General features: G+C 38.3%; 1 protein-coding gene across 3 annotated transcripts; it reads right to left on the bottom strand.

The window, feature by feature from the left end:
* Window positions 1-25177: 25177 nt before the first annotated feature.
* Window positions 25178-108962, bottom strand: ZFR (zinc finger RNA binding protein). 3 transcript variants are annotated; one of them, XM_070774791.1, is made up of 21 exons: window positions 108811-108962; window positions 108418-108517; window positions 85514-85537; window positions 83770-84052; window positions 82006-82150; window positions 78779-78997; window positions 69988-70235; window positions 66355-66546; window positions 65549-65840; window positions 61683-61876; window positions 59889-60008; window positions 58658-58803; window positions 54871-55033; window positions 53589-53794; window positions 52743-52893; window positions 50019-50160; window positions 45335-45432; window positions 44372-44467; window positions 32158-32269; window positions 31946-32043; window positions 25178-26712 (listed from the first exon to the last, which is right to left on the bottom strand). In XM_070774791.1, exons 1-21 carry the CDS (start codon window positions 108845-108847, stop codon window positions 26533-26535), a joined length of 3246 nt encoding a protein of 1081 aa, XP_070630892.1. In that variant the 5' UTR covers window positions 108848-108962; the 3' UTR covers window positions 25178-26532. The 3 variants fall into 3 exon arrangements, with proteins under 3 accessions (XP_070630892.1, XP_070630893.1, XP_070630894.1); XM_070774792.1 differs by lacking the exon at window positions 85514-85537; XM_070774793.1 differs by lacking the exons at window positions 25178-26712; window positions 31946-32043; window positions 32158-32269; window positions 45335-45432.
* Window positions 108963-111920: the final 2958 nt, after the last annotated feature.

Raw genomic sequence — 111920 nt, 5'->3', positions numbered from 1 at the left:
CTGCCGTTCTCTGATTGGCCAAAATGCTCTGCCGGCCGCGCCCACGCCAAGCCCCTCCTTGAATGAACCTGGAGGGATGTTTTCTCTGACCAATCCAGAGCGTTCTCTCCAGATTCCCCGGCGATTGGATAGCAAGAATGTCGCCGTCGCCCAGTGATCCAGCAGTCACTAAGTTGTGAGCGTTGGTTCACTGCAGTTCTCTTTCCTCGCCCTTTTGGAACAAAACTTCCGAAAGAGTAGTGTATGGAACCTCACCGAATGAGTGATGTTCAGGCTTACTATTTTGAAAAGTGAAAGTAGCTCAGTTGTGACCGATTCTTTGCGACCCCATGGACTATACAGTCCATGGAATTCTCCAGGCCAGAAGACTGGAGTGGGTAGCCTTTTTGCCTTCTCCAGGGGATCTTCCCAACACAGGGATTGAACCCAGGTCTCCCGCATTGCAGGCGGATTCTTCATCAGCTGAGCCACAAGGGGAAGCCTTACTATTTTAAGTGCAGACAAAAATGAAACAAATCAAGTGCTAGGCACTTAGGAATAGGTTTGGATGTTTGATCATGAAAGGCCTTGTAGACCTCTTTTTTCCTAGCTTTTTTTTTTTTTTAATCTGTAGTTCTAACAATATAAAAGCCCTTAAGAGATTTCTTTTATTCACCCTCCCGAGTTACCAGTGTGTTAGTCACTTAGTCGTGTCTGACTCTTTGTGACGCGACTGTCACAATGAGGAGTCTGCCAGGCTCCTCTGTCCATGGGCTTCTCCAGGCAAGAATACTGGATTGGATTGCCATTTTCTTCTCCAGGGGATCTTCCTAACCCAGGGATTGAACCTGGATCTCCTGCACTAAAGGCGGATTCTTTACCATCTGAGCTATAGGGAAGTCCTAAGTTAGCAATAAACCCCTCACTGTTAGTGTAGATTGCAAAGAAAATTCATTTAAATTAGACATTTGGCTCCAAGCATTGTATTAGACACAGGTGAATAAAACAGGACCCAACTCTCAAAAAATTCAGTCTACTGAAAAAAACTAATACTAAATATTTGCAGTTACCTTTGTTGGTGTCAGACACTGGTAAGCAGTAATCTCATCAATAGTTAATGCTGTTTACCCTCTTTATATCCATGACTGCCCCACCACCAGCATCAAAGCCACTCCAAGTAAACATAAAATCTAAGCGAAAACAAATGTACTTACTTTTGTAATCATAGTGTTGTAGCCACGCGTTCTGGGACACAAACTCACTCAGAAGGACAATGCAGATAGATAGTGGAGTGCAGTTTATTACACCAGCAGGCCCAAAGCAGAGTCTTCTCTTAGCCAAGGACCCCGACCAGTTTTTGTGAAAACCTTATATTCCCTCAGTGTACCTGCTCAAACCCACCTCCCCAAATTCCTTGAAACTAGTCTGGACAAGGTAAAAGAGATACGATCAAAGTTAACCCATGATTCTTCTGTCATAAGCCTAGATAAACAGTGGACATTTATCAATAGGCCTGTGGTCATATCCCGATAAACATAATGGAATTTATGTGTTCTGTTACAGAGATAATTAGCATATTCTTTTAGGCCACAGAGAGTCCAAGTACAAGTCCTGAGGCTCTTTTATCCTGGGGGTCTGGTTTTCCATTGGTATTCAGAGTCCACTGGGAGGGTGACCCTGCGTGTAGCCTAATGTTGGCAGCCTGGCCTAGGATGGAGTCCAGCTCTGTTTCCTCCTTCACTAGGTTAGGACAAGTCCTGTGGCCTCATTTCCACCAGACTGCCATCCTTCAGTCTATCCAGTACAGCAGTGCTGGAGCCACCAGCATTGCATTGTCCCAGTTCTCAAGCGGAAGAGCAGATGCAAGGAATTAGCCCCAGTCTCACAAAAAGTTATTGACAGAGCTGGGATTCCAACTCAGGTGTGTCTGATTTCAAAGCCCAAGTTCTAAACATTATAATTACACAAATTAGGAAGGAGCACCATAAAGTGAAAATGTTAGTCGCTCAGTCGTGTCCCACTGTTTTCGACCCCCGTGGACTGTAGCCTGCCAGGCTCCTCAGTCCACAGGGATTCTCCGGGCACGAATACAGAGTGGGTTGCCATTTCCTTCTCCAAGGGATCTTCCCGACCGAGGGATTGAACCCAGGTCTCCTGCACTGCAGGCAAATTCCTTTCTGTCTGAGCCATCAGGGAAGCCCTGGCACAATAAAAGAGTGGTCAGTTCTATTTGAGAAGGTCAAGTCAGGCTTCATAAAGCAAGACACTCCTTAGGGAGGTGTTGGGAATGAAGTTATCTGTGGGGACTAACAGCATCACTTTATACTTCACAACAGTTTTTACTTTTCAAGGTGAACCAAAAGGGTAGATTTTTAGTAGTCTGAACAAATTTTTAATTTCTGACTTTTTCAAAGGACTTTGAATTTTCCAGGGCTTTCCCAGTGGCTCAGATGGTAAAGAATCTGCCTGCAATATGGGAGACCTGGGTTTGATCCCTGGGTTGGGAAGATCCCCTGGAGAAGGAAATGGCAACCCATTCCAGTATTCTTGCTGGAGAATTCCATGGACAGAGGAGCCTGGCAAGCTATAGTCTATGGGGTCGCAAAGATTTTTACAGTCTGAACAAATTTTTACTTTCTGACTTTATCAAAGGACTTAGAATTTTCCTTGATCTTCTACCATAGTCAGGATATTAGCATGGGTGCCCGTGGCCAGGGCTTGCTTCTTGCAACTAGCACAGTCACCCAGGGTAGGCACTTAGAAGGTCTTGGGACTTAATGCTCTGTGATTGTGGCCTTCAAATTCTGAATCATTTTATCTTTAAATTTGTGTCTGCTGGGACAATGGAGCAAGCCCAGGGGTCTTAGAACCTCAGCTCCTGCACAGTCCTCTCTGGTGTCCACTGCTAAGCTGCTGCTAAGTCGCTTCAGTCATGTCCGACTCTGTGCGACCCCATAGACGGCAGCCCACCAGGCCCCGCTGTCCCTGGGATTCTCCAGGCAAGAACACCTGAGTGGGTTGCCATTTCCTCCTCCAATGCATGAAAGTGAAAAGTGAAAGTGAAGTCGCTCAGTCGTGTCTGACTCTTAGTGACCCCGTGGACTGCAGCCTACCAGGCTCCTCCGTCCATGGGATTTTCCAGGCAAGAGTACTGGAGTGGGGTGCCATTGCCTTCTCCTGGTGTCCACTATGCCCTGGCATCCTGCCCTCCTCCGCACCCTAAGACCTGCTGGGGACCTCTGTCAGGGCAACAACCGGACCTCATTAGAGGGGGCCTGGTGAGCAGGAAGTCTTGTGTTCAGCCGTGGCCATCCACCCCTCTCCCCATGGGTGCCTGAACATTGACAAGGAGATGATCAGGGTCAGGTACAGTTCCCCCAACACCTTCCTGTGTCTCTGGGGGGTGGGTGGTAAGTTGCCACCCCTGCCCTAGGCTGGCAGTTCCATGGCAACTGGCTGGCAGCTACTGCACATGGCCAGGCACAGAGGCTCCAGTCCCATGGAAGGCAGTCCCATGTGGGAAAGGAAATTGACTTCCCTGTCTTAGGCCAGGACCCCACATCTTCATTTTGCACTGGCCCTGACTATGCCCTTTATTATCTGTGTCCTCGGGCAAGTTACTTCATCTCTCTGGGCCTCTGTTTCTACCCAGGATAAGAGTAATAACAATAATTATGTCAAAGTGGTTGAGGACTGTTATGAAGATTAAAAGAGGTAATCCAGGTGATCCCTGATAGGCAGCTAGAATTGCACAGGTGCTGGCTGACCTTGGTACAATTTTACCAAGCAGGACATAATTGACATCTTTTCCAGGACTGTAGACAGAGAAGCAAAGTGACTTCTCCCAGTGCTGAGCTGTGGCACCCTTGTTAAACAAAGATTTTTGTTTGTTTGTTTCCTTATTTTTGTTTTTAACTTCTGGCCCAATCCTTGAACTAAAAATAATGGCCTTTATTTGTAGTCCACCATATCAAATTTTCCTTCCTTCAAACCATCCTGTTTTATGATAATTATTTTATCCTGTTCTTCAGAATCCATTTGTGATCAAATGGGTTTGCAATGTGGTGATGCTGGAAACTTGATATAATCACTGCATCCATATATTCTCAGAAATGTATAGCCAGCAGGTGAGGGATGTTTTTAAAGACTGAAGATGGCTGCTGCTTCCAGGGGCAGTTTCCACTCAGTGAAGAAAACCTACATGGTCTTTAACGAGCAGTAAGGGGATGAAGGGGGCTTCCCAGGTGGCTAGTGGGTAAAGAATCTGCCTGCAATGCAGAAGATGTGGGTTCAATCCCTGCGTTGGGAAGATCCCCTAGAGGAGGGCATGGCAACCCACTCCAGTATTATTGTCTGAAGAATTCCATGGACAGAGGGGCCTGGTGAACTACAGTTCATAGGGTCACAAAGAGTTGGACACAATTGAAGGGACTGAGCACGAAAGGGGGTGAGGACAGAAAATAAGCCAACATCTGTTTCCATCTTCCTCTTAAGGTTCTCCAGCTATCAGCATATTTTCACTTGATCTTTAGGGTGTGGAGCAAATCTCCTTGGGAGAGGCCCTCCCAAATGACTGAAAAATTCCTGTCATGCTGAGGTCAGATAATTCTCTGTCTATTAATAAACACAGATGGTGGCCTCTAGACTTTGAAATATTTTAATTTTCACACAATAGTTTAAGGTCACTCTTTTCTCCTAATGCTGCCCTAAGCTTTCTTGGAGAAGTATAAATAGGAACAAATCTTAGCTCACATAGAAATGAGTGCCAGACCAAAGACAGTGCCGTTTCTTCCCACAGATGACGGAAGCCAAAAGTCTACTCCCACAGGGTTGGGGGTGGGGGGATATTTTTCCTCTGGCAGATAGTTAAGTCTGGATATTTGCATTTCCTCCTCCTTGGAGTCACTTGAAGAAGCCTACATGCGCATGTTACTCATCTTTATCTGCTAGGTACCAGGCTTATAGTTCAGTTCAGTTCAGTTGCTCATAGTAGAAATTCAATAAGTATTTGTGCCTGAATAAAAGTGTATTCAATGAAAAGCAGCCTGGGTAACAGTTGATTAGATAGCAGGGGAAGCAAGAATTCAAACTGCAGCATGCAGGTTAGATTCTGCACTTTTAAGTTGCTTGGAAACAAAGAAAGACCTACTTTTTAAATGAATAAAATAAAACAAATACATAAAACTCAAGGACTAAAATGCACATATTATTTAATGGCCACTTGCCAAATTCCAATTTTAGCAAATGGTCCAGGTCTGAAGGCTTGCCCTCTTCTTTCACTGAAAATAGAAAATTCCTTAAGCTCTTGGTGCAACTATGGGTCTTCCAACCCTTCCCTGAAGATGGTGAGGAACAGACCTGGGTGAAGAAGTATTTGAATCGTCCTCCACCTTGTGGGGCAATACAGTGTGAGCCTGCCGGGGAGACTCAGTGATGGTGAACAAGGACCTCCTGGGGATTTTTTTTTTTTTTTTTTCCTTTTTCACAACACACAACCTAAACTGGTCACATGGTAAGGGGCCTGATGAGCCCACTCTATGATTTGTATTCTGTCCTTTTCAAAACGAGACAGGCTGGGACCTGGGACCCTTTACTTGCTTTCACCTAGACAAGGGTCTCCTCCAGGATCTGAATACAAAGAAACTTGAAAGGAGTAAAAACAACTACATGCATGGATATAGGGGCAAATTATGAACAGGATACAAAAAGGCCAAAACCCAACTGCCACTCCTGAGGGGTCAGGAAAGAAAGCAGGGTGCCACACATACACCCTGCACACATCCCCTCCCCTCATTTCAGGGGCCAGCTCACCACCCACTCAGGGAGTAAGCAAGGGAACCTGTTCCTTGTTCTTGCTTTCTCGTCTGGCCTCTTAATTTCTGTTGATTAAAGAGGCCAAGAACCCAGGTTAGTAACAAAAATGCAAGTTAATGGACTGACACTTTCCTGAATAAAGGTTTCCTGATGGGCCTCTGTGATTTGTCTCCCAGCCTCTCCCAATAAGACTGGAAGTTTGGGGGGCTTCCCTGGTGGCTCGGTGGCAAAGCATCCACCTGCCAGTGCTGGAGACACGGGTTCAATCCCTGGTCTGAGAAGATCCCATATGCTTCGGGACAACCGAGCCCGAGGTCTAGAGCCCGGGAGCCACAACTACTGAGCCTCCGTGCTACAGCTACTGAAGCTGAAGCACCTCGAACCTGTGCTCCACAATAAGAGACGTCACTGCAAGGGGAAGCCTGTGTCCACAACTACAGAGTAGCCCCTGCTGGCCGCAACTGGAGGAAAGCCCTCAGAGCAACCAAGACCTAGCACAGTCAAATAATAAAATTAAATGATAATAATAATAAAAGACTGGAAGTTTTTGAAAGCAGGGATGGTCTCCTCTATAGGAGGAGACCTACAGAGGTCTAGCACCTAACTAGCACCTAACCACTCACTGGATGCTAAAATATTAAGTGAGCCTCGGTGAGGACTGGAGAAACAGGGATTTGCATCCAATACTTCGGGAAGGATGAAAATCAATAGGGCAAAAAAAAAAAAAAAAGAAAAGAAAATCAATAGGGCAAGACGAAGGGCAATTTTGCGATAGCCATCAAAAACTATGTCAGGAATTTCACTTTGAAAAATATATCCTGACAAGACACATACATGTGACATGCCATCTATCCAAGCGAACTCTCTGCAGCAATTCTTTTTTTTGGTAACAGCAGAAGGTTGGAAAAAACCTAAATGTTCATCAGTAGACAGGGGTTGAATAAATTATGGTACCGCCATACAGTACAGAATGGGATACTATGCATCTATAGGAAAGAATAAGGAAGTTCCTTAGGTAGAAGCTATAAAGCTGAGTGGTTAAAAGCAAATATTCTTGTGTCAGACTGGGTTTATGTCCCACCTCCACCAGTTCCTAGATGTGTGACCTTTAGGTATTGATCTTCTTGGACCTCAATTTTCTTGCCTATAAAAAAAAATGAAAGTGATGAAGATTATAATGGCATCTGTAGATAATGTATCACAGGAATGTTAATAAACAAATTATTTAGAGAGTTGGTATATAAGGTATGAGAGCCAAGACGCATTCAGTGATCAAAGCAAGGTGCCCAAACATATGCAGAGTAGGCTACCATTTGTGTAAAGGAAGAATGGAAATAAAGACTACATATACCCGGTTCCCTGTGTTTGCACAGAGTATCTTTGGATAAATACAAAGAGAACTATGGCATTAGCTGCTTTTCCAATGGAAAACTGGGCATTTGGAGGAAAGACTGGAAAAGTGTTTACTGTATATCTTTTTTGGTTTGTTTTTTTCCAAACTTTAAACTTTTTGTGCTGGAATATACTCAATTAACAATGTTGTGATAATTTCAGGTGAATGGCAAATGGACTCAACCATACATACACATGTATCCATTTTCCTCTAAAATCCACTCCTATCCAGGCTGGCCGGAGAAGGCAATGGCACCCCTCTCCAGTACTCTTGCCTGGAAAATCCCATGGACAGAGGAGCCTGGTAGGCTGCAGTCCATGGGGTCGCTAAGAGTTGGACACGACTGAGCGACTTCACGTTCACTTTTCACTTTCATGCATTGGAGAAGGAAATGGCAACCCACTCCAGTGTTCTTGCCTGGAGAATCCCAGGGACGGGGGAGCCTGGTGGGCTGCCGTCTATGGGGTCACATAGAGTGGGACATGACTGAAGCGACTTAGCAGCAGCAGAAGTGACTTAGCAGCATCCAGACTGGCACATAACAATGTTGGAGCAGAGTTCCATTGTACACTTTAAAAAAATATATTTATTTGTTCATTTATTTGGCTATGCCAGGTCTTTGTTGCTCTGTATGGGATCTTTTTAGTTGCTGCATGCCTGCACTGGGAGCCTGTAGTCTTAACCACTGGGCCACCAGGGAAGTCCCTATATGTTCTTTTTTATCTTTGGATTTTGAACTATTATCTAGTGCAACAATAAATAAATTATGTATACACACACACACACATATACATATATACGAACACACATACACACATAGAACCATCTCATGTAGTTTTTTTAAATTTTAAGTGAAAGTCACATAACATAAAATGAGCCATTTTAAAGCGAACAATTTAAGCACACTGAATTTTGATTTTAAAGCAAGAGCTTTTAACAAGACCTTGCCATTTTCTGTCTCTGTTGCCTTGGCATTGGTCCCCAAATCCATCAAGGTCTACTCCCAATGCTACCACTTCTTTGACATCTTCCCTGGCGACTCTTGGCACCCGTCTAGACATCTTCCGGATTTCTAAGCGCGGGGAACCTGTATGCTGCCTTGACCCAGGAACTTGGCTATGTCAGAATCAGTGCAATTGTCTCCTTCCCTAGAGTTGAGCCAGGAGTTTCTCTCGTCCAGAGGCAGCCCCATGCTTCTCCATTTCCCCAGGAGCACTATCCTTGGGGCTTTGAGGAGGTTATCCGGTGGACGGAACAGTATTCAGAACCTGACTCAACCTCCGCAGCCTCTGGGACGAGGAAACTGCGCCCTCTACAGGACTATTTTAAAATCGCTGATGAGGAAGGTGTTCTCAGCGCAGGCCGCGGAGTTCCCTCTGCTGGGGAGCTGGGGCACCTGATGAAGGGAAATGACAGAGAAGGCGGCAGAGCCTTGACCTCCCTGTCCTTCTCCACCCGCCTCCTCTGGGCTCACCAGCTCCAGGACAACATAAAACATGCAGTAGAAACCAGGCTGGAGTCAGCTGCTGTCCCACCCCTAGAGGCTGTAGAACAACTATCAGAGCTGGAAAAAAAAAAAAAGAAAGAAAGAAAATCATTTTCAACAGCCAGGGGTTGTGGGCGGGTGAGGTGGACGGTTATCACAAAACCCGGAGAAGCAAAACAGTTTGCCCAAGATCCCACTGCTGGTCATGCCGCCCTGGGACTTACACAATCTGATTTCTGAACATGAGTGTTAAGCCACAGCCATCTGACACAGGCAACTTGGTCTGGTTATTTCTGAGCTTTATCTTTGTCACCTCAAGTCTTCTAAGCCACTCACAGTCCACCTCCGAGCTCCTTTCCATGTTTCTCCCCTGCTCTCTGTCCTGAGTTGAAGCTCCGGTGCACAAAGCCCCAGCCAGCCCTGCGCTGGGGTGGACAGGCTGCCCATCTCCCGAGCTGGTTCCATTGCTCAGCCTGTTTGTCCCTGGACACGGAAGGTGCCTGGTTCAGAGGATGCCAGCCTCACCTTGCCCCTGAGCAGATGGCTGGCATGGCGATTCCTCAGAGATTCAGCCAAGTCCTCATCCCTGGGATGCTTTGTGCCCTATCCCTGAATGAGGGGCTTGAAACTGTTGGTCGTTCAGTCATGACCGACTCTTTGGGACCCCATGGACTGTAGGTCGCCAAGCTCCTCTGTCCATGGGATTCTCCAGGCAAGAATACAGGAGTGGGTTGCCCTTCCTTTCCTTCTCCAGGGGATCTTCCTGACCCAGAGATCGAACCTGGGTCTCCTCACTACAGACAGATTCTTTGCCATCTGAGCCACCATGCAGGGATGTGGCCATTTTCTCTGCCGGGCAGCCTCCCAGGAGCACCCTGACTCTCTCTCTCCTAATGACTTTCTAGGTCTCATTTAGGGGCCGTTGAAAACTGTGGGTCATTTCCAAACCCCTTGGGAGATAAGAAGAGTCAAGGGGCTTTTGCAAGCTCTCCAACACCTGGAAAGGCTGTGCTACCATTTCAACTACTGTCTGCCCGGGCCCAGGAGAAGGGAGAGCATCAACAAGGCATCACATACTGGAAGTCCCATACAGGGGGGCCAGACTCAGGCCCACTCTTCTCTTAGGTCCCCTGAGCCATAGGGTCACAGGGTGGGGAGGGGGTGAAGGTGGGGGGTAAGTGCAGGGACACTTCCTGCTGCTCACTCTGCTCTTTCTCTCTAAGGCTGGTCTCTCCCCAGCTCAGAACTCTGGAGAGAGAGAGACAGAGAGACAGTGTGTGTGTGTGTGTGTGTGTGTGTGTGTGTGTGTGTGTGTGTGTTTGTGTGTGTCTGGAGTGGGAGGGAGGAAGCAGCAAGCAGAAAAACCTGTTATTTTGCTTGGCTTTTCATTTCACATTTCTCTTGACTCTTTGACTCCTGGGATAATAGAAGTCAAGATCTGGCCTCTGATTCAGGGATGATCTCCAGGAGACAGCAATGAGAAAAGCTTGTTGGTGTCTCACATCGTGATGATTGATAACTTAACACTTCACATGTCATCCAAGCATATGAAGGCTGTGTCTCACAAACTCAAAAGGGTGTGTTGTTCCTTCTTGAATTGTAACTGAGGTCAAAGCGTTGAGTTTAGATCTTAAAATTTCTGATACTCCGGAGCTGGCTGGAGAAAAGTGAGGGACCTGGCCTCCAGGCTGTTTCTCCCAAAGATGGCACTGAGAGAATCTTCTTTTCCTTCCAAGTTTTGCTCGGGGCTGAATCTGGTTTGAAAGTCTGGTAGAACAGTGGGAAGAACTTCTGTGCCACAGAGGAGGAACACTCGCATTTGGAGCCTACTGATCTCAGAGGGAAAAAGGAAGCTGTTGTCATAAAGGCCAAGAGAAGCCTCTCTAATAAAAGCAGGCAAGCATGCCTCCCCAGTGGGTTATTTGAGCTCAAAGTGCAGCCAGGTCTGTTTTGAGCTTGGCTTAACCCATCCCCACTCACCGAAAACATGAAAGGCTTATTGTTCAGGTGTTGCTATAAAAGGACACAGAAGGTGTGAAAGACCCACTGTTTTCTGTTGGAAATAGTCATCTGCCCCAAGATATAAACGTAATCAAAATTGTTTTTTAAAAAATCTTTTTAGTCTATAGGCAAAAAAAAAAAAAAGAATGTAAAGAATGAAAATGGCTGAGCTGCAAAGAAATATCGCACTGTTTTTGAGAGTAAATTTTTCTGCTTGAGCACTGTTAATGACGGGCCATTCCCCCATCTCCCCATTTCCCTCCAGAACACTGGAGTCTATTCACCATTCATTCACCTGGTCTCTGGAACAGAACCTGAGGGCAGCCAAGTAAAGCACCAAGCCAGGCAATCTCAGACTTTGCAAATATCTGATGCAGGTCTAAGAAGCCTGAAAAAAAGTGTTATGGCTCAGCTGAATTGGGGACCCAGAAAGAGAGGGGAAAAAATGCAATCCATTCTCTCATCTCACATGAGACAACACAGACTAAAGAGAAAATACAAAGAGAAGGTTAATTTGGAACCATGTATGTGGTCAGAAAAATAATCAATTCATTTTAATTTTTTTTAATGAGATTTTTTGGTCACACTGGGTCTTAGCTGTGGCCCATGGGATCTAGTTCCCCGACCAGGGATTAAACTCGGGCCCCCTGCATTAGGAGCATGGATTTTTAGCCACTGGATCATCAGAGAGGTCCCTCAATCTGTTTTTAGAAAGAAGTCTCTCTGCTCTGCTTTTTTCTTGTCTCCTCATATTGCCAGGGTGCCACTTTCCTCAACCTAAAAGAGACTCTGCCCCTCGGGGTCATAGAAGGAGCCCCTCATAGACCGGTGGTGAGGCTGACCTCAGAGGCAGCGGAACACACACCGCATGCAGAGCTGGGAGCAAGCACTGCGCTGTGCAGGGGACAGGCAGGTAGGTCCTGGTACAGGGAGTGGTGGGAGAGGAGGCTTGAAGATCAGCCTGGGAGTACAGTTCAGAGGGCCCTGAATGGCATGCTAAGGATTTTGGAATTTATCCTTAGGCGTGTGGAGCTTCAGTGGGGTTTTTACACCATAGTAATTATTTAAGTATTATTAGGTAATCATTTCCTATTGCATAGTAAAAGTTATTAAAGAAACACAGAGATTAGCAAATCTCCTAATCAGAAACAAAATCATAACCTGCCGCATAGGGGTCCCCACCGGGAACATTAAGGGAAGAATGGACTATATATACATCCTTCTCTAGTAAAACAAAAAGGAAGCATTCTTCACACATGGCTTTATAATCTGATTTTTTTCATTCAACATTGGAAAGTAACTTTCTTTATGTGTTAGGGCTCCTACATAGTTATTTTCAGTTTTTTTCCTGACCTAATATTCTTGAGGAAGCTAACGTCATCTCAGGGGTTGAATGAGTGGGTTTTTTTGTTGATTTGGGGGGGAGGTTGTATTTTTGGCCATACTGTGAGGCCTGTGGGATCCTAGTTCCCAGATGAGGGATCGAACCTGGTCCCTCGGCAGTGAGAGTGTGGAGTCCTAACCACTGGACCACCAGGGAATTCCAAAAGTGATTTTTAAGGAGGGGGGCACTCCCTTTTAGAAGCACTGGTCTATAATAACACTTAGGTGATAGAACTGTATTTCATTAAAGTTCTTATTGGATATATTAATTGATTCTAATCTTACTCACTTGCCAATAATTCCTCTGTAGATATATTTGAATTTATAGTTTGCTATACTTATCTGGTTAGATTAAATTCTTTTTTTTTTTTAATGAAAGAAGTGGAAAATCTTATTTGAGCCAAATTTGAGGATTATAACAAGGGAACAGCATCTCAGAAAGCTCCAAGAAATGTTCACTAGATTTAATTCTTTAAGATAACTTCTTTGAAGTTCAATTTCTGGCTCAAAATCTCTATCTGTATATTTGCATTAAAGAAAAAAAAGATAATTCAGATGTCATCAGAGCTGGTAACCTTGCTTTTGCTTTTGAGATCTTAATATTACTTAATATTTTCAATCTTTATAGTCTTTGTCAATCTGGTTGACAAAATGTTTATTTTTAAAAATTTGTTTTTCCAGTAGTCATGTATGGATGTGAGGATTGGACCGTACATAAAGAAGGCTGAATGCCAAAGAATTAATTCTTTTGAACTGTAGTGTTGGAGAAGACTCTTAAGATTCCCTTGGACTTCAAAGAGATCAAACCAGTCAATCCTAAAGGAAATTAGTCCTGAATATTCATTGGAAGGACTGATGCTGAAGCTGAAGCTCCAATACTTTGGCCACCTGATACGTAGAACTGATTCATTAGAAAAGACTGTGATGCTGGAAAAGATTGAAGGCAGGAGGAGAAGGGGACGACAGAGGATGAGATGGTTGGATGGCATCAGCGACCAATGGACATGAGTTTGAGCAAGCTCCAGGAGTTGGTGATGGACAGGGAAGCCTGGCGTGCTGCAGTCTGTGGGGTCGCAAAGAGTCGGACAGGACTGAGCGACTGAACTGAACTACACAAATGTTTCATTTTTCTAATTCTTGACCATTCAGGTGGTAAATCTTTATGCTGTGTCTAATTCTTTCCTTAGTAGAATCAGATTCAAATGATTTGAACATATTTATTAACTCTTTGATATATTATAATGGTTTCTCTAGTTAGTTGTCTTTAAATTTTATAGTTTTATATTTTTAGTGCTAAAATTCACGTATTGATTTTCATACTGAGCCAGCCTTGCATTCCCAAGAGAAACTGCACTTGGTTGTGGTGATTAATCTTTCTGTATATTACTGGATTTGATTTGATAAATCTGTTAAGGAGTCTTCAATCTAATTTTTTTTTTAATTTTATTTATTTATTTGGCTGCTCTGGGTCTTAGTTGTAGCATGTGGGATCTAGCTCCCTGACCAGGGATCGAACCTGGGCCCCCTGCACTGGGAGCTCAGAGTCTTAGCCACTGGACCACCAGGGAAGTCCCTCTTCAGTCTAATTTCATCAGGCATATTGGTCTGGAGTTTCCTTTGAACTGTTTCTACCTAGTTTCGGGATCAGGATAATGTTGGTTTCATGAAGTAAGTCGAGGTTGAGCCTCAGAATAAGAAATTACTATAATTATTATAGTATTACTTATAAATAGCTATATGGGGTCACTTGCTCTCTCTCCTTCCCTTCCCCAGTCTGCATAGTGTGTTCCAGTTCCCCCAGATGCCCCTTTTCAGCCCTCTGGCCCAGAAATCTGGAGTTTTAGTTATTGCATTCTGCCACACACTTTTATGGCTGCACTCAAGTCTAAGGCTAAGCAGTGAGTTTACCGCTGGAGGGGGATATATGGCAAAACTGTTGGTTTGATGATACTTCTGGTCTTTTCCAATCTGCATGCTACTATCTGTGGTTCAGGGGGGACTTCCCTGGTGGTCCAGTGGCCAAGACTGCATGCACCACCTGGGTTTGATCCCTGGTTAGGGAATGAGTTCACACGAGGCAACTAAAGATCCTGCATGCCACAGCTAAGACCCGGTGCAGCCAAATAAATACATAAAATGTTAAAAAGAAAAAAGGCTATGGTTCAGGATCCTCACATTGTGGTTCTATGTATTTTATCCAGATTTTATAGTTGAATTCTGAGGGAAATATGGGAAGGAGGGTACTTACCTCGTCTTACCAGGACCTGGAGCTCATAAATTTGGTTTTGATTAATATGGCTGAGTTTCTTCACTGTTCACCTGAAACTGTCACGACATTGTTAATTGGGTGTATCACACTACAAATGAAAAAGTTCAAAAGCAAAAAAAAAAATGTGTTGTAGCTGCCCTTCCACTTCACCATAGTAAGCCCTTTCCTGTTTTAAACCTCTTCTGATATGCACTGCTTCTATAAAAAGAAAAAAAAAGAACTCATGTAATTAAGATCTTGCCATCTAGAACATCTAGAAGCATTTTCCTTTTAGCCCATTTTCCCCTCCTCTTAGTCCAATCAAACAGCAGACAGGAAGACAGGCAAGCTGCTCTACTGTTACTGTGAGATTTTTAAAAGAGAGGTTTTGTTCTCTGTTCTGAAATAAAGAATTCCCTTGAGGCTATGGCTTGCTTAAATTTCAAGCCTCCTTCCTGATATTTCTTTTGAAACAACCAATGAAGGAAACGTGTCAAGTGTTTCTTTACAGCTGTCTTTTACATTAGGTGAGGGAGACATCAAAAACCCTAGCTTTCGAAACATGTGATTATAGAATTGAAGAATTTTGGAACTGACAGTAATTTTACAGATTGTCTGGTCCCCAGTTTAACATATGTGGTTGCACATGAAGATTGGAAGGGTCCATAGGTAAAATGTCAGGGATCTGAAATATAATAAAACCAGATGCCCACAGGGTCGAACTGGTAGACAAAAGTAGAGAACAGTAGAGGCTTTGGTAAGCTGACCAGAACAGGCTTTGTCTTAAATTTTTCCTCTACAGGGAGTAAGTAGCCATTACTCTCATCATAGGAACTTTGCCTTATGTCATCATATCTTCCAGTTTGATAGAAGTCAGATTGGGATTTTCTAGTGAAATCTTTGTTTAATATTGCCTCAAAGTTTCTAATAGTATTTGGGCCAAATGAGACACAGTTACATCCTGGGTATAGTACTTTAGGTATCATTTTTGACTTATGGCTTAAGTAAAGGTTAAAATGCAGAGCAAAGGAGATGGAATTTCCTTTTTCCTATCCTTGCTTAAACATTGACCTTTGAAAGAGATACAGCTTTATAGGTTCTTTAGAATGAAGTGGGGGAAAAACAGCTGATGGGTAGGTCTTTGAAGTAGACCAAAATTGGGATACTTAAAATCTATTTGCATATGTCTTTTTAATTGGAGGATAATTGCTTTACAATGTTATGTTGGTTTCTGCCATACATCAACATGAATCAGCCATAGGCATACATATGTCCCCTTCCTCTTGAACCTTCCTCCCACCTCCCACCCCATTCCACCCCTCTAGGTTATCACGAGCACCAGGTTTGAGCTCCCTGCATCATACAGCAAATTCTTACTGGCTATCTAGTCTGCATATGGTAATGCATATGTTTTAATGCTATTCTTTCAGTTCGTCCCGTTGTGTCCTGTACATCACGTCTTAAGCATTAAAATTCTGCAGAAAGAGGTTTGACTAAAGCAAAAACTAATACAATGTTGTAAATCAACTATATTTCAATAAAAATATTTTTAAAAGGACAAATCTATAGGAGGTACCTAGCATAAAGGTTTAAAGTTCAGGCTTTGAGGCCAACAGGACTTTTCAGGAAGGTAGATTTCTGATGCTCTGACACATTCAAGAAGTGATATTCAAATGATCGTTATAGCAACAGCATGTTAGTCACCTCAATCCCTGGTTGATTCATGTGTGATGAGTATCTACCACCTAGTGATGTCCTGAAGATGAAACCACATATACCATATTAGCACAGTGATGTGGAGTTGCTTGAAGGTGTTTTGAGTAGCAGCGATCAAATGGATGCTTTAGGAGGAATATACTGGGGGTTGTAGGTTGAACAGTGTAAAAATTGGAGACAGGAAATAAAAAAGCAAGACTGGAGACTGGATAGAAAGAAAGGATTTGGAAATAAATTTAACAAAAGGAGTATCTGAAACTTGGAAGATGGATGAGATCAATATCATGTATACATAAGAAGATGCTGATGATAGAACCATGGAAAGTACTACACTGACCCTTGAACAATGTAAGGGTGGGGGCCCAGTTAGAGGAGTCAATCCTCTGCAGTGGAAAATTTGCATAACTTATAGAAGGTCTTCCATATCCCTGGTTTCTCTGTATCTGCAGATTGTGCAGTGCTGCTGTATTTACCATTGAAAAAAATCCGCATGTAAGTGCACTGCTGCTGCTGCTAAGTCGCTTCGTCGTGTCCGACTCTGTGCAACCCCATACACGGCAGCCCACCAGGCTCCCCCATCCCTGGGATTCTCCAGGCAAGAACACTGGAGTGGGTTGCCATTTCCTTCTCCAATGCATGAAAGTGAAAAGTGAAAGTGAAGTCGCTCAGCCATGTCCGACTCTAGTGACCCCATGGACTGCAGCCTACCAGGCTCCTCCATCCATGGGATTTTCCAGGCAAGAGTACTGGAGTGGGGTGCCATTGCCTTCTCCATGTAAGTGCACTAGTGCAGTTCAAACCCGTGCCGTCAAGGGTTGATTGTACTCAGAAGTCGCAGAAGCAGAGAAGGAATGTTCAAAGGTAGAAGGAAAAGATCCAGAAAAAAAGGGAAAAGTTGAGGTGTAGAAAAACCAGCAGCCACTTTTTTCTAAAATATTATTCATATTTGTATTTTCACTGCCATGAAATAGTTGTTATCACCTTTAAGAACATTGATCATTTTGAGTTCTATTCAAATGATCTTTACTAGATCTTTACTCTAGTACTCTTGCCTTGAAAATCCCATGGATGGAGGACCCTGATGGGGTGCAGTCCATGGGGTCTCGAAGAGTCGGACACGACTGGGCGACTGACTTCACTTTCACTCTTGACTTTCACGCACTGGAGAAGGAAATGGCAACCCACTCCAGTGTTCTTGCCTGGAGAATCCCAGGGATGGGGGAGCCTGGTGGGCTGCCGTCTATGGGGTCGCACGGAGTCGGACACGACTGAAGTGACTTAGCAGCAGCAGCAGCAGGGCTTCTCTAATAGCTCAGTTGGTAAAGAATCCGCCCGCAACACAGGAGACCCCCAGTACATGGACCAATAGTATAATACCATTTTAAACTCAAAAAAGATGTTTTTATACCTAATGCCAAGAATTTTTTTCAACTTTTTATATTGGAGTATAGCCTATTAACCTTGTGATAGTTTCGGGTGGACAGCAAAGGGACTCAGCCATACATGTATGTATCCGTTCTCCTCTAAGCCCCCCTCTACTCCAGGCTGCTGTGCTACACAGTAGGTCTTTCTTGGTTATCCATTTAAAATATAGCAGTGTGTACACGTTGATCCCAAGCTCCCTAATTATCCCTTCTCCCCATTATTCCTCTGCTAGCAACCGTAAGTTTGTTCTCTGAGTCTGTTGTAGATAAATTCATTTGTATCATTTCTTTTTAGATTCCACATATAAGGGATGTCTTATGTCTCAACTTTCTTCATTCAACATGGCAATCTCTAGGTCCATCCATGTTGCTGTAAGTAGCATTATTTTATTCTTTTAATGGCCGAGTAATATTGCATTGTATATATGAACATCTTTATTCATTCCTCTGTCAATGGATTTTTAGGGTGCTCCCATGTCTTGGCTACTGTAAACAGTGCTTCAGTGAACATTGAAATGTATGTTTATGTTTGAACTATGGTTTTCTCTGGGTATATGCTCTGGAGTGGGATTACTGGGTCATATGATAGTTCTATTTTAAGAATCCTCCATAGTGGCTCTATCAATTTACATTTGCATCAACAGTGTAGGAGGGTTCCCTTTCCTCCATACTCTTTCCAGCACTTATTGTGAGTGGATTTTTTGATGATGGTCATTTGGACTGGTGTTAGGTGATACCTCATGGTAGTTCTGATTTCCATTTCTCTAGTGACACTGGGCATCTTTTCAAGCGCTTTTTGGCCATCTCTGTGTCTTTTTTGGAGACGTGTCTACTTAGATCTTCCACTCGTTTTTTTGAATGGATTGTTTGATACTGAGAAAGGCGGTTAATTTTTAACATGGTCAACAACTTCTTTGCAAGTGATCCTATCCATTTTATTGTTGCGCTTGTTTTTAAAAAGCCATTTCAACTTTTTCCCCCGTAGGTATTCATATCAGATGGTACTTAGAATCCATTCTCTCCCCCATATCATCTTTTTCCCCTCTTCTGTGGTTCCAAATACATGCCATAATTTTGAACAAATTCACTATCTTGGTCACTCTGAGTACCACATTAAAATTAATGCCCAGAGCACATTATGCAATTACATATATATATCCCGTATCTATTTAATAATATCCAAAAAGTTACCATCAAGCAATTAATGTGTTGTGTCCCCTGAGGCTTCATCTTATATTTAGTCTGCCACCTCCCACCCCAAGTGTGGGCCTCTATCTGGGCAGCCTTAGCATCTCTAGGAAATAGTCCTACTGCAGACTCCTCCCAGCCAAGAGAATCAGAATGTGAATTTTAACCAGATTCTGGAGTGACTTATTCACACATCAAAATTTGAGGAAAGCTGGCCTGCCTCGAGATCCAAGGAGTGTGGGCACCCTAGTTAGTTGGACTGCACAGGGTTTTCTGGAAGCTATGTTTGTGATTCTCTGTCCTACAACTCTCTAAATTGCAGTTTAATTTTCTCCAGAGTAGTCGTGTGTTTAGAATGTAAGCTTCATGAAGCAGGCTATGGCAGACCCATGAACAGAGAATCTTGTCTATAAAGGCTTGCAGAACTATCTCAATAAAATTAGCTGTGGTTGGTAATGCAATTTTTAAAAAAAATTATATTTATTGGTTGTGTGAGATCTTAGTTGTGGCATGCAAACTCTTACTTGCAGCATGTGGGATCTAGTTCCCTGACCAGGACTCGAAGCCATGGCCCCCTGCATTTGGAGCATGGAGCTTTAGCCACTAGACCACCAGGGAAGTCCCAGTAATGTAGGTGTTAACTTCCCTCCAGCCCTCCACATTGTGCATTAGTAAAAAGCAAGCCTTCTGTTTCTGGGTACATTATAGTACACTGAGATATAACTTCCCTTTAAATAGCTTATGGCAAAGCTCAAGGTAAATCACAACACCCTGGATTTTTTCTCATTCAAGAACCTGTCATACTGCACTATCCTGTATTTATTTAATATAGGGTCCATACTGATCCAAGCCCTAGGTATGTCCTCTGTTTCTCTACTTCTGAGCTAATATTTGTGTATTTTAAGAATGATTAATTACTTGGGATCAGACTTAACTGCCTTTTCATACTTTCATTCAACAGATCACTTGATTTTTAAGAATATTTCACATGAGGTCACTAACTGATCAGTCCTTTCTAAACTGAAGACCCTTTGTCTCTAGTACCATGTATTTACTTGGGACTGTTAGGAAAGAGTGAATACAGTAGCTTTATATTTACCATGGAACCAGCTTAAGTATTGTTCAGAAAAACTACTCAAGCTTTTAAGTTAGTTGTTTCCTATTTTCCATTTTTACATCTAATATTATTACACTAAGCAAGATAAAGAACTAAAATCACCTAGATGATGACTAATCAATAAAATTGTTTATGGAAGCGGGATATTATGATTTGCTGAATATTAGTTAACTTATTGCTGTATCATAAAACATCTTTGATATTAAATTTAAATAATTTAAACTGTAAAGCATGCTTATTAAAGCATGATCCATGTATAACTTGCATCACAATCACCTGTAACTGAAGAAAAACATTATTTGGAGATGGTCCTATCAGATCAGATCAGATCAGTCGCTCAGTCGTGTCCGACTCTTTGTGATCCCATGAATCACGGCACGCCAGGCCTCCCTGTCCCTCACCAACTCCTGGAGTTCACTCAGACTCACGTCCATCGAGTCAGTGATGCCATCCAGCCATCTCATCCTCTGTCGTCCCCTTCTCCTCCTGTCCCCAATCCCTCCCAGCATCAGAGTCTTTTCCAATGAGTCAACCCTTTGCATGAGGTGGCCAAAGTACTGGAGTTTCAGCTTTAGCATCATTCCTTCCAAAGAAATCCCAGGGCTCATCTCCTTCAGAATGGACTGGTTGGATCTCCTTGCAGTCCAAGGGACTCTCAAGACTCTTCTCCAACATCACAGTTCAAAAGCATCAATTCTTTGGCGCTCAGCCTTCTTCACAGTCCAACTCTAACATCCATACATGACCACTGGAAAAACCATAGCCTTGACTAGACGAATCTTTGTTGGCAAAGTAATGTCTCTGCTTTTGAATATGCTATCTAGGTTGGTCATAACTTTCCTTCCAAGGAGTAAGCGTCTTTTAATTTCATGGCTGCAGTCACCATCTGTAGTGATTTTGGAGCCCAGAAGAATAAACTCTGACACTGTTTCCACTGTTTCCTCATCTATTTCCCATGAAGTGGTGGGACAAGATGCCATGATCTTCATTTTCTGAATGTTGAGCTTTAAGCCAACTTTTTCACTTTCACTTTCATCAAGAGGCTTTTTAGTTCCTCTTCACTCTCTGCCATAAGGGTGGTGTCATCTGCATATCTAAGGTTATTGATATTTCTCCCGGCAATCTTGATTCCAGTTTGTGTTTCTTCCAGTCCAGCGTTTCTCATGATGTACTCTGCATGTAAGTTAAATAAACAGGGTGACAACATACAGCCTTGATGAACTCCTTTTCCTATTTGGAACCAGTCTGTTGTTCCATGTCCAGTTCTAACTGTTGCTTCCTGACCTGCATACAAATTTCTCAAGAGGAAGGTCAGGTTGTCTGGTTTTCCCATCTCTTTCAAAATTTTCCACAGTTTATTGTGATCCACACAGTCAAAGGCTTTGGCATAGTCAATAAAGCAGAAATACATGTTTTTCTGGAACTCTCTTGCTTTTTCCATGATCCAGCGGATGTTGGCAATTTGATCTCTGGTTCCTCTGCCTTTTCTAAAACCAGCTTGAACATCAGGAAGTTCACGGTTCACATATTGCTGAAGCCTGGCTTGGAGAATTTTGAGCATTACTTTACTAGCGTGTGAGATGAGTGCAATTGTGCGGTACTTTGAGCATTCTTTGGCATTGCCTTTCTTTGGGATTGGAATGAAAACTGACCTTTTCCAGTCCTGTGGCCACTGCTGAGTTTTCCAAATTTGCTGGCATATTGGGTGCAGCACTTTCACAGCATCATCTTTCAGGATTTGGAATAGCTCAACTGGAATTCCATCACCTCCACTAGCTTTGTTCGTAGTGATGCTTTCTAAGGCCCACTTGACTTCACATTCCAGGATGTCTGGCTCTAGGTCAGTGATCACACCATCGTGATTATCTGGGTCATGAAGATCTTTTTTGTACAGTTCTTCTGTGTATTCTTGCCATCTCTTCTTAATATCTTCTGCTTCTGTTAGGTCCATACCATTTCTGTCCTTTAGCGAGCTCATCTTTGCATGAAAGTGTTCCTTTGGTATCTCTGATTTTCTTGAAGAGATCCCTAGTCTTTCCCATTCTGTTATTTTCCTCTATTTCTTTGCATTGATTGCTGAAGAAGGCTTTATCTCTTCTTCCTATTCTTTGGAACTCTGCATTCAGATGTTTATATCTTTCCTTTTCTCCTTTGCTTTTTGCTTTTCTTCTTTTCACAGCTATTTGTAAGGCCTCCCCAGACAGCCAGTTTGCTTTTTTGCATTTCTTTTCCATGGGGATGGTCTTGATCCCTGTTTCCTGTACAATGTCACGAACCTCATTCCATAGTGCATCAGGCACTCTATCTATCAGATCTAGGCCCTAAAATCTATTGCTCACTTCCACTGTATAATCATAAGGGATTTGATTGAGGTCATACCTGAATGGTCTAGTGGTTTTCCCTACTTTCTTCAATTTAAGTCTGAATTTGGCAATAAGGAGTTCATGATCTGAGCCACAGTCAGCTCCTGGTCTTGTTTTTGCTGACTGTATAGAGCTTCTCCATCTTTGGCTGCAAAGAATAGAATCAGATTTCGGTGTTGACCATCTGGTGATGTCCATGTGTAGAGTCTTCTCTTGTGTTGTTGGAAGAGGGTGTTTGTTACGACCAGTGCATTTTCTTGGCAAAACTCTATTAGTCTTTGCCCTGCTTCATTCCATATTCCAAGGCCAAATTTGCCTGTTACTCCAGGTGTTCCTTGACTTCCTACTTTTGCATTCTAGTCCCCTATAATGAAAAGGACATCTTTTTTGGGTGTTAGTTCTAAAAGGTCTTGTAGGTCTTCATAGAACCGTTCAACTTCAGCTTCTTCAGCGTTACTGGTTGGGGCATAGACTTAGATTACCGTGATATTGAATGGTTTGCCTTGGAAACGAACAGAGATCATTCTGTCGTTTTTGAGATTGCATCCAAGTACTGCATTTCAGACTCTCTTGTTGACCGTGATGGCCACTCCATTTCTTGAGGGATTCCTGCCTGCAGTAGGAGATATAATGGTCATCTGAGTTAAATTCACCCATTCCAGTCCATTTCAGTTCGCTAATTCCTAGAATGTTGATATTCACTCTTGCCATCTCTTGTTTGACCACTTCCAATTTGCCTTGATTCATGGACCTGACATTCCAGGTTCCTATGCAATATTGCTCTTTACAGCATCGGACCTTGCTTCTATCACCAGTCACATCCACAGCTGGGTATTCTTTTTGCTTTGGCTCCATCCCTTCATACTTTCTGGAATTATTTCTTCACTGATCTCCAGTAGCATATTGGGCACCTATTGACCTGGGGAGTTCCTCTTTCAGTATCCTATCATTTTGCCTTTTCATTCTGTTCATGAGGTTCTCAAGGCAAGAATACTGAAGTGGTTTGCCATTCCCTTCTCCAGTGGACCACGTTCTGTCAAATCTCTCCACCATGACCTGCCCGTCTTGGGTTGCCCTACGGGCATGGCTTAGTTTCATTGAGTTAGACAAGGCTGTGGTCCTAGTGTGATTAGACTGACTAGTATGGTTTCAGTGTGTTTGCCCTCTGATGCCCTCTTGCAACACCTACCATCTTACTTGGGTTTCTCTTACCTTGGGCGTGGTCCTATAGTACTTGTTAAAGATGCAGTTTCCCTATGTGGACTTACACAGGACAATCTCCAAGACTTCAAGACATACTAGATGAGAAAAAGTAAAGTGCAGAAAAACGTACACAATATGCAACCATCTGTACAGACACAAGTGGGGCACACACATAAGTGCACAGACCATGTGTGAATATACAAATGGATTAACACTGCCTCTAGAAAGGGGAGCCACGTAATTGGAAAACAATGGGAGGCAGAAGATATTTTGTTTTATGCTGTATACTCCTTTATACTTTTTGACCTTTACAGCATGTTATGAACAATCTGTTCAAACAAATAACTAAGAGAAAGTCATCTTAAAATGCACATTCTCAGGCTTATTCTGGCCCTCCTCAGTCAGAATCTTTGGAACTAGGACCTACAAATGTTAATGTTTAGAATGGTCCCCAGATGACTCTCATGAACAAATTTGAGATCACTGCTTTATTATCTACACTATAAAACTTGCCCTTTATTGGGAAAAATTTAAGTTAGCTCTGCCAAATTCAGTTAAAAAAAATGGTGAATGCATTAAGGTAACTGTTTATAACTTAAATTCACAACTGATACTGACAACGTAACAGCATGACCAAACAAAAGGCTCATTATGCTCTTTTGTCAATAAGCAGGAAAAAAATGACTTAAAATACCATTAACAAAAAAATCAGAGATCCTTTCTTATAGCAAGTTTGCATTTTTGATACTAGCTTATTCAAAGACATCAAAGAAACAATAGTGGTGAAGACATAAATCTAATTTGGAATGTATATCATGTAACTAGGGAGTGGGTGACAGAAATCAGTTTATCTGGGTTATCATTACTGGAACATAAGCATGCACTGTAATAACAGGGAGAGCTAGTCTGAGATGCAGAGAATAAATCAGCTGCCAAAACAATTGGCTCAAGGACACATTAGCATGGTGAGAACCAATGCTTGACTAGAGTGTTTACAGTTTTAAAAATTGTCAAAGCAGAAGAAAAGATACTAACAGATACTGAAGTCAGCCTTATTTCATATAAGATAGTTAATGCAGATTTAGCCAGAGCTACAAAAACAATTAAGCCATGCAAAAAATAAATAATACTGAAAAAAATTTAAGTGGTATCACTTGTGTATCTGGATGAAGACACCCAAACTAAATGCAAAATTTGGGAATTTGGGTTGAAAAGATTTTTAGAAGATAATTAATTGCAAGATGAAAGGAACAGCCTCAACTTTCCTGAGCATAAACTTTTGATATCTATCAATTTCAACTCTGTTACTAAATTAATGTAGTAGCTTTGGTTTGTCACTCTGGGCTTCAGTTTCCTCATCTGGAAAATAAGTAATACAGTACCTTCACTTATTGTTATGATAGTTTTAAACAGGAAAACATATGAAAGATCTAGCACAATAATTATCTTTAGTGCATGATAAATATCAGTTTTTTCCTTCTAAGTAAGAGAACTGTGAGAAACATAATTCCAAAATTTTCACTGGGTGACTAAGTATTCAAGAGTAAAATGAGACCTGGAAAGATTAAAAAAAAAAAGACACTTGCCCAAGATCAAAGATAGTGTATCACAAATTTGGAAGAAAAGCCCAAGTCTCTTGTTCCTCTAAGAGTCTGGGGGAAGATTGTGCCCAAGAAAGAAACTGAACCAATATGGTACTGAATTATACACTTTTCTGGAAATTATGTGCCCAGGAAGTATCATTTGTCAGGAATAACAAGATTTAAGTACCCAATAAATTTGAATACGGTTTTATGGAAACATTAAGTCATTTCAAAGCAGAAGTACTTATGTCAATTCTAACATATAATACATTTAAGCCATTATATGAATTTAAGTTTTTATTTGTATATTTCACTGTAGTGCTGTGACAACAAAATGACATCTGTATACCAGAGCATACATATATTAACAGTAAGATGTAACTTTTCATTACACCACTGCTAGAATATTTAGCTTTTTGTAGGACACATAAGCATGTAAGATGGCCACACCAAATAATTTTCTGGTTTTTTTCTTAGATAATCTTAAGTTTTTTTTTTCCAGTAATACTTTATCAACCTCACTGTTAATAGAACTGTAAATTATCTGGGTGATGGGATGTAGGGGCAGGGGGAGGGATCATTCAACTGTTATACTGTAATAGTTGCTAGAGTAATCTCACACACACACCAATAAGGAACTGTCTTCATAATTAAGGGCTAGTTATTGTTGTTAGTTGCACAATGATAAAGTTCTTTGAAAATATTGGTTAGCCCACTTATATATGAAAAATGCCCTTTCCACTTATGCAGAAGAAAAAAATATTCAGAAAGTTATTTTTGGCCTTGCTATGTCAAAAAGTCAACTGTACAAAGATCTACGTGTCAAACCTAAAATTAAAATTTTAAAAGTCTATTAAAAACAAAAATGTCATGCATTTTTATTATCAATTATGCAGAGGCTTTAAAACTGTTGCAAGACCATATATTATATATTAGCTTTTATACTGCTAATGCACAACTAACAGCAAACTTGATTAGATTAACAGAAATCTGTCTTAATTACACCTTTATATATCACACTAGAGAGACAAATGCCACAAGATCTGCAGAAACATTTAGTTCTGAGCACTTAAATGGCAGGATAACTTTTTGTGTTGTAATCCATCACATAAAGAATAACAAAAGGAAAAAATTCTGCAGTCTCACGTTACAAAAAAACGTACTGCTGTAAAATATTAAGAAGGCGTAAAGGTTATCTGTAACACAAAGTAACAACTAGTATCAAACAGCAAACAAAACTCTAAATAAAAATATCAAAATACACATAGTAACTGAAGCACAAATACTGCATTAAATACAGTAAAGATTTAATAGGACTAGGTAATAAAAGACACAAATATAGGGGGAGCTAGGGCAACCAGTAAATAAAAACCAAAATAACGGGGAAAAAATCAGAACCATTGTAATTCCCCAAGCTGGAGCACAATTTTGCAGGGTGGGGGTGGGGGTGTCTTTCCATTCATATAATACCTAACACTGTACATTAAGATTTTAGTATCATAGAAAAACTTGGTTCTTCCATGAAATTCTTTAAATTCTCGATAATTTTTTCGAAGTAGACATCATTATGAATGAAAAACAGCCAACGAATGGGCACCTGTTGTTTTTTAACACTGCAGATTTACAGAAACTTTTTAAAAGTTATCATAATCTTTTTTGTCTTTTTTCCCCTCAGCCTCAAATCCATCAACTCCATCACTATCCCTTCTTCGTTTTCTGTTGTTGTGGATGTTAAAACGCTGGTTCATCTGTGGTAGTGGATCCATGCCTAGAACTTTGTGTATCTGGCGGAATGCAAGGAGTCGCAATGCAAACTGCAACAAAAAGAGTATTCAGTCAAATTAAAGAACCAATATTAATTCTTACTAGGTTTATAGACCAACATAACAATATAAAAAAGCATGTTTAATGAAAGAAACACCTTAAACAATATTAAGGTTCATAAATGAAAGACTCTGTATGTTCTGAAGTTTTTATTTTCAGGCTTTTCTGTGTGCATGCTATTTTTTTTTTTTAATGTAAGTTAAAAAAAATATTCAACAAAATTATTATGCTCATTAAAAAAATCCTAAGACAGTATACAGCAAAGAAAAAAAGCATCTCACTCATCAAATGAACCTCTCTTTGGTTCATATTCACATATCTTGCAACTTTTTCTATGGATGCCCATGTGCTCATCCTCAGGCACATGTGCCTCCCAACACACACCTCCCCAGGTTTACAAAATGAGGATTATACTTCTTCAACTTGTTAGTGAACTAAAAAAAGATTTTTCACTACTGTGGCTATGTATATATATAGGAATACATTAGGCATCAATGTCACAAGACCTCATATGTCATAAGATATTTTGAGACATAGTTTCCCAATATTCTGAGGGATATTTAAGGAGATTCTACAGTCATTTGATTAAAAGGCAACTTTCACTATGTGGTTAAATCTTCAATAGAATTGTTTAGACTACTTCTTGAGATATAATTCCATATAAGATCTGTTTTTGTAAAGTGTACAATTCAGTTGTTGCTTTTTTTTTAGTATACTTACAATTTTTCAACATTAACTACTCTCTAATCCCAGAACATTTTCATCACCTTCCCAATGTTCCAACCTCCCCTCACCCCCCAAAACCCCAAGGCCCAATAGCAGTCATTCCTCAATCCCTTTACCCTGAGGCCCTTGCAACTATTAATCTACTTTTGTAACTAGATAGATTTGCCTACTATGGACATTTCATATAAACAAAATCACACAATATGACTTTTTGTGTCTGGCTTCTTCCACTTAGCATAAGGTTTTCAAGATTCATCTACCTTGTACATATCAGCACTTCATTCCTTTTAATGGCGAGTAATTTTCCACTGTATGAATATATCACATGTGTTTACCTACCCATCCATCAAGTGATAGACACTTGGGATGTTTCCACTTTCTGGCAATTATGCATAATGTTACTATTTATGAGGTGAAACTAGGGATTATTTATCATAATAGGACAGTATTTATTTAGAGTTACTTAAAAAAAGGTATTTCCCAAAGATAAAACAGAATAAGGTTTTCTTCTCCATTTAAAGAAAATATCCAAAGTTATCTGCTGCATAATAATGAATAGTAACACACTTTTACTACAGAAATATTGCTACTGATCATCAGCCTATTCTCATACTAGGGGTTTCAAAATAGAAGAGTAGTTAGTTCAGTAAAGAAAACCACAGTAGCATCTGAGGCTGGAGTGAGCACTCTGTAAGCTCTTCCTCTGCATGTGATTTGCATGTACCTCTAAATTCTAACAAGAGACATTTCTAATGTATAATTGGAAATGATTTAAAAGCAAATGAAATTTGATGATACTAAAATTATTCCCATACAAATTCATCTTGAAATTTTTAAAAACAACATCAAAGAAGATGTAAAGTTTACTTAATCCTTTTTTGAGAGGGAAGATAACCTTAAAATGTGCCCTTTCAAAGATATGCTGCTCTATTGGACACTTACAGGAAGGCATCAGAATAAATGACAAAAGCTACATCTTGCAGAAGCAACTCGAAAAAGATCACTAGAGAATACAGATACAAAAACAAAGGTAAATATTATGGAAGGAAAAGAAGAAAAGTCCCAGACAAGGGAAAAAAGTGAATTATTAATATGGGCACTATGGCCCATCAACAAAGAAACTGAAATTGACCTAGGTCCAATCCATAGAGCTTATTCAGATTTCACCAGTTATATACACACTTGGTTTATGTGTGATGTATACAGATCTATGTAACTTTACCAAATGTGCAGGTTTGCATTAACCACCATCACAAGGCACTATACTATCACCACAAGACTCTCACTAGCCACATATATCCTCGCCCCTATCCCTAACTCCGGGAATCACTCATCTGTTCTGTTAGTTCATTAATGTTATATAGATGGAATGATGCAGTATACGTAACTTCCTCACTTTTATTTATCGAAGTATAGTTGATGTACAATTATTAAATAATTAACAGGTGTCCAATACAGTGACTCATAATTTTTAAAGGTTATACACATTTAGTTATTATTAATATACTATTCCCCTATGCTGTAAATATATTCTTCAGTTCAGTTGCTCAGTCGTGTCCAACTCTTTGCGACCCCATGAATTGCAGCATGCCAGGCCTCCCTGTCCATCACCAACTCCCAGAGTTCATCCAGACTCATGTCCATTGAGTCCGTGATGCCATCCAGCCATCTCATCCTCTGTCGTCCCCTTCTCCTCCTGCCCCCAGTCCCTCCCAGCATCAGAGTCTTTTCCAGTGAGTCAACTCTTCGCATCAGGTGGCCAAAGTACTGGAGTTTCAGCGTTAGCATCATTCCTTCCAAAGAAATTCCAGGGCTCATCTCCTTCAGAATGGACTGGTTGGATCTCCTTGCAGTCCAAGGGCCTCTCAAGACTCTTCTCCAACACCACAGTTCAAAAGCATCAATTCTTCGGCGCTCAGCCTTCTTCACAGTCCAACTCTCACATCCATACATGACCACAGGAAAAACCATAGCCTTGACTAGACAAACCTTTGTTGGCAAAGTAATGTCTCTGCGTTTGAACATGCTATCTAGGTTGGTCATAACTTTCCTTCCAAGGAGTAAGCGTCTTTTAATTTCATGGCTGCAGTCACCATCTGTAGTGATTTTGGAGCCCCCCCAAAATAAAGTCTGACACTGTTTCCACTGTTTCCCCATCTATTTCCCATGAAGTGGTGGGACCAGATGCCATGATCTTCGTTTTCTGAATGTTGAACTTTAAGCCAACTTTTTCACTCTCCACTTTCACTTTCATCAAGAGGCTTTTGAGTTCCTCTTCACTTTCTGCCATAAGGGTGGTGTCATCTGCGTATCTGAGGTTATTGATATTTCTCCCAGCGATCTTGATTCCAGCTTGTGTTTCTTCCAGTCCAGTGTTTCTCATAGCTTATTTTATATGCAATGGTTTGTACCTTTTAATTCCCTACCCCAATACTGCTCCTTCCCACTCCCCTCTCCCCAATGGTAACCACTAGTTTGTTCTGTGAGTCTGCTTCATTTTTGTTATATTCACTAGTTTGCTGTATTTTCTACATTTCAAATAAATGTGATGGGCTTTCTAGGTGGTACTAGTGGTAAAGAACCTGCCTGCCAGAGCAGGAAACATAAAGAGATGTGAGTTTGATCCCTGGGTTGGGAAGATACCCTGGAGGAGGGTGTGGCAACCTATTACAGTATTCTTCTCTGGAGAATCCCATGGACAGAGGAGCCTGGTGGGCTACGGTCCATGGGGTTGCAAAGAGTCAGACACAATTTAAGTGACTTAGCATAAGTGATACACAGTATCTGTCTTTCTCTGACTTAACTTCACTTAGCACAATGCCCTCCAAGTCTATCCATAGTATTGGAAATAGCAAAAATTCTATTCTTTTTTATGGCTGAGTAGTATTCCATTGTATATATACACCACATCTTCTTTATCCATTTATCTGCTGATGGACACTAAGGTTGCTTCCTTATCTTGGCATTGTAAATAACACTGCTATGAATACTGGGGTATGTATATCTTTTCAAATTAAAGTTTTTTGTTTTGTTTTCTGGCCATACACCTAGGAGAAATTTTTGGGTCATGTAGCTCTAGTTTTCGGAGAAGGCAATGGCACCCCACTCTAGTACTCTTGCCTGGAAAATCCCATGGATGGAGGAACCTGGTGGGCTTCAGTCCATGGGGTCGCTAAGAGTCGGACATGACTTAGCGACTTCACTTTCACTTCTCACTTTCACGCACTGGAGAAGGAAATGGCAACCCACTCCAGTGTTCTTGCCTGGAGAATCCCAGGGACGGGGGAGCCTGGTGGGCTGCCGTCTATGGGGTCGCACAGAGTCGGACACGACTGAAGCGACTTAGCAGCAGCAGCAGCAGCTCTAGTTTTTCTGAAAAACCTCCATACTATTCTCCACAGTGGCTGCACTAACTTATATTCCTACCAACAGTGTATGAGGTTCCCTTTTTTCCCACTGACTTTTAACACTTTTCACTTCTTCACTTTTAACAAGGACACTTCTAACTACCTCCTAAAATCAGACCACTTTCTTCAAAGTCACATTAAAGCTTTCCTTCCTTCCAACTAAGAATTCTCTTATTAGTTTTCAAATGCCCTACTTCTTACCCAAAAAATAATTTCTTAAGTACCAACGAAGAAAAAAAAGCCACTTATGGTAAACTGTCATCTTCCCTAGAAAATTAAACCCAAAGAAATTAAAACAAAACTTGTTTAATACAAATTGGAAATCTTGTGTGTCTGTAAGATATTCATAATGTTCTATTATTACTGACTCTTCCTCAAATTACTTTTAATCTAACAATTTATTTTAATCCTGACCTCTCAAATTATCCTTGCCAGAAGAGACAACAGAACAAAATCTTAAGTCCAACCAGTGTAACTGCCTTAGACTAGATTGTTATTGTTTATAGTTGGTAGACATTTCTCCTCTTAGTACACTTCTGGAGTCAAAAAAGGAAAGTTGTATAAGTTTTAGACTGAATGAAAGATTAATTTATTTAATCTTCCCAACAATCTTCTTTGAGACAGATACTGCTCTTATCCCTTATAGATGAAATGCAGAGCTGGTATTTAAACTCAGGAGTCTAGACTTCAGAGCCCACACTTTTAATTACTATATTAGCTGGCCTTTTCAGTGGCAGGAAAGGCTAAATCATTACAAAAATTTCCATAAACCAAACAGCACATCACTTCTGTATACCCAGAGGACATGAATAGTTGCTCTACTGATCCTGACATATAATATAACAACTAGATTTAATGATACTGAAAATACTGTAGTATTTTTATATTTATACAGGACACACACAGAGTTAATATAATAAAATTGAAGATTAATGAAATCTAGTTTAAATTATATCCTAAGGGCTTACTTACTAAAGAAGCAGGAATAATGAATACTACATGGTAATTTCTTCTAGAGGACAACTATAAAAAACTAAAACTGTAAGGGAAGTGATAAAACAAAGCCCTGGGATTAGGAACACAATGGTACCTGTGCACTGGATGTGATGTCTTCACGCTGCTGGTCAGTCATTGTTGCCAAGGTATCGAAGGGATCCTTCTCACAAGGATCCAGAAGTCCAGGACTACCTACAGCAATCACCATAGGCAGAATGAAGCATTATCATCATCCATTTGTAGAAGAATGAATAATTCTCATTCAACTATCAAACACACAAACATTAAAAATGAAGTAAAACTTACCTTTAAGAATAATCCCTGAAGAAATGCACTCAAAAACTCTTCTCAGAGCATCTCCAGGGCTTTGAGGACTAGAAGCACTACTGATTGCTTTCTCTACTAGTAACTCCATTGCCTAAAAACAAAAACATAAAAATGTGTTTGACAGCTTACAGCCCAAAGGAATTATTCATTTTCAGAATGACAAAATAATTATGAAACTGTCATTAAAACTTTTAGAGGTTGGGGCTTCCCTGATTGCTTGGTGGTGAAGAATCCACCTGCCAATGTAGGGAACATGGGTTGATCCCTGGTCCAGGAGGATCCCTCATGCTGCAGAGCAACTAAGCCTATGTGCCACACTATTGAGACTGTGCTCTAGAGTCTGGGAGCTTCAACTACTGAGCCCAAGTGCCACAACTGCTCAAGCCTGAGTGCCCTGGAGCCTGTGCTCTGCAACAGGAGAAGCCATCACAATGAGAAGAAGCCTGTGCATCACAACTGAAGAGAAGCCCCCGCTCGCCTAAACTAGAGCAAAGTCCGCACAGCAATGAAGATCCAGTAGAGCAAAAAATAAGTAAAATTATTAACAAAAAACATTTTAAAGATTGAAAAAAATCACACTGAACAAGTCACAAAATCAGAAAATAAAAATTACATGTAATATAAAATTAAAAATAACGAAAACAAAATAAGGCAATATATAATTTATATCTTAAAAATTATTTTGTAATGTGTGCTTAATGAAGAAAAATAGATTAATGGGTTGTTTTGGATTTTCAGTTACTGCTATCCTTTTCTATTAAAATATGACAGTCCTTAAAATTCTTTAGATATGTAGGGCTCACATATACTTGTTCTTTAATGCCTACATACCGATAATACTGAAGAGTTATAGCAAGACCATATTCTACCAAGATGACTTTTATTTTTCCTTTAAGAACAATTATCTAAATTTTCATTTAACATACAACTGTACTTCTATTATCCTTAAAGAAAATATAAATTATACTTTCACGGTAAATTACATTTGAGACTCAAAATCAGTTAAAACCAATGAAGAAAAAAAAGAAGTATGGATTTAGATCCAGAAAGCATTTTGAAGAGTTTATTAGAAAGATCTGCTTCCATTTAGATTCTAAAAATTAAGATATAATGTACAATTCAGTGGGTTTTAGTACATTTACAAAGTTGTTCAACCATAACCATTCTCTAATTCCAGAACATTTTATCACCTCCAAAGAAACTCCACACCTACTAGTAGCCATTCTCCATTCTCTTTCCTCAGCCCCTGGCAACCAATAAACCACTTTCTATTTCTATAGATTTGCATTTTCTAAACATTTCATATAAATGGAGCCATATAATAAGTCACTTTATGTGTCTGGTTTCTTTTACTTAGCATTATGTTTAAGGTTTATCCACATTGCAGCTTTTACTCAAATTTTAAATAAAATCACCAGTAACAATTCAAAGAAACGAAACAGATTGAAACTAGAATGAAACCCTTAAAATGATAATGAAGTTTAAAACACTGAGGATCCATTTTTAGTTGTGTACTTAAAAAACTCATAGATTTAATTAGAGGTAAAAACCACATCCACTTACTCACCCCAAGGCCATTACTCGCATCTTTTAAGTAAGAATAATTCTTAAAAGATTGGACATGTGGAGGTTTTAGTTCCAAACAAATTAGGAATAAGTTGTAAGAGAGATACGAATCTGAAGAGCGAGTACACATAAAAAGCAAAAAAAAAAAAAAAAAAAAAGATGACAGCTAGGAGGAGCATGAAGTTTAAAAAAATCTGAGAAAAACAGGTGTCAATAATGATAAATGTAAATTGCAACAAAAAAAAATTAAGATGGTTCAGTCTAATTAAGCTGAAGAACGTAGGAAGTTGTTCAAGACATTTAAAACTGTTCAAGACACAAGACCCTTAAAGGGTCTTCATTTAAAAATTTTAGTATTTTAAGGCATCAGCTTCAGTTATCTAGGCAACTCTATGAATGCATATTAAACACTTTTCCTGTCCAGACAAGAATTATTTCAAGATGTCCAAAAGACTGGAATCTTTGAAAATAAGGATTGTCAATTGTCATTTATGGAATCCCTTTGCCTAGCATAAATGGCTGGCATATAGAAAATACTTAGTAAGTACCTATGATCAGAATACTTTTGGAAAGAAATGTGAAAATAATCCTGTTAATTAAAGAAATCAAGGGTTGTAATTAACAAGTTACTAAAATACAAAATTGATGTCTTAAAATATGTTCCTTTCCAAAAATACCTCAAATTTATATAAGTACTTTTAGAGAATGTTAAGGGAAAAACAAATATTCACTAATCAGCTATAATACAGGTGCATGCATACTAAGTGCTCAGTCATGTTCAACTCTGCAACCCTAAAGGACTGTAGCCTGCCAGGCTCCTCTGTCCATGGGATTCTCCAGTCAAGATTACTGGAGTGGGTTGTCATGCCCTCCTCCAGGGGATCTTTCTGACCCAGGGACTGAACCTGAGTCTCTTAAGTCTCCTGCATTGGCAGGTGGGCTTTTTAAACTACTAGCACCACCTGGGAAGCCCCAGAATATAGCTATGTCAAGATACAAAAATATTAAAGGTAATTCAATGCTTTTTAAAAACCTGCTTATTGACTGACCTCTAGTGGGAATATATAATTTATACTTATGTATTAAAGTAGAAACTAAATAAGAACCAAGAAAGAAATGAGTATTTATGGAACACAAAGTCCATATATTGAATCACAGTAAAACTAAGTCAACTGTCTGCCTTCTGAGATCATTTGCTGTGAAGCAAGCAATTTAAAAATGTTAATTTTCTATGGAACATGGCTGGTCTCCAAGCAGATGTCCATGGTTAGGCAAGCAACAAAAGTAGAACATAGGAGGTTTATATACTCTTAAATGCATGCATTCAAAAGTAAAAGGACAAAAAAAAGTAAAAGGACAACATCAAAGACAAACAGAATCAAACAAGGGAAATGATTACTTAGGCAATAATATAAAGGATTCTGATGGCAAAAGTTACTTAAAAAAGAAACGCTCTCTTAAATATTATATATTAAATGACATGAAATCCAGGATTGCAATATTTGCTTTAGGGAAACATTCATGTGGTATTATATTCTTCCTTCCCATCTTTAACAGTAGTAACTTACTCCTGCAAGCGAAAAGAAAGTTATTTGCCCTGTGATGTCAGTGTTCTACCATTTATCATTCAGAATCTCCTCACTGGTTCTAAAACTGACAGGAGCTCTCTCACTACAAGTCATCATCACTAAAATCTAATACACTCTTCCAAAAAAAAAAAAAATATATATATATATAGGGTTTTCCAGGTGGTTCAGATGGTGAAGAATCTGGCTGCAATACAGGAGAGTGGGTTTGATCTCTGGATCAGGAAGATCACTTGGCAAAGGGAATGGCCACCCACTCCAGTATTCCTGCCTAGAGAATTCCACGAACAGAGGCCTGGGAGTTACAGTCCATGGGGTTGCAAAGACTTGGACACAACAAAGCGACTAACACATGAAAAAAAAATACGTGAAAAGGTATGTGGAGCACATATTCTAACTGCTGTATGAACAAAAAGAACAATTATGGCCTCTCAGCCTCTTCTTTGGGGACTATCTCATTTCACAGATAATTCTTTTTTTTTTTTTAAATAAAGAAAGATAAAATTCATATAATATAAAGTTAACTATTTTAACGTGAACACTTCAGTGGCATTTAGTACACTTACTAATATGCTGAATAACAGCCACCTCTATCTAGTTCAAAACATTTCTACTACTCCAAAGTAAAACCCCCGGCCCATCATGCAGTTTCTCCTCGTTCTCTCATTCTCTAAGCCTCAGGCAACCGCCAACCTGCATTCTATCTATCTGGATCTGCTATTCTGGATATTTTATACAAATGCCATCATATAATGTATAATTTTTTGTGTCTGGCTTCCTTCACTCAGCATGTTTCGGAGGTTCATCCATGACAGATGATTCTCTTTCATAAAATATTCCTTAGCTTAATATAGATTTAAAAAATAAAATATACAATAAACATTAAAACACTTTTTACCAAAAAATGCCTTTCTGCAATTTACAGCAGGTATACCATTCTAAAGGTATACTAATCTAAAGGAGGTTTCTATTCTACACAGCAATTCTTAAGTCAGATCAACCTTACAAGAGAATTTTACCTATACTTTCTTTACTTATCACTACAGATTTAGGACAAAAGAAGAACTAATTTGAAGGCAGTATATTATTTGCTGTACTCACTGTAGTGGTAAACACTAAAGGCAGGTGGTAGGACTTAGATTTATTCAATAAGTAATCTGAAGGCTAAACAAAATTGAAGATCAAGTTCACAAGAACTTCAAATTTCTTTCATGCAAACCAAGAAGAAAAGTTACTCTCTGCTTAAGGTGACAGTGCAAAGCCAAATCTCAAGATCTCTTGCCCCCCAAACCTGGCTATGATTAAAGAAATATGTATGAAGCACACTACCACCACCCAAATAAATATAAAATGGCTTCAATTAAATGGAGGAACAGGCCAGTGAAAGAGTATTTCTAAGAAAGTGAGTGGCCTTGGGCAACTCTCCATTTATACTTCCCTAACTGGCTCTTTAGAAGACAATGGGGAAGGGGTTGGCAGTTGAGTGGGGGAAAAAAAAAAATCCAAAAATTTCACCAGAACTCTCTCAACTCAGAAAGTAAGAACAAGTCATGTTGCGGGCAGCCTGAGGCAAAGAAATTTTTCTAAAAATAATCACCTTTCATCTAAAAAGAGAAAGGAAAAGCAACAGAATTCATCAGTTTTGAAGGCTCTTTGCCGAAGACAGGTAGGGAAGAGTAGAATTCCAATTATCCACATCTAATTATCTCTAATAATAAATACAGACTTGACTAACATGCAGATAAAACAAACAACAAAAAAAATAAGCTCTTTCGAAGGAGTAAGAAACAGGGAAAATTAATATCAAAGACTGCTGTGAACTCTCAATGAAGTTTCCCAAAGTGGCTTCACACACCCCAAACCTTCTTCTGATTCAGGTAAACAGAAAGGTGTTTTTGAAAGGAGATGGTGAAGAGTTTCAGGAAAAAAACAGCAAATTCTGCACAGGCAAAGGCTCTAGGAGGCCACTGTGGGTTTGAAATCTGAAGCCTAAAGGTGTGCCAAGGGAATCTACCTCAAAGACTACCACAGCACATTGAATTAGGGAACAGAAGAGAGAAAGCCCATGTCTAGAAACTCCCTGGCAGTCCTGTAGTTAGGACTCAGTGCTTTCATTGCTGGGGCCTGGGTTCAAATACCTGGCCGAGGAACTAAGTTCTTTACATGGGGCATCCAAAAAAAAAAAAGAATACATGCCAAGAGAGAAAGCCAAACACTACTCCTTTCCATAAGCAATCCTCAAAGCAGAGCTCATGCGGGAAGAAATAGAAGTATTTTAAAAGGTGTGAATAAACTAAGACAGTTCTTGTTTGCACGTTTTAGTATCAAAGGATGACTTGGAAATGGAACTGACAATGCTAAGCCCTAAAGAAATGAAAAAAACTAAAACAAACCAGGCGTGATATCTTTGCATTTGGGTGGAACACAGAGTGAAATCTACTTCCTATGGACTTTGAGAGTCCCTTGGACTGCAAGGAGATCCAACTAGTCCATCCTAAAGGAAATCAGTCCTGATTATTCATTGGAAGGACTGATGTTGTAGCTGAACCTCCAATACTTTGGCCACCTGATGCAAAGAGCTGACTCACTGGAAAAGACACTGATGCTGGGAAAGACTGAAGGCAGGAGGAGAAGGGGATGACAGAGGAGATGGCTGGATGGCATCACTGACTCAATGGACATGAGTTTGAGTAAACTCTGGGAGTTGGTGATGGACAGGGAGGCCTGGCGTGCTGCAGTCCATGGGGCTGCAAAGAGTTGGACACAATTGAACGACTAAACTGAACTGATGGACTTTGAATGATACTGTTAAGTCATTGCTTGTAATAAATGTATCAATCTGGTGCATATATTGAGAGGGAGATTTTGTATGTGTAAGGACAGACAGTATGTGAGAACTCTGTACTTTCTGCTCAGTTTTGCTGTGAATCAAATTTTTATTATTTAAAAAATAATATTTACTTAGAAAATAATTTATTCTGGAAGAATCTTAATTTAAGGGAATAAAGATACAACTGTCAACATTTTGAGTTATAGATAACTTGATAAATAAAAAAACCAATAAAATTAAAACCTCAAGGTTGAGACGAAAAGGAAGACTGCAGAGCTAATTAAGCAAACTGAACATTATTATAAAACTAATAAATGAATTATAAATAGTAAATATTGGGACATGGGTGAAAACTAAATTATCACCAAAAAAACAGTAACAGGGGACAAAAGAGGAAAGAGAACAAAGATTAAAACAATCACAAAGATAATAAATATATGGGACAAAGGGAATCCAATATAAGGGTAAGTGGTGCTAGATAGCATATTCAAAAGCAGAGACATTACTTTGCCAACGAAAGTCTGTCTAGTCAAGGCTATGGTTTTTCCAGTGGTCATGTATGGATGTGAAAGTTGGACTGTGAAGAAAGCTGAGTGCTGAAGAACTGATGCTTTTGAACTGTGGAGTTGGAGAAGACTCTTGAGAGTCCCTTGGACTGCAAGGAGATCCAACCAGTCCATCCTAAAGGAAATCAGTCCTGGGTATTCATTGGAAGGACTGATGCTGAAGCTGAAACTCCAATACTTTGGCTACCTCATGCCGAAGAGTTGACTCATTGGAAAAGACTCTGATGCTGGGAGGGATTGGGGGCAGGAGGAGAAGGGGACAACAGAGGATGAGATGGTTGGATGGCATCACCAACTCTATGGACATGAGTTAGAGTAAGCTCCAGGAGTTGGTGATGGACAGGGAGGCCTGGCGTGCTGCAATTCATGGGGTCGCAAAGAGTCATACACGACTGAGCAACTGAAGTGAACTGAAAATAGAGGATCATATTAATCATTTGTCAAATGTGCAGACAAAGATTTCAATGAAATGATGACACTAACAACAGATTCCAGGACATAATTTGGTTAAGTTACTAAAATTCAAGGATAAAGACAGAATTTTTTAGCAACCTGCAGAAAAGGTAAAGGCAAGAAAAATAGGCTGGACTTATGGTGGCTCAGATGGTGAAGAATCTGCACAAAATGCAGGAGACCTAGGTTCAACCCCTGGATCAGGAAGATCCCCTGGAGAAGAGAATGGTTAACCACTTGAGGATTCTTGACTAGGGAATTCCATGGGCAGAGGAGCTAGGAGGGCTACAGTCCATGGGGTCACAGAGTTGGTGACCCCATGACTAAGTGATTAACATAAACTAGATTTAGCAATACTCAATGCTGAAAGATAATGGAGCAATACCAATAAAGGGAGGAGAAAAAATTGCGACCTAACAATACATTTTTCAATAAAGTAATGGTAATTGGCAAAGATTCTCAAACATGAAAGAAATTTTAAAAACTTCAAACACTTTTTGATAAAAACTACATGATGATAAAATTCAGTCAACCAAGAAATAAAAAGAGGAAACCCCAGTAAAGCCCTAGTGGCTGGCACCAAAGCATTTAAATAGAGACCATTAAATAATCAAAGGGAATATACTGACACATAAGGTAAATGTAGTAATTTTTAAACCTTTAAGATTTAAAAAAGCATTAAGTGTAAACTTTCCTGTTTTCTAAGTGGAATCAGCATTCACTGAGTAAAACAGATAAATCAAGAAACAGGTTTTGACACATTAAAATAAATGAATGAATGAAACAAATGAAAAAAAAAAAAAGAAAATACTAACAAAAACCCAAGAGGATAGGAGGAGGAGGAGGAAGTGATCATTTTCTCAGCTTTTATAGATGAGAGGTTAACAGACATTATCTAAAATTGTTAAACAGATGCAATGAAAATACCATATAAAACTATAAGGTCAACAACTAATTGTCTAAATAATCAGAAAAGAAACATATTCACACATAAAAAAGAACAAGAAAAGGATAAGAATTATGGCAAAGGATAGAAAAATACCAGAAACATACCAGATAAATGCTAATAAAAATGAGTTTAGGAGGGTGCAGTATAGCTGAAATATATTAAGGGGATTTAGACATTAAGCTTCCAGCTTTTAGATAAGAAAGTCACAGGTATATAAGCGCACATAGGGAATATCGTCAACAATATTGTAGTAATTGGTTTTACTGCAATAATCATTTCATAATGTATTAAAATATGGAATTACTATGTTGTACACATGTATGGATGTGAGAGTTGGACTGTGAAGAAGGCTGAGTGCTGAAGAATTGATGCTTTTGAACTGTGGTGTTGGAGAAGACTCTTGAGAGTCCCTTGGACTGCAAGGAGATCCAACCAGTCCATTCTGAAGGAGATCAGCCCTGGGATTTCTTTGGAAGGAATGATGCTGAAGCTGAAACTCCAGTACTTTGGCCACCTCATGTGAAGAGTTGACTCACTGGAAAAGACTCTGATGCTGGGAGGGATTGGGGGCAGGAGGAGAAGGGGACGACAGAGGATGAGATGGCTGGATGGCATCACTGACTTGATGGACGTGAGTCTGAGTGAACTCCGGGAGTTGGTGATGGACAGGGAGGCCTGGTGTGCTGCGATTCATGAGCTTGCAAAGAGTCGGACACGACTGAGCGACTGAACTGAACTGAAAGGATATAATGTTGAGAGCTATTTAAATGTCAAAGTACTGACATTTTGGTGTGCTTTAAACTACCAAAATACTGGTATTTTATGTTATATGTACATGATTTCAAAGACTGGCCAGCAGCTTTCTTTGCCCTCCCTGATTCGTCCATCATCACTCTGCCATGGCCCATGTTCCCCTAGTTCCTTTGACCTGTGCATCCTCTCTTTCCACTCAGTTCTTAAAGCTCTGCACCCTCAAAGCAGAGAGGGTCCCTTGAAGTTTATGGCTCTCTCTGATGAAGAGAAAAAGCAAGGTGTAGGGTAAAGGGCCATCTGCAGTGAGACTTTCAGACTTCAAGAATAGCTGAGAAGTGGCCTGAGAGTCCAGTCTCAAAAGTACTGAAGCTTAGACATAATATAACAGAAAGAGTCTCAAGGACACCTGGGTTGCATGGACTGAAGCTGAAAGAAGGAGGAAGTAAAATGATAATATAGAATGCTTGTATTTTTATATATTAAAAAAAGTTTAAGTTATATAATGTACATACATTTGTATATTAAAAATCTATCAATAATTCATTGAATTTTCATCACAAGTAAATACTGAAACACCCATTGGTTATTTTGCTCCAATACTGCACCTGCTATTACTGACTAATCAATCAGAGAATTAAAACAATAAAGATGCTATAATAGGCATTTTTAAAACTTTAAGGGCACAGAACTCTATTACATAAAAGTTTTGAGTATCTGGTTGAATGGGTCAATTTTTCTAGGAAAAGTTGCCAAAATTAACTCCAGGAGAAGGAAAAATTAAACAAAACAGTTACTCACAATAAAAGAAATCAAGAAAGCGCTACCCTCTTTATAAGGGACTGGGAACTGATAATGTCAAATGAATTTTACAAATGTTCAAAAAACAGTATTTTTGATGATCCTAAAAACTGTTTCAGAGTTTAAAGAACAAAAGTTCTAAATTAATTTTTATAGAGTTAGTGCAAATCTAATAAAAGGACAAAAATAAAACACAAAACTTTCTTTATTGTCACTGCAAAAGTGATGATATTCTATCAATTATCTATTAATTCAATACAGTACTACTTAAAAATAATTAAAAGAACCCTGGAGTTCATTAAACTGAACAAAATGGCAGTCAAGTTCTTTTGGAAAAAGAACATGAGAAAACCAAAACAAAACAAAACACACTTAAAACAAAACAAAACAAAACCCAAAACAAAACCCCCAAACAGTGCAAGATGGTCTTTATAATGAGCAGCAGAGAACAGAGAGGGGGAAACTCTGATGAAAAGGACATCAGAATTTTAAAACACACTATGAAGTTTTAAAAATTAAAAGAGATTAAGGACTTCTTTGGTGGTCTAGAGGTTAAGAATCCACTTTGCAATGCAGGGGACATTGGTCCAATCTCTGGTTAGGGAACTAAGATGCCACATGCTGCGGGAGAACTAAGCCCACGAACTGCAACTATCGAAGCTCAAGCACTCTGGAGCCTGTGCATCACCACTAGAGTCCATGTACCGCAAGGAAAGATCCCACAGGACACAAGGCAGATTCCGTGTGCCATGACTAGACTCGATGCAACCAGTTAAAGAAATATGTAAAAAATAAATAGAAAAAAGAGTTTAATAGAGAAGATTGAGGAATGAAAGACTACTGTAGAAACAGGCCTGCAACAAAGGAACTTTGGTTTAACAAAGGGTTTCTCTTCCTCAGTGTTATCGATAACTAGTATCGACATCCAAAAATATCTCCAAACATTACCAAATGTCCCCTGGGGGCAAAACTGAAATGTGGTTGAGAACCACTGGTTTATGATAATGGTGATATTTCAAAATGGAGGTTGGGAGAATGAACATCACTACTAAATAAAATGCTAAATGGTATTGGAATAATTGATAATTGGTCTGGAAAGACATATTGCTGGATCTACCTCTAGTCCATTTATGATTTTCAAATTAATTTATAATTATACAAGTAATGTATGTATATTTTATCCTAGTAAAATCCAAACATTACAGATCTCTAACCTAAGCCCACTTCTCACTACTGAGAGACAACTCCTGTTGTAATACAGAATATATCCTTCCAGGAATAAGTAAGCAAACATCTGTAATAAACATAACTTGATTGGGGGAAAAAAGCTCTAGAAGAAAGCATGTGTGAATAATCTATAATCTAAAACATGAGAGAGTATTTTGTAGACAGAATACAAAGTTGTTAAGTCATAAAACACTAATGGATTAGAATTTGTAAAAATTTTAAACCTTTTATAAAACAGCAAAAATTATTAAGTTGAAAAGCAAATGAAAACTGGAAAAAATATTTTAATATAGGTAAGTGCTAATTTCTTATAGAAAGTAATTATAAATTATGCGAAATATGAATAACAGGAACTACCAGTTAAGAGGAAAATAATTATAAATGCCAATAATCACTTAAAATTTAAATAAAAAATAAGACTCCATTTTTTACCTAACATGTGTTAAGAAGTGTGATCTTACCCAAAGTTAGTGAGGATGTGAAGAAAATGCTAAGTTCAACAATTTTTGGTAATTTTAAATGATCCACCTTTCCTGGTTACAATCAAAACATGTTCTTTGACCTTGGAATTCTATAGCAATTGACCCTAGCCATCACATGTATATAATACTCATAAAAGCGTGACTACCATACAATGAAAATTTAATAGCAGAAGACTGCAAACAATGCAACTGTCCATCAGACGGATACCAGTTAAATAAAATATGGCATGTCCATAAAAGGAAACACCGAGTAGTCAATACCATTCTCAAAGAGCTCCCAGAATTAAGATAACCCTGGCTAGTCAATTCTCCCTAACCCAACTCTAGAATCTGTAGGTTCAGTTATACTTTTGAATGAATCCTTCTGTATCTGAATTTTTGCTATTTAGGAACTCAAATATTTCAACATCAAAGAGATATTTGTACATAAATAAAACAATAGGAATATACACGACGTGCATATATGCATTTCTCCTCCCTGGAAAAAAATCACAAAAAATTGTGCCATGATAACTGGCCTTTAAATGATGAGAAGGCTTTCACTTCTTATTTTGTGCCTTTCTGCATTCTTTGAATTTCCTAATTTTATGCATTTTTTTGGATAATACATATTTTTAAATGTTAAAAATTACTTATACATTGTTAAAATATCAACAAAATCCTGCATAGGGAGATTAATAGCTCATTTAAAATTTTCTTTGTATCTTTATGTATGTACAACTAATAATTGCACCTATAAAAATAATAAACACTGTGTGAAGAGTAAAAAAAAAAAAGAAGGAAAATTCAAAAAGAAAATCAAGTATAATTCTCAGCAAGTTAAACAGTCTGATAAGACCCTAGAACTTCTCATGAGAAAAAGAAAAAAACTCCATTTAGGAAATGGAAATAAAGTTGATAATTAGATGTAAGATGAGGCTATAAAAAACTGCAGAAGTATTTCTGAGACGTTTATTTTTCACATACAGTTACATATTACTTACCCAGCTTGGAAAATCAGACCAAGTTGGAACTCGTTGACAGAGGTCCCGGAGAATACGTATGATAATCACACAGGACTGTAGACCATTAGCTCTAGCCTTGAGAGCAACACAAAAATCAACTGAATTAATCTTAGAAATATTAAAAATATCCCTTGATGAAAAAAAAGTTAAAATACCACTGTTCAATGGAAGCTCAGATAAAAATAAAACAAAAATAACCACACTTAAAATTGGATTCAATGAGCTGCCATTTACAGCAATATTTTATGCCAGGATTAGTATTTAAAAGCTGATATTTTAGGTCAAAGTAAACAGATTATACAAGAATAATTGTTCTTGATCCCCTGTGAACCTTGACCTGTGTTCATTTAAATCAGTAAACTTAAAAAAAAAAGTCTGCCTACATTAGAAATTAAAGAAAAAGTAAAGAGCTAAAAAGTTTGTCTAGGGACTGAAAGATTAAGGAAATCTGTTTGGTTTCCTTTCTGTGCCTTTGCATAACTGCAAAGTCACTAAACCAAACAGCTGCTTCCTCACCTTTCATTCCCTACACTTATTAACTTAAGAGAAAGAGGGGAAAAAATCTTACAACTATACACAAAGCTTTAAACACATATTCCATTATTTAAAGCAAAGTTAATCTGCAGCCTTATGGAATATAATATATATACACAAACATGTGATGTTCCTGAACAAGTCAGCTTCAAATATGGCCACTGAAAATAAAAATAAAAAAACCCAAACTACAAAACACCCCCCAAATCCTAGTTTATTGTCAAATTAATAGTAACTGCAATATGCAGATCTTCATACCCAGCTTTCTATGTTAACATATTTTCTGATATTTAATTTAAAATAGTATTGCTTGGGCAATCTTTTGAAATGTTTAAACACAGTTAAACATGTTGTACTGAACTACTCTCTCATAAGGCTACAAGAAAAAAGTAAAATGATGTTCCGAACCTGGAACCACTTAGCGTGGCGTAGAGCAGCCAGAGCGTCAAGGCATTTTTGCCTGTCCAAGACGTCCGGTGGGTCTTTCACCATACCCGAGGTTACATCTAAAATGGATTGAATTGGCAAAATGCAGTGAGGAATGGGTGTTTGACCAGGTGAGCAAGACACTTCCTTAAAGTAGCATCAGTGTCACACGAGCCATTTGAGGGTTTTGTCAGCTCTTTAATGTAACCCAGGAAGTTATTTAACAAATTTACATAAATCTAATATGAAGATCAAGAATTCTTTAATTTAGAAATATAATAAGTAATTTCTACAAATATAAACCCTACCCCACCAAAAGAAAATCAAAAGGAAGGATTACTGGATACAGCGCACCAGCACAAAGACAACAAGAGGGAACACAAAAATCCACCTTAATAAATGAGAATGTACAGTAAACTATCCTTTTGTTCAGTATTTTAAATGGTCACAGGTTATTTTGGGACTAAAATGTCAAAGAACTAATGATAAATATGGGATGATCAATGCAGTAATAATCACAGAAAAAATAAGGAGTCAAAAACAGGCATTTCTAGGAGTTCAATGATTTCTCTTCCACAAGAGAACTTTAGTTGTAAAGGAATACGAAATGCCCTTTAAAATTCAGTTCCCATAAAGTATTCCAAAGAAAGAATAATTGGAGAGAAACAATGAGTGAAGTAGAGAAGGGCAACAGGAACTAGCATGGTTAAACAGAGTAAGTATAGAAATAGAACAGATACAGTAAGCAGAATGGTTTGATGATAAATATGCAGAATCTTTTAAGTTATAGAGTTTATAATAACTGATTTTAATCAATTATTATATTAAAATATAAATGAGTTATATAAAACTTGAGAAGAAAATCTGAACCTAAATCAGGGCAAAAAGTTAACTTTATATTAATAAAACTAGTTGGAGGGCCAGCTTACATTCATCTAAACATATAGGTAAAATGTATATAAAAGTTGCTAATCAAACTATTCATAACTAAACCAATCTAATTCACAATTCTTGGTGATATTTAAAAATTTTCTAAATATAGGAAAATAACATGCTAGGCAAGTAATTTATTGAATTTAGCAGCCTTCTAGATAGAAAGCACCCAAATTAAAGCACATTTAGTATAAGATTTAATAAATCATTGAGGGTACCAAATGAATATGAGACAAACAATGAAATATATGATAAAAGAACACATGAAGGATAGTTTTAAGAGTACCACTGCAACTCTGGGCAAGTTATTTAATGGTATATTTTTATATGAACATTAAGAAATCTTAAGAGATACTTGTCCTTATTTTGAGTAGATGATATATTAAAAAGCATATTTTTAAAGTGATAAAAAAATTATATCCCTTGTCTGGGCTTTTCTTTGCTTAGTTCTTACTCCTTAAATAATCAGATGGCATGGATTTTCAGAGAACATATTAGAAGGGAGATTTACAGATACTCAAAAAACACTGTGTGGCATTCTGAAAATGCCACTGAAAGAGGAACTTGGGCACTAAAAAGAGAGTAGCAAGTCAGAAATACTAGTAATTTTTTAAAAACCAATAAATAACCTCAAAATCTGCAAGATCAACTACTGAATCCAAAAATATAGTGAACATAGTTAAGAAATGGGCTATTCTGAAAGAAGGAAAAAGGACACCGGGAAGCAGAGCTAATTGAAGAACTAAAAAAAGAAACAACAACAAAAAACCACTCCCCAAAGCAAGGTTATAGAACAGGCTGAAGAACCCTTTCCATGTCCCTTATTTATTTATGTTATTTGCTAAAGCTAAAATGCAAATAGGTGATAATGTGCAATCTCTAAAGAAGTTTCTGAATTTTAATGTTAATTCATGTTTTAATTTCTTCCAATATAAGAAAAGTTTTCTTTTTGCACACAAACATTTATAACTTTGGAAATTTAAATTAATGATACAATTTCAAAGATGCCAAGACACCTATTGCAATTTAAAAACAAATTAAGAGCTATAAGTAGGAAATGTCTGTCAAATTTAGAGTGTGGATTTTTGCACCCATTCTATATTTCAAGTGGATTAACCCCTTAGATATATTGTACTAAAATCATACTTGCTTCCTAATACCCAGTTAACAAAACAAAAATTAATAAAAAAAAAAAAAAAGCAAATTCTTACCCTACGAGAGGTATTTTATGAATTTTAAGGGGTTAATCACCAGTTAGAAGACACGCTGTGTCCACACTATTTTATGATTAAAAGTTAATGGGAATATATTAATTTAAATTAAACACGGTTATGTAAAATATATAATCCACCCAACAATTTAAAAACTAGTGTGAACACTGCTCAATTTTAGAAGAGACAAAGACAAACAGAACAGCCACACAAAGGACAATAAATGCCAGACTCTGCATCCAATATCCCTCTTTAAATCAAATGGCAGGTGTGACACTGAGCTTTTGAAAACCTTGGTCAAAAATCCTTCCGATGTCTTGGCAGCAACCCCTGACAGGAATCAATTCCCTCTGCTAGAAGGCTTTGGACCGGGCCTGATAAGCTAAAGGTGGAAAAAAACACACACAATACTTGACTTGCTACAGAAGAGACGCTGTAGCAAGGGTTAGAACATTTGAACATTTTAAGCTTCACGTCAATTAAAGGTTTACTTAATATTTAACTGTCAAACACAATACTGTAAAATAGATCTGTCATGTGTTTAACAGTTATTTGGGAAATGTAATCATATCCTTTAAATAATTTTTGGTATTAAACAGGACCATTACGCATTTAACAGCCTACCACAACTATGTGCAAGTCACCAGTCTCACGGTTTACAAGTACTCTTCCGGCAAAGCCTTCCTTACCCTTGGACAAACTCCCCAAAGCAAGCTAGAGGCTTTAAATGATTTTAAGACACAGAGCATTCAGAGCTGCAGTGAGGGAGAATACATACCGTTTTTCTGCAGCAATCTTCATAATGAGGCTAAAGACATGGTTTACTGCAGTTATCTGCAGCAAGGAACACTATCAATGTTTCTACACTTTTTGCACATCCAACTTTTCAGCTCAGTGTCTTGAAGAAAATCTTTCAATTTTGGACTGATCATTTCTTTCACCGTAATACTTATGAAATTCAGAACAATAATTCTATTTCAAGTCTGGGTCAGACAAAAGTATAATTTTGTTTCCTTTAGAAGGGATAGGTTATTAAAGACGACTACAAATATGATAATTATTATTTTCAGACTTCTGCAACAAAATGACTTGATACTGCACAAATTTAAATAAACCTAAATATAACTGGACAAAATGTGCTCTGAAATAAAGGTAAGTGGTTATATGAGTATAATTTCATACTAAATACAGTAACTTTTATCTATAACATAATCAAAGATTTCCTTTTCAAATCCTAAGAGTCATATGCTGCATCCGAATTGACCAGATTGACTCAGGAACTGTTTTTCCAGCAATATCCACAGCCAGACCTTGAGTGGAAATTCATGCTAATATAAAAGAACCTTCACACAAAACCAACTTATTTTTAAGATAAAAGCTTATACAACATACAAGTCCTGATATGTGGTATATCTGTATTATGTATGCAAAGTTAAACAAGTCTCTTAATAATAGCATTTTTAGTAAAAATGTTCTTTTCCTGGGTTGTGTAAAGCCCAGTGCCTTTAAAAAAAAAGAAAAACTGGTTTGCTGTAAGAAAACAAATTTAAAGGAATAGTAATTGAGAGTCTACTCATGCTATTTTAGACAAATTAATTTTAAGTATTCTTTTCTCCTCTGTATCACAAAGAAATATTAGTGTAGACTATATAACTCCATATTCAACCAATTAAGATGTACAAAAACAACATGAAAGGAAACAAAGTAAATTTTATCTGACCCATAAAACAACAGAACCAACATACCGCAGACACTGACCATGCTTTTTGGCTTAAAAGCTTTTGAAGCTTTGAAAATGTTATAGGACAGTCCCTAAAGCAACATTGCTGGCACCAGCAGGATTTCATAGTCTACAATTGTAAAGTAAGTTAAAAACCTCTAATTGTGCTGTAACTCATTAACTACGCCTACCATCATTTATTTTTCAAATCTCTGGTAGAAAAGCGGGGGTCAGATGCCCAAATCTAAGTGCATTAGGATGCTCTGCATTTATGAAAGCGCTCCAAACCAAAGAGCAACCTCAGAGAACCAGAAATATTTACCTCAGGACAAGCCAAATCCATGATTACATATATAACAATGTCTCTTAAACTGTTATGAGTATTCAACCAATTTTACTTATGAAGCTCCCTTGTCTTTTTTAAAGACAAGAACAAGGACTTAAGAGAAGTTAAATTTGTGGCCCTTTACTAGCAAGATTTAATTTTTCATAAGTCAACTATGCTTATGACTAAGAATAATTTAAACTTTTTCCAGAAATCTGAGGTTAGCAAGAAAAGAAAAAAAAATCAAGAAAATGAATAATACCATGGTGTTTTATATAAAAGTGCATTACTAAAAAGACACTAATAAAAGATCTGGGAAATAATCTTAAGCAAAACTAGTTGCTATGTAAGTCAAATCTATCAGATTCATATGTAATGCCAGCATGTTGCCTTCTAGGGCTTAATGCCATCTTAAAGAGTAGGTAAATGGAAAAAAAAGAAGTTAATAAAAAGTAGAATGTTTAATGGCTTTCCAACCTCCTTCCCTCATGTTCTCTTCTCGAATAATTGGAGATGTCAGGGTGATAGTGACTTGCATTTTGGGTTCCACACATGAGTTCAAAATTATTGCCGCTTCAGAAACAGCACATTTTATGTCATACTTCTCAGGACTTATAACCTATATAATGAAGAGTACAAGAAATTAGCTGGCCCTCTTACATTATCAAAGCAGTTTCATTATGGCTCTTTCACTTTCTCACACTACTTTAACCATTTTGTAAGGACTAGATCATATACTATTTCCCTCCAAGCCTTGCAAAACATGCAAATTATAGTCTCTCGCTCCTTCTTCCTTTTAGAATTCTTTGTTGAACTAATATTTACCATTATTTGTATTATATGAGTTATCTGTATGTGTGTATGCACCTTTTAGATGATGAATTTTTGGATGAAAGAAACAGTGCTATAGTTATTACCATACCTTCCTAAAATAGCATCCGGGTAGCTAGTATTGCAATATTTGCAGAATATGAATGAAACTAAAAAAGATACCTGAAACTAACAGGAGCCGTAATTCAACCATACCCAGTGCACCTTGTCTGTGAAATCAACAGATCTACATTTTAAATCAGGGAGCAGAAAGTCTGGCTCAACAGAAAAAAAACAACAACAGGATTCACTGCAATTTAGTATACATGTAATAAGCTTCAGTATGCATGAACAAAGGAAGACTCTAGAAATTACATGGAGTGTTTCCAGTATAGAATCTAAATTCACTGAAGGACTGATGCTGAAGCTCCAATAGTTCGGCCACTTGATGTGACGATCCAACTCATTGGAAAAGACCTTGATGCTGGGGAAGACTGAGGGGAGGAGAAGGGGCGACAGAGGATGAGATGGTTGGAAGGCATCATATTCAACGGATATGAGTTGGAGCAAACTTCAGGAGATATTGACAGGGAAGCGTGGTGTGCTGTAGTCCATGGGGTCGCAGAGTCGGACGTGACTTAGTGACTGAACAGCAACAACAATCTAGGTTCAAATCCCAGCTCTGCTACTTTACTAATGATGTGAAGCTGGGCAAATATTTAAGTCCCCTATACCTGTTTTTATAAAATGGTAACAGTAAAATTTATCTAACCTGTAAGACTGTAGGAAGAATGAATGAATGAACTACACAAAAAATTGAAAACAGTGCCTGGCACACAGTATCATATAGACGTTAACTATGATAGTGATGATAATTCTCTCTCTCCTGCTTATCCACTGTACAAGTACAGATTGATCTGGAAACTGTATTTTGTTTTTGAGCTTCCCTGATGGCTCAGATGGTAAAGAATGTGCTGTAAAGCATTAGCTTAACTACTGATGGTTCAGTTAGAATATAACATTTTCTCCTTTGTAGTTTTACAAAACACAACAATTTAAGATTTTTTTTTGCAAATTACATACTTTTTTCAAAGTCCTCAAGCTTCTTTTCCTCCCTTTCACTGCCCTAGCAGCCTCAAGGAAAGGTAACAAGTAGACACATAATGACAATTCTCCTGGCTCCTATGCTTAAAAAGACTCATCCACAATTTTAAAAAATCTCACATCTGGAACAATGGTAATATAAAGCAAACAACAATAAGTGCCAGAGTCATCAGAGCTCAAGTTTAATAGCATGCTTCACTATCCATTTTGGTATCAGCTGGTCTGCTGTGGTCAGGTACTATTTATTCTGACATTACCGTAGAACACATGCTGCTACTGCTGTTAAGTTGCTTCAGTCGTGTCTGACTCTGTACGACCCCATAGACGGCAGCCCACCAGGCTCCCCCATCCCTGGGATTTTCCAAGCAAGAACACTGGAGTGGGTTGCCATTTCCTTCTCCAATGCATGAAAGTGAAAAGTGAAAGTGAAGTTGCTCAGGCATGTCTGACTCTTCGAGACCCCATGGACTGCAGCCTACCAGGCTCCTCCGTCCATGGGATTTTCCAGGCAAGAGTACTGGAGTGGGGTGCCATTGCCTTCTCCACTACCAATGAAATGCCAATTCTTGAATTTCAAATACCTAAATAAGTTTTATACATCAAATTATTCAAGGAACCTTTGTTTTAAATTCCAGTCTGTGATTCTAACAAGATACTGTAATAAAAATTTTTTTAATTCAAACTTAAAAACAAGTTTTGTTTTTGTAGGACCAAAAAGGGATATTCTATTAATTGAATTTGCCACAACTTCCTGTATAAAGACAGCAACAAGTCATTGTTACCATTATAACATGTACAAAATGGAAAGTAATCATAATAAAGCTGGGAAAATTCAAATCAGAAAGTCTCTATTTTAGTTACTATATTTTATTAAAAACATGTATTCAACTAAATAGGCAAGAAGTTCATGAATTCTAAAACTTTAAGCTTACTATACATACATGGGTTTTGTTTAAAAAAAAAAAAAAAAATCAAAAAATGAAAATTTTCCCCAAACTGTCTTTTCTCTTATGATTCAAATCTTGAAAAAAGAATAGGAAGAGGACATGTGCTGCAGTTTTACATTTTAAAATAAATTAGCAAGATGGCTTCATGTTGAAGAGAAGCACTATAAAACCTAAAAAAACAAAGTAGAAAACTGTGCTACCAATTTGTACAATCAAGCAATTTGGAAAGTCAAGCCAAAACTTTAAAGGCTGGCTTAGGTTTAAGCTGAAGCACAGTTAGTCCTGCCAAAAACTTCTGAACTAGACAAGGGGTAAAAATGAACATTTCCATAATACTTACAGCAAGCTGCTTGGGTAGGTTTTCTGCAATACGGCTTAATAATGTCTTTGAAGGTTTCTCTGAGCACAGCAAAACAAGGTTGACATTTCTATCTCCTCGGAGAAGTAATCCTTTCGCCAATACTCCCACTCGCAAAACTCCTTTTAAAGCTCTGTGGTAAAATCAAGTTATATTATGACATTTCCCTTCTTAACCACAACCATGATAATCTCTCAACACACAGTAGTAAATGAAATAATTTTTACATCATTAAAATTTGCATCAATTACAGTATAAGAACATTTAATATTTTTAGAAATACCCTTTATTTAGATAAGAAATATGAAAAAATTAATAAATCAAGAGATAAGTTCTCAGGAACAACTGAAAAGCAAAGGTCATTAATGCTTTTCTGTCTCATAAATTAGAATAACAAAAGTCATGTTTAATATACACAGATATAAATATGTTGCTAAAGTTTGAGCTTATTCATGCTTATGGGTCAATGTGTTAAAGATAAAATAAGCTGTTAAAAGAAAGAATGAACATGCAACAGATGCAACAAATGAATAAACACTGAATAGCTGAAAGCAATTGAAAAACTACAATGGCTGCTTTGAAAACAGACTTGAAATAGTTTTATATAAGTTTAAATACAATGAATAAATTACAAGGTTAGAGATTGTATGAAATTATTTTTCATTTCAGCAGAAAGCAGCTGAATACATTTAAAATCTAATATAAGCATAACACATGTAGACTAACACAAGAGAATTTTTAGTCCTTGTAACTTTTATTTCAAGTATAAGTTAAGTCTACATAAGGAAAACAAAACTATACAAAAGTAAAAAAACTCTGTAAACACACCTGTCTTTACCTCCCTCTTTCTTATCATCTCCCTCTTTGCTCTTGCTCTTCTCGTGTTCAGACAAGCTGTCTGAAACAAGTTTTAAAGCACGTTCAGTGATTGAAACAATTTTCTGAACCGCCTGTAATTCCTCTTCAGTTGGATAAATGGTAGCATGCTTTGTCATTACATAACGGTCATCAGATGAGTCAGGACGACGTAAGGGCTGGAGATGGGGGGAAAAAAGATAACTCCATTAAAAAAATGTTTTCCAAGCAAAAGTGATTATTTTTCAACTACACATACGCTTGTTGCATTTTTCAATAAGAAAGCCAGTTACACTGAATGTCCATTTAAAGCTATCTTCCCTTTTTTTTCCCCATTTTGGTAAAAACAAAAATGTCAACTGTAGAAAGGTACAGTATCGAAAGCGAGTATGTAAGTATGTATGTTATGCACTCAAAACAAGTTATAATACGTACCATTTAAAATTATGAAAATATATTTTATACAACTTTAAAACCAGTTCTCAAATGTTTTGCTTTTAACAAAACAGATTTTACAAACGCTTATTCTATGGAAAGACAAATGAGAAAGAATAGGTTAAAGAGCAGGAATTTAGACTGTTTCCTTCTAAGTGTTCTCTGGAAAACCAGAACAAAGAAAAAAAATAATCTTATCTTCTATAGTCTGAACTTATATGAAATGCTCCTCATAAGCCAGGTCTCTTTTATCTAGCTTCTACAGAACGTAGACTCTCAAGATGCACCTCTTTTCTACAGTTCTCCTAATACATCCACTGTGTATTATCTCCAACCATTTACCTACCCCTTATGTGTTAGTTGCTCAGTTGTGTCCAACTCTGTGACCCCATGGATTCTACCTACCCCTTATCGCGCACTTAAATTTAGAAGTAGTGGTAGGTTTTGAAGGCTAAAGATTTGAAAAAAGGACTCTAAACCATACATAATGGGAAGACAGAAATAATTCTGAAGCCAAAGCAACAGCCTTCAAAATTAGTTGTTCTTGATAATCTAAAGAACAAAGTTAAAAAAACTCTTAAGATCTGCTTCCTTAGTTTATACTGAAAATAAGAAAGATTCATGGAAATTCTACAATGTCCTTATACATAAGGACACGAGTTGAGAAAGTATAATAAAAGGAGAGAAAATTCTAAATCAGATGAAAAACATTGAGATTTGGATATTATTAAGTCTAAAAATTAGCTCTTCAAACTGTTATTTTCTAATGCTAAACCAGTCTTACACTTTCACTGTCTATGTAAACAAAGTGGACACTCACTGCAGGCCCCTGTGGCTGAGGAGGCATGCCTGGTCGGACTCCCAGAAGGCCTAGTGGGCCCGGGGGACCATGAGGATAGCCTCCATCAGGCATTCGGCGGCGATCATCCCAATGATGCTGTTCTTCCTCCATTCTTCTCCAGTACATGTCCTCTTCGTAACGTCTGAAACATAAAGAATGATACTGTAAGCCACTTCGAAAAATATACCCCCAGAATTTACATCAATAATTACATAGAAAGCAATAAAAAATCCCAATCAGTCTAGTTAACACCTTTCTTTCCCCCTCTGTATCGGATTACATTTGCTTTCATCAATTAGTGAATGAAAGTGAATCCCAGTGAACAGATGAGAAAACAAAGATAAAAGCAAAACAAAATTTCACAGTCTGAAGACAGAGTTGAAAAAACAAGCACGAGAAACCTCACAGTTCATTCCAACTTCTCCCTCTTTACAGTAGAGATTGTAAACTTAAACGCCTACCTCATGTGGCCCGACTAATAGTGTGTGTGTGAAAGACCCAAAGGATACATTCAGTAATTTTCCTCATGTCTTCAAAGAAATGTGCTATTTTTTTTGTAAGAGAGAACTTCTTAAGACAACCTTTAATCTCCTCATCTGATACAGAGAGAGACAAAGACATTTTTCTACAATAAGGAAAAATAACAGGGATAAATGGCAAGTCACATCCCATCTCACTTTTGGGGACATGCTAAGGATGATGGGAAGTATGGTAAAGAAGGAAAGCACATGCTCTGGCTAGACAAGAGGGCCACACAGCTATTAATTACTGTCACAAGGGAATACCAGATGGTTATCCTAAGGTCAATCAGGACTTTTGTGAAATCTCATGGTCTTTAAATACTGATTCATGTTGGTGTCCAAAAAATACTATGGGCACCAAAGAAAACACCCACGGGCTGAACTTGGTGGGCAGTTAGCATGTAGCCTCTGTTTTAATGGTCAATATTTTTGGAATCTAATTTTTCACCACATGACTCTCCCCCTCAGTTCTATCTTTGCCTTCAGCTTCAAACTAGGATACTAATAATTCCCCAGGCAGTCGTGTCTTTATAGCAAATTTTTGTTAACAATAAATTTTTACTAGACAAATTCATTTAATACAAAATGTAAGAAAGAAGTATGCTTCTCAAGTAGTACTGTAGAAACCATCAATTTCTTCAGGTCAGGAATAAGCAGTGCTTTCTGGGTCATCCAATTTAGGACAGATAGAATCATACTTCTAATTTTATTCAGGTCATGAGAGAAAATGAATAACAACAGCTTGAAGGCTCTGGAAAACCATGTTCATTCTAGTTTTGAATATTCTATTATTACTAATGATGTTTAGCTTACATAAGAGCATATTTAAATACTGATTCTTTACCAATTCATACTGGGTAAACATAGTATACTATAGTGCCTAACACACTATATGCTACTTCCTGGCATACAGTAAGTCCTTAATAAATATTTGATATAGCAGTAAGAGAGAAAATAACTGCATAATCTAAGTATTGAGAAAAACTGCCAGTGCATTACAAAGGCAGAAATTTCATAAGAAGAAAGTTAAATTTAAATACATAAAAAATAAAAATTGATACATAAACAACAGTAAAGATTAAAGACAACATGTTAATGGGTTAATAGCTATAAGAAGTGTCTGTACAAATCTGTTAACAGGTAAGTTAACAAATGAATAGGCAATTCACCACAAAAGAAATTTAAGTGATTAAGCATGAAATAAAAATTTAATTTGCCAGCAATACAAACTTGAAATAAAACTGGCTTTCATGTTTCTATTTTTCACAGGCAGATATTTTAATAAATTATAGGAGCATCCCTCAAAGTGTGGCCTGGGTAGTCTAGGTAGTCCTTGAGACACCTTGAGGGGGATTCATAATATCAACTGCTACTGCTGCTAAGTCGCTTCAGTTGTGCCTGACTCTGTGCGACCCCATAGACGGCAGCCCACCAGGCTCCACTGTCCCTGGGATTCTCCAGGCAAGAACATTGGAGTGGGTTGCCATTTCTTTCTCCATCATAATATCAAAGTTACTCTCAAAATAATATTTGCCTTCTCTATTCTCTTTCTCCTATGAGTCTACAGTGGAGTTATCCAGAGGCAAAATGTGTTATCACAACCTGTTGAGTACAGAAACAGAAAGAGAATCAGGCTGCCTTAAGCTAGACATTAAAGAGATCTGCAAAAATGTAAAACAATGTCATTTTTTATGGAGGAAAAACAATTATTTATAGTTAGCATATTATATTTACCATTATTATATTAATAAATACACCTGATTTAATATAAGTATTAATATTTAACTACATTTAAACAAATACTAAGTTATATAAAAATAAGTTCATAAATACTAAAACTTCTCAGTTTTCATTTCTAATACAATGTTGACAGCCTATAACCTACATACACAAGAACTCTTCAGAATCTTCAATAATTATTGAGTTATTACAATATTGTAAAATAATTAGCCTCCAATTAAAATACATAAATTTATATTAAAAAATAATTATTGAGTTATAAAAGATCCTGAGACCAAAAGGTTTGAGGATCACTAAGTTAAACTATCTAGCACAGGCAAAAGTACAGGTATCTGTCAAACATTTTTGCTTCTGGGATTTGATTAGTGTCAACTGATAGTGATTTATGCAATAATATTGCCTCAAGGTTGGTCAATGTAATAATAACAATAGGGAAATACTATTAAAAAAAACTCTAAATACCTAAAAATATATGCAACAGGTTATAAAGAAAATATTACATCTTCACAAAAAAGTATTACATACCCATGGAAAATAATTTTAGCTTTTTAAACAAATTGGTATGTAAAGGAAAAAAAGTGTGTTACAAAAACTTGTACACAAACACTTATGGCAGCAGTATTCATAACCCAAAAGTGGAAATAACACAAATGTCCATCAATTGATAAACAAATAAAATGTGACACATTTATGTAATGAAATATTATGCATGCATAAAAAATAAAGTACTGATAAATGCAATAACATGCATGAACCTTGAAAACATCATGCTAAGTGAAAAGTAGCCAGACACAAAAGTCAATATGTTTTATGATTCCATTTATATGAAATCTCCAGTACAGGCAATCTAATAAGATGTTTATTAGTGGTTGCCCAGGAGTAGAGGGAGGAGCTGGTGGGGAAATAGATATTGATTGCTAAATGGGTTTGTGGGTTTTTTTGTGGGTCATAAAAATGTTATAAAATTGACTGTGCTGGTAACTGCACAACTCTGTGAATAAAACCAATGAATTGTGCCACTTAAAGTTATGTCAGTTTTATATCAATAAAACTAAACATTTCTGTATCTATTGAACATATTTTCTCATTTATCCTTTCCTGTAGCCTCTAAAGTTTTTAAAACAAGCTCCACACATTATTAATGTCTAGAATCTACTCAATCTTATATTTAGGATATTTTTTATCATGTAACCAAATGCTCTATTTTGCTTATTTTAAATTGAGGCATTTATTTATGATATTAAACTATTTATGTATTTAAATATATAAAAGATATTATTTCCAAAATAAGTCCTAATACCAAGGACATGGTCAAATATCAGAATAGCCAGTAACTTAACTTTAATGCATTTCTTTCCTAGACCTAGTTGTCTCCCTCACAAGTGAAAACTAAAAATATTTCAAATAAATTGGATTGCTCTGAATGGGACTCACATACTCAGAACAGCTAAGTTTCTTAGAAAGTCTAAACCACCTATGATGGTACTAAAAGTTAAAAATACTACCTCATTTCCATTCTCCAGCGTTCTTCCTCTTCTCTTCTTCGCCAGTACTCCTCTTTCTGCATTTGCTTTCTCATTTTCTCTTCTTGAATCTTTCTTGCTCTAATACTGGGCTTTACTTCTACTTGCAAATCTGGATTTACTTTTTTCTGTTAACATAGATAAGATGTCTGAAAAACCAGCAATCCTTCCAACAATCTACACATATCTTAAATCATACAATCCCATATATTCTTTCATCAGAGGCTTTTATTTGCAAATTATAAGAGTAAATGTAGTAAAATAAGTTGAATCAGAGAAAAACTCAAAATACATTCATAAACATTCTTTCTTCCTTCCCATCCCCAAAATTCTTCGTTCTTCTAGTATGCAAAAAGTACTTAATTTAGTGTTAACCAATAAAAGAAATCCTTAGGAGACTGATGGGTATTTAGTATTCCTTTGTTTGTTTGTAAATAAATGTTTCTAGATATCTGAGTGTGGGGTTAAAAACTTTTTTTCATATAGAAGTATTACTGCCCCTTAACAAATTATTTTTAATCTCCACCACTTCTGTGTTTAGAAAACATGAATCTAGTGCATAAGTCCAATCTAATTAAAAACTTTAAATACAGTATTTAGATTTAACTTATTACTTGGAAGTGTTTTCAATGAAGAATTCCTCATCTCAAAATTCACTTTAATGCAAATTCTGCCAAGATAAAGGAAATTGGAGACCTGACATTTCTTTCAAACACTTCCTTTGAAGCAACTATTTTTACATGATTACTTGATCCAAGTAATGTCAGTTTTATTTTGCCACTAGAAATAATGAAAAACGACTACACTGCTTCTTCTTAAGTATAACAAAAGTGATAGGTACTCAGTTGTGTCCAATTCTGTGACTCCAAGGACTGTAGCCCATAAGGCTCCTCTGCCCATGGAATTCTTTGGCAAGAACAATGGAGTAGGCTGCCATGCCCTTCTCCAGGAAATCTTTCAGACCCAGGGATCGGACTTGGGTCTCCTGCATTGTAGGCAGATTCTTTACCATCTGAGGCACCAGGGAAAGCCGTAAGTATAACTAATCAATAAAAACTAAACATCTGACTCTCTAAGTGAGACATGACATGCCAATCTTAAGAGTGGGAGTTCATGGACTTAAGGAGTTATATTTAGATGCTTTATTTTTGCATCTAGAATGTTCCAAGCTATATAAAAAGAGAAAGAGAAAAATAGCTGAAATTTTCCTCACTTTATATTGAAGTCTGTGTCTTCGTCCTTTTAAATGCATCTCCTTAGCATTGGGATCATTAAAGCTGCACTCGCATAATTTGCAATGGAATCTAATCACTTTTCCTTCATCATTTCGTACCTTGATGTCAGGGGAAAAAAAAAAGTCAAGAAATCACAACAGGAATGTCACAGGTGAAGATTTCAATTATAAACCCATCTCATGAGTTGTAAATAACTTTCAGAATTTGAAGTTAGAAAAGGGGGAAGGAGCACTGTCTATACTTTTTAAAGAGGATAATCTACAGAAATGAACAGGGTTAGAATTTTTAACTGTACAATGCAAGATGTGTTACTATGTATTTGGCTCTTATAGTTAAACTTCCTCTATATGTAAACATTTAGATTTTAATGCAATAGACACCTTCAATTATTGAAAAAATATTTATTGAATACCTGCTCCTGCCAGGTACTGTTCTTGGAAATGGAGCTAAAGATGATTAAAGGCATTATTCTCATTTATTTCTACAAAGCCCAAGACTTTATACATGTACAACTTTATTGAAAACCAATGTCGATTTTTTTCTAACTGCACAACCAGTTAGGAAGACAAGTAGACTAGAATGCTATTAAAAGCTATTAAAACTTCAGCAAGTTTTAAAGATTGGTTCTAAACACAATCCTCTGAAGTTAAGATTACCTAACCAGTATTACTGGTGATTAAGTATTCTGGCCAGATGTTCTGGCTGTACTTTTTTTTGAGACAACCAAGTCTTAATAACAGCTAAAGGTTTATTATTTATTTAGAAGTTTATTAACCTTTAAATGTCTTTTTTTTTTTGCCTGGCAAAAAAAATCCTGGCATTGTGGAATCTTAGTTCCCTGACCAGGGATGAAACCCAAGCCCAATGAAGTGGAAGCAAGGAGCCCTAACCACTGGACTGCCAGGAAATTCCCAAGACCTGTAACTTTAAATTAAAACTGCATGCGAATGACTTATAAACTACACAGCCCAGTTTTCCATCTTGTAAACAAAGAATTCAATAAGTAATTTTTCTTGATGGAAAAGGATGAAGGAACAAATAAATATTTGCCAAAAATCCACAATATGCTAGGCACTGTGCTTAGGTACTTTATTTGATCTAAGCTTCACATCTTCACTGGGAGATACCCAAATTTTACAGATGTAGACACGGAAATTTAGAGAACTTGTTCTGTTCAACTGTTCTATAATACAGCAAAAGCAGAATAGGGCTACACCACTGTATGTTCGTCTTTCCATTAACAGCAAATATCTATCAAGTTCCTTCTGATACTTCCTTATCCTCCATTTACTAAGTTATTTTGTAAAACAGGAATAGTTTTCTAATCAGCTTGAGAAATCAAATAAATAGTCATCTGTTAAATCAGCAATCTAAATTTTACACACAAAACTGTTCAGAAAGAAGTATTTGCTTTCTTTGTCATTTCTGCTGTTCACATTTTTTTTTTTACTTTTTATGTTCAGCACAGTAGAAGGGTTATGTTAAAAGAAGGCCTGCCAAATGAACAGAAAGTTACTTTACATACTACAGTGATGGTGTCAGCAGGGAAAGAGAAAAGTTAACAAAAAAATTGTGATGTCACTTAGGCAAGCTCAAAGGGTAGGCTTAAAAAAAAACAACACAAAACCTTCAACAAAGATCCCTTCAATATCCCTTTATAAGTAATCTAAACCTAAAATATAATTAAATTTTACATGTAAAGCACACTTGTGACAAAGTGACACACGTCTTTCCTATCTAATCTCACAACAGGAGTATTCTTAAATCAATACCTCCTCCACATAATCATGGCCCACTGGCTGCACGTCGCTCTGCAAAGCAGCAAGAGACGCAGGTGTGACTGGTTCTGACACTGTGTCTGGCTTTACTTCTGGAATTGGTACAGAAGTGACAGGGGTGTTTTTAACACATTCAGTTCCTTTTAAGTCTTCTGTTTTATTTCCTGTTGACTGCAGCTTATTACCACCTAGAACATAAAAGAATTACAGTAATTTTAATATTCTTCTTGTATAATGTATGAACTGATACTAGATCTCTAGATCAAGTTCTGATCTTTCCTACCAACAAACTCCTGCTTGACATACAATAGATGAGAATTTTGAAGAACCATAGAAACCATTTGGTTTTTTTATGCTATTAATGAAATACATGTCTCAATCTCCCCATTCTTTCTCTCATAATATTCAGTGGTCCTCTCTGTCCTCACCATGGCTCTTATAACATCAAGTACCTAAAAAGTAAAGAGCAAGTACCTGAAATAGTAGTGTCTAAGCCTAAATCACTGCAGATGGTGATTGCAGCCATGAAATTAAAAGACGCTTACTCCTTGAAAGGAAAAGTTATGACCAACCTAGACAGCATATTAAAAAGCAGAGATGTTACTTTGCCAACAAAGGTCTATCTAGTCAAGGCTATGGTTTTTCCAGTGGTCACGTATGGATGTAAGAGTTGGACTGTGAAGAAAGCTGAGTGTCAAAGAATTGATGCTTTTGAACTGTTGTGCTGGAGAAGACTCTTCAGAGTCCCTTGGACTGCAAAGAGGTCCAACCCGTCCATCCTAAAGGAGATCAGTCCTGGGTGATGCTGAAGCTGAAACGCCAATATTTTGGCCACCTCATGTGAAGAATTGACTCATTGGAAAAGACCCTGATGCTGGGAAGGATTGGGGGCAAGAGGAGAAGGGGACGACAGAGGATGAGATGGCTAGATGGCATCACTGACTCAATGGACATGAGTTTGAGTGAACTCCAGGAGTTGGTGATGGACAGGGAGGCCTGGCGTGCTGTGATTCATGGGGCTGCAGAGTCAGACACGACTGAGCGACTGAACTGAAGCCTAAATCATGCTTAAATATCCCTTTGCCATGGAACTGGGCACCATCTTAAGTTCTAGTAACATAATAATACAGTGTGGTTGTCTTTGAGGTGTCAATAATTTAAGGTCAGGTATGGATGTGAGAGTTGGACTATAAAGAAAGCTGAGCACCAAAGAATTGATGCTTTTGAACTGTGGTGTTGGAGAAGACTCTTGAGACTCCCTTGGACTGCAAGGAGATCCAACCAGTCCATTCTAAAGGAGTTCAGTCCTGGGTGTTCATGGAAGGACTGATGTTGAAGCTGAAACTCCAATACTTTGGCCACCTGATGAGAAGAGCTGACTCATTTGAAAAGACCCTGATGTTGGGAAAGATTGAGGGCAGGAGGAAAAGGGGACAACGGAGGATAAGATGGTTGGAGGGCATCACTGACTCAATGGACATGGGTTTGGGTGGACTCTGGGAGTTGGTGATGGACAGGGAGGCCTGGCGTGCTGCAGTTCATGGAGTTGCAGAGTCGGACATCACTGAGCGACTGAACTGACTGACATGTTATTATAGTACAATGTGTTAACAGAGTATTTTGGAAATGTAAATGAAAGGAGCCACTACCCTTTAACCTGATCCAGTAAGGAATAGCTTCAGCAAGTATGACACCAGGGCTGGGCTTAAGAGTGCTAAGTATGAACTGGTCAGGCAGAAAAAAAGAGAACCATATCTAAACAGAAAGAACAGTATGCACACGTAAAATACAAAAACAAGGAGTTAAAAAGATTATGGTAACAGAACTGAAAGAGACAATGTGTACCTCAATGTTCGTTGCAGCACTGTTTACAATAGCTAGGACATGGAAGCAACCTAGATGTCCACTGGCAGACGAATGGATAAGAAAGCTGTAGTATATATACACAATGGAGTATTACTCAGCTATTAAAAAGAAAACATTTGAATCAGTTCTAATGACATGGATGAAATTGGAGCCTATTATGCAGAGTGAAGTACGTCAGAAAGAAAAACACCAATACAGCATATTAACGCATATATATGGAATTTAGAAAGATGGTAACGATGCCCCTATATGCGAGACAGCAAAAGAGACACAGATATAAAGATCAGACTTTTGGACTCTGTGGGAGAAAGTGAGGGTGGGACGATTTGCGAGAACAGCATTGAAACAAGTATATTACCATATGTGAAACAGATCACCAGTCCAAGTTTGATGCATGAAACAGGGCACTCAAAGCTGGTACACTGGGACAACCCTGAGGGAAGGAATGGGATGGGGAGGAAGGTGGGAGGGGGAATTCAGGATGGGGGACACATGTACACCCATGGTTGATTCATGTCAATGTATGGCAAAAATCACCACAATATTGTAAAGTAATTAGCCTCCAATTAAAATAAACAAATAAAAATAATAAAAAAGACCGTGGTAAATTAGAAAAAGACTTGGTAATTCAATAGGACTTATCACCAAGGTACAGGGCTTCCCTGGTGGCTCAGATGGTGAAGAATCTGCCTGCAATGAGGAGGCCTGGGTTCAATCCCTGGGTTGGGAAGATCCACTGGAGGAGGGAATGGCAACCCTCTCCAGTATTCTTGCCTGAAGAATCCCACGGACAGAGGAGCCTGGCAGGCTACAGTCCATGAGGTCACAAAGAGTCTGACACAACTAAGTGACTTAAGCACAGTACTGAGGTAGAGGTAATGATAACTGAGGTAGAGGTTAATTTGTGAAAGGACTTGGATGACATCATTAAGGAATACAGACATTTTTCTTATGTGCAAGGGGAAGGCCACAGAAATTTTTTAAACGGGAAAGTAAGACAATTTGATAAATATTTTTTTATAAAATGAAAGTGTTGCAGAAACTGGATGCAGTAAGAGACAAAGCACTGAAGAAGCTTTGAAGGCCTAAAAACAAAGCAGAGGCTATGAAGAGAAAAAGACACTTTTTGGAGAATATTGTGACAGAACCAAACGATTAGAAACAACTGGAAGAGGCAACAAGTAAGAAAAAATGTCAGTGGACTTTTTCATGTGAAAAAGCAGCAGTTTTATGAGATTATTCACAGTACTCTTGTGATGAGATAAAATGTTAGAAATAGACATGAACAGGCATCAACAGAACCATACAGATAATGACCAGGAAATACCTAAAATATGGTTCTAGAACTCAGGTGGGCGTTCTGAATTTGCCCAAACGATTTTAAAGTTACTGCATACACAGTGGAACAGATAAGACCACTCATGAATACTAAGTGAGTGAGATGAGAGTCAGAATCAGAATCTTAGCACTACTACCAGCTAATGAACATGAGAGCCAGAGAACCAATAAAGAGATCTGAGGAAGGAGTCAGTGGACCCAAAATAGAGAGATAGAGACATAACTAAAGCTTTAAGGTATAGCAGTCAACTGTTTCAAGTGTTAGAGAGGTCAACAGGATGAAACATAAAACTGGCCATTCAATGTGGCAGGTAGGTTTTTGGTGATTTCAGAAAAGGGTAGAGTTGAAATACTATAAGAGATTGAGGACTGGATAGGAAGTAGAGAAAGTAAGAATTAGGTTAACAGCCTGAGGAATAGTAAAATAACTACACATATATATATATATATATTTTTTTTTTTTTTACATATTTATTTTTAAGTCTATGGCTGAAGAAAACGGAACTAAAAAAATTTCAAGAAAAAAAATACAGATATGTAATTAAATAAGGTCCCAGAAAAGAAGACAACTGTGTAAGTAGAATAGCTAGTCCTGGAGTGGAGGAAAAATACCACCTGAACAGAGTTAGAAGGAACATAAAATCTTCAGTACTTGCCAACAAAGTTTATTTTGGGTGTAGATGTTTTCTTGGCAGCCATATTTGCAGGCACTGCTGATACTTTAGTGTTGGCTGTGCTATTAAGAGACGAGTTTCCTGTAGTTGTAAGACCTTTCACTGAAGAAGTTGCAATTGATGAAGTATTCACAGTACAATTGCTTGCTGCAATGCTTGAAGGAGAGGCAGTTGGCTTTGAAGCAGATACAGCTGTTGAAGAAGTAGCTTGGCTAACAACGTTTGGTTCTGTTGAAGGAATGGGTTTACCAAGTTTTGTGTGTAATTTAACCACCTACAAAATAAAAGCATATTTATCTGTCAGAAAACTCAAGAAAAATGTAGATTTTTTTAAAAAAAAGTTTGCCTAAAAGACCCTATAAAATGAAAATCTTAACCATATTTTTCTTTGTTGTATTTTTTTCTCATACATTTTTAAATAAAAACTCATTACTTTCAAAACTATCTGTGTGAAACAGATTCGGATACATATTACATCTATCACTTGGTGAGGAAATGACATGCATACCAACCTATACTTAAGCATAACAGAAGGCAGAAAACAACTACATGATTCAATTTCAGTTGGTGGGAGAAAAACGACCGAGTTCAATTTTAAGACGGGTCACCAGTCTTTCCTTCCTTAAGCAATGACTATTTGACATCACCTTTATACATACATTAGGCATGTAATACCCTCAAAAATTTTCAAATTTTGAAACCTCCTTTACTTTACCCCCAACCCCCACCAAAAATGGAAAAGAAAAGAGAGTTAAGACATAAGGATGTGTGGGAAAAAAAACACCTACTTTCTGATGCTTAGCACCACGAATGTGGGCAGCATATGCATCTGCTCCTGTACAAGACACATCACAGAGCTCACAACGTAGCTGATTTTGAGTCCCACGAGTAGAGTTGTTGCTGCTGCTGGTATTCTGTGAGGCTTTCAATGCGGCTTCTTTTTTTTTATGTTTCTGCCCTTCTAAATGTTCTTTATAAGTCTGTCTCAAACAAAAAGAATAATTTTGCTTCACTACTTTTCTATCTACATTATTTGCAATGATTCATTCCAATCTCTAATACTCATTACAATCTCAGCACTACACCATTTTAAAAGCAACTGAACCAGGAGCATGTGGCTTCCCTACATACAGGATGTATTTGTGGTTCTCTGTACCCTGGTGGCTCAGAGGTTAAAGCGTCTGCCTGCAATGCAGGAGACCTGGGTTCTATCCCTGGGTTGGGAAGATCCCCTGGAGAAGGAAATGGCAACCCACTCCAGTGTTCTTGCCTGGAGAATCCCATGGATGGAGGAGCCTGGTGGGCTACAGTCCATGGGGTCGCAAGAGTTGGACACAGCTGAGCAAATAGTCTCTCTCGTACCTTGTTTACCAAGAACACACTTACCTAACACTTTAATTAACAAAGGACTTTCACACGTAGCCAAAATATCAATATAAGTTAACTGCTCTCAGTTTGAAAGAATTTGAATCTTTTAGTGCTTATGTATAATGTTTGGTAGAGACTAATAAGAGGGATCATTCCAAAAGAAATTATTTAATTACAGGATTATGAGGAGGGAGGAAAAATGTATCTGCCACATGAGAAGAAAAAACAATGTTACTACATGGTAACAAGACTCTTTATAAACAGGTATGATTTTACTTATAAAAATGGCTTAGAAGTCAGTTGGATCTGAGAAAATTCAAGAATGCATTTTCACAATTTGTGTTAGAATTCATTCCACCCTGAACAAAAGTATATTAACTGCCAGAATTGTATCCCTTTTGAAGGAAAAATAATAATATTGTAATACTAGCCACCAAAATAGTGCAAGTATATATTAAAAATTGTCTTCAATGTCAATGACTGAGGAAGGCAGTTTTATAAAAATGCAAGGAGGTCAGTAAGGACCTTGAGTGGGGCCAGTTTATTATTTCCTATTTTAAAAAAATTTATACACACATATGATGAGCATAGAATTGCATAGATAGCATAGAATCTCAGAGCTGAATGGGACTCTAGAGGTTACCTAAAATTATTTTCTAAGTTTGAAACAAGAAAATCCTTTCTCAAAATGAAATCTTATGCACAAGTAAGGAGAGTAAGGAAAGTTACTGTTTTTCAAACAAAAGAGGAAGACCTAAGACCTAGCCATCTGATTCTCTTCTCACCATCTGCAGCAGTCTAAAGTGGCTTCGTGAAGCAGTGTGAACCTCAATTATTTAGGGACAAGTGCCTATTACAGAAGTGAGGAAACAAAAGCCCAGACAATTGACTTAGTCTCCAACTTGCCCAAGACCACAAATTAAGTCACAGACACAGGACTGTTGGGAAGCGCAGTGCAAAATAGCCATGTAGGAGAAGGTTCTTGGGAAAATGGCGGAGGGCCAGAAGTACCCCAGCTTTGCGTGCTGCTGGCTGAAAAACATCTCCTGCCTTTAGCTATGCTCAGCACCAAGATTTAATAATAAACATTAAAGATGTTGCTTGAGAAAACGGGTTATGGGCTAAACACATGGGTCACATGGGCTGCCCTTGAAATATTGTTTACTGATTATGTCTTAACCCCATACGTGCTCTGCTGGCCGTATACTCTAAGCTCTCTGTTCCTGCTTCTATAAAAAGGCTTAACTGCAGAAATAAACTTGTCAGTCCTTGCAAGAGACTGTCCAAGTGTCATTCTTTCAGGTTCATCGTTTCCAAGTCCCAGGGAGAAAATCCCCACACAGGATTGAAACAATGGCCTCTCATACTGGAACCAATTTAGTCTCCTTTCTTATATCTACACTAGTCTCTAACTCACCATCTCATTCATACAGTATTTTTCTCCATAGGTTCATTAACCCCTTATGGCACTGCCTCTGACTTAACAGAGGTACTCTTGGCCTGTTTTCTTGTGTAACCATCCAGCTCCCCCAAATCAATGGTCAGCCTTACATATATATGCTGATTCTAAATGCCATTAACTTATCACCCTAAAGCTATGTGCTATCCTTTTATATGTTACCACATAGTCAAGTCTCTTAACATTTGTAATTGCCACCACATCATCATTCACCCTAAACAGTCATTACTGAGTAGGATACACTCCTCAATACTAAAGCCAATATTCTTGTTCCCTTTCATGTTTAGTGCTGGGTTGCTGCAAACATTCCCCATGTCTCCTCTCCCCCAAGCATGTTATCACAATGAAACTGTTTTCTACCAAACTTAAAATAGGGAAAAAAAAGGTCTTATCTTAACAGCCACATATATTAAACTAGTCTCTAATTTGGTATAATTCAGAGAATGCTGACAATTGAAAATAACTCCCAAATTCTATACCGAAAAGCAGACAGAACTGATCTAGTAAATTTAAAAGAATGTACACAGGTTGGGAAAGGGTGATATATGATGTAACTGGAAGAAACCACTGAAGACTCAAAATCTGATCTTTTCAAATACTATGCCTTTTGTGCCAAAATGCTTACCAAATTTTTAGATAAACACTAGACACTCTTAAAGAAAGTATTAACAAATAAAGTTGGGAAGGGAGTTGAACTCACTAGACTTTATAAACAGATTCTTCCCTAAATCACTTATTTCATGTTTAGCAACAGCAAGAAAATAACAAAAAACAACAACAACAAAAAACAGAATAAAGGAATAAAGGTTCTGCATGCTTCTTTAGCTGATATTTTTGAAAAAGACACTTTCCTACAGCTTTCTTATTCCCAAAGTCCGTACAGCCTCATGGAGGAAATAAGTATATAGAAACAAGTAACATTCTATAAAGCATATACAAAAGTCAGTCTCATGAAAAATGTTATCCTAAAATTATAGATTATTAAAATAGCTTAAGGATTTTTAATACTAGAGAAAGGCAACTTCAAATCTTTATATCTGACAAAGTCTTCTCTTCTCATCTCATCATGTCAGTGTATAAAACTTAACTATCTCTATGGTCATCCTTTTTCAACTACAAAATTCTACTCATACACTCAATATGGACCTTGAAGAACTAAGAAAATCAATATCCAATTGTCTTAAGTTCAAGAATTTTGCATAAAAGGCTTAAAAAATAAGTCATAAATGCCAAAAAAGAAATAAAAATACAATCTTACTCCCAAATCCCAACTAATCTGAATATAAAACTTTTAAGCTAAATTAAAAATTTTATTTAAAGAGAAATATCCTTCCTAAAGAAAAGCTCAATTTTTCCACTTTTTAATAACATTCATAATTATTTTTACTGTATTTTTCTTAAAATTCTTGTATGTCAATACAAAAACCTTTAAAAAAAAATGGCCATTTGATGAAATATGTACATGTTAACTAAAAGCTAGCAGGAAAGAAAAACATAAACTTTCTTTGTAGGCATAAGAATTATAATAATCAATCATACTTAACTATCAAGGACAACCACTGAAGATTTACGGTGAAGCATACAACATACATACCTGTGGTCCAGCACAGCTGATCTTACAGACATCACAATAGTGAATCTGGGGTGGTTTGGGAGGCTGTTTTGGTTTCAGTTGTTTATTTTGGAATGGTGCTTTTTTAGTAAAGGTGGTCCCTGTCCAGGCAGCTGTTGCAGCAGCCGCCGCCGCCGCTGCCGCTGCCTGCTTCTGTTGCTGCTGCTGCTGTTGGTAGTAGGAGGATGCAGCTGAATACACTGCTGCTTCATAACCTGAATAAGATGTACCTTACAAATAAAATCAAACAAAGATTATGTTACATACCTGTAAAAGGCCAAGAAAGATGATGGGAATTTAATCCCAATAAATTCTGCTTAAAAAGATAGGTTTACATGTGTGTATTTACGAATAAATTGTATCTCACAAAACCTAAGAAAAATGTTACTTATCCTTCTTTTAATGTAAGTCAACCAACCAAGTATTTACACAATACATGCCAGGTGTTAGGATAAGATTTGGTCACTGCTTTCAAGAAGGCTTATAGTACTGCTGGAAGGCTGTGATAGAATGTCTGATAAACTTACATGGTTATGGAACTGTCATACAGTATTTTCCCCAAGCAGAATTCCCCTGAATACAATTAAGAAAGTGCTGGGTTTGAGGAAAAGTCTGAAGTAGAATACAGAAAGGAAAAAAAACAAAGTCATGAAAGTAAGACTATACGTGCTTGGTGGTTTAGAGGATAAAAGATATGAAAGAGGAAATTACACAAAGATGACACCAAGATTTTGAATCCCAGTGACTGACTGAAGGGGTCGTACAGTCAATAAAAGTAAGGAGCTGATAGAAACTGGTTTGGAGAGGTAAGGTGACTAAAGCTCGGCCAAAGTCTGTAATATGGAATTGTAGTTCTAATGAGTATCAGGACAACAAAAGACAAGATTTGAAATAAAGAACCAAAGACACTGGTTCTCATCTTCCAAAAGGTGAAAAAGCACTGAATTTTCTGGTTAAATGTATCAATTCTATCCTTCCATTGTTCAAAGTCTTTGATGAATAAGCACATTAAGCTAGCTACATATATAATATTTACAAGCTGTTTGTGTGCAGGGATTTATAGATTTAAAAATCTATAAAAGCTTTACATGTGACAAAGTTGCTGATTTTATTTATAACCCTGTGTTAAAACTGGAAAACTTACTGTTTCTTAAACTAAGATCCCTGGAAATCTGTTGGATTCCCTAATTGTCATCCTTTCCCCTGAAGAGGAAATGAGTAGGTCAAAAGTTAAGGCTCAAGAGAGAGATTCCTAGTTGCTATGACAGCATAGAAGAACTACTTAAACTGAACTTTTTGATATCTCAAATGCAAACTGCTATACTGAGAAGTAAAGATTTATGACCCACTCACTTTAATATATTTTACACAGGGAAGAAAACACGAATTGGAAAGGTGAAGGTTAAGATGCATGGGAAATCAGAATCATAAGACTCTGAAATTTTTATTAATAGAAAATTTCCAAATGACTAGTTGTGTGCAGGAACTGTAAACATGCTACTTAAAATGCAGCTTCATGAATTATGTATCAAGAAAATAAAAAGGTGAATAAGATCAGGAGCATCCTACAATACTGGATGATCAGAACTTCTAGGCTCTGGGTTTTTTTCTGGCCATGCTGCGTGGCTTGCAGGATCTTAGTTCTCTGATTGGGGACTGAACCTGGGCCTATAACAATGAAGTGGTCAGGTACTAATCACTGGACTATCAGGGAATTCCCTAGGTTTTTTGAAAACTGAGAATCCATACTATAAGGGGCAGTGTTCCAGACACAGTGATATCTCAGAACAGAACTACAGGTACGTAATACTATACGTACTTTATAGATGAGAAAACTGAGGCTGTGGCTCAGATCATGAACTCCTTATTGCCAAAATTCAGACTTAAATTGAAGAAAGTGAGGAAAACTAGACCACTCACTAATGTCACTAGACCATTTAGGTATGACCTAAATCAAATCCCTTATGACTATACAGTATAAGTGAGAAATAGATTTAAGGGACTAGATCTGATAGAGTGCCTGATGAACTATGGATGGAGGTTCATGACATTGTACAGGAGACAGGAATCAAGACTATCCCCAAGAAAAAGAAATACAAAAAAAGCAAAATGGCTGTCTGAGGCCTTACAAATAGCTGTGAAAAGAAGAGAAGCAAAAAGCAAAGGAGAAAAGAAAAGATATACTCATTTGAACATAGAGTTCCAAAGATTAGCAAGGAGAGATAAGAAAGCCTGCCTCAGTGATCCGTGCAAAGAAATAGAGGAAAACAATAGAATGGGAAAGACTAGAGATCTCTTCAAGAAAATCAGAGATACCAAGGGAACATTTCATGTAAAGATGGCTCAATAAAGGACAGAAATGGTATGGACCTAACAGAAGCAGAAGATATTAAGAAGAGGTGGCAAGAATACACAGAAGAACTGTACAAAAAAGATCTTCACGACTCATAATCATGATGGTGTGATCACTCACACTCACCTAGAGCCAGACATCCTAGAATGTGAAGTCAAGTGGGCCTTAGAAAGCATCACTATGAACAAAGCTAGTGGAACTGATGAATTCCAGTTGAGCTATTTCAAATCCTAAAAGATGATGCTGTGAAAGTGCTGCACTCAATATGTCAGCAAATTTGGAAAACTCAGCAGTGGCCACAGGACTGGAAAAGGTCAGTTTTCATTCCAATACCAAAGAAAGGCAATGCCAAAGAATGTCCAAACTACCACACAATTGCATTCATCTCACACGCTAGTAAAGTAATGCACAAAATTCTCCAAATCAGGCTTCAGCAATACGTGAACCGTGAACTTCCAGATGTTCAAGCTGATTTTAGAAAAGGCAGAGGAACCAGAGATCAAATTGCCAACATCCGCTGGATCATGGAAAAAGCAAGAGAGTTCCAGAAAAACATCTATTTCTGCTTTACTATGCCAAAGCCTTTGACTGGGTGGAACACAATAAACTGTGGAAAATTCTGAAAGAGATGGGAATACCAGACCACCTGACCTGCTTCTTGAGAAACCTGTATGCAGGTCAGGAAGCAACAGTTAAAACTGGACATGGAACAACAGACTGGTTCTAAATAGGAAAAGGAGTACATCAAGGCTGTATATCATCACCCTGCTTATTTAACTTATATGCAGAGTACATCAGGAGAAACACTGGGCTGGAAGAAGCACAAGCTGGAATCAAGATTGCTGGGAGAAATATCAATAACCTCAGATATGCAGATGACACCACCCTTATGGCAGAAAGTGAGGAAGAGCTAAAGAGCCTCTTGAAAGTGAAAGAGTAAGTGAAAAAGTTGGCTTAAAGCTCAACATTCAGAAAATGAAGATCATGGCATCTGGTCCCATCACTTCATGGGAAATAGATGGGGAAACAGTGGCTGACTTTATTTTTTGGGGCTCCAAAATCACTGCAGATGGTGATTGTAGCCATGAAATTAAAAGACGCTTACTCCTTGGAAGGAAAGTTATGACCAACCTAGACAGCATATTAAAAAGGAGAGACGTTACTTTGTCAACAAAGGTCTGTCTAGTCAAGGCTATGGTTTTTCCAGTAGTCATGTATGGATGTGAGAGTTGGACTATAAAGAAAGCTGAGCACCAAAGAATTGATGCTTTTGAACTGTGGTGTTGGAGAAGACTCTTGAGACTCCCTTGGACTGCAAGGAGATCCAACCAGTCCATTCGAAAGGAGATCAGTCCTACGTGTTCATTGGAAGGACTGATGTTGAAGTTGAAACTCCAATACTTTGGCCACCTGATACGGAGAGCTGACTCATTTGAAAAGACCCTGATGCTGGGAAAGATTGAGAGCAGGAGGAAAAGGGGACGACTGAGGATGAGATGGTTGGATGGCATCACCGACTCAATGGACATGGGTTTGGGTAGACTCTGGCAGTTGGTGATGGACAGGGAGGTCTGGCATATGAGGTTCATGGGGTTGCAAAGAGTCGGATACGACTGAGCAACTGAACTGACCAGCTTTTAAGGTCCTTTGTATTATTTAAACAACAAAAATCACGAAGCATAATATTTACAAAATAACCTCCTTCATTTGCACACATGTAGTCTAAAACTAATAAAAGGTAAGGTTAATTATAGCTTACTATTTAGCGTTTTTAAAAAAAACCAAAGCATAAACTGAAAGGTATGCTGAAGGTTCTGGAACTCTGCTAAGGGATGTCCTTTAAATTTCCTATAACTACTAGCAAACACACATACATTTCTCATAAAGCATTATGGGAAAATAAATATAATGCTATGCCTCTAAATTAAGTAAAAGCTCAATTCTGAAAAGCTAAAACAATTTCACCTAAAAAGCACCTTATTATAAATACTTATCAAATAAGTTGCATAATTAGAACAGTTAGAATATAATTTTTAAAGGTACAGTATCAGAAACAAAGACTACTACCTCAGCAGTAAATACATTATATCACAACCCATCATTTAGTAGGTACCAACACTAGAATTCATTTTCAATAAGAGATAAAAAGAATAGCTGACCTAAGCTGTAGCAGATATAAAATTGCAGACACAGAATTCAGAAGCCCTAATAATGATCTCTTTGGATGGCAATTTCACATTGTGTATCATACATATGTTCTTTAAAATGTGTATACTCTTTGATGTAACAGTTACAAATCTAGGAATTTATATGAGGAAAACAATTGGCAAACACACAAATCTGTACATAAAATGATTATTTTACCCAGTGCTGTTTCAAGCTTTTCCTTAATATTAAACTAAATGTTCCCAACAAAAACTTTAAAATGTAGCACAGGCATACAATAAAACAGTGTTAGTCATTAAAAACTATGTTTTTCTAAGCGTAGGTCTTGGTTTCTAAATACCATTGCCATACAAGAAACCAAGGTTTCTTTGTGAAATGGCTAATTGTGAGTCTATGGCAGGAAAGGCTCAAAGTTTATTGTTGTTTTGCATTTTTATTTATTCCTTAATACTCTGTCTTGTTCTGCATAGGTTATAAGGTGGTAAGGGCCATTTCAGTTCTTACCTCTTGATGTTTTTGTTATAGAGCTTGAGTGTGGGAAGCGTAGATACTGAATTTTTAAAATATTTTTTTTAATTCCTCAGAGATTTTATCTCCTACCCTTTGTCAAGTGCTATGCTGGATATTAGGGACGCAATGGTGAATCAGGCAGAGTAACGTCTTACTGTGCCAGAAAAGAAAGAAATGCTCAAAGACTAATGATGCCAAGTTCAAAAGACTCAGAATTGGTTTGAAAAGGATCCTTTACTATCCAAATTTGGGACACTGTGTGCCTCAAAAAGAAAAATGAAAGCAATGGATTACACTAAACTGAATAAAAAAGAAGCCTATAGTAACACTAAAAAAAGAAGGGGTGACGGGACTCTTCTTCAGGGAAGAATTCCTAAGAATCCAACTCATTTCACACTGATTCTTAGTAAAAGGATTTTTCATTCACCAATGGAGAGTTTGATTCAGTTACTGATTTTCAAAGGATGTAACACCTTAGAAAGATAGCTGGGCTAATAGGCCAATAGATAACTTGGTTCATTACAAAATGGAAAAAGATATCTTTAAAAAGGAAAGATCTGGTAGTCACCACTTCAATCAGTGATTATACTGACACCATTAATAAGGAATAAACTGACATTATTTATTACATGGCTGGCTTCTATGATAGCTCAGTTGGTGAAGAATCCACCTGCAATGCAGGAGACCACAGTTTGATTCCTGGGTTGGGAAGGGATAGGGTACCCACCCCAGTACTCCTGAGCGTCCCTTATGGCTCAGCTATTAAAGAATCTGCCTGCAATGTGGGAGACCTGGGTTCATCCCTGGGTTGGGAAGATCCCCTGGAAAAGGGAAAGGCTACCTACTCCCATGGACTGTCCATGGGATTGTAAAGGGTCGGACATGTAAGAGCGACTTTCACTTTATTACATGTACCTGATGTGCTGAAATGAAATGCTGACCTAAGTAGTTTTACTGACTAAAAAACTGCCAGAATCTAAACATAAAGAAATCAGATAAATCCAGATTGTGGGATAGTCTACAAGACAACTTGTGTGAACTCTTCAAAAACATCAAGGCTGGGATCTTCCTGGTGGTCCAATGGTTAAGAATACACCCTCCAATGCAGGGGACACGGTTCAATCCCTGTTCCTGGAACTAAGATCTCACATGCCACAGGGCCTGCACACCACAACTACTGAGCCTGTACTCTCCGGAGCCCATGCTTGTACTGAGCCTCAGCCTGTACTCTCTGGAGTCTGTGGCAAGCAGAGAGATACCTGCTTGCCACAATGAAGGCCTGGTATGCCGCAACTAAGATCTGACGCAACCAAACAGTAAATAAATAATATAAATTAAAAAAAAATCAAGGTCATGAGAGATAATATAAAAACAGAAGTTATTCTGTGGTGGTGGTTTAGTCACTAAGTCATGCCCAATTCTTGTGATCCTGTGGACTGCAGCACCCCCCAGCTCCTCTGTCCATGGGATCTCCTAGACATGTATACTGGAGTGGGTTGCCATTTACTTCTCCAGGGAATCTTTCCAACTCAGGGATTGAACCTGAGTCTCTTGCATTGCAGGTGGATTCTTTACTGTTAAGCCACCAGGGAAGCCCCAGGGGTAATTCTACATCAAAAGAAAATGAAACTAACAACCAAATACAATCTATAATCCTTGACTGGACCCTGAATTTAAGACAAAGTACAAATACATCAACTATGGAGAAAGTCTAGCCATAAAAGACATTTGTGGACAACTGAGGAAAATTTATTGGATAATATCCATGTCCAATTTCTTATCTGCATTTTGTTATATAAAAGAATGCTCCTATTCTTAGGAAATACATGTGGAAGAATTCCATGCAAGGCACCATGTCATTGGCAACTTAGAAAACAAGGAAACATTGCTAAATCGTTTGAAAATGTGTTTAAATAGAGGAGAGTTAAGCAAATGTAACAAAATAATATTTGGTGAATCTACGTAAATGTTGTATGGGCATTTGTTGTCTGGTTTTTTTTTTTTTTTTTTTTCCCAATTTTCTGCAGAAGGAAAATTTTCTAAAATTGGGGAAAAAACATGAACCAGGGAATGGTGTATCTCTATACTTAGGGCATTCACAACAAGGAAAGCAGTTTACACTGTAGTACATATAAGACAAAATTCACTTTTTATAAAGAAACCATGATGTTTTTATATGCATAATCCCATGGAAAAAAGTACAGAAAGACATGCACTAAAAAGTTAATGGTAATTAGTGTCTAGGGATAGATGCCTAGTAACTTAATTTTTCCTCCTTTTTAAATCCATAGCTTTGAGTTTTAAAATGATATATTACTTACATACTAAAGCAGTAAACAGAAATAATTATCTTCATGCTGTGTAAGGTATATTCAAGCAACTGAGAAAGACAAAGGCTGAGAGAGGCAGAGAGAAAAAGGGAAGAATAGATGAAAGGGAAAAACAAGGAATAGGAAAGGATACTATCACATTCCTTATTTATTAAAGCTGATGTGGGTTTTTTTTCTTAAGTGTCCAAATAGATTTCACTGAAATAACTCCATTTACAGTTATAACCAGTTAACCAGAGAAAGGCAGAAAAGTTGTATCATGAGTAACAAAGAGTATCTCCTTATGTCAGTTCATTTCCACACAGCTGTCTTAATTAACTTATAAATATGTCCCCATTGCTCCCCTTCTTGAGCTCTCTTTGGCATTCTGTCTGCCCACAAGATAAAGACAAGACAACACAGCAGACCATACAAGGCTTTCCACACTGACATTTCCAGCCTCAATTTCCTGTTATCCTGTGTATCCTGTATTTCTGCCACAATGAACTCTTGATCCCAAACATATCATGCCTAATTTGTATCCCTAACACCATGCACAGAGTTCGACATAGAGTAAGAGATTAAAAATAATCTTTGAGAAATAAAAAAAAAAAAAAGTGTAAAAATTCAGCAGCTACTTCTAACACCTCAACTACCAAAAAACATCAAGAGATGAAAAATGAAATTACCTATGCCACCTTAAATCCTAAATGGAACAAGACAGCATACTAAGGAATAAGTAAAATGCAAAACCAACAACAAACTATACATTAGTACAACACTAAGTGTCTTCAAAAAAGCCATGTGTGACTTTAAGCACTCCAATACTACAAAGTACCTCTGTGGAAAATGAGGAAGAACAGTGGGCACAGCAAGGTTTTAGTGATTATTCTCGGCCAGGAAAAATATATGATTACTAAAGAAAATAAATCTACTCTGTTCTTCCAAGAGATGTGTTACATAACCATCATCTATGGATGTTTATAAAGGCCCCCAATATTTTCAAATTACTTATTCCTGATGGTAAATATGAAGATATAACTCCTTGCAAGCTGAAAAAACAATGTAAATAATCTGTCAGTGGTACTTCCTGAAGTTAACCTTGAACTTTCAAATTCATTTGGAAAAGTCAGACAGGAAATGACCCTGTAGAATACTAGATGTTATTTTCTCTAACTGCAATGCTAGGCCCAAGGTTTTAAAAGCCCAGAGGGCATTTTTACATTCTGCTAAAATTTCCTGGCATTTAAAAAAAAAAAAAAAAAAATTAAGAGTATGGTTCATCTGTCACACTATGTACAAATATTTGTATTAACACCTATCAATTAATTCCATTCTTGCTTTACTGGGAGTAAGATCATCCCACAGAAAACCAAGATAGTTTCTTAGTGAGTCTAATTCACTTACTCATTTAAACACACTTTATCAGTCTTACCAGAATAGGTAACTGCCGTGGTACTATAAGTAGCACTCTGGGTATAGGATGGCACCACAGTAGCTGCAGCTGCTACTGGCTGTACGGTGGAGGATACAGGATAAATGGAGAAAGTAGTGGTAGCTGGACTTGGTGTGGCTGGTTTTATGGCTGTCACTTGTCGAGTTTGCTGGGCTTGTGTATACTGAGTTGCACCTTGGCTATAACCTGCTTTAGGGGCTAAATTGGGAAAGAGACATAAGAAAATTAGAAAGGTGAACCTTAGTTACTCAATATCCTAGAAAAAACAAACATAAACATCATTAACTGGAAATTTTATGCTAGCAATTTCTCCTTGATAAAAGGAGTAAAATTCTTATTACCAACTTCATAAAATACAACATCTATATAAATTACTATTCTTCCCCAGATGCTTTCTATGTATTTTCAAAATGACATTTTGTCAAGATTTGCCACTAACTGAAATACCAGCACTACTTAAACCATGTCATTAACAAATAAAGTTTTAAGGAAAGAATGTGTGTGTGTGTGTGTATTTGGGCTAGTCAGTATACTTGAGAGTTATGCTTAATACTGGGAACAAAACAGAGATTGCCTCAAAGTATAGTTTAAGTCACAGTAAAATTTTCAATGCTTGATTATATGGAACTTGTTCAAACACCATTTAAAAGAATTTTACTGATTTGTCCATAGTGAACTTCAAGCTAATTACAACCCACAAGGAGCTACTTATTTAATTCTTCAAATGTCAATAGCTCGAGTGCAGCTGTTCTTAAATGGCTGTCATTAAAGTCTCGCCTGAACTTTCTGCTGTCTTTGAACACATTAAAACCAATGTATACTCAGGGTGCAATGTTAAAAAAATCTGCCTATTGATGCAGGAGACTCAAGTTTGATCCGTGGGTAGGGAAGATCCCCTGGAGTAGGAAATGGCAACCCACTCCAGTATTCTTGCCTGGAAAATCCCACGGACAGAGGAACCTGGTGGGTGGGCTACAGTCAATGGGGTCACAAAGAGTCGGATATGACTAAGCGCACACACACACACTTGAATATCTTAAGAATCTTATGAGACTTATCATCACTAAATTAATAATTAATCCCTTATCAAGGATCATTAAAGCATACAAATGTAATTTTCTGAGAAAGGCCCAAATATATCAGGGGCCAAACTCATTTATGTTTAGTCAAGTAAATGTACTTTAAATAAACAGCACTTAACAGTTTATAAAACTTTTTCTACATAGTATGAAACCTGATCCACGTGACATACAGATGAGTACAACATTTTACAAGAAAACCCTGATGTGCAAGAGCTAAATAATTTACAAAAGTCACATGGTCTTGTCAGATTTTAGACTATACCATGGTAATGTGACTCAATATTAATTCAGTACTCTTCAGCATAATCCATCAAACCTTGGTAATTAATCAGGAAGTTTATTAAAGCTCATTGTACCCACAAATCATTAGAAAGGAGACTTAAGAATAAGTCAGGATCATTATAATTCAAAACACTTTTAACCCACTTTCTAAGGGACTCATAGAATCAATCTTAGATCTAAAAGTATCCTAGAAAGAGCTGAGTCAACCACCCTGTTCACAAATAAGAGATGAAATGAGGTAAGAAATCACTTGCCCATGATACTGGTAACACCAGGGCTGGAAACCAATTCTACTCTTTTCTAATTCAAGGCTCTACCCACACTCTCATGGTCCTTTAAAAATAAAAGAGTCGCCTACTTTTCAAGCTGTATTGTCACTCTGTTTATTTAACTTATATGCAGAGTATGTCATGTGAGATGATGGGCTGCATGAAGCTGGAATCAAGATTGCCGGGAGAAAAACCAATAAACTCAGATATGCAGATGATACCACCCTTATGGCAGAAAGTGAAGAACTAAAAGAGCATCTTGATGAAAGCGAAAAAGGAGAGTGAAAAAGCTGGCTTAAAACTCAACATTAAAAAAACTAAGATTATGGCATCCAGTCCCATCATTTTATGGCAAATAAATGGGGAAACAATGGAAACAGTGACAGACTTTATTTTCTTGGGCTCCAAAATCACTGCAGATGGTGACTGCAGCCATGAAATTAAAAAATGCTCGCTCCTTGGATGAAAAGCTATGACCAACATAGCATATTAAAAAGCAGAGTCATTACTTTGCTGGCAAAGGTCCACCTAGTCAAAGCTATGGTTTTTCCAGTCGTCTTGTATGGATGTGAGAGTTGGACTATGAAGAAAGCTGAGTGCCGAAGAATTGATGCTTTTGAACTGTTGGTGTTGGAGAAGTCTCTTAAGAGTCCCTTGGACTACAAGATCAAACCAGTCAATACTAAAGGAAATCAGTCCTGAAAATTCATTGGAAGGACTGATGCTGAAGCTCCAATACTCTAGCCACCTGATGTGAAGAACTGACTCCTTGGAAAAGACCCTGATGCTGGGAAAGATTGAAGGCGGGAGGAGAAGGGGATGACAGAGGATGAGATGTCTGGATGGCATCACTGACTCGATGGACATGAGTTTGAGCAGGCTCTGGCAGTTGGTGATGGACAGGGAGGCCTGGCATGCTGCAGTCCATGGGATCATAAAGAGCTGCACACACTGAGCAAATGAACTGACTAACTTTTCAGAACTTGGAGAGCTTTGGCCTTAAAGGTGCTCAGTTAAATTTCTATGAAAAAAATCCATCTTTTAAAGACTACAGATATGTAGGCTTCTTTGCAAACAAACAGTTTCTGCATTCAAACCATTAATATATATTGTACTATCAGTGGCTGATAACAATACCAACTGTCATTACAGATCAGAGAAAGATGAATTAAAAATATGGGTCCACAAAATAGAAACCACCATCAGGGCCTCCACTAATTACAAAGGAAGGTATGTCTGGGCATTTCTGGGCAAAAAGCAGGCAGCCAGAAATTACTGCCACAACTTCTTTTGTACAGCTTATTTCAGCAGAAAAAGAACTGTAAGCTGAAGATCAGACATGAAATACACTTCCAAGATAGAAGGACATGATTATGAACTACCTCCAGGGCCTTCTCTCTTTGGGACTCAAAGGCATTTTTATACAGAAAGAGGACATGGCTAGAACCTGCCTCTCAAGGTAATATAACACAAGAAGTTTAGATGGATTCAAAAGCCTATCTTCATTAAATAACACCTTGAATAATATGTTTCAACAGTGTACAATGAAAGGGTGGTATGTTAATAAACTCACCTGTCTGATAGTAGGTCTCAGCAACGGAAGGCTGAGGCTGGGCGGCGGCAGCTACAGCAGCAGCAGTTGCTGTTGGTTGTTGGTAGTACTGCTTACTATCATAAGCTACAGCAGGAGCTGTGGATCTTACATATGAGTATGAATCCTAAAGAAAGAGAATGAAATCTTGCTATCAGTGAAGTGGCAGAGGGAAAAAACCTCATCTTTGCCACATTAAAAATCTAACAAAGGAAAACAGAAACCTAAATATGTATGAATATAAACAGAAGATTCAAATTCAATACAAAGGGGATTCATTTGGGACTTCATCAAATAAGGTCAAAATCATTTTAGGCAGCATGCTTAACTTTTACAATTGAAAAAAATCATCAAAAAATAAACATTATTTAAAAATTAATTTTATTTAAAAATTGCATGGTAGATCTGCCTTAAAGATGGATTCCAGGGTAAAGAACACCTGGATGTTCTAAGCTTTGTGACTTGTTTCAGCTTTCTTTTTGTTCGTCCTTATTTACCACTATTTATTAACATAATGATGAGTAAGAGCTTCCAGGTGGAGGGAAGGTAAACAGAGGTTCTAAGGGAAAGGAGTATTATTTACAAATCTCCAAAGCAATGAAGATCAAGGTGAGCTGGTGAATTCTAGCACTGTATATAGTGAGGAGGGCTTGGGAGGCACACAGGTAGAAAGACTGAAGAAGCAGGCAGGACCCAGAAAATGATGGGCTTCATACACCCTATTAAAAATAATAAAATTTATTATATTGTCTTTGGACATAAGGAAAACAATCACACGTCAAAGTAATTCTGAGTTTAGAAATCTGCTAAATATCAATAGCAAATGCTAATAATGCTGATCCATATGTCAATTTCTTAGATAACAAAATAAATCTATTTTAGAAAGAATATTAAAAAATCAGAAGCTCCAAAGTTTAAAAACCAGATCTTAAAAGTAAACAAACAAAAAATGGGTTAAAAGAATTAGGACCATATTTATTAAATAAGCAAGTAGTAATTTAGTGCCATACTAGACATAAGAGACCATATTTTTATAAAGAGAATTAAGAGCTTTATGTTCCCATAAACCTAACAAGAAGCAATTAGATGACTTAAGGGCAGGATCAATTTCTGTTATAGATAAACAGTATCTTGAGGGGAAGAAGTACACAAAGGCAATAGACTTTCCACAGTGTTTCAGGAAGACATTATGTAATTTGCTTTAACGGCATTCCAGCATGTGGGTTCCCACACCAGAGGCTGAACCCACGCTCCATGCAGTGGAAGTGCCAGGGACTGGCAGGTAACCACTGCACTGCCAGGGAAGTCCTGACACTATGCAATTTGTTTGTCCCACATAGCTGAAGCTCATGGTTCTCAAAATAGACATAAGGGTGTCCCAAGTGGATAAATAATTCCACAGTACCAACAAGGGGCAGAAGACCTTATATGTCTTAATTTTTCTCAAAAACTTGTTATAAGATTAAAATATTTAGCCAGTAATTAATTTTTTTTTTAATTAAAGCAAACATATATATAGAGTGAAGTGAAATGGACTGGGAGATTATTAATGTAAAACTCACTGCAAGGAAGCTTAATCCCTGGAGTATGCCCCCAGATTACCTAGGAATACACACTCATTTTCTCTATCATTAGAGGTATATTTTGCAAGACTCAAGTTTGAAAAGCATTGGCTTAGACATTACATTAAACACTGATGTCAGTGAACCTGTATGTTAAGGTTAATGAAAGCAGAAGCTTTCTTACCTGGTAGTTCTGTGTAGTAGCTGGGGGTGGTGGTGGAGGTGCTTCTTGTTGCCTCTGTGTATAACCATAGTCAGTCGCTGTGTGTGCAGTGGGGTAACCTCCATAAGCAGCAGCTGTTGCAGCAGCTGCAACAGCGACTGGAGCAGGCCTGGCAACTGCAACTGTGGCGGCTGCTGGTGCATAGGCAGCAGTAACTGTGTGAGCAGCTACTGGAGCCTGATGGACAGTGTAGCTAGCAACGGTGGTTGGATGAGAGTAGGCTACACCCGAAGCTGGCTGCTGGCTATATTGTGGAGTGGAAGAATAAACAAAATACAATTTAATTTTTAAAATCTAGGAATTCAATCAACTTAAAAGCACATTTCCCAGTAATTTAATCATGGACTACAAAAGAACAGGTATGAACTTAATAAACCACCTAATCAAATATCCTATTTGTTATTGTTGTGTAATTTTCATCCCTTAATCTGAATAAATTAAGACAGTCACATTTATTGTTTCAGATCAAAAGATCATTATCACAAAGCAGGGAGGACAAACTGAGATAAGAAGCAGTATTAGGAAGAAAAACTAATCAAATTAGGAGCTTAAAAAAGTATCTGCTGTATGTAAAGTTCTTTATTATGTTCTATAGTTTTAAAATACTGTATTCTAGCGCCAATTAAGGAAAACATTTAAGGTAGAAACTGTTACTGACATGACTTAAGAAATACTTCTGATGCTCTAAGGCAGTGGTTCTCAACTAGGGGAGACTATGCCCTCCTGGAAATACCTGGTCATGTCTGGAGATATTTTTGATGATCAAACTGCAGAGGAGAAGGTGGTGATGTGTGCTACTTGTATTTAGTGGGTAGAGGTCAGTGATGCTGTTATATATCCTATAAAGGACAGCTATCCACAACAAAGAATTATCCAAAGAATGCCAACAGTGCTGAGGTTGAGAAATCCTTCTCTAGAGTACAGATTTTACAATGCAGTATCTGTTATATTAGATACATTTTCCAGGTTATAGGCAGCAATCATTATACACATTTCTTTCTCTCTTAAAAATGTAGCACATGCTATAAAAGGAGACCTAAGTCAGATGCTTTGCAATCATAACCATTTATACCTCAAAGAGAAAAAACCATTTTCCAAAACTCTAAATTAAATGAATCTTCAGGTAAAGTTCTTAAAATAACATTTACTTTAATTTTTAATTTGAGAGCCTATGTCACATAAAACAAGGCCCACAGATGTTAGCATATAAAAACATTTTTGTTGTTTTAGGTTCTCTGTTAAGTAATACATTCACAATCACACCTGCTAAAGCTCTATTACCAAGGCAGAAATGCCTTCTTAAAAAAAAAAGGATAGCCCCAACAGCTATTTAGCTGACAGGTTTTAGTTGACCATACGTTTTAATACGAGTCAAAAGTTAAGTACAGCTAAGAAAAAAATACCTGACATAGCTGAAGCTGCACTAATAAACTAGTGTGCCTGATTCATGGGTTACAGTACAGGATATTCTTCACTGGTATGCACAATACCAAAAAAATATGGCATAGAATTAAAATCTGGGGCCATCATATTTTAACTGTATTATGGAAAACACTGACAATTAGAATGTATTCAAAAAGAATCAGTATGAAGTTTATAAATATGGGTATTATTTTACATAAAAAGTAGAGGACCTGGGGACATTCAGTCTAGAAAAGGTGACCTTGGAATTTATGATAGCTGCCTTCTAATAGAAGAGACTTACTCCATGCTGCTCCAGAGAACAGAACTAGAACCAATGGATGGAAGGGTGGCAGATTTCAGCCCAATATGAAAAAGAAAAAAAAACAAAAACTTAGAACAGAGTCCAAAGAAACTCTTATAATTTCTATTTGGATGAGGTTTTCCACATTTTGACACTAAAAATTAGCTAACATTTTCTACATATATGCCAATTATAAGACAGGAAAAAGGAAGTTTAAACTGCCAATAGTGGGAAATTAGATGGGCACTGACATTTTCTATGGATAATTCCACATTGTTAAGAAAAATTCCAGTAACGTATACTTCTTCAAAATTCCTAGAACCGAGAAAAAGAATCATGTTTAAAATATAAATGCACCAGTTCTGTGGAACTTGTATTTAACATTTACTGGTAAGATTTCGCACATACAGGCTATACGGCTACATAAAAATCCAGAGGCTACATAAAAATCCAGAGTCTTGAATTCCTATACTGTTTCCATTCATCTCACTGCTCTTCATCAAGCATCTGTTCATGTTTTATGCTCCCCAAAATGTGTCCTATAGGACAAATGCTCAAAATTCCTTAAGCATCTGTTCACGTTTTATGCTCCCCAAAATGTGTCCTATAGGACAAAAAGCAAAAGTTGGAGTAGAATAGGAATATCAAATATTCCTATTCCAAGGCAATTTGATGTATACTGCCTCTGATCTTTAGAAGTCCACACAGCTTGGGGACGGATGACCTTGTGTTCTGGTTTATGCCTATTGCCCCACATATTTATTAATAGTATTCTCACTCTCCTATGCCCCAATTTCAACAATAAATTTTATAGTCACCCTTCCCAGCAGCCATATAAAAAAGATGCCAGTGCATTTAGCAATTACCATATATTTACATTCTTAAGGTTAACTAATCTAACTTGCTCTGTACAACCAGGTCCCTAACCATCATCTGGACTGGAACCACAGCCTCCACCAAAGCATCATGAAGGATGATGATCCACTCTCAGTTCCCAGGTAGTCAAGAGCTAGGGCAGCTGATAGCAGTTAAGAATAAATATTCTCTGATCTGTTATCTTAGATCCATCTGGGAAATTCTTTTTCAATTTCAAATACCTTTAGAAAAACGGTCCTTTACATGACACAGATGACCACACTGGACTACACTAACTCAATGAAATATCAAGTAGCTAAGTCTAAACAATTTTTAAGAATTCAGGCCAAGTTCAAATTAGTTTATGTAAAATTAGTCTTAAGTTGAAACAGTTCAAATCAAGGTTTTTGCCTAGTCTCGAGTGTTAGAATAAAAGGTAAGTTATACCTCTATATAAAATTTAAGACTTAACCATCTTTATGGAGAAGAAAATGGCAAACCACTCCAGTATTCTTGCCTGGCAAATCCCAAGGTCAGAGGAGCCTGGTGGGCTACAGTCCATGAGGTCGCATAAAGTCGGACACAACTGAGTACACACGCACAACTGTCTTTAAGTTGTTTCTTAAATAGGGAACTCCCTGGCAGTCCAGTGGTTAGGACTCTGAACTCTCACTGCCAATGGCCCCAGTTCAATCCCTGGTTGGAAACTAAAATCCCACAAGTCATGTGCTCCCCTCCACCAATCTTAAATAAACCAGGACATAAAATAAAAACCCACATCCTATGCCACAGAAATAATCTGTGAAATGAGATTTTCATTTACCAAACAACCAGGAGAGCAGAACCTTTTATTTAGATGATAATATCCTTTGTGAATAAATTAAATCTAATCAGTTTCGGTCAGTTTTAAAGTTTAACAAACTAAAAAACAAATTATGAAACAAACATAGGAAATCAACATGGGTAAGAAAGCTTAAGAAATAATCAGACATAAAATAGGAATGGTATTTCTCTTGAGGGTGGAGTATTTAGGATATTATTGATATTAAAGAGTAAAAAATAAATGTTTCATATTCCTGAACTGTTTACCTTCAGCTAAAGATGTTCAAACCACCACACAACTGCACTCATTTCACATGCAAGGTAATGCTCAAAATTCTTTAAGCTAGACTTCAATAGCATGTGAACCAAGAATTTGCAGATATATAAGCTGGATTGAGAAAAGGCAGAGAAACCAGAGATCAAATTGCCAACATTCGCTGAATCATAGGAAAAGCAAGAGAATTTCAGCAAAGTATCTACTTCTGCTTCATTGACTATGTTAAAGTCTTTGACTGTGTGGATCACAATAAACTGTGGTAAATTCTTAAAGAAATGGGAATACCAGACCACCTTACCTGTCTCCTGAGAAACCTGTCTGCAGACTAGGAAGCCACAGTTAGAATCAGACATGGAACAACAGACTGGTTCAAAATTGGGAAAGGAGTACATCAAGTTTGTATACTGTTACCCTGCTTATTTAACTTCTATGCCGAGTACATCATGCAAAATGCTGGGCTCGATGAAGCAGAAGCTGTAATCAAGACTGCTGGGAGAAACAGCAACTACATCAGAAACACAGCTTATACTACCCTAATGGCAGAAAGCAAAGAGTAACTAAAGAGTCTCTTGATGAAGGTGAAAAAAGAGAGTGAAAAAGCTGGCTTAAAACTCATCAAGAAAACTAAGATCATGGCATCTGGCCCTATCACTTCATAGCAAATAGATGGGGAAAAAGTGGAAACAATGGCAGATTTTATTTTCTTGGGCTCCAAAATCATTCCAGATTGTGACTACAGCCATGAAATTAAGATGCTTGCCCTTGGAAGGAAAGCTATGACAAACCTAGACAGCATATTAAAAAGCAAAGACATCACTTTGCTGACAAAGGTCCGTATAGTCAAAGCTATGATTTTTCCAGTAGTCATGTACAAATGTTGAGAGTTGGACCATAAAGAAGGCTAAGTGACAAAAAATTACGCTTTCAAATTGTGGTGCTGGAGAAGACAACAAGAGTTACTTGAACAGCAAGAAGATCAAACCAGTCAATCCTAAAGGAAATAAACTCTGAATATTCATTGAAGGATTGATGCTGAAGCTCCAATACTTTGGCCACCTGATGCGAAGGGCTGACTCATTGGAAAAGACCCTGATGCTGGGAAAGGTTGAGGGCAGGAGGAGAAGGGGACAACAGAGGATGAGATGGTTGGATGGCATCATCAACTCAATGGACATGAGTCTGAGTAAACTCCTGGAGATAGTGAAGGCCTGGTGTGCTGCAGTCCATAGAGTCACAAAGAATCAGACACGTCTTAGCAACTGAACAACAACAAAGCTGAAAGTGAAGACAGAAGCCTTATCAAAATAAACAGCCAGCCAAAATGACCAGATATTACTACAAACTGAAAAAGAAACAAGAATGATTCCATGGGAAATGGATAACTCAAAGCAACAGGTAAGAATTTTCAAAATCTCCAATTTGTATCTACAAAATAAGAACTTTACACTTGTTAGAAGATAAAAATGAAGGACATGAACAAGGTAAAGAAAATGATTAAAGAGAAAGGATAAATATAGCAGGTCTAAAATTCTAACAAGAAGGAATTTCTAGAGAAAAGAAAAAAAGCAGATGGAAGAAATTAAGAAATAAAATTTCCCACCCTTGAAGGGAGGAATGTATTTTCAAATTCAGAGGTCTACAGAGTGCAGAACAGAAAGAAAGGACAACACTGACATTTAGCATTTCATAACACCTCAAGACAAAGAGAAAAATCCTTTAACTCTCCAGACACAAACAAAATAGGTTACCTACACACAACTAAATGAAAATCAGACTTATTTTTAACACTAGTGGCTGGAAGACAATATGGTAATGTCTTAAAAATTCAAGGGAAAATGGTTATCAATGTGGAGTTCTGCACCCAGCTAAACTATTAACACAGAATATAGATTCTGACATTTAAGGTCTGAAGTTTACCTCCTATATGCCTTTTCTTAGGAAGCTACATGAAAATGTACTTCAGCAAAAAATAAAACAAGAAAAATACCATGGAATTCCACAAACAGTGGATTCAAACCACGAGAGTGATAAAAGCCAATACAAAGGCCCAGATGAGACTGCAAACAAAGGAAGGGCAGAAGCCTCCAGGAGAAAGATGTTCAGGAAAACAGACGACTGGACAATAGACAGCAGATCAGGAGCCTGGGGAAATCTCATGATATAATCAAGGCACCAAGAAGATTTGGGTGAAAAACAGGATAATGAAGGACTTCAGGAAATATGAAACTGGTCAAGAAAAATGATCATAGCTGAGCAACTAGCAGAGTGTCAAAAAAGGAAAACCCATTTGAACTTGAACCTAGAAAGATTATTAAGTGATACAGGGTTATAAAATGGAATACACTAGGAATTCTAATCATAGATCAGTACTTGGTACCACAGTATATACTATTTACAGTCAGAAAAATGAAATGGTTTTTGCTTTCAAGTTTTAGAATAAACCTGAATCACGGAAGATAAACTATTACAGAACACAATGTAAATGCTATCACAAGGAAAACTACAGCTGAGTAGATGGATGGAGTGGAAAAAGAAGGAAAGTGAAGCAGAAGAATTTAAAGATTCCTAATAGTACCAAGATACTATCAGCTTGTGATGGAACTACAACAGAACTGACAGTACTGTTGAAGAGAGACAGCCATATCACTGAATTTGGGAGGAGAAACATGAGAAGCATGAGAGAGTATATATGAACTCCTAACCATGATTTTAAGAAGTCAAAATAATGTATAGTTGATAAATTAAGATATAAAAATGCAGCATACTATTTAGTGATAAGGAGGTTAGAAATAAAACCAAGATATATTAAAGATGAGGGTCCCTGGGAAGTGGAATTAGGAGGAAGGGAGAAGGAAAATAAGGGACTTGTTATCATTAAGTTCTTCTATCTATGTTTAATTAGTTAATGCATTATTCTGGGAAAAGGGAAGCATAAGATATTATAACAGAATTTTCAGACAGGCAACTTTAATGACTAACAAACCAGCCCTAAATTTAAATACTCCCTTCTAGTTATTCCAATACAACTCTACATCTACATTTCTGGCCTCAACCTGAATCTATACCCGACTCTGGGCCCATCTTTCAAATTCCATTAATATGACCTGGCTTTATATTACACTACTAAATTTACAGTCACTACTGAAATCACAGTAAGTTATGTGTACATATGGCTTGTCCACATAAATGGAATCTAGTAACAGGGAAAACATTCCTATATCTCAGTTCTCAAAACTGAGCTGTTCTCAAAATGTGATCCAAGGACAGCTAAGGGTCCCTAAGATTAGTACAGAAGGTCCACAAGGTTGGTTCTCTTTTTTCAATTACAAATTGCCTTCATATATTTTAATCCAAACAACTTACTGCAACACACTAAATGCAAAAGCAGATATGAGAATCCAACCATCTTAGTGAACCAACCATCTTATCTATCCAAGCAGATATTAAAAAGATTTGTAAAAATGAAAAACAATGCTTCTCATCTCACTACTTTTTTTGTGGTTGGAATAGTTAGTTACTTTTCATAAAGATATTCTTGGTTAACATGTAGTGGCTTTACTATTATTTTAAAACAATTTTATAAATACTTTAGAAGGGTCCCAGAACCAGAAAGTTTGAGAATCACCATTTTATGATACAGAACATTAACTTAAGATCTGTGATGGTATTCATCATTCATTTTCCTGCTCTTTACTTATAACCTCTTTAAGCAAAATGCTTCCTTCTATCTTATGACAGAGAAACAGTATTTGTTGTCTGTTAAAACAAAGAGTGCATGAGTGGCCAGAGGTCTGTTGCTTAAACCTATAATAGTCTTATCTAGGGCTCCAAATCTCCTCTTGGTTAACTGCTATACATACCAATTTCTGTGTTAACAGAGACATCAAAGGCATTGGGAAGTAAAGGCTCAGAACTTTGGCACCCCACAAGAAACTAACAGAAAGTAAATTAGGAAAAAGCCCACTTCCCCCTTTAAGGGAGAACTGTATGGGAAACGTTCTTGTCTGAGCCTTGGCCCTAGGTAAAGGAGAGAAGGCTCTTTGATAATTCTTAACAAGTGAGCACTCTCCTTAGCTTGGGCTCTCGAATTCACATTATCTGACCAGGGAAAACACCAAACCAAGTAGTTAGTTTATCTCTGTGCTGACAATGCTTCCAGGTGCCACAGGATCCAGATTTCTCTCTAATGCTACAGTCCTGCAAGAAAGAGATCTCAATCAAAAATGAAACCCATAAGGAAATAAGATACTATGAGCAAGAGCTTGCAAAATAATTAAAAAACTGAGAAAACTATAATTATTAGAATTATTGGATACAAAACAGAAAATAAGCACACTCAAGAGATAGTCAAAACCAAGACCAAGAGGTCAATCAAAAACAACCAGATGAATGGAAACAATTTCCAGAAATGAAATACAGTGCATAAAAATTAGAATCTTAGAAAGGCATCACATAACTGATTAGACATAGCTGGCAAAAAAAAAAAAATAAATCTATAAAACTTACCCAGAATGCACACAAAGAGATGAAAGATATTAAAGAGGTTAAAAGACCAGGAGCAAAGAATAAAAAATGTTAACTTGCAACTCATTGGAGTTACAAATGAAGAAAAAGAATGGGAGAGAGGAAACATCTAAATAGAATGTTTGATATAACAATCCTCATATCCAGGAGTCCCAACTACTCCAAAGTAAGATTAAATAAGGAATTCTCACCAAAATCCATCTGAGTGAAACTGTAAACACCAAAGAGCGAAAAGCACAATTAATCTGAGGGGGAAAAAATTCCCTAGAGATTAAGTGATGCCTTCTCAAGAATGAGAAGGGAGAAATGAAGATATTTTGAGATTAATAAAACAAAACAAAAAAATCTGTTCTTAGTAAACCCATATTAAAGGACATTCTCAAAGATATACTTCAGGAAGAAAGAAAATGATCTCAGGATGAATGAACGTTAAGTTAAAAAAAAAAAAAGTAAATTTGAAGGCAAATTTAAATAGTCACTGGCTATATAAGACAATTTTGTCCAAAAATTGTCACAGGGTTTAGAAAATCTAAAAACAACAGAAGCACAAAATGAGGAGGCAATTGATCAAAGTTAAAGCATTTTAAGTCCTTGTTCTGTTTAGGAGGTACTGTTAAGGTACCTTCCTAAACAGGTAAAGGTAAGGATTAACTTTGAAGTGAGGTGAAGTCGCTTAGTCGTGTCTGACTCTTAGCGACCCCATGGACTGCAGCCTACCAGGCTCCTCCATCCATGGGATTCTCTAGGCAAGAGTACTGGAGTGGGGTGCCATTGCCTTCTCCAGTAATATTTCTTTGAGCCCCCACGTTTTTTTGCAGGTGGCGGGGGGCAAGAATACTGGAGTGGGTTGCCATTCCCTTCTCCAGGAGATCTTCCCAACCCAGGGATTGAACCCGGGTCTCCTGCACTGTAGGCAGACGCTTTACCATCTGAGCCACCAGGAAATTAATTAACTTTAAATTAAAAATGTGAAATTTCTAGAGGAACCACCATAGGACAGATGCGGAATGTTTAATTTCTGACCTTGAAAGGCAATGAGGAGAAAAATAATCTCAAGAAAATGTAGGTAGCTTCTGTCACTTATATTATTAAATGTGCTTTTTTTTCCCTCTGGAAACTACTGTTGAGTGTATCTGTTTCAACTTTGGATAACACAGTAAAGTAACTGATAAAACATTTTTCCCCTTCTCTTGGCACACAAAACACAACCTTTCCATTAGCCCAAATTTAATGTTCAGCACTGTTGGACTCTTCTAGGTCAAATTATAGGATTTTCTATGTCTACAAAACTGTCAAATTTATCTTCTTTATATTTAATATTTTATAATGTTGAGAATGATGAAAAAAGACATACTACCTTTAGGAATTCCTTAAACTTGCTATGTCATGCTCTATTACCTTTACAATGCTATTAAAACAATAACTGCATCACTGCAGAATTTTGGAAGAAACTTAAAATTCAGGCTCTATTTTCTTCTTAAAAACAAGAACCAAAAAAATAATGAATCCTACAATTTCTACCAACTCATTAGATTTGTAGACTACAAGGGAGAAGGATGATTAAATATCCCAGTTGTGGATGTGACTGGTGATGGAAGTCAGTGACTGATGCTGTAAAGAGCAATACTGAATATGAAGATGGAATGTTAGGTTGACGAATCAAGGCAAATTTTAAGTGGTCAAACAGGAGATGGCAAGAGCAAACATCGACATCTTAGGAATCAGCGAACTAAAATGGACTGGAATGGGTGAATTTAACTCAGATGATCATTTTATCTACCACTGTGGGCAAGAATCCCTTAGAAGAAATGGAGTAGCCATCAGAGTCAACAAAAGAGTCTGAAATGCAGTACTTGGCTGCAATCTCAAAAATGACAGAATGATCTCTGTTCGTTCCTAAGGCAAACCATTCAGTATCACAGTAATCCAAGTCTATGCCGTGACCAGTAATGCTGAAGAAACTGAAGTTGAATGGTTCTATGAAGACCTACAAGACCTTCTAGAACACACACCCAAAAAATGTCCTTTTCATTATAGGGGACTGAAATGCAAAAGTAGGAAGTCAAGAGATACCTGGAGTAACAGGCAAATTTGGCCTTGGAGTACAAAACAAAGCAGGTCAAAGGCTAACAGCGTTGCCAAGAGAATGCACCGGTCACAGCAAACACCCTCCAACACAAGAGAAGACTACACATGGACATCACCAGATGGTCAATACAGAAATCAGACTGATTATATTCTTTGCAGCCAAAGATGGAGAAGCTCTATACAGTCAGCAAAAACAAGAGCAGATGACTGTGGCTCAGATCATGAACTCCTTGTTGCCAAATTCAGACTTAAATTGAAGGAAGTAGTTCCCTACTAGACCACTCAGGTTTGACCTAAATTAAATCCCTTACGATTATACAGTGGAAGGGACAAATAGATTGAAGGGATTAGATCTGATAGGCAGAGTGCCTGAAGAACTATGCACAGAGGTTCAGGATATTGTAAAGGAGGCAGGAATCAAGACCATCCGCAAGAAAAAGAAATGCAAAAAGGCAAAACTGTTGTCTGAGGAAGCCTTACAAATAGCTAAGGAAAGAAGAGAAGCTAAAGGCAAAGGAGAAAAGGAACAATATATCCCTTTGAATGCAGAGTTCCAAATAGCAGCAAGGGGACATAAGAAAGCCTTCCTTGGTGATCAATGCAAAGAAATAGAGGAAAACACTAGAATGGGAAAGACTAGAGATCTCTTCAAGAAAACTGGAGATACCAAGGGAAATTTCATGCAAAGATAGGCACAATTAAGGACAGAAATGTTACAGACCTAACAGAAGTAGAAGATATTAAGAAGAAGATAGAATATATTCTGTGGCAAGAATACACAGAAAAACTATATTAAAAAAAAATCTTCATAACCCAGGTAACCACGATGGCGTGATCACTCACCTAGAGCCAGACATCCTGGAGTTCGCAGTCAAGTGGGCCTTAGGAAGCTACACTACGAACAAAGCTAGTGGAGGTGATGGAATTCCAGTTGAGCTATTTCAAATCCTAAAAGATGATGCTGTGAAAGTGCTGCACTCAATATGTCAGCAAATTTGGAAAACTCAACAGTGGCCATAGGACTGGAAAAGGTCAGTTTTCATTCCAATCCCAAAGAAAGGCAATGGCAAAGAATGTTCAAACTACCATACAACTGCACTCATCTCACATGCTAGAAAGGTAATGCTCAAAATTCTCCAAGCCAGGCTTCAACAGTACGTGAACCGTGAACTTCCAGATGTTCAAGCTGGATTTAGAGAAGGCAGAGGAACCAGAGATCAAATTGCAAATATCCGCTAAATCACTTAAAAAGGAAGAGAGTTCCAGAAAAACATCTACTTCTGGTTTATTGACTACGCTAAAGCCTTTGACTGTGTGGATTACAACAAACTGTGGAAAATTCTTAAAAACATGGGAATACCAGACCACCTGATCTGCTTCCTAAGAAATCTGTATGCAGGTCAAGAAACAGTTAGAACTGGACATGGAACAACAAACTGGTTCCAAATAGGGAAAGGAGTAAGTCATGGCTGTATATTGTCACCCTGCTTACTTAACTTATATGCAGAGTACATCATGAGAAATATTGGGCTGGATGAAGCACAAGCTGGAATCAAGATTGCTGGGAGAGATGACACCACCCTTATGGCAGAAAGCAAAGAACTACAGAGCCTCTTGATGAGAGTGAAAGAGGAGAGTGAAAAACTTGGCTTAAAACTCAACATTTAGGAAACTAAGATCATGGCATCTGGTCCCATCCCTTCATGGCAAATAGATGGGGAAACAGTGGAAACAGTGTCAGACTTTATTTTTCTGGGCTCCAAAAATCATTGCAGATGGTGACAGCAGCCATGAAATTAAAAGATGCTTACTCCTTGGAAGGAAAGTTATGACCAACCTAGACAGCATATTCAAAAGCAGAGGCATTACTTTGCCAACAAAGGTCAGTCTAATCAAAGCTATGGTTTTTCCAGGAGTCATGTATGGATGTGAGAGTTGGACTATAAAGAAAGCTGAGCACTAAAGAATTGATGCATCTGAACTGTGGTGTTCAAGAAGTCTCTTGAGAGTCCCTTGGACTGCAAGGAGATCCAGCCGGTTCATCCTAAAGGAAATCAGTCCTGAATATTCATTGGAAGGACTGATGCTGAAGCTGAAACTCCAATACTTTGGCTACCTGATGTGAAGAACTGACTCCTTGGAAAAGACCCTGATGCTGGGAAAGATCAAAGGCAGGAGGAGAAGGGGACAACAGAGGATGAGATGGTTGGATGGCATCACCAATTCTATGGACATGAGTTAGAGTAAGCTCCGGGAGTTGGTGACAGACAGGGAAGCCTGATGTGCTGCAGTCCATGGGGTCACCAAGAGTCAGACATGACTGAGCGACTGAACTAAATACTGAATAAATTCAGGCTCTATTTTCTTCTTAAAAACTAGAACAAATAAAATAACCAATCCTACCATTTCTACCAACTCATCAGATTTGTAGACTACAAGGTCCGAGAGGGATGGTTAAATAGCATATGAACTGTTAACAGTTTTCTTGAGATCTTTTAACTCTCAATATTGTAGTGTTCTGTGTTTAGTCGCTCAGTCATGTCTGACTCTTAGGAACCCCATCAACTACAGACTGCAGGTTCCTCTACCCTTGGGGATTCTTCAGACAAGAACACAGGAGTGGGTTGCCATGCCCTCCTCCAGGGGATCTTTCCAACTGAGGGATCAAACCTAGGTCTCCCATATTGCAGGTGGATTCTTTACCATCTGAGCCACCAAGGAAGCCCAAGAATACTGAAGTGGGTAGCCTATCCTTTCTCCAATGATCTTCCTGACCGAGGAATCAACCAGGGTCTCTCTTGCATTACAAGTGGACTCTTTACCAGCTGAGCTACCACCAGGAGAAATGTCATTTGGATCCACTGAATCTCATTCTCTCCTTTTCAGTATTTTTGAGGTTATTTGACCATTTACATAAGAATAAGGGATAATGGAAAACTATTAGAAAACTTTCAATACGAATTAAAATTCTTATCCACATATAGATAAAATGGACCATATTTTCTAAACATAACTGCTCATCAACTTTAATGCATGAACGTGAAACATGTCCATCTGTAAATGCTAGTTCCACATTTTAAGTGTTTGTCTAATGAGTTCCAACTCTTCATTACTTCTGGTTCTTTCTACATTTGAATCGTCAACATACAATGCTTTAAAAAGTTTTGATATGTTTTATGGCTCATATTTTTCTGGAGAGAGAGAGATGATGATGATCATATTTGATTCATAACTGCAAAACATTATCAATTTTTTGTTCTGGAATTATCTAATAAATCTTTTAATTTCTACACCATCTATTTCCTTCCAACTACCTTTGTATACATATCTGCCTTGAAGATTTGTTCACTAATGCACCATACCGAGTAAATTTTAGTTCACAAACATCACAAAACAAGAAAGATTTCTGCCACATATACTTCTAGCAAAATGGGATGTTCCTAATATTGTCACAGAATATTACATAATGAGTCCTTCTTCTTAATTAGATGAGAATACTTTCTTTTCTTTATCCTTAGAAATATTGTTCGTTTACTGATTCTTCAGTGTGAAGAAACTCATCTCAGACAGTGGTCCCCAACCTTTTTGGCACCAGGGACCAGTTTCATGTAAGACAATTTTTCCACAAATGGGGGGAGGGAATGGTTTTGGGATGATTCAAGTGCATTACACTTATTGTGCACTTTATTTCTATTATTATTACATTGTAATATATAATGAATTAATTATACAATTGCCACCTGGGCTTCCCAGGTGGCACTAGTGGTAAAGAACTTGCCTGCCAATGCAGGAGATGGAAGAGATGCAGGTTTGATTTCTGGGTTGGGAAGATCCCCTGGAGGAGGAAACACAACCCACTCTAGTATTCTTGCCTGTGGAATCCCATGGACAGAGGATCCTGGCAGGCTACAGTCCACAGGGTCACAAAGAGTCGGACACAACTGAAGTGACTTAGCATGTACACATACAATTGTCATTCACTGACAGGGTTCTGACAGGAGTCTGCACGCAATTGATTGTGGTCTCTGTGCAGTCCAGCAACTGATTGTGGTCCCTGTGTAGTCAAATCTCTCCACTAATAATAATGTGTATTTGCAGTGGCTCACCGGCACTAGCATCACCTCAGCCCCTCCTCAGATCATCAGGCATTATTCTCACAGGAGGAGCTTTGCAGCTCCTATGAGAATCTAATACTTCTGCAGGTCTGACAGCAGGTGGGGCTCAGGTTTAAAGGGAGTGATGGGAGCCTCTGTTAAACACAGACAGAAGCTTCCCTCACTGGCCTGCCACTCACCTCCTGTGTGGCTGATTCCTAAGGGTCTGTGGCCTGGGGGATGGGGATTCCTGATCGAGGATATGGTATCTAAAGACCCTTATGCTGAGATTTTGCTCATGCAATCAATTTCACCATTATCATTTGTCTTGAGTAGTGTCCTTTTGTTCTTGCATTCATCTTATTTATGTAAAAACTGTCAAATATTTTCTTGTGTTAACTTTCTTATCTTTTGACAGCATGAACAGAGAATGACTAATTCTGACTCCTCAATTGTGTTGAAGGAAAACTAAAAGCCAACAATTAAAGGTAGTGTCTCTCTCTTCTTTCATACCATCTTGAAAGATGCAAAATGTTGGGCAATGCAATATCTTCCACTTATTTCACTACCGTACCATCCTTCGAGGTGCTTCCAAAACCATTTTGCTATTGCATTACTTTTTTTTTTAGCATAGCTGGAAATGAGTGATGAGTAAAGAGGGAATAATCTTTTTCCTCTTTTTTTTAGGATCACGAAATAGCAAAATGTTTCAAGAAACAGGAAAACAAGATCACTAAGATTCCATACTCTAAATCTTAAACTTATAAAAAAAGATCTAGTGGATCCATATGGTAATTGAGATAAAATAAATTTTATTCCATTTTGAAAATAAGCGAACAGTTTTCTTTGGAAGACATCTAAAAGAAAGTCATGCAATGCTGGATGAAGGTGAAAGAGGAGAGTGGAAAAGCTGGCTTAAAACTCAATATTCAAAAACCTAAGTTCATGGCATCCGGTTCCATCACTTAATGGAAAATAGATGGAGAAACAATGGAAACAGTGACAGACTTTATTTTCTTGGGCTCCAAAATCACTGCAGATGGTGACTGCAGCCATGAAATTAAAAGACACTTGCTCCTTGCAAGAAAAGCTATGACCAACATAGACAGCAAATTAAAAAGCAGAGACATTTACTTTGCCAACAAAAGTCCATCTAGTCAAAGCTATGGTTTTTCCAGTTGTCATGTATGGATGTAAAGAGTTGGACAATAAAGAAGGCTGAGTGCCGAAGAATTGGTGCTTTTGAACTGTGGTGTTGTAGAAGACTCTGAATTCAGAGTCCCTTGGACTGCAAGGAGATCAAACCAGTCAATTCTAAAGGAAATCAATCTTGAATATTCATTAGAAGGACTGATACAGAAGCTCCAATACTTTCGCCACCTGATGCAAAGAGCCGCTCATTAGAAAAGACCCTGATGCTGGGAAAGACTGAAGGCAGGAGGAGAGGGGGATGACAGAGGACAAGATGGTTGGATGGCATCACAGACTCAGTGGACATCAGTCTGAGCAAGCTCCAGGAGATGGTGGTCAGGGAGGCCTGGCGTGCTGCAGTCCATGGGGTGGCAAAGAATCCGACACAACTGAGCAACTGAACAATGAGCAACACCCTACTCTTCATGTCAGTTTTTCTTTTTTTTTTAACTAGTATTGTTTTCAGAATTTTTTGGGTATCATCTGAATAATGAACTGTAAGTCTATACAATAAGACCCCCAAATCCTCTAAATGTGAAGCTAGGATAACCAGATATTCTGAAAGTAAGGGTTAGCAAATGAAGGATTTTAAGCATAAGAGTATTTTGATTAAATTTATAGTAACTATGTCTGCTTATAGTAAAAAATGGTTTGTGATGGGTAGAACTGGGGTAGTGAGAGTAGCAATAAAATCATCTTCATAAACCGTATCACTCTTTGCCCTACTTCCCTGGTGGCTCAGAGGGTAAATGCCTACAATGCGGGAGACCCGGGTTTGATCCCTGGGTGGGGAAGATCCTCTGGAGAAGGAAATGGCAACCTACTCCAGGACTCTTGCCTGGAAAATCCCATGGACGGAGGAGCCTGGTAGGCTACAGTCCATGGGGTCGCAAAGAGTCAGACACGACTGAGCGACTTCACACACGTATGTATTTTTAAAAGGCTCATTGTTTTTTCTATCAAAAAGTATTATTCTTCAAATTTCAAGTTCTCTGCCCATTTAATGCAGACTACTATACCAGTATAATGCAATTATACATTATCTTTTTCAAGAAATAAAAAATTAATTCAAAATTTTATTTTCACTTCTTTTATCTTTAAACACAGTGCCTCCCAATATTTTAAGCCCATTTAACCTCTTGGACCCTCAAGAATTTATTTGTGGATAAACAACAAAGTCCTCCTGTATAGCACAGGGACCTATATTCAATATCCTGGGATAAACTATAATGGAAAAGACCATAAAAAAGTATGTTTGTATGAGTATAACTGAGCCACTTTGCAGTACAGCAGAAATACAGCATTGTAAATCAACCATACTTCAACAAATTTTTTTTAAAAAATTATTTGAGTACTAAGTTAAACTACAAAACCTATTTTATGCAAAATTTTATGCTTGTCTTTCTGTAGCTCCAAAAAAAGTCAGATTCTAGTTTTTCTATAATGGCTGCCCATGAAAATTAAAGCAATGCTTTTGATAACTGTCAATTCTTTACTTGGCCTCTCTAAAGCCTTAATATTGCTGACTACTTTATCTTCTTTAGGTTTTTATGAACACTACATTCTCCTAGCTCTCTGTTCACCACCACCCTGGCCCAGTTATTTGTTTCTTCTTTCTCTGGCTCTACTTTCAACACCGAAGTTCCCCAAGTTTGTAATCCTGACTCTCTTTTTTCCCCCCACTCATTCAAAAAAAGTTTACTAAATGTTTAAATGTTTGATGCATGACAAGTAGTTCCTCTGGTTCATCCATACTCACAGCTACAATGGTGGATTCACCACCATATATGGCTAATATTCACATTTACTCTACGACCCGTATCCCAATTCTGAGCTCCATTTCCAAATGCCTACTAAATATTCTGAGCACCTTACAAATGTTATCTCTTTGAATTCTCAAACCATAATGGAGAATGTAGAGGCCTCCTGGGATGCTGATAATGTTGTTTCTTGATCTGGGTACTGATTATACAGTGGTGCCCAGCTTCTGACATTTCATCAAGCTATACTCTTATTATATGTGTTCTTTTCATATATATCACACTTCAAGGTAGAATTTTTCAAAAAATTCCAATCCTATGAGATAATTATTAGTATTATATCTAATTTATAGATGAAGAAACTCAAGTACCAAAGGACTGTTTGCCCAATGTCACATGGAAACTAGTAGAGGGAGCCAGGACTTCAGAACCAACCAACTACCAACCATATTAAGAATTTAATTCAAGAATTTTCTGGCAGTCCAGTGGTTAGGACTCTGTGTTTTCATTGCTGAGGGCACATGTTCAATCCCTGGGGAACTAAGTCCCTACATGCCGCATGGTGTGTCCAAAAAAACCTACACAAACCAAAAAAGAATTTAATTCCTTCTTGCCTTGGCCAACACATTTTGTCTAAAATTACCCTGCCTCGATTTTCAGAATACCGTGAAGACTACCTCAAACCCCATAGTTGAAATACTTCAATTCCCCATTTAAGCATTTTATTAAAAATCAGTACGATCGTTACCATGGCAGAGTTACCTGTAGGTATACCTGCCCCTACTCTCATTTTCCAGCAGAGTAAACTCCTTGAGAGCAGGGACTATGCGTACTGCAAGTTACTCCCTACAAATGCATTTTAATGTACTTATTACATGAGGAGACTAATATTAAAAAAACAAAAAGTCAAATGTTCTTTATTTCAATAATTTGCCCTGTGTAAGGGTGAATTAAGAGCTGCACTGTACACAGCTTTCAGAAAACACTAAGCAATGTTGTTCTTAGAACGACGACCCCAATTACGATAGAGTGATGCCAAGGACAGTGTATGGATAAGTACCGTAGGCACACTCCCCACCTTTCATCTCTTTCTAGTAATTCTAACATACTTTGTCAGTTACTACATTTACAAGCTGAAGGACTGTTTTCTGATTATCCTGATTATTTATTTCTGAATAACAATTTGGTTGATTTGCTTTTTTTGACAAGTATCTCTACTTCAACAGCCATATATTCTAATCCACTGCCTGTAAGCACACATCTATTTCTGGGATCTCTACTATAAGCCAACGATCTGTCTGTCCCTCTACCAATACCACATTTTCCTGTTTAATAACATCTGCTAATATGCATGATATCATGACAAGACTGTCTTGACTACTTTTGGACAAATACTCTCTTCACTGTCAACCTAAGAATTTCTTTATCAAGTTAACCCAAAAAGTCTGCGGGTTTTTATTGGAGTTACATTAAATATATGGACTACTCAGAAGAAAACTGATTAACTTGATAGTATTGATTTTTTTTCACTCCATGAACACAGCCCATCTTCATGTATGTCTTCTTTTATGTTCTTTATAGCCTATTTTATTTTTTCCTTAAAATGTTCTGCATTATCTCATTAGTTTTAGATCTACTTAATAGATTTTATGGCTATGTACAAAAAACTTATTTGAAATATAATTACCTAATCTGACATTGATGAAACATGACTGTTACCAATATTTCCCTGATCTTAGATTCAGGAAATCTGAATTCTTATTATTTCTCATATTTGTCTGTTAATTATAATCATGTTACTTGCAAGTAATTAAAAATTTGGAGGTCTCTATTAAACTGACACTGAAACTGAGGCTGCCAACTGATACTCAAGTATCTACTTTTAACATTGAGATGCTGCTCCTGCTGCTGCTGAGTTGCTTCAGTCGTGTCTGATTCTGTATGACCCCATAGACAGCAGCCTACTAGGCTCCTCCGTCCCTGGGATTCTCCAGGGGATTCTCCAGGCAAGAACACTGGAGTGGGTTGCCATTTTCTTCTACATTGAGATGATGAAACTCCATATATCAAATGTAGGATAGATATCAACTAAGGATAGCTTTTAGAACCCTTTTAATATTATTATGCAAATCTCTGCTGAAAACTAGCATGGGTAAAGTACCTATTGAAAATCAGGCACTAGGCCAGGAAGTTTTATATTTAATCTTCACCTCAAGGCAAGTCAGCTGAAGAAACCAAGTCGTAGAAAAATTAAGGGACTTGGACAAGTGCCTAAAGAGACAAGAGATTCAAATCCAAAGTGTGACTAGCTGATTCCCTTTTCTTTATAGTATACTGTGAAGCAGGTTACAAAAGCAAAAGCACAGTCAAGAATACACTTTAAGCATTCTATAGAGTGCTATTTTGGCTCACACTGCCCTTAAGGCTATTAATAACACATACAGGACACATCCCTGTAATAGCACTAATCCTTTTGGAAAGAAAATGTTCATTATTTCAAATTCATTCATGCAATATGAACCCTAAGATCTCTAATTCAACAATGGAAGAGTTAATATAATTAGCAGCTGCAGTAAAATTTTTTCGGTAGAGCCAGTAAATTTCCATCACTAACATTGGTTTCAAAAACCTGTTCATCTGGTTTTTTCACAGTCTCAGTTAGTGACCTTACTGGTGTTACTTTTATTCTTTCCTCCAAGATACAATATTCTTAACTCTACATTCCAATAAAAAGGAAAAAAGAGAAGAAAAAAAAAGAAAATTCACTGGCTAATCAGTCTATTTAAGTTACCTTAGTGATGTGAAGAGATACTCATCCTTTAGGAACAGATGTCCTAAAGACATCTCAAGAATCACTAGATGAGATGACTAGCAGATATTTAAGCTAATATCCAGACAACAGTCAAAATCCACCTAAACATTTATTATTTAAGAATATTATTATTCTAAGATATGGGGGCAATTATCTTGGATCATTATACAATCATTACTCAAGTTTTTGAACTCAATAAATTCTAGATATTAAAAGGGTAAAAAATGTTGCCAAATGATTATTTTAAATAGCTAACTTTATTGAAGGTAGAATAACATTCAGGTAAGAATTATACACAAAGAAAGTTTAAGCACAAGCTAAAGATTCAGGTTATGCAGGAAACAGACAAGTATCTTGAGTAGATAGAAAGGTGACAAGAACTGAAACATCCATGGCTTTTCTAAGGAATAAGAGAAACTGGCTGTTTAAAACTCTCAAAGAAAAGATTATGTCCTATTAATAGTAAACTATAATGAGATTACGTTAGTTTGTATTATAGTGTATTTGTTTATGCCACAAAATTCCTTAAAAAACTGAAGAACTTCTATGAGAACTTCTGTATAACTCCCAGTAAGAGAGGAAAAAACTGATTTGATCCTATAAAACATTAATTTTTAGCAAATTTTTTCCACTGAGAATTATCTTCCTCACATTCTTTGCTACGGTAAGTCCTTACAACTGTTAAAATTGTTTTCTCCCTAATTTATTATAAAATTATGTCTAAAAGTTTTAAAGTATATCTTCTCAAACAAAAACAAGTACTGCACTGAAGTAGGTACCTATCCAACCAAGTTCTCTTTCTGCCATGAAGCCATTCCAATTTTTTTCACCATGCCTGAAATCTGCTTTGTCCTGCACACCCCAAATAAACATTCTACCAGAAACATATACATATAAACACAATAATTAATAATTTTTTTGATTTTGTAATTTCCAAGGGGGAAAAAAGCACATGAATGGTAAGAAAACGAAAAGATTACATTTACAATAGTGGCCAAATGGCACAATAGGTTTATTTAGTAGCGTTAGAAGAAATACAAAAAGAAAAAAAAAAAAAGAAATACAGAAAGCAGGAGGAAAAATAATTCAGTAGCTGATGGAACATGTAGCATAAAGACTGAGTAAATGCTTATCACAAAATATCTAATATGCATTATACAAAAGAAAAACTTGGTTTATCTAAAAATTATTAGTAGCAGGACTTATATTCTTATAACATCTCTTAAAGAACCTTGCTATTTAGTATACCATTATAAATCTCAAATACTAACAAGCAAAAAGAAAGCTTAAACTTAAAATAAATTTAATCAAATACCTTACATAGCTGTAACCAAGAAAACTAAGAACCACAATTAAACCTAGACTTAAGAAATAGTTACTTTCAGTTATCTGTACTCTACGACAGGTGAAGCCAATTATTCATGTAATCCAACAGGTAAATGTTTAAGATTTCCTTGAGTTTACATCCTTTAAATTAAAAAAAAAAAAAAAAGTATATTTTTGAAAAGTAATCTGTGGTCTTCCATGTCTGAAAGTTGTATTTTAATGATTTCTAGACAGGAAGAAAGATGAACATCATCACTGCATTTTTTGCATACGCTTTTACTATTATTTGTTGATCCTCCTTGAACAAGTGTTAGCATTATTGAATCTGATTTCTTTCCATTAAAAACAAACAATTCCATGTACTATGTTATGTACAAGGATAAAGTATCTTAAAAATCCAGGTTCGATACACAATACTGGATGCTTGGGGCTGGTGCACTGGGAAGACCCAGACCTGGGATGGTATGGGGAGAGAGGAGGGAGGAGGGTTCAGGATGGGGATCACGTGTATACCTGTACGGGGAGACAGGAGGGAGGAGGGTTCAGGATGGGGAACATGTGTATACCTGTGGCAGATTCATGTTGATATATGGCAAAACCAATACAATACTGTAAGTTTAAAAAAAAAAAAAAAGAACAGGAACCAAAAAAAAAAAAAAAATTAGTTTTGCCAATATATGCATAAATAAGTAACGTCAAAAGACTAGTCTTTTCTCATTAAAGTGTTAGTCGCTCAGGCGTGTCAGACTCTTTGCAACCCCATAGACTGTAGCCTACCAGGCTCCTCAGTCCATGGTATTCTCCAGGCAAGAATAATGGAGTGGATTGCCATTTCCTTCTCCAGGAGATCTTTCTGACCCAGGGGTGGAACCCGGGTCTTCAGTATTAGACACACATAAATATATAACAATCAGTTTAATATTTTGGATTGACATAACAGTTTACTAAAACTATTAAGATTCAAAGTAAAAAACAACAAAAAAAACTATAGAAATTCTGTAATAGCTTCCTATAATGGGATAAAATACATATATGCAAATATTTTCATCAAAAAGTGATTACCTTTAAATTGGCATTTCCTCCCCTCATTTCTATCTATAGGTTTACATTAGAAAAAAAACTTCAAACTGCCACAAAGAACTCACTACGTTTTCAGTAAACAGTTAATAAATAATCCAACAAATCTATCATCACTCTGGAAACAGTATAACAGAAAAATAGTGTTAATTAAAATTTAAGTGGTTAAATAGTCTTGTCTAGAACACATAGTACTTGGTACCAGTAGATTTAGGACACAGATGCTCATTAGTTATCTCTTATTTCCCAGAGAAAGAAAAATGGCTTGATTTTTCTCTCTTCACGATATTATCAGCTGTTTAAAGTAGCTGAAACTTCGCCAGTGTTTAACGATCACAACTTTTAAGCAAAGACTTTTTTTTTTTTTTTTTTAACGTTTTTGCTCCAATAATCTGTCATCTCAATCCTTTTTCTGCAAGTAAGCTTCAAGGTAAAAGGACTTGTAAAAGACGCCACATGCGTTCAAGGCATTCAACAACTAGTAAAATATCAATTTCATCAATAAAATATTTATACATCTCTTAAAAATCAATGGTGTCTTAAACATTGAGTGATTTTAATCAGCAGTGGGTTTTTTTTTAAGTGATACATAAAATAATGACACCCTTTCCTTTACAATATATGGTGGTGTTTAGTTGCTACTCCTGTCTGCCTCATTTACAACCCCATGGACTGTAGCCCGCCAGGCTCCTCTCTCCATGGCATTTCCCAGCAAGAATACTGGAGTGGGTTGCCATTTCCTTCTCCAGGGGATCTTCCCTACCCAGGGGTCGAACCGAATCTCCGGTATTGGCAGGCGGATTCTTTACCGCCTAGCCACCAGAGAAGTGCTTGCAAGGCACAGCATCTTATTATTCCATGAAATACGGCAATTGTGTTTCAGAATTACAAGTTTTAACCACAAAAGACACTTTATTTTACAGATGAGGAAAATGACAGCTCAATTAAGAGATACTCCCACTGTCATAAAATCAGGAGCAAAATAGATTGGAACTCAGGTCTTCCAGTTCCCAGTGATGTCCTTTCCATTAGAGCACCCACCTTCTGAAGTGAATGACGTGAGAAAACTATCTAGGTTTTAAATTGCCTACTACACAGATATCTAATATAATCTTTCTATATATAAAAAGTTGGTCACTTAGGAGCCCTGTATGCTTATAGCCTGAATCTAGAGCCTCTCAGAGTGACTCAAAAGTAACAAAATCTAGTTTTTTTCTTTCTTTTGAGAAGATACATAACGAACTACTGACATTTCAGAAATTAGAGCTTCCCTTAAGGTAGAGATTTCATATGGGGCATTTCACTAACTCTGTACCTCACTAGCCCTTTTCATTTCTCCGGAGGAGAAAGATCCGCCCAGGGGAATTACCGGCCCACCTGGAGCCTAATCGCAATAGCTCCAACAAGGCAGTGGACTCATTTGTCAGCACTAGAAACTTCGCGCATCTTTTCCAGTCTGCCAGCTACACAATTCACAGGTGGTTGGTGTGTTTACCTCTCTCCTCACGGGGAAAACTAAATCAACCTAATGAATGCGATGACACCCGCAGTTGGTTTTGCGGGGCTCGGGTGGAGGGCCAGGTGAGATCACGGGACGCAGGAGGCGCCGAGAAAACGACACGTTATCTGGGCTCGGGGACCCGAACACCCGGCGAGCAGAGGCAGCGCGCGGGCCGGGGCGACCCCCACTCCCTCAGAGAAGCCCTCGCCCACTCTCTCCATCCCCAAGTGGGAGGGGGAGCGGAGGTGGGGACCTGCCCGCGGGGCGGGGGGACCGCAGGGGCCTCGGCCTCCGCTCCCTCCCTCAGCCCGCCGGGCGGGGGCGGCGGCGCGGCTCCGAAGCCGCGGGAGGCCATTTTAGCTGCGGGGCCGCCGAAGGCCCGGGCGGCCCTCCGCGGCCCCCAGCCTCGCCGTCCCCTCGCTCCCGCCCCGGGCCGGGAGAGGCCGCGGGCCTGGCCTGCCACGGGCCGGGACTCCGAGGGGTGGGGAGTGGGGGCGGGCGCGGGGGTGTCGCGTCGGCGGGATCCCGGCGGAGGGGCGGGCAGGGGGAGAGGAGGAAAAGAGCGGGGAGCCGTTACCTATACTGGGCCGCAGCCGCCGCCGCCGCCGCCCCGCTGTGGGTGAATCCAAAGTAGTTGCCGGTCGCCATTTTGGCATCTTCCCCCAGCCGGCTGGGCACTGCGGCGGGCAAGGAGAGTCGGGTCCCATGGCGGGAGAAGAGGCGCCGAGGGGCAGAGACGCCGAGGGAGGGAAGGGGAGAGAGAGAGAGAGGCGCCGTGAGAAGCCGCCCTCGCCGGGCCGCGGCCGCGCCGCCTCCCCCTCCCGCCTCGCACTCCCTCACTCACTCGCACGCCCGGGTGGCGGCGGCCGCCGCCTCCTCCCCGGAGCCTGCCCCAACCCCCGCGCCTCCCCGCTGCCCCGGGCCGGGGAAGAGGCCGGGCGGGGACCCCTGAGGGGCACATTATACTCACCATAGGTGAAAGAAACTACAGGGCATATGGGAATCATGGGCTCGGGCTGCTGCTGCTGAACTCTGAACTCTCACCCGCTGCCTCCCTCCTCAGCCCCGCTCCTCCTCAGCGGAGAACAGACCGCCGCCTCCCGCTGCACTGCGCAGGCGCGCCCGCGCGCGGCACCCTGGGAGCTGTAGTCCCGCCGCCTTCGCGGCTCGGGCGGGCGCGTGCCGGGCCTCAGCCGAGGCGGGCCAGGGGCTTCCTCCGAGAGAGGCGGGTCTGGCTTCCTCCGCGGTGGTGACCGGGCGAATCGCCTCGGGCCAGTCGAGAGGAGGAGTCAGAGAGAGTGACTGGAGAGAGTGACGTCTACCAGTCTTTTCTTCTTACTTTTCACTTCTTTTTACTGTTGCGTGTGCATCTGTTTTTCTCCCTTTCAGCCCTTCTCCAACCCTTGCACTTTTCATCAGGATTTGAACTGGACTAATCTGGATTCTTTTTCTCTGTATTTCTCTCATTCCCGCTTCTTGTCCTTAGCCTTTGAAGTGGAGAGGGAGAGACGGGGAGGGGAGAAAGAGAAAAAGAATGGCAGGTGTGCTATTGCGTTGGCTACCCCTTCCGAATTAATCTCTTCCGGTCGCCTTTCTCCACTCGCGCCCACTCCCTTGATTCCGAGGACGTGTATGAAGCCTCCACAAAGCGTCAGGTCCCGTTCTGGGTACCGGAGATAGAGCAGTGAGCAAAACAAAGTCCCCGTTCATACGGAATTTACCTTCTGGGAAACGGGGAGGGGGGTGGTGGTGAAATTCAGACAATAGCCAAATAGTCTGTCGGCTGGTTGATTGCAGCTTAAAGAATAAAGCAGGGTAGGAGTTAGAGAGCGAGGGAGAGAGCGAGGGTGTGGTTAGGGACGCCGTCGAGTAGAGCTCCAGGAAGTGAAGAGATAAACCTGATGTAGATGGTTGCGGGAAGAACTGCAAATGGAGAGCCCTAAGGCAGGAGTGTTCAAGAGCATCAAGGAAGTTAGTCTGGCTGGAGTCGAGTGACAGGGAGTCGGGATCATAACGGTCTGCTAAGAGAGCCTAATCTGTCAGGGTCAGGACAGGAGGGTACTCTTCCCCCCGTGCAGGCGTGTCTTTGTTCCCTCTGCTTTCTCACTGTTTTTTTCAACCATTCTCTTTGCTCTTGCAATCCCTCGTCGGATTGTTTCTATTTCTCCCACCTTATCTCGTTTCCTGCCTTCCGTCAGTGCCTAGGTGCTGCACTTCACCTCTTCTTCACGGTGTTCACGCCCATCCCCCAGACCCTCTGCTTGGTGTCTGTTCAGTCCCGTCCCGACTCTGGACTGTGGCCCCTCTATCCACAGGATTTTCCAAGCAAGGTTACTGGAGTGGGTTACCGCTGGGGAATCTTCCCGACCTAAGGGATCGTACCTGCGTCTCTTGGGTCTCCTGCATTGGCAATCAGATTCTTTACCACTAGGCACCTGGGAAGCCGTCTCCTGCCAGAGCAGAGATAATACCTCAGTTCTTATTTGTGCCGATCCTTCTCCCCCCGACCCCCATACCTCCTACAAAGGCACAGGTTCTGAAATCCTGTCTGCATTATCCTCTTACTCTTTTCAAAAAACAGAAATGTAGTATATGTGAGATAAGTCAATGTCATTGTTTCTGAGAATGCAGATGTTTCCCCAGGCAAAAGTTATTTGTGCTCCAAGTGTGTTGCTGGGGGGTGGGGGTGGGGTGGGGGAATCTCCTTCACTGGGGATATTGCGTTTTAAAAGTAATTTGCCTTGAACTTCAGGGAGCAATCAAGCCTTCAAGGTGCTGACTGTAACTGCTTTGATAAATTTGCACTATTAGTTGCTAGGCTACTTGAATAAAACTGGCGGAGAAAAGACAGGTGTTAATCACGTGACCAAGAAGGTTCTTTTTTGGCCAGTTTTGTCCTTGGTTGCTTGGCAGGCATTTGAGGATAGAAGAGGACTGTGGGCACACCCCAATGAGCAGGCAGGTAACTGGAAAGAGGGGGGCATGCCTTTTCTCTTTAGTAACTATTCCTAAAGATCAGGGTAGGTGTGGCACCAGGAAAGGCCTCGACTTGTCCCTGACTTGGGTTTATTTAAGGAAGGAGTTTTGGAAGCAGCTGGGAATCAAGAAGACTCAGGTCCTTTTCCGGGGCATTTAGTAGTGGAATGACCTGAGCACATTGTTTAGCCTTTCTGAACCTATATGACTAGAACAACAATAACCCTCACAGGATTCTGGTGGGGTTTCAATGAAGTAGCATTTCTATAAAACAACAGTCCTTCACACTTCAGACGGACTGATGGGTTCAAAATGCAAATGTGATCAAAGCCCTCTGTGCTTCACCTCCCTCTTAGGATAAATCAAAAGTTCCACATGGCTTACAAGCCCTGTGTGGTCTGACCTTGCCACCTCTTCAGCATCTTCTTTCTGTTAACCAAAATAGTGTGTGGGTCTGGCTGCTTGTTACTCAAAAGCCAATAAACAGGTCAGCTTGGTGGAAAGGAAAGTTTGCTTTATTTCAGATGCTGGCAACTGGGGGGTGGTGTGGGGAGCAAGGGCATATGTCCAAAGGCTGACTCCCCCAACCCTGATGAGCAGGGGGTGAGAACTTTTATAGACACATTTTGGGGGCGGAGGGTGCTACATGCAGAAACAGCACAGTCTTCTCTGACAGTCCTCTTCAAATTGTTCATCAGTGGTCTGACCAGCATCATCTTGGTTGTTTTAGGTATACAGTTAATCTTCAGTTCCAGGGTCCATTTGTTCCCATTTCTTTGTGGCTAGTTCTTGGTATTGTGGAAGCTCTTGTCCTGGGGACAGTCTGGTCATCATGTAGTTAACTTCTCCACCTGGTGTTTTGGTATCTATAAGACAGCTCACAGGATATGCCTGAGAATATTATCTCTAGCCCTTGAGAAAAAGTTAGTTTCTTGGCTATGCTTAATGACTACATTATTATTATTTAATCTCCTTTGACTGTCTTACTTTGTTTTAGTATGTCTCACTTATCTGATTAAACTTATTTTTTGACTAAAGTTTTCCACAGACAAAAGGCAGGCAGAGGACATGGGTGGAGGGGTGGATTGGAAGGACTGTAGGGCC

The sequence above is a fragment of the Bos indicus genome, chromosome 20, assembly GCF_029378745.1.
Source record: "Bos indicus isolate NIAB-ARS_2022 breed Sahiwal x Tharparkar chromosome 20, NIAB-ARS_B.indTharparkar_mat_pri_1.0, whole genome shotgun sequence".
Taxonomy (NCBI): Eukaryota; Metazoa; Chordata; class Mammalia; order Artiodactyla; family Bovidae; genus Bos; species Bos indicus.
Note: the sequence above shows the minus strand (reverse complement) of the source record. Positions and strands in the feature narration are given on the sequence as shown.

What these genes read in the sequence shown, in the direction of transcription:
- ZFR (XM_070774791.1), bottom strand. Translation starts at nt 108,847, where the DNA reads ATGATTCCCATATGCCCTGTAGTTTCTTTCACCTATG. An exon ending in TCAGCTGTGCTGGACCACAG is followed by an intron (nt 66,547 to 69,987) that starts GTATGTATGTTG and finishes TGTTTGAGACAG; the next exon opens with ACTTATAAAGAACATTTAGA. An exon ending in AGAGAACATGAGGGAAGGAG is followed by an intron (nt 45,433 to 50,018) that starts GTTGGAAAGCCA and finishes AATCCATTTTAG; the next exon opens with ATGTAACCTCGGGTATGGTG.